General features: G+C 45.5%; 1 long non-coding RNA gene across 1 annotated transcript; it reads left to right on the forward strand.

Moving 5' to 3' along the window:
- The first annotated feature begins 47,437 nt into the window (after positions 1 to 47,437).
- On the forward strand, positions 47,438 to 121,368 carry LOC144167241 (uncharacterized). Its single transcript, XR_013321896.1, has 5 exons — positions 47,438 to 47,570; positions 77,669 to 77,868; positions 98,243 to 98,325; positions 115,041 to 115,142; positions 121,152 to 121,368. It is a non-coding gene; the product is annotated as an uncharacterized LOC144167241 (long non-coding RNA).
- The last annotated feature ends 528 nt before the right edge of the window (positions 121,369 to 121,896 follow it).

The following is a 121,896-nucleotide window of genomic DNA, read 5'->3' on the forward strand; positions in this document are numbered from 1 at the left end:
AAATGGTAGATTTTACTTTGGCAATAAAGAATACGTGAGTTCGGAACTGCCTACTCTCTAGAATGTCCTTCGCCCGTTTTGGGAGGTTAGTTTTATTGCCCGATCGCTTCGCTTGCGCTCTTAATTCAAACAGGTACCTGTCTCTAGGGCAGCTAAAAACAGCACTGATAGCTCGGAGAGATTTGGTGTTAAAATCGCCCGATGGAAACACAGGAAAACCTCCATCCTCATCGGCAGGAAACACACAAAGCGAATAGACCACGAGGACCGAGACTACGGGGTTGACAGAAATCTTGGGTCTGAGTTGCTTGCATCGCCCCAGTACATCCATGCCTTCGGAGACGACCCGGCCTATCTCATCGTCAGGGGCTAGCCCAGAGGGACGTTGGACAGCAGTTATCTTGTATACCTTTTTATCTCGACGGTGATTTTTGTCCCAAGTGACAGAATTTCTGGAACATTCTCAGGCAAGGCCACCAATACTGGAATTTTCAGGCAAAGCTGCCGATGATAAATTATGCGGGGTCGATAGCATTTGTTACTCCAAGGCAGCACAGGAGTGTTCGGCCTAAATCCAGCCGGTGTACTTTGGCCGGTGATTTTCTGTCCGGCCTTTTTCACGCAGTCATGTTCGGCCCGTGTCCAAATGTGGGCCTTTTGGCTGTATACCGCCGTACTCCCATGGCTGTACAACGGCCAGTGTCCGTCGGCCAGTCGACCGGCTTACGTTCATGTGGCCAGATTCCAGCCGTACGGCTCCGGCCATTCCAAAGCCATCCGTGTACGGCCTACGTACGGCCACCGGAGGACAGCCGAGATGCGGTAGTCGGACTCCAGCCGGACTAAAGCTGCCCAAAATACGGCCGTGCGTCGGGCATTGGAGCTCAGCCACAGTACGTTAACTGTACTGAGGTCGGTCACTGCATGTTGCGCAAGCAGATGACTCAGTCGCGCTGTGCTGCAGCACAAACCCAGAATTTTGGGTCCAATGCAGCCACATCAAAGTGAGCCCGCGCCGAACCACCAGCCGTCTAGCCTTCAGCGCAGCCTTGCCTAATTACCAGGATCAGTTGACACCAAAATTCATTTATTAAACAGTCCTCACTAATAGTCGTTCCCTTAATTGCTGTGCCTCTTTTACTGTAGAATACGGAAAATATTCAGTGTGTTCGTAGAGGTGGAAGATGTCCGGACATCTTGTGTGGGGCGGCTTACCTGCAATAAACGGGGAAGGAGCGAGAGGGGAGGCTGTTGAATTTTACAAATATGAAAGTGCCGCTTTTAGGCAATTTCATTATGACAATCTTCCTGAGCACTTTCATGCTCTGACTAAATCAACTATTTTTACAACAATTGCTTGGCCAGTTTTGTTGTATATAAAACCGGTGCGAATTCATTTACGACGCGTTCCGGTACTCCACAAAAACTGGGGAGCATTCAATATAATTTCCTTCACACAAAAATATGTCCAGTATTTGTCCATTTTTCTTGCAAAGAAATTTTATACTTGATCAACTTTTCTGATGATCTTAGGAGATATCCTAAGGCTGATCCTAGGAGAGATCGAAATAGGAGAGATCGAGAGATCGAGAGGTGATCTTAGGGCTGATCCTAGGCGAGATCGAACAAGTGTTTCATTTTCAATCTACTTTTATGTTGTTCTAATGACTTACGTACGCACCACCGAATTTCCCAAAAGAACGCGATTCTCATCTAAATTCGTACTACGGTGAAAAAAATTCTAGACGCGTTGCGAATGCCACCTTGCTTCAGATGGCTGCAGTTGTATCCCTCTGTGTTCACGCAAGGAAAGGCGTAAAACGAGAGTTTCATAATTTTTTTCAAATCAATAACATAGCAATGGTAGTATTCATACAGAAAACCTTGCATACTGCAACGAATAAAACAATAAATATTTCAGCGGTAAAGTTGAATGCGCAAACGCTCAACCCGTCGGAGGCGATGTTGCGGCTGCGGAAGTTTATTTGTGTATACGCCTCGAGCGCGGCCTGTAGGGGCGCCACTGAAATCCCCCTAGCGGCCCGTTTCGAAAGCAGGCGCGGGATTCCCCGGCTCGGTCCCCCCTGTCGCCGTTGCTTTTGGGGCTCGTTCAAGACAGCGATTTACCGTTTGTCCGCGTTACAAATACCGAATAACGTGGAGCAGGCACTCTGTTTGCAAGCGTGGGGTGTTCACGAGAGTATACACGTTTATGACGCGATCTTAGTGAGATCTATATAAGCGCCGGGCGTGTGTCACAGGCCCGCGTCCCGAAGCCAGCATTTGCATGCTGCTGATTGCAATTCCGCTGCCCTGAAATTTAGTGGCAGTGTCTCCGTAAGCAGTGTTTCCTCCGATGGTCATGTTGCGGCCATACACACTATGATGTAAATCGGCTTTGTGTGTGCACTTACAAAATCCAGCGGAGCACTCATGCCTGACAGCACGAAAGTTACGCCTACCAATACGTATCACATAGCAGATATTGATCAGTACCATGAAAAAGCCAATGCGGCATAAATTTCACAAACATTGTACAAAAGAAGTACGATGGATAATGGAAAATTACACTCCGGAGTCAGCACACGACGACAAATTTAATGTGGGTCATCTTGTCCCGCGAGGTGAGCGCTCGCAAAGATTCATCTGTTACATTTATCCTCCACGAGAAGCGCGAAGACGGGTTTTATAGAGTAATCCGCGTCCCCGACCAAACTCTTCGAAACATCGTCATATGACACAGGGAGACTGCAGAATCTAGCATAAACCGAAATCAGAACCCTTATCAGATACGACACTCTTCCAACGAGCCCGTGTGTCCGAGATTTCGGCGCACGTTAAGGATCTCCAGGTGGTCAAAATTAATCCGGAGCCCTCCACTACGGCATGAATCATCGTCTCCGTTTCGTCGGCGCGTTAAACCCTGCAATAAATCAATCAACTCTTCCAACGACACCTCGTATCGCTTGTGAACTGCCTACCCTGTATTCTTCAAAAAATGCGTCCGCCGAGTGATCAGCCGTTCGTTGAAGGCGAAAAACAAACGAAAAGTGAACACGCAGCAATTGTGTGTGTGATTACTAAAACGTTCAATCGTTGATTTCGCTCCGCATTTTTAAACAACGATAGTTGAGCGTCCTCCTCCACAACCCCCCCCCCCTCCCCACATGTCTAGCGATATATCACTGCATTTCGCATCTAGTTGGTCTGGTGAATACTAGCTTGCTCAAACAAACGTCTTTAGCATTTCAGAAGCTGCACTCGGTTTTTTTTTCATTCCCGTACGACTATTATATTTATTCCTGACTTGCAGACCATTCATTTTCCCGTGGTTTCATTAACATATACCTTGGTTCTTACTATAAGGCATGAGCGGGCACATATATGACACTGCACATCCTTTGAGTGTACTTAATATTTTCGCGTGGCTTATATTCCCATAAAAGGCACAAGTTTTTGTCAGCTATTGGGTTATCACATCCCCGAATCATATTTTTCTACGACGTACAGCCAGTAAAAGGCTTGTCTATAACACAGCGTTCGTACTCTCAGCCCTATCCTGCCCCGCCGGAGCGGGATTTGAATAAAACTACTGCGGAATTCTGAAGTCTTAGCCCTTCGCTTTTGCCTCCGACATGTTTGGAACGAGTATGTTTCGGCAGTTTTCGGATGTAGCTGGTTGAAGTTGAAATCGCTGTTATAGACAAGCGTTTTACCGGCTGTACATAGGAGCAAAGCCGCATTGTTGTCTGCGCTGCAAAACGAACCAACCTCTTACAGTGCCAATATGATGTCTAAACGAGGCGACAATAAATAGAATTCACTTGTGCTGACGTGTTCGAAGGTGACAGCGGTGATATGCTGCTGCCGTCGCCGACGACCGCAAGAGCGGCCAAGAAGCACGCAGAACCGCCTCCCCGCGGGTAGCTCTTGTTGGCGTTAGAGCGCTCTACCAAGACGCAGCTGTTTTTTTTAAGTGCCCTATACGTGCAGTTAGCTTACAGACGTCACCATAACAAGTTGTTTAGTGCGCGGAAAGGCAAAGAAAAGCGAAAGAGAACCGAAACACTGCATGACCGCCTGCCACGCAGCGCTAATCCCGCAAACGCCGCGGAGAAGCGGCGGCAGGCGGCGCAGCGATCGCGAATCTCGAGGCGTATATATATATATATATATATATATATATATATATATATATATATATATATATATATATATATATATATATATATATATATATATATATATATATATATATATATATATATATATATATAATTGTTTATTTATTTATTTATTTGATTGATGGATACCTGCTTGCCTTTCCAGGCATTACAGCAGGGAGATACATAACACAAAGCATCAAATATGAGTGCAAATAACAAAATATTTCCGCAACGTGCGGTGGCAATCGTCATTATAAAGAGTTGATACAATCATACGTGGAAGAGAATTACTCTCGTATTTATCTAAGATAAAATGAATCGCGCAAGGCGTCACCTTTAAAGGAAAGTCAATAATTTGCTTTAAACTAGCGGTCCCACTTTGGGATATGTAGAATGGCGCTTGGATATAATTCTTTCCGTCTATTCCAGTTTTCGAATTATGGATATTACCGAAACATTTCAACCTGAGGTTTCGTCTCTGATCGTTCACGTCTTACCATTGAAGTTTACTGTTACTTTCCCTCATGCTAAGTTGACAGTGCCAATTACTAATACGCATCGCACTGCCCTATTCTGTTTGTTTTAGAGCGTATTAACCAGCTCTTTGGTGTAGGTATCCCAGAAAACACATGCGTACTCAACATTGAGCGCACATGAGTAAAATACGGTTCAAATTTCATCTCGGAAAGCCAAAAACACGTGCAGCCGTAACATTTTTTTTCTGAACGTGCCTATTTAACTTCTAACGTATCCTTTAATAAACTTCTAGTTATTTTTACTTCCCTGCCGTTCTTAAAGCAGTGTAAATTACGGTATACGTATTCAATTAGAATGAGGGTTTTCTTGTAAAGGTGACGTTACACACATTTTAATATTCAACTCATTTTCTGAATCAGCACACCAGGGTGTTATAAATTAAACTCAAGCTGCAGGTATTTCGAATCATGTTCATTCGCTATAGTCCTTTAAACTACACAGTCATTCACGAGCATTCTAAACAAAGATTTGAGGCCAATAGTAATAACATTTCTATATAACAGAAACAAAAGAGGGCCCGCAACTGACCCTTGGGGAATTCCTGAGGTCACGGCAACCTATCCGGACAAACAACCATTAGCAGCGACCGGCGGCTGTCTTAGAAAGATATACTCTGCTATCCATAGAATAACCGATTCAGTCCGTTTATATCCCACAATGCATTAACAAGAAGCTGATATGAAACACCTCCAAATGTTGTTTTCTGCAGTACAAGAAAATACAGTAAACTATTTTAAGTTTATCTATTGATAGAGCCAAATCGTGCGTGAACTCAACAAGCTCCGTTGAGCAACAAAAATTTTTTGTTTCCTAGAATGCGGGCGATTATGTTTAAACAAATGAGTCATTTCCGAAGTGTACCTAAGCTCACCTTCAAACACCGCTAATAAATTAACATCCAGGCTTCGTTATTTACAAGGCTCTGTGGTCATGGGTAATTTAAAATAACACGTGTTTCTAAACAGGCAGTCATAAAATCCCATGAAGCAAGGCACGAAGTTTAGCCTACCAATGCACGAGCTTAGCCTCTTCTACGTTTATCACCAACAAAATAGTGCAACATAGTTTTTCGCAGTATTACAGTAAGAGGAATAGCCGCAAACTTGCGCTTTTGCGCGCCATTGCCTTTCTTTGGTGGGGAGTCCTTGACCTGGCGCCGGTTGAGCTCTTGCGTGGCAGCCGCTTGCTCGATGCCCTTTAAGGTCACTTATTTTGGTAAACCACCACCATCTCGGGTCGAACATCTGAGCCGGGTCGATGTCTCCAATGGTCTCCATTTGTTGCGGGGGCGAATAGCCTCGAGGTGATGCGTCGACGAAGCCGGCGGGCGTGGTAGCTGCTATTACTTGCGAAGCTTAGCTCACCCGTCGGTGTGGCACAGTCTTCTTGTTGCAATAAAGGGCATTCAGATGTCCTAAGAGGTTACCTGGTAATGCCCGGTGAGTCCTTGCACCTTGCCCCTTCACCTAGAACACTCATTATTGTTTGATAAATGAAGTTTGTTTATTTAAAATGTAGAAACACCGAGCGGATAACAAACGCGTCTGCGTCATTCGGCTCCCTAACGGCTCTTTCTTCACCCAGGAAAAAAACAGGCCCTACACCAGTGGGTTTCCTTCCAAACACGTCTGCGCATGAATTCTCGGTGCCCAGACCCGTGCCGTTGTTTGGGTGTACGCCGCTACCGAAAGAATGACGTATAACCTGAGACCTTACGTAGGCTGGTCTCCTCTTGAACACCGGTTGCCAAACATTCTGCGGCCATTCGCTTGCCGTAATTCGGCCAAGGACCGCCAACCGAATAAAAAATGTACATTCTGGGGCCGTGCGTCGGCCGGCCTCCTGTATAACACCGGTTGCCCGAAGAAAACGAATATTCTGCCGCCCGACGCGTGGTTCACCGTTGAAAGAGCGAATGCGAGGCAGCCGCGCTCCGGCAGTGTCCTTTCCAACACGAACTGCCACAAGAATACGGATATTCTGTGGCCGGTCACTTGCCGTGCTTCGGCTGAACACCGCTTTCCGAAGGAAAAACGGATGCCCTAAATCCATACTTCGGCCGTTCTCTTTCTCAACATCGGTAGCCGAAAGTGAAATGAATATCTGGCAGCCGGGTAGCTGCCGTTGTGCGTCCAAACACGGACGGCCGAAAATATACCGAAGCGCTGGTTGCCGAATGTCGGCCTTTCATCGTAAGATCAATGGCTGCCAGAATCTGGATGCTGGCCGGACATGCCGGAAAGCGGCCACAAACAGGCCGGTCTTGGGACACACTTTCTGTGCGCACTGGGCTGATTCTATTTATAGGCTACCACAATCTCTTGTGGCTTTATGGAAAATAATCTTGTTTTTGTAGGTTTAACGTGCCGACGCAACGTATGCAATTAGGCGCGCCGTAGTGGAGGGATCCGGATTATTTTTGACCACCTGGAGATCGTAACGTGGGCCGAAATCTCATACACCCGCGCGTTTTTGCTTTTCACATGCATTGGAAAAGCACCCGCCGCGGCCGGGAATCGAACCCGCGTACTTGTGCTCAGCAGCACAACGCTTTAGCCACTGAGCTACCGTGGCGGGTGTGGAAGATAAGCTGCTTCACTAAGTTGTTGATGCTGTCATTGAAGGAAATCTTAGCTTGCCTGGTAAAGGTTCGCGTAAGCATGAAACAGAACCAGTAAATGTCAGGCGCTCTTATTTAATGTCGATTATTGTCGCTATAAGAAGTTCATACAATCAGTTTTAGGCTTCGCATGTTTGAATTGGAGATAGAGAAATGCAAAGAAAGTGAGAATTCCTTTCGGGTCGTGACATATTTGTTATTGTAGTAAAGGAACACAGAAAAATTTTGTAAAGGTGGCAATCAAATGCACTCAGTTGGTAAAACGCATAAATTGGGATATTTGAGCCCCATAAATTTTACGGGTAATTTTAAACATTTTTTTAAGATAACCCTTCTCAGCCGATGAGCCCCACGCCACAGCGAGCGATAAAACAATGTAACGGCGCAACGGCGAGCCGCCCCTTCAGTCGTTACAATAGCGGTCGACGTCGGCCGCGGGCAACGTCAGTGCTACTGGCTTCGGGCTTCCATGCTTCCTGCGCAATGAATATTAAGCGTAGATTACCACATTTCCGCAGGAATGTTTCGAAACGCGCGCGCAGCGTCCGCTGGATAAAGATGAGTTGCCCGTGCCATGTCATTGCCTGCAGATGGAGGCCCTGGAGGGGTATAACAATGAGGCACTCTGTGCCGAAAGATCGGTCCTTGCAAGCCGTTTCGCTGGAGCGCATCAGCCTCTACGAGTTGGTGGCGCCCAGTAGCCCTCGGGTTTGTTGCAGGCTTTTTTTCCCCGAAGCATACATCTACAACCAGGAGATTATACTGGCAAGAACAGCGCCAATGAGATATCTTCATTTAAAGAAAAATACGTTGCCGACTGTGTTCCTCCGTGAAATACGCGTAGGTCTGCCTCATTGGCCTACGAACGAGGAAAGAGCACTCAGGTTAACAAGAACTATAGAAACACACCTACGGGAGTTACACTAAGTACCAAACCCTTTACAAACGATATCATGTTCGACCTCGCTCCTTGCGTGGGTTGTACGGTGAACGTTAGGGCCGCGAAAAATTAAGCGGTGCTCCGACGCTGTGGCCATATTGCATCGCGGTGACGTCGAGAAGCGCAGATGGCAACCAACAAGCGGTTCTCGGGGGATGCCTGAGAACTTCACCCACCAACTTATTTGATATGCTCTGCTTGCGTCTTACTGAGCGTGGCAGTTTTCAACAGGCAGTCCTTGTCTGCACATTTGCGGTGGTACATTTTGATTCGCATTCGTCAGCGGAGACCGTATCTCCCGGAGACCATATCTACCGTTTTTGATTTTGAGGAACCTATGCGCTTGAAAAAAGTGCCTTGTTGCAATTAATAAAGCGAAAATTGTATGTGCTGAAGAGCGGCATAATTGTGAGTGCCTACATGGTTTCACAGTGCTAGCCTTTAGGACATGGTGCAAAAAAAACACATATTCCTCCAGAATATACCCATAACATTCGAAGGGTAGATATGTCAAAACTTTATCAATCTAAAAATATTCCCGCATAAGCTGATATGTTTTGTTCGGAAGTGCCTCATTTGCTTTCTAGTGACGGCTGTAACTAATTAGCTCAAGAATGTTTCGAAGAAATATAAGCAGCACACGAGCGTGCCCAAGAAACTTTTGCATGACAGGCGGGCATTATTATGCGGCCCATGATATAAAAGGACATAGGTCATTGCACTTTATAGAGTGACAGAATGCATTGCGGCTCACAGATCTTGGATTGTGAGAAGTTTCTTTGTTCATTAAACAGCTTGTCCAGCTGCGCTTGTCCTACTTGTCACGGTCCTGTCTTTTTCGCGCAGTTTTTTCTACTTTCATGATGCTGCACCAACTAGCCCAACAACATGCTGTACTAAGCTTCATTAAACAGAATACACATATCAAACAGATGCCATCCCAGTCTGTCATGCACGCGGTGTTTACGAGTAAGTAAATGTCAGCCGAAATTGGTGCAGCAGGCTTTCATGCACGCGGTGTTCTCAAAATTTATTTTCAGGATACATCGGGAGTACTAAGAACTATTTACATGTGTTGAAAAGGTAACTTCTTTTCTTTTATTGCGCTACTGGTGGATTACAACTGATAGTCATCCACCCGAATTATTTTGCTTAAGTTAACTCCTAAGCAGACAGCCGATTTTCGTTACTAAACTTTTAATACTGAAATAATGTCAAAGTTTGGCTATAAACGGACAAAAAAATCATAAAATTGAATTTTTGGCGGGTGTTCCTAATTCTGCTACTTTCAATAGACCCCAACATTTGAAAGAAAATGATATATACATTATGTACATACATTTATTAAATGACCTGAAACATGTACCTAAAAATGGCAAGAATGCTAGGGAAGTATACGAATTATCCTGTGCCCTTAACGTGTCGATTTCGCTCTCGTACTGCCGCCATCAATCAGCGTTGAGAAACGCGCTGACCCTACTAATACCGAGTACCCCATCACTGCCAACAAGTGCGCAAGATGTCACCACAAATGAGCCTTATAAGTCAGACACTGTGGGACATCAACGAAATACACAAAAAACTTTCTGATTGGTGTATTTGCTAACAGCTCACAATTAAAGCCCGGAAATTGACAATAAAACTAAAATACATGCCGTTTTCGTTTAATGCCTTGAGTCGAAGTCAGTAAGCATGATGGCGTGAGTAAGTGAGTGAGCAAGTAATTATTTCCGAAAACTAGAGAAGGGTACAAGAGGGTGTTAAAGAAAACGGCATAGGCGGCTATCCTAGTACCGTAAGCTACGGGCCATGGCTGCTGACTTAGCCCGTTCGAACAGTGCAGCCTGGTCCTTGAGCTGGCCGCTGTGCCGCACCCACTCCTACTCCTCTTAGGTTGGACAGGGTCGGGGGAGGGGTGAAGGGCTAGAAGGGCACTGCCACACCAAGTAAATGTAGTCACTGGGGAGTTGCCTTGTGTGCAGTTTAGGGAGTAGATGTTTGGAGATATGCGACTTCCAGCGCTCCTCGAACGCCGAGTTTCGTTTTTGAGCGAAAAACAAAGGCAGGTTTGCTCGTGCTACAGGGCTTTAAACACCGACTTTTTTGTAGTTTTAAAATATGATGTGAAAACGTCTTCTCCGGGGCTACAAAATCACCATTTACAATAGCCACCAAACTCCGCTAATTAAGAAGTTAATTAGTAGAGTTTAATTACCCACTTAACTAATGTGCACGCCATTCATCATACTACCTGGCGTCCGCCGCAGCTAGCAGGCTCCTTCTGAAGAGGGTTTCTTTTTTTTCTCGAAGAGCCTATTTTTAAGAATTTTTGAAAGTGTTCGCTGAAACACCCTGTATATACCAGTGGCAGTGGCAGCAGAAGCAGCAAACAACGTTTCAAAAAGTAAACAGTGCACGAAACAAGCAAGTGCATTTACCTGCAAAGTTGCAGAGGAGCGCTCACGATGTGTGCACGGTACTGCCGCTGCTGCCAAATGACTGCCCAGCTGAAGGCGGGGGTTTATCCGCAGCTGGTCTTCCCTGCCGCTTGCGCAGTCTAGACCACCGCAGAGTCGACCAAAGAACGGTGGAATAGGCAGGAACTCCGGAGCAGCACAGCAGAATACGGTGATTGTAGTCGTTATCCAACAGCCGGAACCGGGGCCCAAGTACACTGCAATGGCGTAGCTGCAAAGTTGCAGAGGACCAGTCACGATGTGCGCACGGTGCTGCCGTGGCTGCCAAAATAATGTTCCTCGGCATATCTGGTCAAGAGCTACGGGAGACCAATCGGTCCTACCTTGTGTGGGCATGGGTGACAGCGTGGAAAAGACTTCAACATGCTAGGGGGACCACAGCCGCAAGCTGGCAGTGGGCGTGAGCGATAACAACGCACATTTATCAAAGATAAAGTAAGGCCCCGTGTAGTTATCGGTTCTTTTCCGGGGTGTCGCATTTTCCAGAGCAATGGAAAGTACCCCGAATTAACTCTACTACACGATCACCATAATTTTGCGGGTGCACTACATTTACGGGAGTTCCTCGAAAAAATAGCAATGAGATAGCCAAACTTCTTTTCCTCGCGAAGCCCCATTTCATGCCTTGTGCACAAAGGGATGCCCACCTTGACACCTAAATTCACTCGGCCCAGAGGGACTTGTTTTAGATATACTAGTCCCATGTAACATGTCATATCATCAGAAAAAACTGAAAGCAAACGAAACACGGACGCTATCAGCGCGTTGTCTAGCCAGCAGGACATTGCAATTCAATCATCTGACAAGGTAGTAAAATAGCAATTCTCGACAGGAATGATTACGTTAAAAAGGGGTGTTGGCAGTTTATTGACCAGGAATTCTTCAAGCTCCTCGCCCTGGAATGAACTAAAGAACATCAAAAATGTAAATAATATTCTTCACGACCATCCTGGGGCTGGAGGAATGAATGGTAAACTGGTCGGGGCACTTAAATCGGCAGGCTCATTGGTAAGCCGCTTGTACATGCTGCCAAAAATACATACATTGGTATTCCCGGCCGACCAATAACATGGGGAATAGGCACCATGACTGAGCCAATTTCCTGTTTCATAGATTACCTCAATCGCAATATGCCTCTCTCAAGGGAATCTTATTTAGGAGACAAACGATTTGCTGGGGGAAAAAGAGGGCATGGCACTTTGTCACGTCAATTCATCAAGTGGACAGGACACACAGGAAAACATTTAATTCAAAAGGACGGTATTTCGCAACACAAGAAAAATACTAATACATAGTCAAAAGGCGTTCACGTGGTTGAAGCTCACGCATAAATCCTTAAATACAGTGTCACCTCACGTTAAGGTAAAGGTGTTCCCATTTGAAGCAGGGATCAAGCGCCCGTTGCGTCTCGTAGTGCTTCTGGCAAGTGGTGAGCTTGGCCGTCGCCGTCAAGATCCAGGGGGTCGTAGCCCTAAGTGCGTTCTTGAAGCGATGCGGTGCGGAGCCCGAGCATTGCGGCCTGTAGCCCAGCAGGTTCTCATATCCGGAGCCCGGGTATCAGACTGGGTACCCCGACGGGGCGGTGTGGTTGGGGAGTCGGTTGACTTCTGGCGAAGCTTGCGACGTATGCAGAGCCAGTGGGGACCATCGAGTTCTTCGGGAGTGGCGACGCAGCCTTCTTCGGCATACTCTATGTTGTCGAAGTGAGCGTGGGTGCATGTGCCGTTTAGGTGAGTGGCCAGGCGACGCTGTTTGGGGCGCGTGGCCGAGCGAGGAGGACGCGGTGTAGCTTTCTAGGGACGCGGAACAGCTAGCGATGTGCCGGCGTTAAGGCTAGCATGGAGCGGTAGCGTGCTCTTTGAAGAATCAGTTGTTGCTCGGGGAAATCTCGTATCGGAAGGGAGCGGTTGCATGCTGAATTGAAACGTGGGAATTCTGGGTGGCTGTTGCATCGAAGAAAACGCTGAGTCGTTGGGAAAAAGTGTCTCCTTGTGTTATTTAAGTAGGAGTATTTTCTAGTACAATGCGTTGGAAAACGAGTGTCCCGGTCTGTTCTTTTAGTTCGCATTACATTCTAGCTCGAGGAGTTGGAAAACAAGTGTCCCAGTGTTTTAGTACCACGCTACATGAGCGAGATACGACCAAAACGACAGGAGACACCGGCAGCGCGTGGCCATAAGTGGTTTGCCAGCACACCAGTCCTGTTCCGCGCAAGTTTTCTTGATACTAAGGACACCACACTAGTGTGACCGAATTGGACTAGAATCATCGAATTACGTTAGAAAGACGCACTGGACCATCACTATCTCCAAACACGTTTAGTATTTTTGTGCATTCCTTCGATTTATTAAGCAATTTAGAACTTTGTGGTCGTTTAAGCAGGAAGCATATATATAGCATAACGTTTATATTTTAGGTGCGTAGCAAAAGAAAAAATATATTTCTAGATAAAGAAATGTTTATTTATTGGGCACAAATTTTACATTTTCTTTCTTCTACACAGATATAAATTAGTTTTGAATATATAATAGATATAAAACATTTGATTATCAGGCGCAATTTGCGACGCCTACAGCACCAGGGTCCTCCATGTACGCTTCCCATTGGAACGTGTACACTCACAAAAATTCTACATATAACCAAATCCTCAATTAGTTCCCTGTTTCAACTTCGACACTAACGTATTACACGTTTCTGGCTTTTATCTTGTCTTTCAATTACTTGTTCAGTCAAAGAATGACTACGCACGCCAAAATACATATTTTAATTTCACATGACTTAAATACATATTTTATGACTTTAGAATTCCAAAGAAGGTAGCTTGTATTGTGAAATAATTGCGACAAATTTGGTTTCTTTTGTTAGACTTCTAAAACAGTTCGCTCGACTTGTTTGGAAAAGCTAAGGCTCTGTCCCCACATTAAGTTTCTCCCGTTCCATTGCGAATGTATGTAGAGAACTTGCTTACCCCTCTCCGGTACTGCATCCTAACGTTTCAAGTATTTAGTGATGCATTTACCTATAAATGTTTATGCCGTTTTTGAAATGTAACTGGTAATACTTTTATAAAACTTCATGAATCAAATGCCTGGGATTGCATAAAATCGGTAAACCGAAGCAGCAATTTAAACATTGGCCACGATCGCGACCGGCTTTACAGCTACCGCCCTGCCGACATCAGCCTCTGACAAGGGGAACGAGCATGGCGAAAATTGCTGTGTAGGGAAGGTTCACTCCGTGATTTAGGACTACATTTTACACCCACTTCGCCAGTGTGGGTGTCCTTGCAGTGCTAAATGCAACTGCTCACATAAAATATAGCGGCCGTACCAGTCAATAACGGGTGTACCAGCCAATACCTGTAACACCAGTCACTAGCAAAAACTTAGCGTACGCCAAAAGCCGCTCTGTACCCATGCAAGCTCCAACGTGCACAGGTAGAACACAACACTAATACATTCTGCCCCTTTGACTGCAGTTCTTTGTTTTCGCGCATTTGCATTCATTTAGGCTTTAATAAGCTTTACCTACACTGGCTTTACATCACGACCCTAAGCAAGAGAGAACTTCAAGAACCTTACTTTTATGTCAAAATCATTTATGCACATGTGCAAGTTTACAAAAGACCCTTGACTTTGTACAGAGAAACCTTGAACTGGACCACTTCAAGCGTCGAAGCTCCGCCATTTTTGCGCGAAAGGAAATGGAGCACTAGTCGACACAAACGTTTCCAAAGGCTGCGGCGTTTTTGTCATAATTGCAGCCACGTTTTAGGTGCTTCCTGGCGTGTCTAAACAGGTGAACTAATGGCAAAGCTGGCATGGCAGCCACGCCAGGTCAATTTGTGGTGTGAAAACTGTAGTTATCTCGGGGATATTTTTTTGAGCCACTGCCCCGGACTGAAGCGAACGGAACATGACTAAGAGAAATTGCCTTAGCTAGTCGGATGCCGGTTCTGCTCAGGTTTGCTTGCTATTGTGTGATTTTTTAAAATGTGGAAGCCATACCAAACTTTGCCCCACATTCAACCAGTCACGCGGAGAAGGTTGGGCTTTTACACCTCTGTGATGTCCCGAAACTTTGGGAGAACGACTGTGTGCTCGGTTTCACATCAACATGTTTAGGGCGAACTGCCATTGGAGATTTCCATGTACTATGCAGGGCAAGGAACACCAAAACATTATTTGGGACGCTGTTGCAGCTTTCAACAGCCAATAACCTGATTCCAGGGCCATCCAACGGGAAATACTTTTTAGAGTTCTCTGCGAAACGTCCCACAGGAACACCCCGTTTCAGCAGTCTATGAATGCGCGATCTACTGGTTCTCCCTCCTTATAAACCAAGCAGTCAAGGCCCCCGGGAACAAAGAAACCGTTTTTAATCATCCAAGTTTTAAAAGGTAATACTTATGTCTGTAATTTAAAGAAAAAATACGTGACATAAGGCGGGACGGTCATTTATTTCACACGCTGGCGTACATCTTATCCTTTACCTGCTCTGTATAGGAGGAGGATAAAAGGGAAAAGAAAGGCCGAGAGGTTATCCAGGCCTAGAGCCTGGATTGCGACTCTGCACTGGTGAAGGGTTGTTCAGGGGATGAACGAGAGGGCAGGCGAAAAAAAGGGGATAGCAGCGTCGTCACGCACACACTTTAGATCCTTCGTGGGCACTATAGTCGTTCATCCAACCGTGCCCTTCATGAAACGCAGAAGGGCTTTGGCTGCCGTTTGCGAAGTTGATTGGAGGGGTCGATGTCCTAGAATAATCTCTACTTTGACGGCTGAGCTCGGCGATAAAAACGCGTCTTTACGATGAATAGGTAGGACCACAAGAAAGCACATGTTCGATTGTCTCTTCAACGTCGCAGACGTCGCAGTGGGCACTACTGGCCATCCCGATGAGGAAGGAGTAGGCTTTCGTAAAGGCGACTCGAACAACAGCATACTAAGTAAAGTAGCGTGTGATTGAGACAGCTTACATAAAATACGCCGCCGGAGTAGAGGGTCCTGGTTGTGGAGCCGGGGATGCACAAAGTCTCTGTATTCCATTCAGTCATGGAGGTCCTGCACGTGAGCTGACAAAGCAGCCTAGTGGCATCAGGCCTTGAGAGCGGAAAGAAGGTGGTCCTTTCACAGCCATGGTCTGTCCGGGCAGCGGCATCAGCCAAAGTATTGCCAGTTATTCCACAGTGGGTTTGCAGCCACTGAAATCAAATACTATGCCCCTTTCTGACGGCCAGGTGAAATTATTCTGGAGTTTTTGTTACAAGTTGGTGTTATGGACCGAAGCGCAAGACTGCTCGGAAAGTTTTGCAGGGGGCTTTTGGAGTCGGTAAAAGTGGACCATTTCTGGGGAGAAGGTGTCGTAATGTATTGAAGAGCTAGACGGATGGGTGCAAGTTAAGTAGCCGTCGAGCTCGTGGCATGGGCAACACGGAATTGAGTTTCGGTTGATTCTGATTGTATAACTACCGCACCTACCGAGCTCGAGTGCTTCACAGAACCATCTGTGTATATATGCTTCCCGTCATTGTATTCATGCAGTAATTGCTTAGAAAACTGTCTGCGAGCCAGTGGTGACAAGTAAGCCTTCTTTGCAAAGCCCGCAACATGGAGACGAATCTCCGTTGTTGCCAAGCAACACAACGGGAATAACGGCGTGACCGCAGGTGTGTAACTTGATGGTACCTCAGCCCTGTGCGCTGCGACAATGTCTGCAAAGGAAGACCGTGGTCGAATCTGATGAAGCTGCGCAAGGTGCCTACATGGTAGCTGATGTGTAGGCGCCTGATGTGTAGGCTGAGGTCTAGGAGCCTGATGTGTAGGCGTAGCGTCTGAGTCGTCACATAAGTTACTGTAGGATAGTCTTGGACAATGTATATTCTTCCCGCTGTTAACACACATTGCGGAAAACCAAGACACGCGCGGAGAGCCTGTGCCTGGATGCTCTGGATCATCCGAAGGTTAGTGGAGCATGTACCGGATATCGCTGGCAAGCTGTAACACAGAACTCCCAAGAAAAGTGCCTGGTACAGCTGAAGCATTTTTCTGACCGATGTTCCCAACGTCCTTCCAGCAAGAAATTTGAAATTGTGGGCGACGGCGGTGGGTTCCTACTTTAAGAAAGACGCATTTGCGCTCCATGACATGTCGCTGTCGATAATCACGACAAGAAAGTTTTGATTTCTGGAGTAAGGCAGCAACTTTCCATTGAAGGTTATGGGATATGGGGACATATTTTTGCTGGTAAATCCAACCACCGCGCACTTGCCACTCGAAATGCAGAGTCTTTGCGTTGGGAGGCACGCCCTCGTGCCATTGGCCGCTTTTTGAAGCCCTGCTCTCGGCCGAGGCCGATTAGCACCCGAAGCCCAGAGGCGGATGACATCGGCGTAAATGGATACACAGACGGTCTTTGGTACAGCCTGGACGAGCCTGACTATCACTAGGTTGAGGAGGGTTGGGCCTAGCACCCCACCTTGAAGAACACCACGCTGAATGATGTGCTGCGATAATTGGCCTTCTTATGTCATTACAAAAAATGATCTTCCGGACAAGAAGCAGCGCATCCATTTGTGAGTTCGGCCACCGAGTTCAAAGTGCTGAAGGACGTCTAGTACAGCCTCGCAAGCCCATTATTATATGCCTTCTTGTCGTCAACAAAGAGGGCCGCTGAGAGCCGTTGGGGCTTTTTTGTGCTGTACAAACGTGGATAAATCTACCACACGGTCAATAAAAGAACGCCCTCGTCGAAAACCGGCCATAGCCTCCGGATATGCGTTGTTGTATTCGAGGTACCGCTGCAGCCGCGTGATGATCATTCTTTTTATGACCTTGCCAAGGGAGATTGCCAGGCAATAGGACGGTACGATGCCAGGTCAAGGGGAGTTTTGCCAGGCTTTGGCAATAAAACGGCGCGGCTTGTTATCCACTGTGGGGGTACGAGACCAGCTGTCCATGCCTGGTTAAATAGGCTCAGAAGCGCTTGTCGAGCTCCACGGCCAAGGTGGCATATGGTGCCAGGCTGGCTGTAATTCTTCCATTGAAAAGAGAACGTCCATACGTTCATCACGGGAAAGAGGAGCTTGGCTGTTCCTCGCAGATCAAACGTTTTCGGTTGTTGCAGAAACATTCACGCAGAAATACTCCACATCTTGCAACTCCCAACAGTTTTCATAGAGTGCCTATGCCTTTAACGGCCATCGCTGCAGCAGAGGCGTTGCCAGTGTACGCACTGCTTTCCATATAGACTGTAGAGGCTTCCGAGGTTCGAGGGACTCACAAAAGGATTTTCTCGTGTGTGCCAGGACATACGGGATGCGTCGCTGTATTTAGTTTTGTTTGCGTCTGGCAGCATTCAAGTCGTGCACATATTTTGTACGCCTGTACCGTCACGCGGCGCCCCGCTGAATTTCTCGCAATCGTTCGAGTTCAATGTTAAAATTCGTGACTCTTGCAGGTAACGGGGTATATCTTCTGGATGATTCGGCTGCTTTACTTATAGCAACCTTCAGGCTTGTTGAAAGCACATCTCGGCAGACGTCCGAGATCATGGATTACAATTTAGGCCGGTGATTATTAGTGGTTACAGCGGGCGAGAAAGCGATGGAATCCCGAAATCTTGATGTGTGTCGGAATATGGTTAGCTGCCGTAAGTTTCAGTATTAGTGAACCAGCGTAGAGGGCCAGCCACACGAGTTAAAGCCAAGGAAAGATCCATAGAACTCCCGTAGGATGTGCCAAGGAGAAACGTATGGCTGCCATCATTCAGTATGCACAGGCTATATTGAGGCGCCAACGTTGGGAGTCTTGGGCTCCTGTGGTTCATCTTCGAGCTTTCCCAGAGTGGGTGGTAGACATTGAAATACCCGGTTATTATCCAAGGGCCGGGTGCCATTCTGAAAACACACTCCAATCTCTGGCCTTCAATATTAGCCGTCAATCAGCATCGAGGAGGGCGAAGGGGAGCTTGTGGTTCTTTACAGTTAGGCTCCCATACAGGTTGGTGTCATGCACTGTATAGGTGAGTACCCGGCGGACAAAAACCATTGCTTTGCTGCTTTTACCACAGGTATAGAATTCGTTGCTTTGATAGGCCGATAGTTTACTTGGAGTTTTTAGGGATTGTTCACATATCACAATAATGTGGAAGATCGCTGTAAGCACGAACTGGAAAAAATCAGAAATTGGAGGTTTTATGCTTGTGGCATTCAAGTGTAAAATCGAAGCATTACGTATTTCCTGACGTACTGATGAATACACCTCGGCCATAGTTTCACTTGAGGCTAACAAGTAGTGGATCCAGGGCTTCCAGGAATTCTATAGTGCACAAGGTGGTTGGCGTTTTCAGAGTATAAAGAAGATTGCGAGTGGAGTTGATGAGCGCCCACAACACTGCAAAGACTTGCAGATGTTCTTTCTTTGAAGACGCATTTGAAACCTGGTGAGACTTACCATGCTCCCGTCGGGTGCCGCAGACGGCAAAGACGGCAGCCTGGGCCAAACCTCCGCCGTTGCGCACGACTTCCCAGTTTTGTTGGCTTTCCCTGTTGAAGCTGTGTGCAAGCAGCGTGTTGACTCCGGTGGTGGTGGCGATGCAGGTAGAGGTAGCGACTGGGGCGCTGGCAGAGGCAGTGCCGGTGACGCTGGGGGATTCACCCGTGACAGCTCGGGGCCGTCCTTTGACGTTACGGCGATCGATAATCTACGCGGTCGCGATCGTCGGTGTTGTCGCAGTTTTGCAGAGGCGTCTTTATGTGACGAGTGGTCTTTTACCATCTGCTACAGAACCTCTTTCCCTCTTTTTGGCGAGGGCACGGCCTTGAAGAGGTGTCGTGCGCGCTTTGGCAGTTGGCATATTTAAGGACACCTACGGCGCAAGATTTGGCCCGGAACATTGCGAGCATACAGTGGTGCATCCACAAACGCTGCAGACAAGGCCGATCGTCAGGCATTTGTGGCACTGTAATGGTTTCGGCACGAAAGGTCGAACTGCGTTCCGAAAGTGGCCAACATTCACGTGTGCTGGGTTGGAGTTACCTTGAAACACAAGACTAACGCAGCGTGATTTTCTCAGACGAGTGACCTGCTTGATGGTCGCGCCTTCTGTCGCCGGTTTTATGACAGTGGGTAAGTCGGCATCTGAAATGGAGACGTCGACATCATAGGCGACACCCACCAAAGTGCCCTGGCCTGGAGATATGTAGGCACGAACATTCATTTCACCCAACGTGGTCAGTTTATGCAATGTTTCAACTGCAATTGAATGCGCGACGTCAATGGCAAAAATATTCTACTCTCTGTTGATTCTGACCTCCTTAATTTTTCCCGAAACGATCTCTTCCGAGGAAACAGAAAATCACTTGCCGGTAGAGCGTCCTGAGATTCGCGTTCGGGGACTCCGGCACGAACAAGATAGTATGAACAGGGGGCCTTGCCGGGGTAGTCACAGTCGATGGGCTCGGCGTTGAGGACGCTCCAGTCGACCGCGAAGCGGCTGCACGGAGCCTTCTTTTCGCCTTCTTGCCGAGAACCAACTCGAGGACTTCGCCAGTACTATCATTGCTTGGCGTAGAATCCGGCTCGGTGTCCCCGGAGCCCGGATCTTTACAAAAGAGTCGGGAAAGTCGTGTCAAGAAGGTCTCTGTGCGGCTTTTTTTGTGCACGCTAACAAGATACTGGAAAGGAAACCGTGAGATTAAAAATCTTGCTGCAAGTTAAACCTCACGTAGATAGCCATAAATGCCACCGTCACGAATGCAAGAGGTAACAAAAAATTCGGCAAAACTCTACCCAGGCACACTTGGCACACGGTGCGCAAGAAATGGTATTCCGCGTCACGCAAAGAAAGGGATTCACTACCCAGCGTAATAAAAGGTGCGCCAGAGGAAGGCCCCCACCGCCCTCATCTAAAGAGGTTGGTTTGACTCTTTTGCGCTGTCGAGCAGCGTTATACCGTACTCAAGAGAAGAATTCCCATTTCTAGGTTAAAAAAATTCCTATTGTTACATTTCCTCTCCGCCAGTTTTTAACAGTTCTCTGCAAATTTCGCTGCATTCTTTTTTGGTGTTCATAGATGTAAACGTACATCTCTGTTTCGCTTTGGAGATTCGCCAGCGCCACCTATGTGTATTTAACGTATCCTCGGCAGCACTTGACTATGCATTTCTAGTTTTTTACCAACCAGCGTGCTTACTTCGCATGCCAACGCTCTAAGCTACAGCTGCTGTTATGGAAAATAACAAAAAATTGTTGCCTAACTGAGGCAGTGCCGGGACTGCTGCCGCCTGCTCTTGTACGTTGCACAAAAATGCGTGTGACCAGGCGCAACCTATTAGCCGTCGCCACTCCAGGTATTACTAGCGCTTGCTCGTGGATTATTCTTTACTCTATGCTTCCTGCTCTTTTCTGAATTAAATTGGAAATGGCCTGGATGCGTGTGGCTTGCGGGAACATAACTGTGGATATGTGAACATGAATCCGACGTAGATTTAAGAAAGTTTTCAAAAGGAAACAAAGCAATATAAGTAGGCGAGTTCTAGTTTAATGGCAATATGTTTCCTTTTTACTCGAGAACTCGAAAATGTACGTATTGCATTTAAGACTTTCTTTTTCCCTTTTGGCGAAAATCACAGTGGAAAAGTCGCCGATAAAAAAAAATTCCCCTTACGAAACATCACTGCTCTCAAGCGGAAAACCAAATAATAACAGCAAACACCCTGCGCAATATTTGCACATTCGTACTCAAGAAATGCAACCCTACAGCACCTACCGAAGTTTTTACACCACGAAAAGATTATACACAGTCATTCGCGCGAACCCGGAAAACTGCTTACCTCCCAACTTATTCGCTTTATCACAGATTTGGGTCGCTTGCCTACGCCAAAACGGCTCACTGTTACAATAGCTTTCTAGGGGGGCGCCTAGTACTTCACTGGCGTATCTACCCAGCTGATACCTGCGATTGTATACGGCTTCCACAACCAGCGGCCGTAAAAGAAGCCAATAGAGTTATGCCAATTACGGAAGTACCAGTGTAGAGGCAGAACCTTCTAAGAACACCTATACTTAATTGGATTCTACTCGTGCTTTAGAAAAACAAAGCAATGTCGTCTGTACCAGCGAGCAGATGGACGTCGCAGGGCTGTAATGAAAACCCGCTGATTTTCATAACCTTAACGACACTTACACAAAACGTTTCAATAAAAATGAAGAACAGTAGCGAGGATACCGGGCACCCCTGGCGCACAAAACGGCTGACTTGAATTGGACCGCATACAGACTTTTTGACTACAAAACTTATACTCCAGTCAGTGTACTACAGCCATACGTACGCCGCATCTAATCAGTTGTCCTATGTTTGTGTGCTCAAGAATCATCAAAGGCAGTTCCTGCAAGACCTTGTCGAACGATTTTGATAAGTCTGCTGGTACCGTTGCTACTGCTTCGTGGCGGCGTCTCACACAAGCTTCGAAAAACAAGGGGGGCGCTCGCAGTGCTTGAAGGAGCAACCAACGTGTCGACGTTGGCTCTCTGTTTTTCGTGCCAGGTGAAGGTATTTCATCGACTATGGAAATAATATCTATACCAGAATGTTTGTGGGGTTGTTGTGCACATGAAGAGAGTTATTTAGTGGCGATACTTCCATTTTTAAGCGAGTTACAACAATTTGAACTTTACTCTGGGAGTATCGAACCAAGATAGGCTTTGCGCACGCACCACGTAGGCGCAGACAGCGGCTGCAGCGACCCCGAGGACAGCCGTCGTTAGGCGTCGGGGCCCCTTCGGCGGCTTTAAGTCGACGACACTCGCCAGGGACTTTGAGACGTGCTGTTCTGTGTCTGGTGTGGTGCAGTCAAAATCCGACATCGTCGATCACAAGTGTGTTAACGGCCTCGTCAAGGCGAGTAGTCACTCGCGCCGCTAGACTGTTCCACGCCACGTATGCGGGTACTCCACTGCAGCTAAGGCCGAGTATCTACGCTCGCAACGTTTGTTCGACGACATGACCCGAGGAACTGAGGCAGGAGAATCCATTTCTCCCGAAGAATTCGCTAACATGCCCGGCTTGCTCGAGAGCCATCGCCGAAAGCAGAGACGATGTACTGAAAGAGCTCAAGCTTCTGTGGAAAATTATACACGCCAGGAGAGCGGCCTCCCCGACTAAGATGGTGCGACACGAGCAAGTAAGTTGGGCAGTGACTGACGCGCCAGCAATAGGGGCTCTGTGCGAGGGCCGCGGGCACTGGAGCTAGCGAAGGAACATGTCAAGATTATTCTACGGCCGAGAAACGGCACGAATATTTGAAATCAGCAGCCAGGCCCTGCTAAGGGACGCAATTATGAAGGAAGCAGGCTTCAACCATGCGGTAAACAGGGAGGACATTGTTCGTCTGAAGGTGACCAAGAGCCTAACTGTTATCAGCCCGCCAAGCATGCAGCGAGCAGCCACCTAATAGAAGCGTACGTTTCTTTGTGACGGCGGAAGACCTACGGACCCTAAGCATACAGCACTCCATCAGAAGACTTCGCCAAGGGAGGTATAAATAACATTCTCTCTGCAGACAACAACGCTGCCAATACGGCGAGCCTTGTACGTAAACAGAATATAACTATCCTCCAGGCCCGGCTTCTCGGCACCTCTAAATCAGCCATCATCGTATTTCAGGGAAACAAGGTACCTTACTTTCACTACTATACAAGAGCAGAGTTCCGATGCTTTCTTAATAAAAAGCCCCATGAAATATGCTTAAGCTGTGGCAAGCTTGGGCATAGGCAAGATATGTGCCCCGCATCTTCGTACTACCTGCGGGACTTGTGGTGCCTTAAACGTACAGGAGGGGCATGCATGTGAACTGAAATGTGCTCTCTGAGGAAAGCGTCACAAGACAGATCCCAAGAAGCGCCGGAAACGGTACGCAGTCTCATATTTGCTCAAGAAACGCAAATCAGAAAGGCAACTAAAATCCTACAACGGGCGCCACTCACGCAACCGCCGCTCCAGCAGGGACAAACCACCACCAAAGAGCCACATGAAAAACCCATCTGATCGCTCTCCCTCCTCTCGACAGTTACCCGACAAACCACTCGCGGATCCAAAAACCCACGACAGAGTCGTTCGGCATCCAGTTCTAAGTCGAGGTCGCAATGAAAAGGCCAAGGTGGCAAGCAGGAGCATCGGTCTAGATCGAAGACTCCCGACGACAACTCAAGGGCCGTAGATGATCAACCAAGGGAGCTCCGTGGCAGAACACCGACATAACTATGAGCTGGGCAAGCGCGGCCTTCTCCACCGCAAACAACACCACGCCTAGGCCTGTTGACACACAGGCAGAAATAGCTAAACTAAGGAAAATGCTATATGCTGGTATGTTAGAGAACCAAACTCTTAAAGCTAAAATAGCCGTGACCAGTGGAGCCTCCATGCTCCCATCGCTGGGGATTCTCACTAAAGAAGTATCGGCCTTTATTAAATCAGTAGCTAGCCTTGAAGCCGACTCTGGAATGCCTGGAAAGACGGACCAAGTGTTGATTGTACCCGACGACTCTACACTTCTAGATAAGCGGTCTCCCAACCGCAAACGCACTGCAGCCCAGACAACGAACACGTACTGCGTTACTGTGCGCAAGTTTGAAAAGAACATCTGTAGAGTTCGCACTCTGCTCACGTTCTTTACGAACTCGGTCAATCAACAACTAGCTGCACCTAATACTCGCATGTTGGCTATAGAAACCACAGCCTTGGCCATTAAACAACACGTAGAGATGGGGATCGGAAACGTGCGTCCTCATACCCAGCGCAACAACGACCCCCACCTCCAACAGTGCCCCCCCAGCCTTTATTGAGGACCGCATTATAACAGTCTCCCTAGAGACCATGCGAAGCTCTTGAATATTGACTTGGACAAGAAGAAAGCAGCGTCAAAATTTTCGATATAGCAGTGGAGATGTAGAAATTATAGACTGAAAAGAGACAATCTGCAGCAGCATTTGTTAAGTGTGGGACCAAAGGGGGCTCCAAGGTGATAGTTTTTCTTAAAACCAATGGCAAAGCCAAGGTTCCCGGATTCCAATCATTCATACCAGTAGACGGTGCGCAGGATGATTTCAATATACTAGTTGCGCAGGATGATTTCAATATATACTATTCCACTATACTAGTCACGACCCTAGTCAAGCGAAAAAATCCCGCTATACAACACTCCGCTGCAATCCAAGGCGCCGATCATCCACTTCTAGCGATCATACCGACGTCGGCACGTAATCAATGATGATGATATTTGCAGTTTAATGGCGCAACGCCAAGAAAGGGCAAACAGCGGCACGGACAAAGTTATTTAATAAGGACAGATGTGCAATGAAATAATAAGTTGTCGCCGTAAAACAAAATTTAACCGAATGCTAGAAGAAGGTTGGTGTATAGGGCCAGGATGATTATACATGATATAAAAGAAGCTGTAAAAAATTGACTTCTGATAAAATCTAAAAAATAAGCTTGTCAGGACACATTGGGTTGTCGGCCAAGAACTGTTATTGGTGCAGCGGAAAGTTTTGTCTGTACAGTTCAAGGAATTGTTTGCGTCGTGTGGTGTCGAGTGCTTTGCATTTAATCAGTAGGTGAACTACGGATAGGGCTTCTGCGCACCTGCTGCACTGTGGTCTAGAAGATCCCGCAAGCAGATACGAGTGCATTGCATCCGTGTGCCCTATCCGCAGCCTAGCCAAGGCGAATTCCGTGTGTGTGTTGTCTTTTGCCGACACACAGAAACGCAGCACCTCTCCACCTCCACCCGTGAACGTGCCTCCGCTGACCAGCCCCGCATGGCTTCTTCCCTGCTTCGTGACACCAGCCTTCCCAGATGCAACAAGCCTATTTAACAACCGGGAGCCGTCAGAAGTCCGGGGCCCGACACCGCATCTCCCAATACGCTGGCGCCGCCCCTAACATTTCAGGTTGGTTACTGCAAGCTTTCTAAAGAATTTGGGAGCGAAAATCTTTTCTTGTGGCGGCGTCGTGCCCCTACGAATACAACTGGCGCAAGCTCTTGAACCTGTGCTGTGACATGTTTGCTCTGCAGCTAGCTAGCGCACTGATCGTACTGCTATCAGGTGATTTTGAGCAAAATCTCGGCCCCTATGCCGAACCTATACAAGAAATTCACCCTATTTTGTCGACTATCGAAGCTGACTTGGAAGCCCTTAAGGCCACTCAAGAGAACCAGTCAAAACTAATTTCCACCTTGTCAGATCGTATTTCCGCTTTCGATGCTCTAACCCTTCTCCCTCACCGAATCCTGCGAAAACAAAAAGATTAAGAATTATACGGAAACCCTCCAAGCCGCCACACTGACACCAACGACCGCATGCGTCACAACAACATACTTTTCTTCGGACTAACCGACAACCCAAAAGAAACTTGGAAAGAATCCGAGCAGTAGATTCAAACCTTATGTTCTCAGTGATTAGGCCTAAAACTCAACACAAACAGAATTGAACGAGCGCACAGAGGTGGAAATTAACGCCGAACAAAAATCGTCCGGTCGTTACGAAGCTTGCCCACATTAAAACCAAGGAAAATATCCTGGCATGTGGACGCAAACTCAAGGGTACCCAATTATCTAATAGGGAAGACTTCGCCCCTGCGACATGCATTGCCCGTTCTATATTGCAAAACTTCATCCGTCCCCAGTTATGTGCATCCGTGCTTAATGTTGACAAACTTCACGTTGGAAACAAATGCTACTGATATAATCCTCTTTTGGACAGTGTTGTTGAGAGCAATCCACCCGTTCGCAACGCACTGAGCAGTGACGAAGGTAAAACTATTGATAAGAAATGACGGCCTCCGAAATCACCCATCACCAGTAACATAATCTTCCGACCATCTTATTTTCAGTTAAACATTGCTTATACTTACATTAGAATCATAATCACAAAACACGACCAATTACACAGTTTCTTTGTAGATAATGATGCCGACCTTATTGCGCTAACAGAAACGTGGCTTCAAAAAGACATCCTTGATACTGAAATATTTCCGCCAAGAGTACATTTTAAGCATTTTAGCCGGTATCGAGCGGAGAGAAGAGGAGGGGGCGTCCCTGTAGCCATCAGAAATACCTTATCATCATTCCTTATTACCCACGAAGTAAAAATAGAACTAAAATGGGTTTGCGTATAATCTTCATCTTCCAAATCGGCCTTCCGAGTCTGTTACCAGCCCCCAGACAGCTCCTCTTCATTATGTGACCCCCTTCGACAATAATTAACTGCCATTAAATGTATATTTTTCCCATTCCCATGTTTATCTATTCGGTGATTTCAACTATTTCCAAAAAAGTTGGTCTTCACTTTCGGCTTCATGCAGTACCGAACTGAACAATTTTGTCGGTGTAATTTTCAACTTCAACCGTCATCAGTCCATCACATGTCCTACTAGGGGTGACAACCCCCTAGATTGTCTTGTCACATCATGCCCAGAAGACATCTCCAATGTCCCTGCTCACTCAGGCCTCCGTCACCACAACCCAGGCGGCACAGAAAGTGTGCCCCAAGACCGGCCCGTCTATGGCCGCTTTCTGGCATGTCCGGCAAGCATCCAGGTTCTGGCAGCCACTGATCATGCGTTGAACGGCCAACATTCGGCAACCAGCGCTTCGGTATTTTTCCGTCCGCCCGTGTACGGCGCACAACGGCAGCTAACCGGCCGCCAGATATTTCAGTTCTCTTACGGCTGCCGACGTTCAGAAAGAGAACGGCTGAAGTACGGCCTTAGGGCATCCGTTTTTTCTTCAGGAAGCGGTAATCGGCCGAAGCACGGCAAGCGACCGGCCACCGAATATGCGTATTCTTGCGGCAGTTGGTGTTCGAAAGGAGACCGGCCGGAGCGCGGCTGCCGTGCATTCGTTGTTTCAACGGTGAACGGCGCGTCCGGCGGTAGAATATTCGTTTTCTTCGGGCAACCAGTGTTATGAAGGATACCGGCCGACGTACGGCCCCAGAATATACGTTTTTCATTCGGTTAGCTGTCCTCGGCCGAATTACGGCAAGCGAATGGCCACAGAATATTTGGCAACCGGTGGCAACCTCTTTTACTGTCGAATACAGCAAATATTCATTTCTTTGCAGAGCTGGAATAGATGTATTGTCCAGGTCCTGATTCTTCTGTGGGGCGGCTTGCCTGTAACAAAAAAGGAAGGATGGGGGGGTTAGGGGGAGGCGCATACTTTAGTGAGTTGAATTTCACATTTTTCTTGCAAAGAAATTTTGTACTCGATCAACTTTTCTGATGATCTTCCACAGGGCTGATCCTAGAAGAGATCAAGGAAATACTTTCACTTTCAATATATTTTTATGTTGTTTTCATGAGTTACGTGCACACTCCTTAATAGTCCAAAAGAACTTAATTTTCCTCTAAAGTCGTAGTACGTTAAGAAAATGCATGTGAGAGGAGACACAGCAGGGTAAATCATTAATGTAAACAAGGAAGAGTAATGGACCTAATACAGAACCTTGCGGTACACCAGATGTCACTTCAATTAGAGGGGAATCATGGTCATCAAGAGGTTTATACTGTTCACGGTTAGTAAGAAAGCATTCAAGCCATGTTATTATCTTGGTGTCTAAATTTAATCTACGGAGTTTTATCATTAGTATTGTGTGGTTAACCTTGTCAAACGCCTTCCGGAAATCAAGAAAAATGCAATCTGCTTGTGAAACTTTATCAAGTATGCCGTGCAAGGAATGAGTGAAAATGATTAACTGGGTTTCACAGGAGAATGAACGACGAAAACCATGTTGAGCGGAAGAAAAAAAGCCGCTTGATTCTAAAGAGCTGAAATTTTCCATGGTATACAGGTCAATGAAATTGGTCTATAGTTCTGTGGTGAGTGCCTATTTCCATATTCATACTGCGGGACTACTTTTCCTACTTTCCACTGTCGTGGTAAGATGGCATGGTGAAGTGATTGTTCAATTAGCTTACTTAGAAAGAGAGAAGAGTACACTTTAGTCTGCTTCAAAAATTTAGAATTTATATTATCAATACCGCAGGTCGATGATATTTTGAGGGACTCGATTATCTTCATAACACCAGAGGGCTCAATAACCACAGGAAACATAAGAGGAATGTCATACTCAAAAGCATCACCAACTACAGGGACATGGCAGGCAAAATGCACGAGAGAAAACTTCATTTAACAATAAAGCACTGTCTGCGGGCAGAACAGGCTCACCATCATCGTTCAGCAAGGAAATTGTGTTGTCTTTTTTCGGGTTTACAGTATTCCAGAACCTTTTGGGGTCATTTTACAACAAGTTTGGTAAAGTAGTAGTTATATAATGCTTTTTAGCTTCACAAACGGCCTTGTTAAATTCCAGTTCCGCTTTGCGGTATACCTCTCATCGATCGATCGTGTTACATAGCTTTGTGCAGCGGAACAACCGTTTCATTTTATTGCATAGGCATTTCAAGGTGTTGTTAAACCAAGGTGCTCCCGTGTTCGAGCGAATAAATTTTATAGGGACATGCGCATCGGATAATTCATTCACCTTGCTCTGAAAGAGGTCCCAATTATCCTGTACACTGCGCTGTTCAAATTCTATTAAATATGTATCAAAATAACTACACATCTTCTGGTTTATTTTCTCTAAATCTGCCTTACCGTAACCGCGGATTTTTTTATGGCGTCAACATTACGCCAGATGGTGACATCAAGAAAAAAATGCAACATATTGTGATCGCTCAACACGGGCAGGTACGAAAGACTAGTTACAAGTTCTGGGTCCTTTGACAAAATTAAATCTAATGTGTTAGAGCAGGTACCGGTATATCGTGTCGGTTGCTTAACTACTTGGGTAAAGTTAAAACACGTGCATAAATTCAGGAAGTTTTGTCCGGCGGATGAAAAGGGATCAAGCACAGGGTATAAACCGGACCAACAAGCTACGTGAGTATATCATAGCCACTGGTATTATGAGTCAACGAGACTCTATTAACTTCCTTTACCCGCATCAACATGGCTTCCGCAAACTACTATCTTGCGAGACCCAGCCAGCAGATTTAACCAATGACGTTCTCCACGAAATGAATAACAACCCCCAGGTGGATGCCATCTTCCTGGACTTCGCCAAAGCATTTTACCGCGTCCTTCATGATCTACTACAGAGGGCAACACCCTTGTCTATAACACAGGTTTCGTACTTACAGCCTTATCTTGCCTCGGCTTAAAAACATTCGAAGAAAGCTATTCGGTCATTGTGAAGTATCGACCATATATTTTGACCTCAAAGTTTTTGTGACAAGTTTGAGTCCGCAGTTTTGAGAGGTAACCAGTCTGAGTTGAACTCAGTGTTATAGACAAGGGTGTTGCGCACTGTACTAGCTAAGCTATCCGTCCTTGGTCGCCCCCTAACCTTACCTCTTGGATCAAACATTACTTAGAGAACAGAAAACAATTCACACCACCAATAACTGCCACTATCCACTGTCCGATGTTTGGCCGGGCGTCCCCCAGGGTGGATGTATATCTCCTCTCCTCTTTCTTATCTACATATATGACCTTCCACGTAACATAATAACGAAATTAGGGCTTCTTGTGGATGACTGCGTTGTTTATTCAGTCATCCACAGCCCGAAAGTGTCCAAAAACCTCCAGAAAGGTCTTAATACAATTTAATCTTGGTGCGAATCCTCACTCATGCCTCTAAATCTAGCTAAATGCACGGTATTGTCATTCACACGCCAAAACAGCCTATCTTGTTACCCTTACAAACTTAATTCTGTGACTGTCGACTAGACCTCAGCTTACAAATATCTCGGTTGCCTCCTCTTTCTCCTGGGGTTCATCGCCTCACGGGTTCTCGGCTGCTTAAGTAGAAACTTTAAATCGCCATCACCGGATATAAAAAAAACTAGCTTATCTTACATTTATCAGACCCAAATTCAATTGGGCTTCTTCCCTTTGTAACCCTTCCCAAGACAACCTTCAAACAAATTAAAAGCTGTACAGAACCTAGGTACTCGCTTTATATGTAATCAACATTCTACCAAGATTAGCGTGAGTGACCTTAACTAATCATTATCCCTCGCTTCGCTAGATTCACGTCGAACCATCTCCCGTCTTTGCTTACACCGTTGTTTCTAATATAACCCAGGACTGAGGCACGCGTTGCTAAAACCTGCACCAAGAACGGTATCCCACCAAAACCACAGCCACCCATTAACAGAATTGCTGGCCGCACTTCAGCTATCAATAACTCGTTTTTTCCCCATTCTAACATACTTTTGAACACCGTGTCTTACGATATCGCCACCGGTTCAAACTGATCAACCTTGCGACAAAACATATTTGCATACAGTAATCCCTTTCCTTTACTTATTACTCGCCAATCACCTTTACACTCCGCCGTCAAAAATTTTGTACACTAATTTATCCTTCTGTTGCACCTTCTAGTAGAATGCGTTTCTGCCCTGCTTTCCTAGCTCCCCTTTTATTGTATATGCAGGGCTTTGTGTAAGCTTACTTTGTTTTTCAGCTCGCCTCAGTGTACCGTGTACAAAGTTTTACTTTACTATGTTGTTTTCTTTTGCTTTCACTACAAGTTTTGCTGTGCCTTGTATTTTTCGGTGTTCGCTGTGTGCTTTATTTAACCTGTTAATATTGCCCTCCTTATGTAATGCGTTCGGGATTTTGAGGTGACACTAAATGAAATCAAATAAAATAAGTGCGCGTGACGTGCCTTCCACAACCCCACGCACCACGGACAGGACTAGGGGTTTTATATAGATAGGAGAGGTGAGATGATGGCTTCATGAATGATCTCCACGCTTTACAACTGTATGGGTGGCATACCATTTCGCCTCTTTGAGTTGAATGTTGCGCGGGGACGACAAACCCGCATGTGATTGCACGTCGGCTCAGAGTAGGTCGTAGGAAAAATCCGACTCCTGCCACTTTCAGCAGCCGGCCAACATGCCGCTCCAAAAGGTTCCGTTCATGTCCCAAAGGGCTCTTTTTTCTGTGGCTTAATATTTTGAAGAATCTGGGTGTAATCGTATCTGGCCTTGGGGTACAGCCTATATTACTTTGAGAAATTATTTTTCGTAATTCAGAAGTTATGGACATGTCTCTCAAAGACCGCGTTGAGAAGAGCTCGCTACGGTCCCAGCCGCAGCCGCCGTGCACTGTCCTCTTTCTACAGATACCCGTTTTTGAGCTATTCTATACGTTTCTGCACTTCGACTTCTTAGTCGTTTATTCTGCGCACCATGGTCTGCTTCGTCGTGGTTTTGCTGGCCGGTATGTCTATGGGGGGACGCAGCAACTACGAAGTCTTGAAGGCGGAGAGGACTCCTGCAGGCGGCCACAAAAGCTGGCTGACAAACCTTTCTTTGCACAGTTGGGTAACTCACTCAGTCACTTTGTTGCTAATTTAATTATTCTTCTTCTGCCATATTTTGTTGGGTGACCACGGGTTCCACCATTCGTTGTGCCTGCGCTGTATTAACACAGGCACACCAGAACCGCGTTTATGCATATTATCTGGTGCGTCGTGCTACTGTCTTGGCCTACTTGGACGCAGAAAGTTTGGTCAGCCTGTATATGTGTCTGTCGTGCTTTTGTCTGTATCTCGATTCAGCGGCCCGACCAAAGTAATGCATTTGTTGAACGAGTCGTTGATTTACACAAAACCGTTTCTAAACCTCTACGGTGGCGATGTTCATACTCGTCCACATTGTTCAGCAAAAAAAAAAAAAACATTACGCCTATCTTATGGAAGACATCGTGCATAAGTGACATTCGCACTGTTGCGTTATTAAATATATATACATGCTTGATTTTTATGATAGGAAAGCACATACTACAGCCAAAATAAGACAAACGCTCCGCGCACTGCCTAGTTACTGGTTGCATCATGTGGAAGCAGTGCTCCGTGGGCAGGAGGAGCCTTGGGTGCGCCCGGCAGTGTCTTTCCGAGGGCAACTGCCAGGTAGCGCCACCAGTGCCGTCAGACCTATGTTCGATCATGGGCTTCGCCGTTCACATTTTGTTTCTCCAAGATTGCACGCACCAAGGAAATTGTACTGATTCATGCAATAGTGCATACGTAATATGCCGAGTGCCCATAGCTCTGCAAAGGACGGCTCCGGACCACACTGTTTTCCACCCCTCCGCAACTATGGCCGTGATCATGAAGTGTGAAGTGTTGAAGCGAACACAATCCCAAAATGCAAGGAAAGGATACCTGAAATTACGTAGCAGGCCCGGCATCAGACCATCCTCTTTCGGCGACACTTGCGCGAAGGAAGCATATACACGGCCACTTTTTGCGTGTGCTTGTCCACCTGCACCAGCCGCTAGTTTTAGAGCTTTCGTACAGCTGATCCTCTACCACCTCCTTCTCTTAACTATCTTCCTGCTTTTTACTTAGCGTGTCAAATCTCGTGATTCTCGGCGTTTCCATCCTGAACCTAAGTGCCGGCCCATTGATGATAATGGGTAGGATATTGTGTCGATCAGAGATTCGCTCCTAAACATTGCTTTGGTATTCACACAAGCTACCAACCAGAACTCTTGTTCCTTTACAGAAGCAGGTGCCGTTACGGGCAAAGGTTCTATCTATACGTATGTGTGGGGCGATGAAATCCCATAGCACAAGCAATGATCAAGAGTCCGGATTTATCACGGCGCCTCAAATGGTACCGACGATATCAGGACCTTTTATAACATACCGGGAAGAGCGCGTTGAACACAACCACATTTTCAAAGTTTCCTATACTACGGCCATGTATATTTTAAATGCGGAGCATTTCTTGGGCTCGCGATGTCACTCGTCGATGTTGTCAGCGCCGTCCACACGCTCACTGCGCATGCGCGTCGCGTCGAGGCGCAGGTGCGCGTCTCTCCCCCGTACCCTCCTCGCTCTCAACAACAGGTGCGGCGGTGCCGGAGGAGCACGTGTACCCCGTGCGCTCCGTCGCTCTCAACAACAGCTGCGGCGGTGCGGGGGGAGCGTGTCTGTGCGCGCATGCATCGTAGCTACCCGTGCGCTGCGTCGCGCTCAACAGTAACGGCGGCAGGGCGTGTAGACGTGATAACGGCGTGGTGGGTGCGTGGAAAGTTCGCGCGCTTGTGTACGGAAGTGTGCGCATGCGCGTCTCTCCCCCGTAGTCCTCTCCCTCGAACGCGGTCGGTGTGTATATAAGCGGCGGAACGTGCGTGCGGAATTCAGTCAAGGGCGTCTTATGCTTGGATTTCGCTTGACTTGACGCTTTGCTTGACGGCACCAAGCAATAAAGACAGACTTTAACTTTACACTCTTTGCCTTCGATTCTCCTTCATTCAATAAATAAGAATAATAATGACTAAATAACAATTAAGCATTCCCAAACCATACCCAATTACGCAATATTCACGTGATACCCCCACCACTCTTCGACGCATTTACTCGAGTTCCCCCCGTGGGAAGATGCGGGCGGGTTTTTTTTTTCAGGGTGTGTTCACATCCATTCTTGACAGTAAAATGACAGGGCGCTGCGATGTTGTTGCACACTAATATGACGGTTTAAAAATCCGTGCAGTGCGTCTTGCATGTCGACCTTGCCGAGAAATGAGAGCTCCCTTGGCTTCCAGAAAGCTCACCTACTGCTGCCTCTTATGCAATTGTCTCTGATGTAAGTGCAGATCCACTAGAGAACTACGTGACAACCAGTTTTTTTTCTTTGTTGGGCGCGCAGTCGTGGTTCTGACTGTGGCGGGTAGCGGTGCGACAGCCTCTCGCACAGCATTCGCGTATGGCATGGCACCGAAAGCACTGTATACACACTGTATTCACTGTGTTTTTTTTCGAATTTTGTGAACCATAAGGTGTCGATTCACATTCACCCCCACCGGTCCATCTTGAGAACCCCTTGCTGAATTGCAAAACTGACGATATGTTTTATTTCGAGCCGACGTTAAATCCCGGCCGCTAGGTCCACGTTCGATCCTCCTCTTCAGGCGTGCTTGCCGTTTCTCCTCCTTCTTCTGATGTCAACCTAACGCAATGACAGGCGAGAACATGTAAATGAATTCCTGGAGGTGCAGCCGAACTTTATTCTAAATTAGGCTGGAAGCACTGGTGACGAAGCTCCTTTTGCTGCGGCCGTTTCTCATCGCTAATGATGGGTGCTATCAAGAAAACAGTCAGGGCAACTTACTCCATCACGTAGAAGATAACAGCCCGCCAAAATTATGCTATACAGAATCTTGCCAAACAACGGCGCATTGAAGATACGAAGCATTTTTGTCAAAGGTCACCAAGAAGACTTTGATGAGCTTTCGCCCAACGAAAATACAAATGAAAGTTGCGCTCATCTTGTCCTCTCTTCTCTGCGTCCTCGTGTTTTGCGCAAAAGTATTCCTTCATATATAAAAAATGAATTTTCGCAAGTGTTGTTTTGCCGCTATTCGGTCCACGTGAAGATGGGAAAGCCTCAATTATTAATGTTTGCTAGCATGCAGCTCCAAAACAATATTATCGGTATACATGAACATGGTACTACTGATTTTGTACGCATTTTAAAATTGATCACCCCTGCTTTATGGCCTTGTGGCTATTGCAATCGACAGATAAGAAAAAAAAATGCGTTTGACGTAACATTTTGCAAGATCTGGGTTCTTTGGCTAAAACGTCAAGCTGTATTTTCTTGCTTTTATTTTGTCCTTCAGCAGGATTGAGGGAAACTGAACTTACGAGTAGTATTGCAGAGAACACCGTAGCTTTAACCCCTTCCTGCACGTAGAGTGCTCTGACGTCAGGTTAGAAAAATGCGACTACCTCAACAGCATACGTACACTCTTTTCCTCGTACTATTGCTGTGAAAAAGTGTTGAGCTCCATGCGTTTCTGCTATTACAGTTTCTCTGCACAAACGCATCTCCATCATGTAACATGACTTCATGTGAATGGTATGGTATACTTCGTATAGTGTTCTCAGTTGTATTTTATCTGTGTTGTGAATATTTTCAACACCGTATACCCAGTAAAACCCTATGGCTGGTACTCATGTCTCCAAACTATCCTCTATACTATTCGCATGGCACAATTGTTCGCTCTGTTACTGTGGCTGAATGGCGTGACAACGGTCTATTCGGCCGAAGAGGAAGACAAGCAATGGGGGAGCTCCTGGGGTGGCGCAAACCACGCGCAAGCCTGGAGGCCTGCGGCCGCTCCTCACGAGGCGGAAGCAGACGGGCGCTCATGCTTGCGAAGTGCCCGTTTGGGCCTCAACGCTATCGCGGCGGGCTCTCTCCACGTCTATCGCAACATGAATTGCCGACGTGGGCGAGACTCGCCTTGTTGGACCGTTTCATGTCGGACCCTTCGGTCTCTTAGGACTCGGTGGGTCAGCTACGGCACAGCGGTGTCCGTGAAGCAGCTCCGTTCATCCACGCTACCGTCTCGGCCATGCACAGCACTGCGTTACCATGTTTTGCACTTGGAACTGTTCAACTTGGTCGACGGAAGTCAACGCGCGCTTTCGTATGCATCGCATCACTATCCAGGAGACGAAACACAACAGCAAGATTACCTCTTTGTCAAGCAGCATTGACGACATTCTCAATTACCCGCATCCGGTAGCTCGTTCTGACCACCTCAATACGACTACCATTCAGCTGGTTAAAATTGATGCTTAGGCGAGTTGGTGTTCCATAATCTTGAATTCACAGCGCAAACAAAAACGAGGATGATAGGGAGAGCACGACACACAGGCGCTGACTAACAACTGAAGTATATTGCTGTGACGTCTGGCATATAAATACAGCAGAAATCAAGGGAAAAAGAAATCGACACATACCATGTGAAAATAAAATATAACAATTGCGCCACGACATCACTACCACCATGTGCTTACGAACCGTCTAGATAGTTTATTTCTTTTGATGATAGCGCAACAGAAGGGACGCTTACACACTTCTCTTTTTGCTATCTTATGAGCCTCAATACTTTTCCTCGGCAGTTTATGCTTATTTCTACACAATAATGCGGTACTACTGAAGACAGGCTCGCACCCAGGACAGTCCCTACAATGTACTCCTAGATGGCCGCTTTTGCTTTTTTCCACAATTGTAACTGTGCTCCTTTAGCCTATCCTTAACGCATCTCCCCGTTTTCCCGATATATGCTCTGCCACACAGTAAAGGTATGCTGTATACTACATTTGTGGCACATGGAATGAACTGTCGTTGGTGCTTCTTCCTACCAAACTCAGAACTTGTGGTATCGCTGTTCATGTGTCTAAATAGTCTGGAAAGTTCATTTGGAGCTGAAAAAACAACACTTACATCGGCACGCTTGGCAATTCTTTTTGGATGATGCGACACCGTATGTATGTGCGGCAATACTGCAACCTTCTATTTCTTTTTGTTATTACGATCATTTTTTTGCGTAGTCTTCATTTTCTTCAGCAAACCTTCGGCAGCGAACGTTAACAGATATATAGGATAACCTGCATTAATTATGCGATTAACCTGATCCATGAAACTAAAGCGCATCAACATGCGCATGAAACTAAAGCGCATGGCGTAACAAGTGAATTTTTCAGGCACAGATTCGCAATTCCTCTTTTGACAAGTTTCGAATGCGCCACGTCATACGCAAGAAGGGGCTGCTTGCCTCGAGGTTCGTATTTACAACAAATGTGCTCATGAATAAAGGAAAGGTGAAGATCGAGAAAACGAATACATCCTCCAACGGTTAGTTCATGGGTTACTACTAGAGGCTTCAAGCAGTCATTAAAAATTATTAGGAGTTGTTGCATCGAAGTATTAGTGCTCTGATTGTCACATAGAAACAGGTATTAGGTAGTCGTCAACAAATCTAAAAATCTCTGCTGACATGCCTGTCTTGAGTCGGTCTGCTAAAACCCTTTCTTTGCGAGCTAAATAAGAGTCACTTAATATGGGTGCGATGCATGAGCCAATGCAGATGCCATTCTTGCAGATGCTGATGCAGATGCCACTGAAACGCATAAGTGTAAGTGGCCCTTGAGGGCCATTGTTTCTGAGAACGGAACTTGGCAGAAAGCAGTATCTTTGTTTTTAGAGGAGAAGCTACGGATTTTACATATTAACGATCCCTTCATGGTGAAAAGTTCCTCAGATGTTATTAGGTTTTAGATGCTAAAGCAGACAACCACTACACGGCATGCTCATTTGATGTCAAATATCTTTATTATTTGATTCCGCAAGATAAATTCTTTCAGTTTTTAGAAGACGAGATCGATATTCATGAACCCGTCACATTTCAGAACGCTGACGGTATGACGGTTGCCGGATTTTTACAACTTTTTACCTTTTATTTCAACTCTAGTTTTTCAACCTGGAACGGCGGAACTTATCTCCAACAGAACGGCATCTGCATTGGTTCATGCATCGCACCCACATTAAGTGACTTTTATATAGCTCGCAAAGATAGAGTTTTAGCAGACCGACTCACGACAGCCATATCAGCAGATATTTTTAGATTTGTTGACGAATACCTAGTAGTATTTCCATTTGACAATTAGAGTACTAATACTTTGATGCAACAACTCCTAAAATTTTTGAAAGATTGCTTGAAGCCTCTAGTAGTAACCCATAAACTAACCGTTGGATGATGCATCCGTTTTCTCGATATTCATTTTTTTTAATTATGAGCACATTTGTTGGAAATACGAACCTCGCGGCAAGAAGTGGCTTCGTGCGTATTACTCGGTGCATTCGAAACTTGTTAAAAAAGGAATTGCGAATCTGTGCCTGAAAAATTAACTTGTTAAGCCACGCGTTCATCTGATGAGCTTTAGTTTCATGGATCAGGTTAATCGCATAATTAATGCAGATTATCCTACGTATTTATTAACGTCCGTTGCCGAAGATCTGCTGAATTAAAATGAAGACTAGGCAAAAAATGATCGGAATAACAAAAACAGGGAAGGTTGCAGTATTGCCGTACATACATATGATGTAGCATAATCTAAAAAAAATTGCCAAGCGTGCTGATGTAAGTGTTGTTTTTTCAGCTCCAGATAAACTTTCCAGACTATGCAGACACGTGAACAGCGATACCCCGAGTTCTCAGGTTTGTTGGAAGAAGCCAATGACAGTTCTTCCGATGTGCCACAAACGAAGTATACAGCATACCTTTTTTGTGTGGCAGAGAATATATCGGGCCAACGGGGAGATGCGTTAATGATAGGCTAAAGGAACACAGTTACAACGTTAAAAAAATCAAAAGCGGCCATCTAGGAGTACATTGTAGGGACTGTCCTAGGAGCGAGCCTATCTTCCGCTGTACCGCAATATTGTGTAGAAATAAGCATAAACTGATGAGGGAAATTATTGAGGCTCATAAGACAGCAAAAGGACAAGACAAGTGTGTACGCGTCCCTTCTGTCGCACTATGATCAAACGAAATCCGCCATCTAGACAGTTTGTAAGCACACGGTGGTGGAATTGTTATATTTTGTTTTCACATATTATGTGTCGATTTCTTTGTTGCCTTGATTTCTGCTGTATTTATATGCCAGGCGTCACAGCAATAAACTTCAGTTGTTAGTCAGCGCCCGTGTGTAGTGCTCTCCCTTTCGTCCTCGTTTTTTGTTTGCGCTGTGAATTCAAGATTAAGACCAATAGGCGTCATTTAGTTGAATACAGCCAGATGCAACGACTTCTGAACAACAAAGACCTCGGCAACAGGCAACCCTTGCCCAGATATCTCACTTCGTTTCCATGAGTTTGCTGTTTTCAAAATTGGCCGCGCTGCTCCGAGTGTTCACTAAGCGGTTGAATCGGTTTTCGCACGAAATTGCTCTCACCTGAAGGATACCATATCCCTCTCGTCCACGTGCTGTAGCCATCGGAAATATTGCCTACGTTGTTTTCGTTCGTTTTGACAGCGTTCTCTGTCAATTCCTTAGTTGATTTTGACAGCGTTCTCTGTCAATTCCTTAGCAGAATACACGTAAATAAATAAAATAAACTACATCAAAGAAAACAAAGCAGCAATATGACGGTTATCTGGACTTGCTTCTTGATCCTCGATAGCTTTATTTTGTTACGCAGTTCATTGCGCGGTCGGCCTTTTAAACGTCATTCAATGGTGTAGGTTAGCTGCAATTATATTTGCAATGAACAAAACAAAGAAACTGAACAATGAAACTCCCCTTTATTGCTAATTTCAAGGTCAAGACTTCGTAAAAGTGCCGTTTTGATTTCGAATACTTGTTGAGGTAGCAGCTTAGTTGGAGTATGTTTTCAATACAAGACCCATGTGCGACGCTCAAGACGACTCTTTTTCTATAAATTTTCACAACACGTTAAGGCGGTCGTGTCTGTCTCGTAAGTAGTAATAGATGCCATAATGAATGTAGACTTTACTAGATGGTATGTCCCACGGATGCTGGACTTTACTCGCTGTGCGCCACGTACCAATAATGCTTTTTTTGTACCATTGATCAAACGCAACTGCTCTCCTACTACAAAAGTTTCGAGACGGCTTTCAATGAAACGGGATAACGCAGATAAGCGAAGGTCATTTAAAAGATTGCCAGCTTCTCTATAAAGCGCAGATATTGAAGGTGTATATGCAAACAATACAAAGCTACTTATTTCCGTCCCCAACGGGGGATTTACGCATTAGAAAATGGCGACAAATAAGACTGGTGTGTGTACAACCTACCCCTCCGCTGTTTTCTGTGCTGTTTCTCCGGGTGACATAATTAAATGTAAACGACTCGAAACAATAAACTCCGCACAGTTGTAAACCAGGATGTAGTAGATACATCACCCTTATTCGCACTCACATCCTCCGTTATGTGTCTTTTGCGATCGATGCAGCGTATGTCAATGAGTGGGGTGAGACAGCTGAACCAGATTTGGGAGCGGTTTTGGTGCAGCGAAATCTCGATTTTGGAGCAGAAGAACATTGATTTGGAGCACAAGAACTACATTTATTATGTCACCTTAAGCCTAAAACATCGCATTTTAGGTAACGCGGAAGGGGTGTGTGCACTTTTTAATCGGTTTTGAACGTACATAACACAGAAACAGCCTTTCAATAAAATTTTTATAACAGAGTATCAAAAGGTATGAAGTGGACAACATTTTTACAGACCATTTTTAAATTATCAGGCTCTATGTACGGCCAGCGTTGAGCGCCGTGAAGAATATCGAATTGGAAAACTAAACAATTTTTAGGCATTTTTACAATCATGTGAATAACTAAATTATTATTTTTGTCATCCCAAACTGGGCTTTACGCGAAGTGTGGAGCCGGGGCAAAGGTTGCGCACAGAGAGGTGACAGTCATCGCCCCCCCCAGCACACCCTCCCCTTTCTATTCCTAAGGTTCACGTTCACAACCATCGTAACTTGAGTAACGTTGGCATGTTTAGCCACCTCCCTTTTGGTATTACAGTTAACTTCAGATAGATGAACCATCAATACTAGCGCGCAATGAAAGCCTGTACAGTTATTGGACACTGCTTGAACATTTTGCAGCTATGTAGCTTGGACCGCCACTTGTGCAGTTTCGTTCGTACCATTCCCCCCGCTCGTAAACTCGCTGTCAAAGGCAGTACCTCAGCGTTTTATAACACCGCAACAAGTCCAAAATTTCGCTTCAAGTCCGCACCGCGCCTCACACTCAAGGCCGAAACATGGCGAATTCGCCGGCCCGTTTTTTTTTTTGGTGAACTCTTATCTTTAGATTAGCGCAACTTACCGCAACAGATCAAACGAGTAACTGTAAACCCAGTGACCCCCATAACCAAAACAACGGTAGAAATTGGCGAAGAGCACTCTGCCTGAAACACGAGCCACTGCTTCGCCCGGCGGTCATGTTTTTCAATCTTCACCACACCAAGATTGCGGCGCCCAGTGATGTCGTTCCCGAGATACGGGGCTCCGAAAATTGTCGTTTTTTCATCAACTTGCACAAGTTGTTTGTCGCCTCAGTACACAAAACTATTTTTAGGGGCGAAGCTCCTTAAGTCATGGGTCTGTCCATCCCTTGTGTCTTGTGGTACGTGACCACCGCATGCTTTCGCAGATGTCGCCAAGTGGGCCGCGTTGCACGCGCAAGAACCGGCTGCAACCGGCAGCGCAAACTCGGCACCGGGAGCGCGAGCTTGTCTGTGTTCGCCAACGGAGGCGCGAGCGCACGTGCACTGCGAGGGGGAGATCACGCAAGAGATCACGCCACGAACGCAGGCAGTCGTTCTCGGAAATCGAACGAGACGCAAGGACCTTTGCTCGTTTCCTCTCGTCTTGTTCGGGCACAAGTTCGCCCTAAATAAAAGTTCTTTCTTTACCGTTGTGTCCCATCCTACGTGACAAATTGTGGTGGAGGTGCGGGGTAGCCCTCGATGGCGCGGGGTCCTTCACCAGGTCTGGGCCTGGGAGCATTGACTCCGAAAATAAAAGTTGATTTGTACAATGTACTCATACAGTCTTACGTCTTTCTTAATGATGTAATGGGCGAACTTTCACGGGAGAGTTACGGTTACCGATGATCTTCCCCTCTCGAGCTTCGCCCCACTTATCATCATTCATTCCGTGGATATGGCGTGATTTTTTTTTGCAAGACTTTGCAATAGTGTTCGATGGGAAAAGATTAAGAACTCACAGAATATAACATGTGTAACCCGACATTGTGACTTTCGAAAAAAGTGTCTCGGGGACTGAATGATGAATCAATTAAACCTTTGCAAACAACATCACCCTGCGGATGCTGGAAAATTATTCTGTCAGTAAGCCTTCTCCCCACTTAAACTGACAGGAGCCGTAAAAATCTTGGCTCTCAGACTGTTTTGGTGCATTTTGCCGCAATTCTTGCAATTTTCAAGCTTTTGGAGCAGCCCGGCGCAGGAAAACACTTTTGTACAAAACTGAGCGATATGCGCAGCTGTCACACCGCTGCAACGAGAATTGGTAGAGACGAATGTGAGAGCTACTTCATTGGCAAGGTCGTTTAGCGGTAAATTGGCCCCCTCTGCCAGGTGGCCACTGGGCAGCAACTGGGCTACCACACAATAAGCCCACCCACATGTCAAGCAAACACTAAATTGTTTGTACCTTGTTTGCCTACTTTCGTTCGTATCGCCCGATTACAGCATATTCCGTATCATTCACACTAGTTCCTATAAGCTCAGCTCCACCACTACCCACTGATTCTGAAAGCAATAAGATATGCATTACAGAGACTGGAGATCGAGGGCAAATGCCATACACGAAACAATAAAAACCAAACCAACAAGATGCCCGTGGTGGCGCGGGACGCCGCTGTGTTGGATTCACAACATGCGTCAACACTATCTAACGAACACATCCATACACTTGAACTGTAAAATTGTCCTCTTCTAAAGTCTACAAAGTACCTTTTGCATTAAAGTAGCTCTTTCAGTAGAAGTAACCTGCAAATATTTTAACCTCGTTTTTCTCGTGTGCACTGCCAAGTTATGGTTGGCACTGTAGCTCCCGAAGTCAATCTCTGTTCTTGAGCGAACGTTATAACCTGCAGGTTTCTATTATTGTCTTTAAGCTCTATTATACGGTCTAGCACTCTGCAGTTTCGTAGGTATGATGGGTATGTATAAAGAACATTTAGTTGGATCTGATATTCTGTTCCTATACGCCTGCGGAGAGAACATACGAAAATTCCGGGATATCAACTGTAATGTGAAACCTGAGGAAGGGCGTAGCCTGTGGTGTGCGCCGCTGTTTCCCAAAGCGAAATCGCGGCCAATGGGCAATGCGATACCGAAGACAATTCTGTTTCAACAATATACATACGAAGATTAATTGTATAGGGCGCGCACTAATTGGCAGCCGGAGAAGCCGCTGTGGCAGGAGAAATGAGGAGCTGGCTGAGGCCATGGCGCCGTCTCTTGGGTTTTACCGGATTTAAGCAATTAAATACACGACCGGAGTGGAGGAGCGGCGAATGCGCACTTTCATACGGCCTGCGCACCCAACAAGGAAACGATACAGCAGATTCTTGACAGAGTGAGGGCGCTTTGAACCAACCCTGTACCCTCCCAACCCTCTTTTTTCTTAGTCGACGCATCGCCTCTGGCCGAGCGAGCCGACAACGCTTGCCGCACGTGTTTTGGATCTGCCGCGGAATATCACCGGTACCAATGAATGCCTTCGCTGCTATATCTCACCAAAAAGAAGACTCGTTGTGCACTTCAGTTGCATGATTAAGAGTTTTAGCTGTATGTGTTTGACAGCGCGCTCGCTGCGGTCCGCTCAGCCAGACTGAAGCGTGAGCAGCAGAAACACGTTTAGCTAAGCGATAACCATATATCCCTCGGCCGGAAATTATTCGCGTCACTGGTCGTGCAAACCAAAGGCATCATCCGAAAGGAAAAATAAGAACTGATATTTCAGTCACGGAAAATGCCGCGTTTATTCCCTGCCTCACCATTTTCATATAATACAGTCGCTGATTAGATATGAACGCCTCGAATATTTTTCTTCATGTGCCCCGAGTTTAAATGTTTCTTTCAATTTTCTGCTTAGGTGCTTCCCAGTGATAACGTTAGGCTGTTTGACCCTATTAAACCGAAAATTCAGAAGGGGGGAACGAGTCGACTATTTTAGTGGCGCACATGTAAATTTACACGGACAGGTATCACGTGTAGCCACGGCAGGGTTAGGGCAGTTGCAAATGCGCGCGCGCCGCCGCTCTACTCCGCCCGTGCTGTAGGTCAACCGGCGAGGGTTGGTCCGCAGCGCCACGAACTAGCGGTGGTGAAAGGTGGGAACTACACCCGAAGCGCAGGCCGCATGAAAGTGCGCGCCCGCCGCTTCTCCAGCCCGGCAGTGTTAAATATGAGACAGAATGGGCGTGAATTGTTTTCGTGTCATATGCTGCAGCAGGCTAAAGCCCGTTCTACATGGTGCGTTTTTCGTCTGTGAATTGGGTGGAATAAACATTCGCACTTGCGAAGTTTGCAATGCCTGAAAGGCCGTCTACATGGCCCGCGAACGTCACAATCTTGCCATTTCAGAGGCCATTGTTTGCAGACTGAATTAAGTCTTCCGCGGGCAATGCTTGTTGTTATTTCAAAACAAGTTTCATTTTACTTTCTGGGCAAGTTCTTTCAACGCGTTTTGCATAAATTTCCGTTTGTCAGCGGTTTCATGCAATTATCACCATATATTTATCAATACACGCAACATAGCAGAGAAGACAAACACAGCAAGAAACCCTGCGTTCACTTGTTGCGCGCGCCTAGCACACCTAGGTTTATCTCGGCGGGTTCTCCTTGGGTTCTTCTGCACATGTTTCGAGCTCTGATGTCCGCCACTTGCGCCGATACCGGATAACAATTTGATGAAAACGGCGCGCGACATCGTGTTGTGAACGCTCATGCGTTTGTTTCGGTGCACCCGAGCTTACGCCGCGCGTATACAAGCAACGCAATCTGGTTGCTAAGCCTGCAGATGGTGATGTCGTGACGTTTACCAAGCTGTGTTCTTATTTTCCGCAGGTCCGGCACATCTGTGCCACACGAGCCGCACGAGCGGCGTTGGCGGAACATGCTCGACCATTCCGGACATTTTTAACTTTTGCACGGTAAATCGCACGATAGAACACGCTTAAGAAGTACTTTTTGCACGAGAAAATTTGACGTTTGAAAACCATTTCGAAAGAAAATTTAACAAATTTTTGTTAATAATGCAATTACATCCCAATTATTCCTTTACCTTAATTTATATTAAATCATGTTAGCTTTCCAAGTGGTTTTATCCATTAAGCACTTGATTGTTGACCTTCGTGTGACAACTTGATTTACCGTGACGACATGCGACGACCACGACAAGAGACGCCGACTTGCCGAGCTCCTAAGGTTCTTCGCCCCTAAAACGAATAGGAGTCCTTCTCGCAGCCCATGGTCATAGATCAAGTATATGTTCCTTGCTTTTGTGACACAGGATCAGACAATCCCTACAGAATACCTCCACATTTTCGTATTTGCCAGATTCGAAGGCGCGCTTTTTTGCATATTGTAGCCTTAATATTTGAGTGTGCTTTGCAATCAGGCGAGAAACCGAAATTAACTTCAAATCGGCGATTAGCATTGCCATGGACACATACTTGTTCCAAACTCATACTCATCTAAGATACGAAATAATCAGTGAACATTTACTGATCAGTGAATCAATTTGTTCAAATTTGGTGCAAAAAATTCGTCAATGGCCATACCTTAACCACTTCTGTAACAAATTTATTCTGCTGCGATGAGAACCTCGCTTCAGTCTTAATGGGTGCAAACAGGTACCACTATGAAGTGTCCATCAAGCGAGGAGTAATTTGTATTTCCGACAGCGTGGGGAACTGAGCACCCTCATACACAGTGCGTATAATGGTCACGTTAATGCACGATTATCTTGAACAAGGCAGATCTATATTTTCATTCAAACCTTGACCAAGCCGCAGAACAAATATATATTTTTAATTTGAAAACTACGAGGTTGAATTGATAAACCGACAGCAAATGAACCAAGGCTTCGATACGTCCAAAAATATAAAGGTCAATGCGATACGACTTGCAAAATATCCTATTGTTCCTTGCTTCAGTTTCAATTACAGCAGGATCTGTATAAGCAAGTTTGAAATGCACAAAGGACGTTTGCTGCTACAGTTGCATAAGTGAAATAAAATGTGTCCAGCCAGGTATGACATGATGTGTTTTAAATTTTCCCGGTTGAATTATTGTCAAACTATTTGTTGGAATATTTCCAGAAAAATGCATCACTACGTTACAATCGGGGGCGCGCTAGAATCGTGCAAACACGGTACGAGGCCAGAAAATAGCAAATCCGGACGCCTACACTATACCGGCGCAATTTTACTACTGGTATGGATCCACCGGCAAGTAGTTGAGCGTAACTTTACTCACAGAATTTATGGCCAGTGTCACAAAATTTCTCACATGTCACAACTTTTACCTTGAATGATGACAAGTCTCAATGCAGAAGGCTAGCTCAACATTTTCGACTACACGATGACGAATTTATTGCATAGTTCCCAATTTAGCATACATTAATTGGGTATAGGAAACTATTCTTCCTATGGAGAAAACTTGCAGTCTTTGCGAGATGTAAAAGTGGATAGCTATTTGTTCAACATGCATTGTCGTGAGACGCATGGTTGCCGCTGTAACATCTGTTGGAAACTTGAGCTGCTGCATCGGATCGGCCGTTTGTTAGACGTTTCCAGCGCTCACCACCTACTGTTTTTTTCACAAACGCTTCCGAAACACAGCTCGTCAGCCTTTTAGATGTATTACTAAGCGCATTCGAAGATTCTGAGAAAATATTGGAGCGCGTTCTCCATCTGCCACTCCAGCTACGATCTAATGGGCACACACTCAACTACGTAATTACTCTTGAGAGTTTCTGTGCCTCAAACGTAATAAATATCTGCATCCATATATATTTACATATAATTTTAAAAGTAGAGAGCGCAATATAAAAACGGTACACCCATGTAGGAACATTATTTGGGTGACAATTTGTAGAAAGGTCAGCCTCATTACACTGCTTGGATGCAGTTGGTGCTTCAGAAACTGACAGTGGCCCCATGTGACCTTATCTTTATATTTATGATTCGTGCAGTTCATGTTTGTAAATCTTGCATTTGCGAACCAGAGAAAGATCGAAGTTTCAAAAATGTCGAATAGAAGATGTTCACTCCGTCGCAGTACTGTTGGGTCCAACTAGGACTCATGTGGTATTCAGTGTTCATGATATTTACAAATGGACAATCAACTTCGATGGAGAAAACGGACGGCTATCATGTAAGTGAAATACCGGTATTCTTGTTTGCACACTTTTTAAATCTTGTTCCAGAAGTGATCATAGAAAATGGTACTTTACGCCACATAGTACCACTGGGCATTCACGGTACTCATTGCATAATTTAGCAGTCATTTATTTTCTATGTTTGTGTGTTTCCAAAAACCACGGCCTAATAAGCGATTCGTTGCTTCTTTTATTTGTTGAATTCAGGTTGTGATAGGTTTACTAGAAAAAAAAATGTCTCCTTACATAGGGCACCAGATAAGACTAAATTTAGATCTTGTTCTGAACGCATAGCTCCAGGTAGTTTAAAGGTTTATCCATTATGTTGAACTAGTTTTCGTGGTATACACGGTATTTGAATCGTTAGATACAGGTACTGAACATAAAAAAAGACGATTGCGAGAAGGGACACAAACGTTAGCATTACCAAAAAATAAAGGACTCTAAGGTTTTTACTGACAACATATCTTTAAAATCAACAGGAGTCGCAAACTTACCCACCTTTACAGTTCTAACAGTAGGCAGACAATGCGCTTCTGCCAATTACAGTGTCGTGGTGCTTTCAACTATACTTGTTCTATTCGCCTTAAGTGGACAAGAATAAACACAAGTACAAGAAGAAGTAAATAACTGTTTTTATTATAAACCGAACAATCGGAGGTTTTTTCTTACAAGGAAGCACATAGCCAGAGTATTATAAATAACGATTGTGCCTTTGGTTACTTGTCTTTCACATTGACCAGGGCATCCTTCAGCTTTCGAGTCGGCACGTGCGCTATCTGGGCGCCGTACGTGCGCATGACACGGGAAAGGGTCTCGCTCATATCGGGAACGTAAGGAGCAGGTGCACGTTTCTGTCTTGAAAGGGCCGAAGTAGGTACCGGGTGAGACAGCTGGCGTTCCAATAACGAAATAAATGAAAAGGAGTAGCCGCAGGCACCGGGGTCCCGGCGAACACGGGCAAAGTCAATGGCGAGATCGTTCTCCTTAGTGCAAGTTCTCTTGGGTCGTTGCAACAGGGTGGTTACCACAGACATCTTGAGAGAGGCTGGATGCACAAAAATGAAGTGCAGGTAGCGGCCCGTGAGCGTCGGCTTCCTGTAGACGCTTAAAGAGAGCTTTGGCCCAATCCGCTTCATAAGGACATCAAGGAACAACAGTTCGCAGTTGACCTCTGCTTCCACAATGAACTGTATGGCCGCTGGCATGCTATTTAAGTGCGAGGTAAAACAAGTAAAGGCGCTTCTTCGTATTGCACAAAACCAGTCCTCAACGTACCGCACAAATATTTTCGCGTTTTCGGGGGTGGAGTGAGCGTTCCGAGTACCCGGCTCTCAAGGGATTCCTTAGTTAAATTCGCGGCTGTGACTGAAATGGACGTACCCATAGCCCTTCCATGCACCTGCTTGAAAAATTCCAACTTGAATCTGAAATACGTGTTTGACAAGCAGAAATGCAAAAGTTTAGTCATGTCGGCTGCATTAGTGGGGCATCTTTCGGGCAACGTATCATCATCTTCGATTGCGTCCTTGAAAAATGGCACAGCCAGATCAACGGGAACACTTGTGAATAGAGATTTCACATACATTGAAACCATCTCGTCCCCGTCGTCAAGTGACCCACCCCGCAAGACGGCTTTCGTCCAACCATCGATTTCACATAAAAAAGACATGTGATATAGAAACGCAATTTTAACACACAAGTCATGTCAAAACAATCATTGGGCGAGCCCCTTCGGCTAATGATACTCATTTTTACGTCGTAATGAGGATTTGCCGACTTTCTTGTTTTCTATTCTCAGACCCGCCGCGGTGGCTCAGTGGCTACGGCGTTGCGCTGCTGAGCACGAGGTCGCGGGTTCGATTCCCGGCCGCGGCGGCCGCTTTTCTGATGGAGGCGAAAAGCAAAAACGCCCGTGTGTACGAGATTTCGGCACACGTTACAAAACCCCAGGTGGTCAAAATTAATCCGGAGCCCTCCACTACGGCGCGCCTCATCGCCTGCGTTGCGTCGGCGCGTTAAACTCTACAATCAATCAATCAAGTTTTCTATTCTGCTAGAAGTGGAGGTGTTTGCTGAAGAGGTACTAAAAAACACCGCTGTTTCCAGTTTCTGCCTATATTACTGAGACGTTAAGGAAGCTCAGATCATATAAGAGATCGCGAATGCGAAGAATATTTAGAGGCAATTCCAACGCATATACAATAATTCAATTTCTCTTCTTCTCATAACAGCCGAAAATTTTTCCCATTAAAATTAGCTGTGCCAGCTCTTACACTTCACAAAAAAAGTACTTGTTAAACGTGTATTATAGCACTTTATACCACATTTACTCAATTTGTGCATGAGCCATGAACTAGAGCTGCCAGTTCAAGCTGGCAGTGAACAAATCTTTGCCCCAAATTTTGGCGCTGCCAGCGCAGGAAGAAATTGAGAATCCTACCCGTCCTGCACAAGTGAATGGCCAGCGAAGCCGCTTTCTTCGCAAACTACATACGCTAAAAGATCTGTGGACATAAATGTGCTCATTGAAAGGGTTTGTTTCGTCAGCAGAGCAACAAGAAGAATATTCTGAACACAGTTGTTCACTAAAACCCGCTCGACCACAACCCAATCAACTTTGCCTAAAAACACTGAATGTATACAGGTTTCCACGGCCTTAGTGCGCATATTCATCGTGTACGAAATAGCGCCCTGCACTACCAGCAACGCCACGGTGGGCACCCACATTATCAGCCGCTGCGGATGAGTGTTAATGGTGCGGTCGTACTAGAATTTGTTTTGAATATTTGCGTAATCATTAATTAAAAGCCAACAAGAACGCACCACGTTATCAGGTGTGCTGCCACTTTCCTTCTTCCTTTGGCGCATATTAGTTTCTTGATATTCATGTCCCCACGTGTGGCGGTGTCACTACTATTGGTTTACGCTTATACCTTCGTTTTAGTGCCGAGATACTGGAGATTCACGCGCACACTCAGGACGAACGAGAACAGAACAGCTTTGTCACATTTCTAAATTGGTTGTCTCGCGATTATAGTTGCATGTTCATGTGGTCTCCCGCTGCTTCACTTAATCCTGTGGCGAAACTGTAGGTCCTTAAGAAAAGTGGAATCCGGAGTCAAGGTGTAATTAAAATATTTTTCCCTAATCTCGGAAGTGGTAATGTTGCAAAGAAGGTCTAAATAAGTATGTGCCATAAATTTCTAAAATGGCGACAGAACGGAGCGTTCAAGCAAAAAAGCTACCCGCGATTACTCTTGTTTTACTGCAAATTCGTCGAAGGATGATAGTCGTCGCTCACGAATCTCCTTCGCCGGTCTTCGCTCACACCCCCAACGCCTACACTCACTGCTCTTGCGATATAATGATTTGAAGGTTTTTGAATGCAAATGCAATGTTCCCGCCTTCGAATTTTTCCCGCACAATCTTTGAGTGCATCGCCGGGTTCTTTTTATTCTTTGTTTCCTGTTCTTCCTTGAACACCACGAGCATTAACAGTGCTCTTTGTGTGATTGCTTTAACCCCGCACAGCCCATGCAGGAGCCTTTCTAGGTCATTGGTTTTACTGCTGAAAAATAAAGTCGTTCTTCTTCTTCTTCTTCTCCTTCTTCTCTTTCTTCTTCTTCTTCTTCTTTTCCTTCTTTTTTTTCTTCTTCTTCTCCTTCTTCTCCTTCTTCTTCTTCTTCTCCTTCTTCTTCTTTTTCTTCTTTTCTTCTTCTTCTTCTTCTTCTTCTTCTTCTTCTTCTTCTTCTTCTTCTTCTTCTTCTTCTTCTTCTTCTTCTTCTTCTTCTTCTTCTTCTTCTTCTTCCTCATCATCTTCTTCGTCTTCTACTTCTTCTTCTTCTTCTTCCTCATCTTCTTCTTCGTCTTCTTCTTCTTCTTCTTCTTCTTCTTCTTCTTCTACCATTGCTATATCAAAGAAGAACTTTGGATGTATTTGTAACTAAAGTGGCACAGTAACCACAGATTGACTACTTATATGTTGTCTCAAGTGTGCCTACTGTTTTCTTTGATCTACGAAATCTTGACATATGTGACTAACACCAGCAGAGAACGAAATATTGGGCTTTAAGTAGCCCAACAAAGACAATCGTCTTTGAAAAGGTGGATTCTATATATTGCAATGATGTACTCCGAACTGTTCCCGCTTACCGTAAAGACCCTCGGACACTAGCCTCGTGAAGCACCATGACCATATGACCGATGTGAATGGCGCTTCTGTACACATCTTCATCGGGACGTTACGCAGAATGAGTTTCTGTTGCCTGTTACGGGAATTATATTTGATTGCTCTGCAGCAAATTCTTGTTAGAGACGGGTGGGCAGCATCTGAAGGGTAGCGGGAATATATATGGCTTTGGGCGTGATAGGCAGTATATAAAATTGCCGCGATAGGATTCACGGTTTTGTCAGGCCAGCACATAGACCGGCGTTCAGGGGCCTTTTATTAACCGGCTAGTTTGACCACCTCCACCTAATGGAGTTATAATTTCGCATACAATCTTTTAGCCTCCATTTTACACGATTAGAGAACTGTGTTTCACGGTGAAGGCTCTGACTTGTACTTCAACATGAGGTCTCCGTGAAGCCCTTATTTCACATTTTGGAATAATGTTGCGACAAATATTACGTTACTCGCGGGACATCCTAAAAACACAACTTATAACAGAACTTTTTAGATGCGTATGGATAAAAACTATTTCAGGGTATGTTATCGACGTATCACAATTACAATGCTGTTGTTACGACCTAACCCCATACTGTTGTGGAGTTATTTGGCGTGTTAGTTCTATACAGTAGTATTTTGCATATACCTGACCTATTTGGAAGTGCTTTTTGACGGTATATCTGCTGAAACCGCATTTCAGTACCATAAAACTGAAATGATAAAAATTCCCGCGACCCCTAGGTCGCCTAGGTGGCCCGTTTGCAAAAGCGGCCTGGCGTTTCATAGATTGGTAGCCCTTAGTCGCTTCTGTTTTGGTCGCAAACTTGCCAGGTCGGTCGAGCTTTACCAATGTAGAAACTGATGATAGGGCTGACTTCGATGCACGCTTATAATTGCTCCTTTTTCGGCGCGTTTTTCGGAGGTGTGATGGCTTGCACTGATGTCACTGTGCTTGAACGGTGGAAATCTGCAGGTCTTACCCCGAGTAGCGCTGAAGAAGCTGAGAACGATGGACCACAAAGAGCGGTGGTCTCGTAATGTGCAAGCGTCAAATTGTCACATGGATATCGTAGAAAAATGAATGCGATTGCGGCATTCTCCATCAACGTGTGAGGCAGGGCTTCATACCGACGCCAGTAACGTTGGACTCGGAGCGGTTTTGCAATGGCAAGACGACGGCAAAAGGGTGATAGCGTACGCCAGCCGAACGTTGTCCTCTTCGGAAATTGACTACTCGTCCCCCGAAAAAGGACTGGCTAGCCGTCGTTGGGCAGTAATTAAGTTTCGAGCATACCTGTATGCCATCCGTTTACAGTGGTCACTGACCATCACTCACTCCGCTGGTTGATGAGCCTAAAAGACCCGCCTGGACCATTAGCCCGGTGGAGCCTTCGGCTTCAAGAATTCGGCGTCAAAGCCGTTTACAAGTCCGGCCAAGAGCATGCCTACACTGACTGTCTCTCGCGAGCACCAGCTTTCCCTGCGCCTGCGAATGACTACATCGATGGTGACGCTTTTCTTGACGTGCTGGACACATCCTCCATTTCGGTGCAGCAATGGGGGGACTCTGAGCTACAGCCGCTGATTGATTTCTTGGAGGGACGTTCGCCCACTGCGCCGCGGGTGTTTTTAAGAGCGCTGTCATCCTTCAGTCTCCGTGTTGGTGTCCTCTATAAAGCGAATGTCAACGACGGAAAGCACCACCACTCTGGCCAGCGGGTCTCCTGCACCCTGTACAAATCACCGAGAAGCCGTTCGAAGTGGTCGGGATGGACCTGTTAAGACCATTTGAGACGTCTTCCGCGGGTAACAAGTGGGTTGTAGTCGCCACCGACTACCGCACTCGGTATGCAAAAAGAAAAGCTCCCCAAAAAAGAACTGCATTCGAGCCTGCAAAGTTTTTTATTAACAACATTGTTCTCCGCAACGGTGCCCCGGCCATTGTTATTACGGACAGAATCAAAGTGTTTACTGCGGGGCTTGTCGACGCCGTGATGCAACTCAGCGGTACTTCATATCAGACCTCAACAGCGTACCACCCGCAGACAAACGGGCTTACGGAACGTCTCAACAAAACAGAAGCGGATATGCTGAGTATGTACACCGAGACCGAGCACAAGACCTGAGACGCCGTACTGCCTTTGGTCACAGCCTCTTAAAATACGGCTCAAAAAGACACGAGCCGGATGGCGCCATTCTTGCTTCTTTATGGCCGACCCGTGACCACTATTTTGGACGCAATGCTGCCGCACGAGATCAGCAACGACAACATGCAGCTAAATGAGTTTACGCTACGAGCGGAAGAGGCGCGTCAACTGGCACTCTGACGAACAAGGCAGCAACAGGGCTATGAGTACCCTCGTTACAACCTCCGTAACAGGATTGCCGTTTTGAAACCCGGGGAACACGTCCATGTATGGGCTCCTGTTGACGTCGAGGACACTGAAAAGATCCTCAAACGCTACTTTGGTCCTTATAGCGTCGTAGGCCTGCTTACCGACGTAACCTACGAGGTTGTGGATGACGGAATCGTTTTTCAACGCCGGCGTAACACTCGCCCTGCCGTCGTTCATGCCGTGCGTATGAAGCTCTGCCCCACACGTTGACGACCAATGCTGCAAGTGCATTCATTTTTTCCAAGAGCTTTGCACGCATCCGGGCGTTCCTCTCTCAACGGGAGGGGACAAATGTCACGTGGATATTTTCAAGCCGTGAATCACTGCTAGCGATGCGTGTTACCACCGCGCAGTGTAGAATCCCCGGTGAGGGATACGTTCTGTGCTTCTTGGCCAGCCAGTTGTTCAAAGACGACGATGTAAATGTGTGGGTTCGCGCCCGCGGCCCAGACTGATTCAGCCATCTTCGCTGAAACTCGCCGTGCTGCCTGTACTCTTCGGTGTAGCACTATGACTAATATATAGGTACATCGCCAAACTGCTGTCTGCACCACCGTCTACTAAGACGCAACAATATTGTACGAGGCGTGTTAATCGCCCAGCTCGAGCGAAAAACCCGCCTTCTGGCATCGGTGTGCAATAAAATTGTCCCCTTCCCCAATCCTTCCACAGTGCGAGCTTAAACTCGGCAGTAACGGCTTGAGGGGGGGGGGGGGGCGGAAGAGGTGGAGTCCCTTTCCAGCATACCGAAGATGAAGGTACGGGAAGGGCAAGCAGGAAATTTCGCCATTGCCATCAACTCTCCCTTTATATGGCGGCATAAACTAACAGCCGCACAACACGTGGGAGACATACCGAAGCGATTCGAAAGCAAAGTGCTCGTCAAGCGACAAGATGGCAAAACTCTTGAACAATGTGAGGCGACAAAAGGCGTAGAAGGTGTTCAGGTGGCACTATGCATTCACACTCAAAGCCAACACCCGTGGTTAAGTGTACTCGAGCGTTTTATTTTGATTGAAGCGGAAAATGTCCTTGTCGCGCCTGCACGGTAGCGCTATATGATCACTTGGAAACGGCACTGCACGAGAACATAGTCCCAGCGTATCATAGGAAGACGTTTCAAAACTCGAGCCTATTAAAACCGCTCGGGAGAACGTACGTAAGCAAAACGATTGAGTGCGCACAACGGAACCGAGCGGACAATTTCGGTGGCACAAACCACGCAGCTTATTTGACGCGGATCACGTAAATTACGCCCGCCCATTTACGTGAGTGGTTCAACTCACAAAACGATTATACTATGCGCTCGTACAAAAACAGCTGAAGACGAGAAAAAATGGCAGCATCTCCACTCCGTCGATTACGGCTAGGGGGCGGAGTACAGGGACTCGAAAGGACATCCAAGTTGCGCTCCGAGTGACATCCGATTTGCACCCCGACCGTCATTCGATTTTAGCCGTAGGTTGCACCTTGATTATTCCCTAAATGAAATGGAACTTTATGGCTGAAATCGAATTTCGCTTGATTTTCGCTTGACGGTGGTGTGCGCGCGGATGGACGCAGACGGACATTGGGAGGTCCTAAGGTACTCCGCACCGTTACAGGCGGGAGAGTAAGCCTTTTTACTCTCGGGAACTAACTCGCGGTCGTAGCCCAATGGGTAAGACGACTGACACTAACTCTACCGGTTAGTGTCCTGTCGGGTCTGTATGATTTTTGCGATAGTAAATGCTATGCGCATGGACCCGGACGGACATTGTGTGGTCCTAACGTATTCCGCACCTAAAAGTGACTTCAGCGTGCCTAGTGCATGCATTTCTAGCCGCATCGCCCACCTCTTCTTTGTTATAATTTGACGAAGCCAGGGCAACGCCGCCACCCACGCTTTCTCGAACAGCGTACTTATAAACGGAAATAACGGCCGCAGTGAAGAGGTGCCGTAGGAGCAGAACACCGGAAGTCACTTTGCCCGCTCGGCCATCACCCCGTCCTTTTCCTTTTCACCGTGCAACACCGCGGCAGGCGACCGCAGAAAAACGGTAACACCGTCTAAACAAGAATGGAGTGCGACGCCGTTTCCCTTCTCTGATGTTACAACTATTGAGAGTTAAGCGGCCCAGTGGCACCATTACGTTTATCCGACTTTACGTGGGCGTCCCAAAAAAGCGTTGATAAAGCTTTTTTGCACTGCTTTACTCACGAGCGCATGTACCCGTGCGTCCTGTATTCGCGATCCCTGTACTCATGAGTACATTACTCATGACTACATTACTTATGAGCACCAGTACTCATGCCGCTGAGTAATACACATGCATATGAGAAGTGCTGATAATCATGAGTAGTGCTAAAACTATACTTATGAGTATAAATCCCAATGAGTTTGACTACTACTTATACTCATGAGTACTGTACTTAAAAATACCGTACTCAAGTCCGTACTCATTCGTCATCGCACTCAATTTGTAAGTATGGTCGTGTACTCACTCACTCAGGTACTCACTCGTGACTTTGAGTACAAATGGGTACAAATGAGTGCACTTGCGAGTGATTACGCCGACCGTTGTGTTTCGCGGTGGCGCGGGATCCATGAGGACATTGACTCTACTGTTATATACCAATTCCTGTCAACCAGAACAGAAGTTTTCAAAGGTAATACTTTGTAACAAAATTACATATATTCAATGCTTTAAGGGCCATTGCAGAAAAAATTTAAAGTTTTATTGAAATTGTTTGGTTTGTTATCGTACTACCAGCACTGGTTCGGCCACAAACAATGCTTGATTCACTGAGAAATTAAACATTTAAACTCGTACTTTTGGTTCTCCCGCTGTATTCTGTATGTATTGATGCTTGGTATGTCGTATCCCGTAAAACTACTGAAGCGAATGTAACTTTGCGTACTAGGGCTGCAGCAAACTCTGAACGCCTTGTTTGCTGTTAATCCCACTAGACGGTGCCATCATACCTCTCGGGACAGCTGTCTACCCTCGCATTGTTTCATGTTTGGTTGTGTCTGGATAATGTTTGTTACTGTTGCTGGCACTCATTTTGTGAAAAATTGAGTATGCTCTGCAAACAGTCACAGAGGACGATGTTGTTTATGTCAGTTGGTCAGTGAAAGGTCCAGGCGCCGCACTGCTGCGTAGCGATAACCGGCCTAGCGCGCACAGTACGCACTGGCGCTTTTGCTTACGTGTGCGTTCTTAACTCTCATTCTTTGCCAACTCGTGCTTACAGCTACAAAAAGTATATCCATAAAGCTAAGCGCAAATAGCTCATTTTACAAGCTTTTAACACCAGTTTCAGAGTCGTTTGATCATGCTGGATGCAGCCAATCACACAGCTTCTCCTAATACGTCATCGGTGCTATTATCATAAATGAGCTACTTGGCCTGATGGCCATTCTATTTTTTTCGTCATTATATAGCTTATTTAAGTGAAGTTCGCGTAAACGTGCTGCCAGATTTAATTTATTGCAGCAACCTTTTGAGTAAACCAAACAAATTTTGTATGCTTAGCCTGTCGAGAACAGCTTAAACTAAATGCCTTAAGGGACTCAACATTCCTAACGTCCTCCTAGACCAATCGTATTGCGCCCACAAACAACACCTTCGGCTTCTTTACACTTACTTGCTAGGGTCCCGTATGCGATGCGGTAGTGCAGTGTTACAAAAAAAAGGCCCTGAAATGTTTTGCCCAGTGGCGTATCTGGGGACTCGAATTGCGTGGGACACTTCCGCTCTATCCATTTCCAGAGCCCTTACGTAGAATGCGACAAGTTCTGCCTATGCAATCATCACATGTAAATTGACGTTAAAAATGCGTTGAAATATTTGTCTAGTACCTCCACAGCCAGCACCGTGTCCTGCATTTCTATAAAAATGCAGTTATTTCTTAAGTTCCCCCGTAACCATTCTAATAGCGCAATGAAGATAACTAACTGGCTGCACACAAATCTTGAAAAGCAAAAAAAAATATTTATAAAAATTACGGTTTTGAGCAAAATGTCCAGATCCCTGATTTTCAGAATAATGCAGATTAAGCGAAAGTTTCGCCTGTAATTGTTACCATAGCGTAAACGGAGAAAGATTTGTCAACAAAATTTTGGAAAACTAAATGAATAACTAAAAATAGCAAATCATTACGAAAAACGGCGAACCATGTAAGCACTGCATTTTCACAACAATGCTTATTTCGCGAAAGCTCCACCTGTAATCGTTAAATAGCTAAAATGGAGATAATTGTAAATGGAGATATAGTAAATATCCAAAATATAACAAATACCGAATATTGCAAACAGCGTAACTCCCTGCATTTCCCCAATAATATGGATTTTTGCGGAAAGTCCACCTGTAATCGTTAGATTAGCGTTACAGTAGCGTTACAGTAGGCTAAATGGCGAAAAAAAAATTTGACACAATAAAGACATATCAAACAAAAAAATTACGGAAAATGGCGAACCGTACAGCGCCTTGTTTTCCCAAATATAGCAGGTTTCGCGGAAATTCCACCTGGTATTGTTATAATAGCGTAAATGAAGATGATGTGTCAAACGAAATTTTGAAAAGCTTGGAAAATAGGTAAAACACAAGTAAATTCAGGGAATGCGAATCGCGTAACGCCCTGCATTTTCACAATACTGCAGATTTGGCGAAGTTCTCAACGTAATTATTATAATAGCGTAAATGGAGATAATTGTCGAAGGAAAATTTGAAAAACTACAACGTGAGAACAATAAAAAGTTACCGAAAATGGCAAACTGTACAGCGTCATACATTTCCATAGTATGGCAGATTTTGCGGACGTTCGACTTGTGATCATTGTAGTAAGTTAAATGAAGATAAGTGGTTGAACCAAATTTCGAAACCCTTTTAAATAAGAAAACTATAAAAAATACAAGTATTGCGAACCGTGTAGTTTATTTATAGACGTACTGCTAGCCTGATTGCCAGGCTTTAAGCAAGAGTGGGGGAGAGTGGTACAAGAACATTTACCAAAATAACAGTGGGGAGAAAGACATGTCGCGTGACTATACAACGGACAAGACTATGCAATATCGATATCGACACACACAGTTGTATGCGCGGAAGAGCTAGTTAGAAGGCATGGTAATGACAAACTTATAGAAACAATGTAATAGTTAGGGTCACAACGTAGTTGCTGCAAAGTAAAAACAACAAAGAAACAGACCGAAAACGTTTTACCGCAATACAAACAGTAAAAAGAAAACAATTATGGCAGTTCGTTTAGGAATGGAGGTACCGAGTTGGCGTCAACCGTGTGAAATGGTAAAGCATTTCAATCAGCTGCTGTGCGCGGGAAAAAGAATTGTTTAAAAACATCAGTACGACATGAAAATTCCTTGACCTTTTTCGGGTGGTATGACCGAGTTCACCACGGTTGGATCGGTTCAATGTACTTACTTTTGGGTATGCCGAGTTTATCACAATATATGAGATAGAATAGTTTTAACCTATCCCGGTAACATCGCGCCTGCAATTCGTCCACCTTTGCTGACTGTAAGAAGCTTTATGGAGGTGTGTGCCAGTTATAAGAGTTAAAAATAAGCCCTAACACCTCTCCTCTGCACATTTTCTCTCTTATCAATATTAAATTGTGTGTAGGGATCCCAAAATGCTGCTGCATATTCTAACACACGCCTGATATATGTTGTGTATGCTAATAGCTTAATTTAGCGCGTGTATTTTCCGAGGGTTCTTCTAAGGTATCTAAGTTTTTCATTGCCTTATTCAGAATGTGTGTTATGTGGTCGTTCCAGCGGAAGTCAGAGGTAAACACTACGCCTAAGTGTTTGTATGTAGTTACTGCATTTATACATCGATTATTGACAGGGTATTGGAATATGAGCGGATGTTTGTTGCGAGTTACAGTCATTGCAACCGTTTTCTGGAAATTTGTTGTCATTTGCCACGTTAAGCACCATTCCTGTACTTTGTTTATTGGGAAGTTTAAAGTCATTTGGGTGCTGGAAGTTTTGATTTTATGGCATAATATACAATCGTCCGCACATAGCTTTACTTGTATAGAAATGTTGCAGGCTATATTATATACACAAATATTAAAAAGAGAAGCGGTCCTTAAACTGAACCCTGAGGAATTCCAGACTCCACATCGGTGGTTTTGGAACTTGCTTCGTCAATGCAAACCACTTGGCTCCTACATAACAGATACGATTTTGATCCAAGCGATCAATAAATCAATTTTCAAGATTGATTTTAACTCAAGAATGCAACTGAATGACCTTCAACTAGACAATAATACGTATTTTGCAAAAGTTTCCCTTTAATTTTTTTATTACCCTAAATGGAGATATTTGGCGACACAGGAGTTCGAAAATTGATAGGAAAAATATCAGCAATTTTGGAAAATGACGAATTGTGAAATGACTGCAGTTCCACAATACGGCAGATTTCGCAGACGTTTCCCCGCTATCCGCTGTAATAGCATAAATGGAGATAATTGTCGGGCAGGCAATGGAAGAGAAAAAAAATGGCTTTAAAATTCCACGCTCAAGACAAACGGCATAAGAATGCTACGCAGTAGTAGACAATTCTCTGAACTTCGGCAGAATTTTGTACGCGTCTAAAATGATTCCGATGGCCAGCCATCGTTTTAAGTCCATCATTACGACGCCCCAAAATTGAAACTGGTTTTAAACCGGCCATCTATTTCCCTCCCTTTCTCTCTCACCGCGAAAGAAGAATATTGTGAACTTAAGGATCCCAATATCGGCATACACAAAACGCACATCAGTGATTTTATTCCACCATGGCATCTTTGCCCGCTGTCGTTTACTCGAATGGAAAAAAACAGGGTACCAAGAAGTGCAATACCGCAGTACGTCTTCTGTCGGCTGGAGTAACTCATCTGTAAAGAATCATGCAGCGACGAGTCGGAAACTGCTACCTCCGTGTCTTGAGCTTCGCCCGGACCGAATTTTAATGTCTGCAAAAAGATGAAATTCAATTACATTAGTTTGACGCCATCAGTGTAAAGAATCTTGCTTTTAAATAACATTTTTTCAGCGTCACATTCAAAAGCCCACCGTATATTCGGATTCGCTCAGTGCAGTATGAGCACTGTCTTTTGAAAGCTTTGTAGAACCTATGTAAGTGATCTTGTTCTAGGGACTAGTATGACCGCCTATTCGTGAAACTTAGAAATTACTATATACAGTGGTACCCGGTAATGCGTTTTTCACCGCACGGGTAAAAGATAACGTAACATCTGGGAAAACGTAAGAGTGAGGAAAGTGACGAAAATGGGCATCGTATAACTGGCGTCGTTAAATCACCACCTATCTAGAAATCTATTGTTGCCAACTTGGTTTCTGCCCACTCTGCCAAATGTAGCGGTACGTTTTACCCTTTTATGTGCTCGTATAGCGTTGCCAAGCGCTTACACGGGCGTCAAGTCATGTTAGTCGTCGTAAAATTACTGTACTTCTCTCTCGCTGTCACCCTACTCGTAAAGGTCGACAACAATATTGGGCGTCGTGAAATCCTCGTACCACTCGCTCGCCGTTCGGACCATCTGTATGGGTGGTGTAGAAAATGCAGTGGGTAGAAGGGCGGTGTAGAAGAACTAGCGCAAGTGTCGTTATCGGTGGTGTAGAAAGCACCGGGAGTAGCAAGGACGGAGCAGCAGACGACGTGCCTAGACCGATCTCAAGCTACCGCGGCGCCACCGCATAGTCGGCGGCAGCACCGGCCCGTGCCATGTTACTGGAAGGCCGTGCTCTTTGCCAACTGACGTCATCTAAAAACAATGAAAGAAATAATACTCAGACGAGTACCCTAGCATCCCAATTCATTGCAAAATGTGTGAAGAAAGAAAGGTAATTTTTCTTGAGCCCAAAAACAGTGCTGCAGTGTTAATTACTGCTGTGTGGCTAAATCAGGCTAATTGACACAGACAATTTTTTACGGCGCTTTGACTGTGGCTGCTTCGCTACGCTGGCAACGCAGCGCAGTCTCTCCGGCAATTGTTTTAGTTTAGGTAAGTTTGAAAACACCACCGTGGGAGGCGGCCCCAACCCGTATCCCAGCCGTGTTGACATTGGCGGAGCGAGTGCTGCGGCAAAATCCTCCCCGCTTAGCTTTAGCGAGCGCCACAGTCAGCCTTTGCCCACTGCGCATTTTTTCGTTGTGAAGTGCAGTAAAATTCATCGCAGCTGAGACGCAGTGCACAAATCACAAAGACTTCCTTGCTTTGTGGACCCAAGCACAGCTACCGTCGTCTGCGCTCGCGTTCACGAGCCGCCCGTACTGCCCGTACCGTGAAGCCGTTATCAAACCGGAACAACACAGGAGAATGGGGAAGAGTGCTGAGCTCAGTAGGCTCATCGACATGGCGGGTGTGGCTTCACAAACGTGACGTCATGGCCTGTCCTAAGCTTTTCTTTACTGCATGCTAAAAACACTGGACGGCACCATTGCCACAGTGCGACGGCGCAACATCACGCACTTGCGGTGTTCCGAAGTGAAACTTCTGTTCTAAGCTCAGTAATGATCGTTATAGCACTTTCTTCTGATGGCCATCTAGTACGGGCTCTCAATTTCGATTGCGGCTTCTTGTAGCCAGTTCAGTAACAAAATTTGGACAAGACTCAGCAAAAGGCCAAAATGGCGGTGCCCAAGCCGCTTCGGAGTGTCGCGTTGCGGCGCATTATACGAGAACGGGCCCAAAGTCGCGACGTTATAGCACACAACGTAACAGCCAGTAAAACGCAACAGTGAGGAACGTAACAGCGGGATTCTACTGTACTGCGTTCCAGGCAACTCTGGGATTGCCGGAATGGAGGTCGCATATTCAATGTAGGTTGCCGAAGAACCTATGAATGCAGCGGACGTCAAAACACTGTCCTACAGCAACCTCATGTCACAGATCAGACAAGAGCATTCTAAAACATGACAAGCCAACTGATGTGAAGCGACAGACGAGAAACTACACTTATTGAAATCACAGTCTGTCATTACAGAAATTAAACAAAACATGCACTGACGCTGACCTATCATTGTCGCGAACAGGTAGTACTCATCCAGGGCAACCACACCTGCTTAATTGCATCTTCAAGGCCCGAGTACAGCGAGGTAGGGTAGAAAACATATCAGTATTCAAAATGTAATTAACTCTGAGACATATACGTCCCGGAATACTGAACAGAATACATTCCACACCCCCTTCATACTTTTTAGGTGACCATCCCAAGTTTTCAAATAAGAGTGTTTTAACGGTTTTTCAACGGTTAATTTTTTTATCCTGCATAAAGACAACATGGCAATCTACACAAGCCATCTTTATTGCGTTTCAGCTATTACACTTTTATTCTGGCTTACGCCTTCACGTCACTATGCACGTCACTGTCGTTAAGTACATTTTTGGCGCTCTTTGCCCCTAGCAAGCCTTGCGCCATAAAGTTGCACTAATCATTATCAACAGCTGTAAATGATGATTTTTCAAACTTCAGATGCCTCAAAACTAAGCCATCATCATCGTCACCACCAGCCTGTCTACGCTTACTGCAGGACAAAGGCATCTCCCATTATTTTCCAAATACCACGGTCATGTGCTAACTGCGACCAAGTTAGCCCAGCAAACGTTTTGATCTCATCTGCCCATTTAACTTTCTGCCGCCCCCTGCCGATCTGGCCTTTTCTAGGGAGCCACTCAGTTACCGTTATTGACCAACGGTTATGCTGCCTTCGCATTACATTCCCTTCCCACTTCCATTTGTTCTTAATTTATGCTAATGTGACCTCAACACGCGTTTGTTCTCTTGTCCACTCCGCGCTCTTCTTTACCCTTAATGTTAAGCCTATCATCTCCCGTTCCATTGCTCGATGCGTCGTCCTGAATTTAAGTTGAACCCACCTAGTGAGCCTCCCAGTTTCTGCCACGTAGGTGAGTACCGCTAAGGTGCAGCTGTCAAAAACTTTCTTTTTCAGGGATAATGTTAGGCTGCTATTCATTATCTGACAATGCCTGCCGAATGCACTCCACCCCATTCTTGTCCTTCTAATTATCGATGCCTCATGGTTTGGATCCGGGATCAACGCTTGGCATAAGTAGATATATTCCCTTACCAGTTCCAGTGCCTCACCACCTATCTCACACCGCTGTGCGCGCCCGAGATTATTGAAGAATACCTTAGTTTTTTTGCACAATAATTTTCAGGTCCACGGCTTAACTCTGTTTGACCAGTGCGGTAAGCATTCTTTGCAATTCGACCCCCGAGTTACTTAGCAAGACAACGTTGGCAGCAAATCTGAGGTTACTGGGGCATTATGTATTATCCTTACGCCCATCTGTTCTATATAAATGTTCTGAATACCTCTTGTGAACATGCCGTAAATAACATTCGAGAGATTGTGTCTTCTTGTCTGGCGCCCTTCCTTATAGGTATTTTACTTCTGGTCTTATGGAGGGAAATCGTAGATGTATGCCCATTGTAGATATCATCTAGAACTCTTACAATAATGCTTGTGGACACCCTGGTCCCGCAATGCCTGAATGACTGCTGAGGTTTCAACCGAGTCAAATACTTTCTCATAATCTATGAAAGCTATGAGTAGGGGTTGAATATATTCCGCGCACTTCTGTATGACCTGATTGATCGTGTGAATTAGGTCCATTGCGGAATAGCGTTTACTAAGCCCTGCTTGTTCTTTAGGTTGACGGAACTGTAATGTGGCACAAATTCTGTTAGCGATTACCTTGGTATATACTTTGTAGACGACAGACAGTAAGCTGAGCGGCCTGTTTTTTCAAGTACTTCAGGTTACGTTTCTTGAGGATTAGGATGATGTTCGCATTATTCCGAGAATCCGGTGCAGTCGCTCACATTAGGCAATGCGTGTACAGGTTCGCCAGTTTTACTTTAACAATTTTCCCGCCATCATTCAAGAGGTGTGCTGTTATCTGAACTTCACCGGGTGCTCTGTCCCCTTGCGTTTCTTTCAACATCTTCCTTACTTCTTCTGTCCTTGGTGGTGCATACGTATATATCCTCTCAACTACGTTATCATAGGGTGTTATCGTGGATGTACTGGTTACTGTATAGATCTCTATAGAACTGCCTGGCTACTATGACTATTTTTCCCTATTTGTAATGACATTGCCTTGCTTGTTCTTCAGTGCATACATCGGATTTTCGCTCATGCCTAGACGCCTCTTTACAGCTTTCAGGATACTCCGTTCTTTACAGCATGCTCGATCCTCTCCATAATGTACTTCCGTATGTCAGCTGCCTTACGCATATTGATTAGCTTTGAAAGCTCCGCTAGTTCTGTTCTGTCAGCTGCGGTGGAGATTGTCATAGTTGGCCTTTTCCTAAATAAATATTTTGTCTCCTGGGACGCTTTACCAGTATCCTGTGTAGCCATCGTGCCCCCGACGTCAGGGCAAAGTCCCTGATAACCCGCGTAAGATTGTCGCTGGCTCCCTGCGTCGTAAACTCTCCTTCCTCGGCAAAAGCTGAATCTCCATTCTGCACTGCGATCCTGAATTATTCAACTTTACGTCATACGGTTAGCTTATTGATTGGCTTCCTTCGTACTAGCCTAATTGTTACGGTCCCTCCTGAAATCTAGCCTAATTGGAGATCTTGCGGCATGGTGGCTACTACACCTTACCCTTCCGAGCACTTCCACATTCCGCACAGTGCCAGGGTTATCGTGTAATCTCAAGTATATTTCATTTTTATTCTCCCCAATAGGGCTCCTCCACCTCCATTTGTGGCTTTCCCATTTGCAGAAGAAGGTATTGTTCGTACTGCAAAATCGAGTAGTAGGTCTCCCCTATCCTTTCTGCAGCCCATGCCATAGTTCCCAACTGTCTTGTCTCCAGCCTGCTTCTTGCCAACTTTACCATTGAAATCTACCAAAACTACGGTATACTGTATTTTTCCTTTAGCCAATGCGGATTCCACAAGTTCACAGAAGCGTTCAACTAGATGGTCGTCTTGGCTGCTTGTAGGCGCTTAGCCATGTACAACCTTGCATTTTTTACCTCTCATTAGGCCTAACTACAAGTCAGGCTACCCTTTCGTTAATGCTATTGTAATCGTTTATGTTACCCGCCATGGTTTTATTGACTATAAATCCCACTTCAAGTTCTCTTCTGTCCACTAGACCTCGGTAACATCAGACGTGCCCATTTTTCAGCACCGTAAATGCTTCACCTTACCTCCTAACCTCACTAAGCCCTATGACATAACATTTATAGTCCTTTAATTAAATCTCATTTAATGCCTTCTAATAAAGTTCTCGTGTTAAATGCTGCCAGGTACAGGTTCCGACTGTGGCCTGTGTGGCTCCAGGGATTCTTAGCACCCTGAGATGCGTCACAGGTCTGACCACCGCAGCGGTCAGTTGCTTCACAGCCCCTAGAGACTGAGGGCCGAGAGTATCAATTGCCGTATTCATGGGAAGCTGTGGCCATTACTACACCGGGGTGGCCAATCCTGCTCTGGTGGGGGAGTTCATTATCGGCAATGGTAGCCCGTATCAGGCCGTACCCCCAGCCTCATTCTGCAATTTCATCCACACGCGGATATTTATTTTTAGTTTTTTTAACCCGCTGGGAATTGTGCGGCACTGGGATTCGAACCACGGTTCTTCTGCATGTGAGGCAGAGGCTCTACCTCTACGCCTGTGCTGCAGCGAAAACCATATGAGCTACTGAAGACATTACGGTACAACGTATGGCTCACAACCAAGGTTTATTGATTTGTGTACCGCCTTCCTTTTCAGTCAAATGCATATAAAAGCTGCTACCTCTTGCGGCTACACTTTACCTTTTAGATTTAGATGCAGTATTTGTTAGACCAATTTTTTTTGCATCTACTACTAAATATGTTTCTCGTGGGCCATAAAATAGTAACTTGAAAATTACTGGTACAGTGAAGAAAACGTTCATAACCGGTCCTTATCAGGCCAACCTCCCTTGTAGCGAAAGTAACTTCCATCATGCGAAAAAACGGGTGACCACCTGCTGAATAAGCCTTCATTAATTTTTTTTGGTGGAATATAGAATTGTACGCTCCCATTGATAGCCTACGGCTTCTCTTTTGTCTAACAATAATTTTTTACAAGAAACGCCATCACAGGGCAAAATTTACCACTAAATACACTGTCACGTGAACGGATGGTGGCGTGGTCTTTACCAGCTCTGAGCAATGGACACAGGGAAGCCGTTGACGTGTTTAACAACATACATTAATACACGCAAAAAAACCTCAGGCAAAGCACTCAATATTTAAACTACACACAAACGATAAACACTCAAACCTCTACAATCCCAAAATACAACCCATATACAAACCCCTAACTCAACAGCTCAATATACAATTCAAATCAAGCCCCAAAATACTCTACAATAAAGTTCTACACCTTCAGTCCAAATTCACTCATTACGTCAAGTCCTACTTCATCTCTTTCTCACAACTCCCCAGTTGTATCCTACGAACATGTCCCTAATGCACTGGCCTAGCCCGCTGTCGTCGGCGCTGACGTGTCGCACCCGTTGCGTGGCCGCGACCCGGTGGTAGCCGTCCTCGTCTCGCTTCGGTGCCGGCGTTCGATGCGCGCGGTCACTCCTTGGACGGCGTGGGCTCCACGCGTCCTGACGTTTCCTCTGCGGCTACTTCCTGGTATCCTCTCCCGCTAGATGTCCTTGATGCCGGCGTTCGATTCGCGCGGTCATCTCTTCGACGGCGCGCTTCCTCGGTGGCTACCCCCTGGTAGCCGCTGCCGCTGGAGGTCTCAGGTAGGCTTGGCATGAACGTAGCCTTTCAGGGCCGTCGAGACGAACGTCGACAGAGCGTGTACGTTGGCCGCTGCTGCCCGACCGATGCCGCTGGGGCCACGAAGACACAGGTTCGTGGTGCACCTAGGATGACGGTGCCGATGCCAAGTCGGCCCGCTTCCGCCCAGGCTCGAATGGCGTGGTCGATGGCCTGGCCGCGTCCCCCTGGCTCGTTCCGTGAAGCTCACGTGCTCCGGCCGCCTCCTGGTTTATTCGGTTTCTTGCCTCTTCCCTTCTCTTTGTGCGCCCCGCTTTTATACCCTCTGGGCTCTCTCGGGGCGCTCTCCCATTGGCTTCTTGCTTCCTCCCTGTCCTTATATGGCCATCTCGCCACTAGTCCCATGCGTGGCCTTCCCTGATTGGCCGACCAGTGTGCTGCCACCTTTGACCATGATTCCTCCGGTTTTAGGCGCTGGCGTTCACTGATTGGCGCGCTCATGGCGCGCCGTTCAAATGGCCGTTCCTTCGTTCTTTTTCCTCGTTTTTTCGGGGGTTTTGACACGTCCCCCTCTCAGGGGGTGCCCTGACAAATGACAATTACCCCCCGCTTTAAGAATTTTTTCTCAAAAAACTGCTTCATGTTGTCCACCGAGGTCCTCTTGTTCCACAATTCTTGCCCACTTCTCATGAGTCCACTGTTCACAACCACTCATCACTTCCCACTTCACCTCGCCTTCACTTTTTCCACACCTGTCTTTATTTCCCTCATGTCTACACAACACGCACAGCTGGTTCACACCACGTTTCCGTTCTATCACCAATACATCACTTTCTCAAACACCAATCTACTCAAATACTCCGCTCTAACACATCATAAAAATCAAACATCAAGTATCTCTTATTCAACAACGCTCCTCCCCAATACACACAAATGAACGTTTTTCCTCCTCCTGCTCCTCAATCCGCACTTTGCATCCACTACTTCTACATCGACAGTTCATACACTTACACCAACCTACTCTTGCAAAAAAGAAACCAGCGGCAAGCACACGCAGGACAAGAGAAGGAGGGACACAAACACAACGCTGTGTCCCTCCTTCTCTTGTCCTGCGTGTGCTTGCCGCTGGTTTCTTTTTTGCAACAGTATGAACCAACAAGCCCAGCATTTCACTCTCTTGAACCAACCTACTCATACAGTCTGCCCTAGCATCACAAAAAATCAAACACTTCAATAAATCTCAAGCTAGCAAACACTCCTTATCTATATACACTTCTAAACGACCTCATTTTCATGTACACGTCACACCCCTACAACGCATTTTCATCCGCTTGATACTACAACAGTTGTGCTTTACTTTAATACACAACCTGTTTCTCAAATACATACTTCTTCCCTCAATCATTCATATCTCTATTACATACCTCTACACCAAGCTTGCCTTTTCACTATACTACAACATGTATGCTCTACCCCAACACACCACTTATTCGTCACCGTTATGGGTCCTATTCTGTCCAAGTCGACTCCATGATTCCCCGCACGGGGCACCTTGAGTAATCTTGGTTACGGTGAGTGGCGACACCGCGTACCCCGAGCCCCCCATACTTAAGCTGTTACCTACCGTGGCGAGAAGTTGAAAGGTGAAGGGTTAGAAGCCGTGAACGCTGGCCGTCGGAGCCCTGGTCAAGCTCCGGCCGATGGGCTCCCTGTCTGTCTATCAGACTGGGAGCTCCGGGACGTCTTTGACCATCAGGGTAACGTCAAAGAAGAAAGTACCCCAGTTCCCTGCTTTATACTATGTCGCATGGTATTTTCGAAATTCTCTCTTCCAAATGATCGGGCCCAAAAAAGGGCCCGCACCGATGTAATTTTAAAACCTCTGCCCAACATGAAATTTAACACCCCGGGCAACTTTCCTCGCTTCTTAGTGATACAATCTAAGAACAAGGAATCTCCAGTTACCTGCAAGTCGGTCTTCTTAATTGCCAAGTTCATTGAGAGTGTAGTTGGCGCGAACTACAAGGCAAAGAAGCTGACATCAGGGGACGTGCTTGTAGGACTATCTACTAAAAAACAATCTGATAGTCTCTTGAACCAGACCGACCTACTCGGCCTTGAAGTAGCTGTAAAGCCACACCGGAGCCTTAACAGCTCGCAGGGCGTCATATCCGAGATGGACCTGCTCAATGAAAGTGAGTCTGACCTCCTCGAGGGCATGCGTGACCAGGGCGTTACTGCGGTAAGAAGAATAATGATCAGACGCGATGGCAAAGAAGTAAAAACGAAACATGTGATCCTAACTTTTGACCGAAGTGTCCTACCGGAGTCTGTCACTGCAGGCTTCCTTCATTGCAACGTACGACCTTACATACCCAACCCACGCCGCTGCTTCAAGTGCCAGCGGTATGGGCACAGTACTACCACCTGCCGCGGAAAACTGACATGCGCCAAGTGCGCAGGACATCATGACCCTTCAGAGAACTGTGCTTCTAACGTATTGAAATGGGCCAACTGTGAACATCCCTACGCTGCATACTCTCGGTCATGTGCTAAATTCAAAGCCGAGAAAGAAATCATAAAAATGAAGGTCACACAGAACATCACCTATCAAGAAGCACGACAGAAACACTCAATGTTTTCGCAAAGGTATGCCGATGCAGCTCGCCGGGGGGCGGAGCGGCGTCTAGTCACGGCGGCCACCCAGTACTGCGAAGCAGACTTGGTGCCGTCCCAGCCCCGCCAGGTGCTGCCCAAGGCAGCCCAACCATCCGACACGACACCTGTGGCGCCCGCAAGTGTTGTGTTAGCTGCGAGTGTGAGGACTGACGGCTCTGCCGTCAATCCTCCTCTTCCGGCTGCCAGACTGCAGGCGGCCATGGACGTAGATGTGGTCGGTCCCACGACCACTTCTGTGTCCAACAAACAGTCGGGGACGGCAGGGGCTCCTGCCTCCACTTCGAACATATCCCGAGGTGGAGCCCGCAAGGACTCCATCTCGTCACTGTCACACCACTCAGATGATGACATGGAGGTAACACCGTCTCTGCCAGTGCCAAAGGCGGAAAGAGAACAGCGCACCATGGCGGGGCGAGGCAAAAAGCCACCAGCCACCCGTGTCACAGGCCCAAGTCAGAACTCATAGATAGTATACATCCAGCCCGAGTCCTCATCTACACCAGGCAAAATCTCCTCCCTAAACATTTATGGTAGCACAAATAATTACACAGTGGAACTGCCGGGGCCTTATTAAAAACCTAGATGATATATATGAAATCCTACACAAAACACAATCAGCCATCTTATGTTTACAGGAGACACACTTGAAACCCAAGCACACCAATTTCCTGAACCAATACTCAGTATTTCGGAGAGACAGGGATAGCTGCACGCATTGCTCTGGTGGCGTAGCCATAGTTACGCAAAATCTATCCCTTGCCAATCTCTTCAATTGCGTACCGCCCTAGAAGCGGTTGCAATCCGGGCAATTATTTTCAACAGATTAACAACAATTTGCTCACTATACATTCCCCCTGAATATCGTTTATCTAGCTCTGAATTTGAGTCTCTCATAGATCAGCTGCCGGAACCGTTCCTACTCGTAGGTGACTTGAATGCACACAGCCCACTATGGGGATCTGAACGCACAGATTCCCGGGGCCGCTTGATAGAAAAATTCATCTTCTCATCCGGAGCTTGTCTCTTTAACAAAAAAGAGCCGACATACTACAACACTACACACAATACATACTCACACATAGACTTGGCGATCGGCTCTTCTGTCCTCTTTCCGGTTGTTGAATGGGAAGTGGACGACAACCCCTATGGAAGCGACCACTTCCCTGTCATCTTGAAAGGCATTGGTAAAGCCCGTAACAGTTCCATCTGCCATAAAAATTTTAAGGAATCTGGTGCTGATTGGTTAAAACTTAAACAATTATCTCAGCTTTCATACACGTCCTTAAGCTATTTGGGCATTGACGAAGATTGTGAACTGGTGACTGCACACATTCTTCATGCTGCCGAGGGTTCAATTCCGCAAACATCTGGTGCCACACCTAACACTAGGAGGCCGTGGTGGAATGAAGAGTGTAGGCTTGCACGGCAGGCTCAAAATAAGGCGTGGGGTGTCCTTCGCAGGTACCCCACTACGCAAAACTTGATTTCCTTCAAACGTGCAAAAGCACAAGGAAAACGCATTCGCCAGCAGGCAAAAAGAGATAGCTGGCGCTCTTTCGTAACTTCTATCAACTCGTACACAGATGCAGGCAAAGTATGGAACAGAATTAAAAAGTTTAATGGACGGAAAACACACACCCTACCTTTGGTCAACAGTACAGGCGATACCCTAGAGGCGCAGGCAAACACACTTGCGAAATACTTTTCATATGTATCGAGTTCTGCTCATTACACGAATGCTTTCTTACGACACAAAACATCTATGGAGAAGAAACCGATTCGTGATAACAAAAGATCTGACGAACCATACAACACCGAATTTTCCATAACAGAGCTTTTGGTCACCTTGGGAACATGTAAGGCTTCAGCACCTGGGGCAGATAGTATATCATACACAATGATACAACATCTGCACCCAGAAACTCTCCGAACACTCTTGCACTTGTTCAACAAAATATGGGCGGCGGGATACTTTCCGAGAGCTTGGAGAGAAGCAGTTGTAGTTGCCGTAATAAAACAGGGGAAAGATGCCTCACTACCTGCCAGTTACCGACCAATAGCTCTGACAAGTTGCTTAGGAAAGGTTTTTGAAAAAATGGTAAATAAGAGGCTAATCTATTTTCTTGAATATAACGGCATCCTGGACAGTTGTCAGGCTGGTTTCCGATCAGGTCGAAGCACAACTGACCAGCTAGTTGCCTTTGAGTCGTATGTCAAGGATGCTTTTATCCACAAAGAGCACTGTCTTTCTGTTTTCTTTGACTTAGAAAAAGCATACGACACAACTTGGCGTTACGGCATACTGCTTGATCTCAAGGCATTCGGTGTGTCTGGACATATGCTAAACACTATTGAAAGTTATTTGTCGGAGCGGACATTTAGGGTAAGAGTAGGGACAGTGGTATCAAGAACATACATACAAGAAAATGGGGTTCCCCAGGGTGGAGTATTAAGCTGTACTCTGTTTATAATTAAAATGAATTCACTTGGGAAATCGTTGCCACCCTCAATCTCCTACTCAATGTATGTTGACGACATCCAAATAAGCTTTAGGTCATGCAAACAGCCCATATGTGAAAGGCAGATACAGTTAGGTGTGAACAGGCTCGCAAAATGGACGGAAGAAAATGGTTTTAAATTGAATCCTCACAAAAGTACATGTGTTTTATTCACAAGACAGCGTGGAATTCGTCGAGAACCCGATGTCACACTGAACGGAGAACGGATTGCTGTCAAGAAAGAACACAAGTTTTTAGGTGTTGTACTTGACGGAAAACTAACGTACGTACAGCACTTAAAGAAACTCAAACAAAAATGCCTAAACACCATTAACATTTTAAAAGTGTTGTCACATCAGTCTTATGGTGCTGATAAAGACTGGCTTCTACGTCTCTTTGTGAGTTTAGTTAGGTCACGTATAGACTATGGAAGTGTAACATACGGGTCCGCGTCTAAAACTGCCTCAAAAATGTTAGACCCAGTACTACATTTGGGCTTTCGCCTTGCCACTGGAGCCTTCAGGACAAGTCCAATCCAGAGTCTTTATGTAGAATGCGACCACTGGTGCCTAGAGCACCAGCGTGCTTATACAGCACTCCTCTATGCTATTAGGACAATGTCTATGACGAATCACCCATGCAATTCTATTGTAAATGACATCTCATCCGCCCATTTGTATTTAGCGCGCCCGTCGATCCCTGCCCCTGTAGCCTTGCGTGTCAAAGGCCTTGCAGAGGAGATAGGGGTGTCTTTAGATGATGGCATAAAAACCTGTATCGCCGATATAGTCCCACCTTGGGACATGTCAACTATTCATTGTGACACATCCTTTAAACAAACTGACAAGCGCCGTGCACCTCGCGAATTGATTTTACAGCATTTCTTAAGTTTACATCACAAATATCCATACGCCTCTTTTTACACAGATGCTTCCAAGTCTTCTTCTTCTGTGTCCTGTGCTGCACATGGCCCGGACTTTGCCAGCACAAGGACATTGAACAGAAATTGTAGCATCTTTACAGCAGAAGCCTATGGTATTCTAATCACAGTGGAACACATTACACAGAACAAAATACAACAATCAGTCATCTACACAGACTCCCTAAGCGTAGTAACTGCATTGTATTCCTTTAAGCCCACAAAAAACGTTATTCTAAACCGCCTCTTTAAAGCTCTTATAACTGCCTATAAGTCAAAGCTAAAAATACTTGTTTGCTGGATCCCTGGACACAGTGGCATTCTGGGCAATGAAATTGCTGACCAGAACGCCACTTTGGCGGCCCTACGTAGTGGTGTTGATGTAGCGCAGGTCCCTCACCTCGATCTGAAACCAGTAATCCGGAGGGCAATCCGTAAATGCTGGCAGCACATGTGGGACACACACACAGACAACAAACTCCACTCAGTAAAAACAAACCTAGGAAGATACACAACAGAAAAACAAAACAGATTCATTGAAGTATCCATCTGCAGACTGCGAATAGGCCACACTTACGCTACACACGCATATGTTTTGAATGAAACACTCCCACCTGTTTGTAACAAGTGTGGGGAACGGCTCACCGTCCTCCATGTGTTAATTGAGGGCACATTCTGGAATGAAGCCAGAAAACGGCATTTCCAAAAAATATATATCTACAACATTCCACTACATCCTTCACTGTTTTAGGAGATGAACCTATGTTTACAAACAAAAGTGTTTTAAGTTATCTTGCAGACATCAAGTTTTTAAAACTCATCTCCTACAGTGCGTGACCTCAGAGCCTACGAGCAGTGAGTGAGGCCCTCATGCTCCCTTTGTCCGCACGGGAGGCCCACTCTCGTCGCATGCTCTTTGGCTCGAGGTGCACCACGTTGCACCCATAATCCATTTCAGCCACCATTATGAACATCTTCATGCTTTAGTGGACGGGCCCTCTACACCCATATATACAGTATTTTAAGATATATCATACTCATTTCATACATATTTTAAGCACAAACATGACTATTGAAAAACCACATAACATAGTTCTGGCGCTCTTTGGTCTTAGAAACCCTTGCGCCAATAAACCACTAACATACATACATACATCGACTCCATGATTTCCATCAGGTTTGTTGACCTATGGCTTTATCTTCACCTTCTTCCGCCTCTTCCATTCAGCACCCTTAACTACTCTGTTGGCTAGGCTTTGAGAGCCCACTTTGCTAATATTACTCGCGCGCCTCGGGCACGTAGCCTCGCTGACTGTTTGCTTTAGGACCCTACGCCATGCAAGATCACCTCCTACTATGCAACAGAGTGCATTTCTTTGACTCCTAGATCGCAGGCCTCTTAGCGCCTGACCTCTTCTCTGCCCCGAGTTACCTGGCCTTCCGTGCTCACTGTGGGCGTTTTTCTTACGCTGTCTCATCTTTGCGCGTCGTCTGTTCATTCGCCCTTCTCCGCGCCTTGTCTGGGCAATTTTAGAGTCAGATCGCCTTTCAATTTGGTATTCCTGTTGTATTGTGCATTCGGCCTACTTCTGGACGACTCTGATTTTCTGCACAGCTTTCTCATTTGAATTTTTTCAGCCTCAGTCTCAACCAATATTTGTTCGGGAACCTTGAAATCAACTGAGTTATCAGAGCTATAAAGCGGCAGAAAGATATCCTCGACTCGCGTCTTCTCGGTGTGCTCATTGCCAAGCGCCTGGACTGCGGTCGAACCACTCCCGTCCAGTTCGCTGTCTCGTGCTTCGAACGCGACTTTCTCCTCAGCAAGTTGTCCGAACAAACAAACGTTTTCTTTGTGTTTATTTTTACTCTCGGCCTCACCGTGATCCGCGACCTACGTTCTATCAAACGCACGTGTTCCTTCTCTGCCGCCGATCTGCGTGCTTTCTTCCTCACGTGCCTCGTAGAGGTCAGCGACGCGGAAACCTTCTGTCTCAGGTGCAGCGCGTTCACGGTTCTTTTTGCGTTCTTTTTCTTCGAGGCACTGCGTTAATTCTGCATGTTCCCTTTCCAGCTCTCCTATTTGAATCTGCAACTCTCTTTCCTCGGCCTCAAGCCTTTCCCTTGCTTTGCGAGATTCTTCAATCTTTGCATCCAATCTCTGATTGACTTCGCGGCTCTCTTCATTGTACTATTCGACAAACTGTTCTTTGCTCAAACCTCGCGTCTGAACCAACGTCAACAACCTTTCCCAATCCATTCTACCAGCTGGTACGATACGTGACAGGGCCCGATGGAAATATCCTGCGTGAGGATAAATCAATCCTTGCAGGCTCGCCAATTATTTGTCACGTGAACGGATGGTGGGGTGGTCTTTACCAGCTCTGACCAAAGGACACAGGGCAGCCGTTGACGTGTTTAAAAACATACATTTATTACACACACAAAAAAACCCTCAGGCAAAGCACTCAATATTTAAACTACACACAAACGATAAACACTCAAACCTCTACAATCCCAAAATACAACTTAAATACAAACCCCTGACTCAACAGCTCAATATACCATTCAAATCAAGCCCCAAAAGACTCTACAATAAAGTTATACACCTTCAGTCAAAATTCACTCATTACATCAAGTCCTACTTGATCTCTTTCTCACTACAACTCCCCAGTTGTATCCTACGAATATGTCCCTAATGGAATGGCCTACCCCGCTGTCGTCGGCGCTGACGTGTCGCACCCGTTGCGTGGCCGCGACCCGGTGGTAGCCATCCTCGTCTCGCTTCGGTGCCGGCGTTCGATGCGCGCGGTCACTCCTTGGACGGCGTGGGCTTCGCGCGTCCTGACATTTCCTCTGCGGCTACTTCCTGGTATCCTCTCCCGCTAGATGTCCTTGATGCCGGCGTTCGATGAGCGCGGTCATCCCTTCGGCGGCGTGCTTCCTCGGTGGCTACCCCCTGGTAGCCGCTGCCGCTGGAGGTCTCAAGTAGGCTTGGCACGAACGTAGCGTTTCGGGGCCGTCGAGAAGAACGTCGACGGAGCGTCGACGTTGGCCGCTGCTGCCCGACCGATGCCGCTGGGGCCACGAAGACCTCAGCACCTAGGATGACGGTGCCGATGCCAAGTCGGCCCGCTCCCGCCCAGGCTCGGATGGCGTGGTCGATGGCCTGGCCGCGTCCCCCTGGCTCATTCCGTGAAGCTAACGTGCTCCGGCCGCCTCCTGTTTTTTTCGGTTTCTTGCCTCTTCCCTTCTCTTTGTGCGCCCAGCTTTTATACCCTCTGGGCTCTCTCGTGGCGCACTCCCATTGGCTTCTTGCTTCCTCCCTGTCCTTATATGGCCATCTCGCCTCTAGTCTCATGCGTGGCCTTCCCTGATTGGCCGACCAGTGTGCTGCCACCTTTGGCCATGATTCCTCTGGTTTTAGGCGCTGGCCTTCTCTGAGTGGCGCGCACATGGCGCGCCGTTCAAATGGCCGTTCCTTTGTTCTTTTTCCTCGTTTTTTCGGGGGTTTTCACGCGTCCCCGTCTCAGGTGGTGCCCTGACACATGACATACAGGGAGACGCGTAGATCAAAGTGTATCTATAATTTGAAGTAAGAAATAATTTTGGAATAAGTTGTTCGAGTGATAGTGAAATTTTGCTATTTTTCTTTTTCTTTCGCAGTTCTTCAGAAGGCGAGATACTTTGTATGACTTTATTTTACTTAACAGAACCTACATTCCAACTGGAGGTACAAACAATTCGCTTTGCGTGAAGGCTAATCCAGATTGTTTGACGGAGAACCATGTTCGCAAGATTTTATTTTACTACATAAATTATACGGCATACGATGAATCAGAGTACAAAGACCTTGACGACTATGGGTGAGTAGATTGGCAATGCTTTTGGCGTTTTTACTTGTACAGGGAAAAATATTTGAAGATTTGCTCAATCAAGTTGCTTTGTGTATAAACAGTCGGAGGATACTGCTGAAGGTTTGCCTATACGAAGCTACGTAGCATCGTCATTAACACTTCGTCTTCAAGGAAATGATCTTGGCGCACATAATATTCCCGAAAACCTTCCGCAATTCTCGTCTTTTTATGTCGCACCTGCGTTTGCACTGACTGACGAAATCCGAATATGAATATCTATAATTTCTTTGTAAATGCTGCCATCTTTCGTGGAGCTTTTATGTAAAGAATCTCTTATTTTAAATACTTTCAGCTACAAGGCGTAGATAAGACATGAGGTTTACCAGTAAATACAAATGCACAAAAAAATGGTTGAGCACTATTATTGCTCGATGTTTTGCAGAAATGTATCTGGACCTAGTCGAACACAGCATGGTTTTGAATAAACTAATTTGTCTCTCTTTTTAACAAAAAATTAAAGGCTGATATCCCCGAAGACAGGATGTTGTCTTTGTGCTTACCGCAATCATGTCATCTTAACCAAACATTGCTTGCTCGATTCACCTACTGAGCAAAACGAATCATTTGACTGGCAGTCTTACTAAATCACCCATTACTGCCAAGCCTAACTGCTAAGAAATGTATTTTTCAAAGCCGTTTATTGCTGTAACAAAAATAACAATTGTAATAAATATTTAGGAAACGAAGCTTAAGCCTTTGATATGCTCATTATTCCTTTTATTGAACTCACTACTACATTGCCGCTTGGGAAAGTAATCGCATCAGGTGTACGGCTGAACATTTTATATGCAATGGCGAGAAAGGATACAAGCAGACTAAAATTCTACTTCTTCCAAGGAAATATAGTGTGATTTCACATAACATCAAACAGAGTGTAAATGGTACAGGCCTTCAGTTTGCTTGAAGTTTTATATCATTTCCTGAATATTGCAATGTCGAGATTCAGCAATATTTTTCCGGGGAAAAATTTTGCCTATCCGTAAAACAATTTCCGAATGCGACAATGTGGATTCCGCGGCTCCATTCTCGTGTGCCTCGACTAAATTTAGCGAAGTCTGGCTAAGAAAAAAATTATGAGCGATGCCTAAACGTTATCTCACTTTACGCATGCTGGATATTTTTGAAAAAAAGTTTTGTTGCTGTGAAGAGCATAAAGACTTCGCAATAACATGTCAAATTCGCCTCAGAGCGCAATTTGGTTCGCCCTTTTGGCCTAAATAGTACAGAAAGTGCTTAACAGCCTTCACATTTCCTAATGCGTGCTGCTTACGGTTCTAAATACATACACCGAATTTTATAAGTGTACACTGCACGGGTAAGATGCAACCAGCAGTACTTGTAAATTTAAAAAAAAGAAACAGTATTGCTAGGAAGCAAGGTAAAGTACAATACTTCGTTTTTTTTTTCTAAAATTATCCCCAGATGTTGTCCATTAAATATACATGCATTATCATCAAAACATATTGCATCATATTGCTCCTGGAGCTCGTACTGCGTGATAGAGGAGGCTTATCCGTGCGGCTCTTCACGAAGAAATATAGTAGTAGCGACATCCTCAAATTTGTGTAAATTAAGTATCTTTGGTATTAAAGGCGAGTGATTTTTTACGGATACAATAGGTGAGAACGTAACAGAAAAATAACATTTTATTTTCGACACTGACACCATAACGACCAATTCACGCACAATTTAAAATCTAAACAATGAGGAAAAACGACAGAACAATTTGGTTCAGCCCCATATAGAAAAAAGCGCTCTTTCTATTTTAGTGAAACTCTCCCCACATGTTACCCGAAAATTTACTTTGGTTAGATGTAGAAACTCTTTGCAACGTGTCGATACTGGAGTGTGTACAGCACATGAATGGGCCCCGTCAGCCATGTTCCTCACGGGGGACTCAGACCGTAAATAGTGGTATAGCTAGGTCCATAATATATATCTAATTATCTTGTACAAAATGCGAAATATCGCTACTGACATAAACTATTTAAGATACAGTACATAAATGACAGTTTGAAAGTAAACATTGCCCGCCAAAAACCATCGTCACCCTATCAAATGTGTATGTGGCGGTGTAGCACTTGTCTAGCTAACGTTCCTAGCGATATTTTCATTTAGAATTTTCATAGAAGTGACACACAGGGCGCTCAGCGTGTAGATGACATTTACCTACTGCTGACCACTAAAATTTTATGCCACATGTGTCGGCACTGAATTCCGGATAACGTATGCACTGGCCACCCCTATTCCTTTTTTCAGCCAAAGTAGTTGAAAGCTTTGTTTCGCTCCACTTATTGGAAGTGTGCACACCTCACTTCCATTGACAACAGCTGCTATGTTGAAGACAGTATAAATTCTAACTATTGTAATCTTCCTTAAGTTTGTAAAATGTAGCCTTTTGTTTAAGAATCCTACAAGTACGTCGCATGCATTCCTTGCAAATGCAAACCAGATTCCTCTTAGGGTCTAGGGCCTTCTTTACAAAATCGCCTGGCTCCCACGTGATAACCACAATGTCCCGTCCGCTCCAACCCCCACCCAAACCCGTAACTTCTGAAGGAATATTCAGTCTTTCGACCATCAGACACTCACCTGTTGTGTATTTGTCATTCCTCCCAACTGCATTGATTTGATAACGCGCTGAAAATGACTGCACATTTCAATTTACTGGCATCTATACTTGAGTTCCTGGTATTTTCTGTGTACACAACAAACACGCGGTATTTGGAACAGTACGAGTAAAAGCATGTTTCTTGCTGTGAATTACATTTTACTCATCCAGGCCTAAACACATAAACATGGTTAGTCTAGTGCTATAGTAAACATACCTTTGAATATCGACTGTCTCGAAGTGTTGATTCACAGGTTTTCTCGTCACCAAGTACAACCCAGGTTATCATCATCATCAGCAGCAGCAGCCTATCTACGCCCACTGCAGGGCAAAGGCCTCTCCCATTATTCTCCCGTTATCCCGGTCCTGTACCAACTGTGACCAATTTACCCCTGCAAACTTCTTGATCTCATCCGCCCAACTAACATTCTGCCTTCACCTGCCACGCTTGCCATTTCTAGGGATCAACTCTGTTACCTGTAATGAACAACAGTTAACTTGCCTTCGCATTACGCGCACTGCCCACGTCCATTTCTTCTTCTTAATTTCTACTAGTATGTCCTTAACACGCGTTTGTTCTCTGACTCACTCCGCTCTTTCCTTGTCCCTTAATGTTACACCTATCATTTTGCGCTCCATTGCCCTTTGAGTTGTTCTCAATTTAAGGTGAACCCCTGTTAGTGAGCCTCCGAAATTCTACCCCGTAGGTGAGTACCGGTAAGATGCAGCGGTCATACACTTTATTCTTCAAGGACAATGGTTGGCTGCTATTCATTATCTGAGAATATCTGTTGTATGCACTCCACCCCATTCTGATGCTTCTAATTATCTCTACCTCATGGTTGGGATCCGGGGTCACAACTTGGCCCATGTAGATATATTCTTTTACCACTTGCACTACCCACCCCTATCGCAAACTGTTGTGCTGTCCCGAGGTTATTGATCATTACCTTAGTTTTATGCATAATTATTTTCAGGCTCACGGTTCTACTCCATTCGTATAGTACGGAAATCAATTCGTCCCCCGAGTTACTTAGCCAGGCAACGTCATCCGCAAACCTGACGTTACTGAGCTATTCTCTATTACCCCTTACTCCCACCTGTTCCCAAACCAAAGTTCTGAATACTTCTTGTAGACATACTGTGAACATCATTGGAGAGATTGTGTCTCCTTGTCTGACGCCCTTCCTTATAGGTATTTACTGCTCTCCTTACGGAGGATGATGGTAACTGTGGACACATTGTAGGTATTCTCTAGTATTTTTACATAATGCTCATCTACTCCCCGGCGCCGTAATGCCTGAATAACTTCCAGGGTTTCGACCGAGTCGAATGCTTTCTCATAATCTATGAAGGCTACATACAGCGGTTGAGAATACTCAGCGCACTTCTCGATCACCTGATTGATCGTGTGAATATAGTACATTGTTGAATAACCTTTACGGAACCCTGCTTGTTCTTTAGGTTGACTGCAATCTAAGGTTGCAGAAATTCTTATAGCGATTACCTTGGTGAGTACCTGGTAGACGATGACATTAAGCTGATCGGCCTGTAATTTTTCAGGTCCTTCATGTCACCTTTCTTATGGAGTAGGATGATGTTCGCGTTCTTCCAAGATTCCGGTACGCTTGCGGTAATTAGGCATTGCGTATACAGGTTTGCCAGTTTTTCAAGTACAATTTCTCGGCCATCCTTCAAGAGGTCTGCTGTTATCTAATCCTCACCAGGTGCTTTGCCCCCTTTCATTTCTTTCAAAGCCTTCATTACTTCTACGGTCGTTACTGGTGGGATGTCTATCTCCTCTGAACTACTTTCTCGTTCGGCATTATCCTGTATGTCCCGGCTACTGTAGAGATCCCTATAGAACTCCTCGGCCACTGTGACTATGTCATCCATATTTGTGATGACATTGCCTTGCTTATCTTTAAGTGCATACATCTGATTTTTTCCGCCCTAAGACGCCTGTTCACTGCTTCCAGGCTACCTCTGTTATTTGCAGCGTATTCGAACCTCTCCATAATATACTTCCGTATGTCAGCTGTCTTACACTTATTAATTTCGAAAGCTCCGCTAGTTCTATTCTGTCTGCTGGGGTGGAGATTGTCATGGTTTGCCGTTTCCTAATTAGATATTTCGTCTCCTGGGAAAGCTTACCAGTATCCTGTCATGCCATCGTGCCCCCGACGTCTACTGCAGACTCGTGATAATGCGTGTAAGGTTGTCGCTGGCTTCCTGTGTCGTAAGCTCGGCTTCCTCGGTAAGATCTGAGTGTCGTTTTTGCAGCGCGATTCTTATTTCTTCAACTTTACGCCTCACTGCTAGCTCATTAATCCTCTTCTTTTGTACTAGCTTGTTATGGTACCTCCTCAAATATAGGTTAATTCGAGATCTTACCTTATGATGGTAACTACACCTTACCCTTCGGAGAACTTCCACATCCTTCACGGCGCCAGGGGTATCACATAATATGAAGTCTATTTCATTTTTATGGTCCACATTCGGGCTCCTCCACGTCCACTTCCGGCTCTCCCGTTTGCAGAAAAAGGTATTCATTATGCGTAGGCTATTCTGTTCTGCAAACTCAGCTAGTAGGTCCAACCTGCTATTTATACACCCCAGACCATAGTTCCCAACTGCCTTGTCCCCAGCCTGATGCTTGCCTATTTTAGCATTTAAATCTGGCATACCTACGGTATACTGTGTTTTTACTTTAGCCATTGCGATTCCACATCTTCATAGAAGCATTCCACTACCTTGTCGTCATGGCTGGATGTGGGGGATAGCTGTGTATACAGCTTGAGCTTGTACCTCTTATTGAGCCTAAATACAAAACCTGCTGCCCTTTATGAATGCTTTAGTATTCTAAGTTTGTGTTGCCAGCGATGCTTTTATTGAATAGAAATCCCACTCCCAGTTCTCTTCTGTCCTCTAAACCACGTTAACATAGAACGTGTCCATTTTTTAGCCCCGTAAAGGCTTCACCTGTTCTCCTAACCTCACTCAGCCCTATGACATCCCATTTGATGCCCTTTAATTCCTCGAACAACACCTCTAGACTCGCTTCAGTATAAGGTTCTCGTGTTAAACGATGCCAGGTTCAGATTCCAATGGGAGCCTGCCTGGGTCCAGGTATTCTTAGCACCCCCTGCTGCGTCACAGGTCTGACCGCGACCGTGGTCAGTTGCTTCGCAGCCACTAGAGACGGGGGGCCGTGGGTTAATTGGCGTATTCATGGGAGGTTATGGCCGTTACTACACCAGGGTGGCCCATCCTGCTCTGGTGAGGGAGTGCGTTACCGGCAACGGTCGCCGGGGTTAGGCCGCACCCCAAGCCCCAACTGCAATTCCATAATTGCGCGTTTTTGTTGTGTTTTTTTTTGTCGGAATTGTCCGGCACCGGGATTCGAAGCACGGTCTTTCTACACCAGAGGCGGATACTATGCTTCTACTCTCTACCTCTACGCCACCGCTGCACCGCACGGCGGTGAAGCGGAACATCAAAAGTTGCCCGGGGGCACATATCGTAACAAAACACGCAGCTTATTTTCTTCCCGCGGCGGATACTGAGACGAGTGCCGGGAGTCTGTGCGAACGCGAACGCGCTCGTGCTTTCTCAGTTGGCTTTTAAATACTCGTCAGGGGATCAAAGCGCTCTAGAAGTTTCAGGATTAGAATTTCTTCGCGGAGGGGCCAGTGGCGAACTAAGAAAGAGAAAAATAAAAAAGGTGCCCGGTGGCACATACCGTGACGTTGTTCTCTAAACACGCAGCTTATTTTCTTCCCGCGGCGGGGACTGAGCTGGGTCCCGGAAGTCTGTGCGAACGTTGGTTGATGGTTAGAGTTTTTTTTTGGCGCAAGGCCAGCTGGGCCAAAGAGCGCCAAACAAAAGTATGTAAAATAAAATAGTGGCTACTAAAGCCAAAATAACAATAAAATCAATTATCGGCAATGGTGATGGCTGGTGTATAGGGCCAGATTTGATTATGCGTGATAGGAGATGAAGTTCAAAAACTTTACGTCTGACAAGTACTCAAACACACGTTTCACGGAAAACATGGCATCGTCACCTAGAAACAGCGATGGATGTAGTGGGATATGTTGTCTGTAGAGTTCTCTGAAGTGTTTGTGACGTGTTGTGTGAAGATCCTTGCATGTGATTAGTATGTGCACTACGGATAGGGCCTCTCCGCACCTGCTGTCTAGAAGATCCCGTCAGCAGATACGAGTGCGTTGCATGGGTGTGCCCTATCCGCAGCCTACCCAAGGCGACTTCCGTGTGTCTGTTGTGTGAGTCAGATGTGTACCGTCGCAACTGTGGTTTTATTGCATGCAGTTTGTTGTCTGTCTGTTCAATCCAGTGTGTTTGCCATGTTCTGCGCAAGTGTTGTCTTATGTGTGGCTTGAGGTCTGTGTAAGGTAGTGTTGTTATGTCTACTGTGTTTCGGAGTGCAGCATTGGCGGCCATTTCATCCGCCAGTTCATTTCCGCTGATGCCAGACTGGCCTGGCACCCAACACACAGTCACCTGAAGGTTTGAAGAATATGGCAGCACAATTGATTTCAAGACAAGGTTAACTACATGGTTTTTCGAGGACTCTCCGGATGAGAATGCACGGACAACACTCAGCGAATTCATATAGATGATGGATTTAGGAATATGGTGTTCAACTATGTGACTTACAACAAGAAAAATGCCATATGCTTCTGCCGTAAAAATACTTGTCTTTACATTCATTGTTCTATATGCTTCAGAATTCGGCCCATGTGCCGCACAAGACACCGCAGTGAACGTTTTCGATGCATCGCTGAAAAACTCTGCAGCCTTGTATTTATCCTGCACATACATGAAATGCTGCAAAATCCCACTTTTTGGTGTCCTGTTCATATTGTATTTTAAGAAAGACAAGTCATATGCAACAGGAAGAAGATGCCATGGTGCTACAAGATCAGTGATAGATGACTTGAATGTGTCTTCAAAGGAGACCTCATGAATAGTGACGTCGTTCCTTACTCTAAGCGAGAAGGGAACAGGAATAGATGGACGATTTAAAAAGAGCTTTGATGTGGGTGTATCATGAAAAACCTGTTTAAAAGGATGGTTGTCCATTGATGAAATTTTAGAGGCATATAACAAGTCAACATAGGTTCGCTGGTGTGATAAGCACCATTTGTCACACTCTGCGTAAAGACTCCGTACAGGGCTCGTACGGAATGCGCCACAAGAGAAGCGAAGCCCCAAGTGAAGCACTGGGTAGAGCATTTTAAGTGCTGTTTTAGTGGCTGACCCATACACAACACTCCCATAGTCCAATGTAGACCCCACTAGGCTTGTGAAAATACGTAACAGGAGTTGCTTATCCGTTCCATACGACTGGTGGGACAAGATTTTAAGAATATTGAGAGCCTTTAGACATGTATGTTTCAATTGTTTAATGTGAGGGATGAACGTAACCCTTTCATCCAACACCACACCTAAAAACTTGTGTTCCTTCCTCACAGGAATCGATACGCCCTTCAGGATAATGTCTGGGTCCGGATGGATCCCACGCCTCCTGGAGAAGACAACACAGGTGCTTTTTCTGGGTTAAGTTTAAAACCGTTCTTGTCTTGTTGACACCGAGCTGGACTTGACGCTCACAGATGGACATATTACATGATTTAAAAGATACCTGGATGTCGTCTACATATATTGAATAAGAAATTGTAGGTGACAATGCCTTCCCAAGGGAGTTTATCTTAACTATGAACAGAGTGCAGCTTAGCACTCCACCTTGCGGAACGCCGTTTTCTTGCACATGAACTATTGAGAGTGCGCTACCTACTCTCACGCGAAACATTCTTTCGGACAAATAACTAGCAAGAGTGTTGAGCATATGGCCAGAAACACCGAAAGACTTTAGGTCACTGAGGATCCCGTAACGCCAAGCGGTGTAATAGGCCTTCTCAAGGTCAAAAAACACCGTTGTGCAAAACTGTTTGTGAATGAAAGCGTCCTTTATGTATGATTCAAGGGCGAGAAGTTGGTCATTTGTAGATCGCCCCGCCCTGAAGCCTGCCTGGCAGCCCTCGAGAAGACCGTTGTACTCAAGGACGTACACAAGTCTCCTGTTTATCATCTTCTCGAGGAGCTTGCAAAGGCAGCTTGTAAGGGCGATGGGCCGATAGCTAACAGGAGAGGAAGGTTCCTTTCCTTCCTTCAGGAAAGCCACTACTATGGCCTCCCTCCAAGAGCGAGGAATGTGCCCCGAAAGCCAGATGTTGTTGTATAGATGTAGGAGTGTTTCAAGAGTGTCTGGGTGTAGGTGTTGTATCATGGTGTATGTGATTTTGTCTGCACCTGGAGCTGAAGGCTTACATGTGCTCAGAGCAACCTTCAGCTCATGAATTAAAAAAGGAGAATTGTAGAAAGTTTGCGACTTGTTGCTATCACGCAGGGACTTCTTTTCCGCAGACGTTTTGTGCTTCATGAAAGTGTTTGTGTAGTGTGATGAGCTGGACACGTGTTCGAAGTGTTGTGCAAGTGTGTTGGCCTGGTCTTCGAGTGTGTCCGCTGGTGTGCTAACCAGGGTCAGGTGGTGTGTCTGTTGTCCTTTCAGCTTGCGTATGTGTCCAGACTTTGTGTGTATCAGTGTATGAGTTGATGGAAGTGAGGAAGGCGCGCCAACTCTCCCTTTTTGCCTCACGACGCACTCGCTTCCCAAAAGCCTTTGCCCGTTTAAAAGAAATGAGGTTATCTGACGTGGGGTACCGGCGAAGGACACCCCACGCCTTGTTCTGGGCCTCTCGCGCCCGCCTGCAGTCCTCGTTCCACGATGGCCTCCTTAGGGTGCGGGACCCACTGGAGGCCTGGGGAATGGACTTTTCGGCGGCGTCAAGGATGTGCGCCGTGACGAGTTGAGCGGCTTCCTCCACGTGTAGGTGTTTTATGGATGTGTGGTGTAGTTTAGATGTTTGTGTGAATGTGCTCCAGTTTGCTTTTGATTCATTAAACTTTTTATGGGAAGATGGACTGCTGGGGCCTATACCTATATACGTTAATGAAGTGGGGAAATGGTCACTACCATATGGGTCTGTGCCCACACCCCACTCAAGACATGGAAAGAGAACTGCGGAACCAATAGCCAAGTCAAGATGCGAGTATGTATTGTGTCCTAAGTTATGGTGTGTAGGCTGTTTTTTGTTGAAGAGGCATGCTTCGGAGGATGTAAGAAACTTCTCTATCAGGCGACCTCGGGCATCTATTCTAGAGGAGCCCCAAAGAGGGTTGTGTGCATTAAGGTCGCCTGTTAGTATGTATGATTCGGGCAGCTGGTCGACCAGCGCCTCGAAATCAGAGCTCGAAAGTGCATGATCAGGAGGAATGCAAATGGAGCATACCATTATCAACCTATTAAATATTATCGTACGGATTGCTACAGCCTCAAGGACAGTGTTCAGAGTGACAGGGTGGCAGGCTAAGGATTTCCGGGCGACAATTGCCACACCTCCTGAAGAGTGCGTGCAGCCAACATTGTCCTTTCTGAATACCATGTACCTATTTAAGAAATTTGTTTGTTTAGAATTGAGGTGGGTTTCCTGGAGACACATGATACTTGGCTGATTGGCATGCAGAATCTCATACACATCGTCAAGATTTTTAAGGAGGACTCTGCAGTTTCATTGGATGATGTTTTCTGTTCCCATTATTTAAATTTAAGAATAACTGGAGTGTGTGTGTGTGTGTGTGTGTGTGTGTTTGTTAATGTGTCGTCTTTCGGGGCTGTTATTCTAGGATTTTTGGGCTTCTCTGTCTGCTTGGACATTGTAGGCCGCTCCTTGCGCTGCGTTGCAGGCAGGAAAGGCGCGACATCCATCTCCTCGTCGGATGCCAGAAGGGTGCCCGGCGGACCAGGCCCCCCGGACTTGGCCCCCTATCGGGAGCCCTTCGTTTGAGCCCCCACCGCCGAGGGCGTCTGGGGCACCAGAGGTGGCACGGGCGGTGCGGTGACGGTGGTAGCCGATGCGGGGACCCCGATGTCCATCCCCTCGACACCCTCCAACGCACTGGAGGACGGGGAGGCAGCGGCGGGAGCGGCACCGGTCCCAACGGAAGAGGTTGTCACCACAACCGCTGCTGCCTCAGCAAACGGTGTGGTGACGGATTGGGCTGCCTGAGGCACGCCAGGGGGGGGGGACCAGGTCAGACTCACTGAACTGGGTCCCTGTAGACACCAGACGCCGCTCCGCCCCCCGGCGAGCCGCGTCGGCGTACCTCCCCAGGGGGAAAGAGGCGAACCTCTTCCGCGCCTCTGGGAAGGTGATGTTCTCAGTTATCTTGATGTTGACGATCTTTTTCTCTGTTTGAAAATTTTCACATTTGCGCTAGTACGCTGCATGCGGCCCCCCGCAGTTTACACACGTGAGGGTGTCGGATGGGCAGTTGTCGCTGGGGTGGTCGTACGCGGCGCATTTCGTACAAGTCGTTCGGCCACGGCATGAGTTTGTACCGTGCCCGAACCGCTGGCACTTGAAGCAGCGGTGCGGGTTCGGAATGTAAGGACGAGTGAAGCATCGTATGAAGCCTGCATTTATATATTGTGAAAGTGCCGAGCGGTCAAATGTCAGGATAATGTGTTTGGTAGAGATTATCTTGTCGTCCCTGCGCATCGTGATGCGCCGCACAGCTGTGACGCCCTGATACTTTAAACCTTCGAGAAAGTCGGCATCTGTTTTCGTCAGGAGATCTGTCTCAGAAATCACACCCTGGGCGCTGTTTAGGCTCCTGTGGGGCGTGACCCTGATGTCCAGATCATGGATGCGGGTTTGTGCAAGAAGAGTGCGGGCTTGTTGTTCGGCGTTGAGTTCTACCAGGATTTCTCCGGTCCTGAGCTTTTTAGCTTGATATTTGGCACCTATGGTGCTTTGCAGAAATTTAGAGATCAAGAATACGGACATGGAAGCGACAGGTCGTGCTGAGTCAGCTGACTCAATCACAAGAAAACGAGCATAGTTATTCACGGTTGTTGACAAGACAGTTGTTGAAAGAGGTGGGAACGAAACTTCGGTGCGGCCCCTTTTCGGGGGCCGATCACGTTTGGGGGGGGGGCTTTGGAAAATGCCATATGATAGATTGGAAAGCAGGGAGACGGGGGTACTTTCTTCTTGGACCTTACCCTGGTAGTCAAAGAGGTCCCGGAGCTCGCTGCCTGGTGAACAGACCGGGAGCCCATCCACCGGAGCTTGACCTGGGCTCCATCGGCCACTGTTCGTGGTTTCTAACCCTCCACCTATAAACACATCTCCACGGTTGGATCCAGCTTATGTTTGGGGGCTCGGGGTCCGCGGTATCGCCAGTACCGTCACCAAGATTACTCAAGGTGCCCCGTGCGGGGTCTGTGCGAACGTGAACGAAGATCATATTTTGTTCTAATTCGCTTTGCGAACTCCAGCTCATCATTTCTGAAGACAGTGATGTATACCCGCGCCCCCCGAATTTGCATTCCCCAATCACTCTGAGCGTCTCACAAGTGTACTTGCGTGCGAGTAAGCAAAAGAGGAGTGTCTACGTTGCGGCAAGAGCAGGTTATTTTGGGAACTATAAAGAGCAAACTTGTGTGGAATTTCTCCTCTCCTAATATTTTATTTCATAGAGCGAATGCCGCGAAATAATAGTTGAGTTGTGCAGGAATCCAGTGTGTTAACGATATGGATTAGCTAAGTAGGGCGAAATAGCATATCAAAAGGAAGCGTTTCAGCGCTTTACGAAATCCAGAAAAAGCTCTGAAAGTGAACCTGAAGAACATCGTCCCCTTATGATAGCAACTGCGCGCATTTCCAGTGTACGTTCCAGCGGTGCTGCCTTAATAGGAATGGGGCGCTGTACACACTCCAGTGTCGATATGATGCAAAGTTTTTGTACTTTTTACCAAAGCAAATTTAGTGGCAAATATGTTGGGAGAGTTTCACAAGAACTGAAATTGCGCTTTTGTTATTATGGGATTGAACTTAAGCGTATTTTGCCATGTTTCAAATCCATAGCATTCACATTGCCGGCAGATTGGTTGTTAGGGTGCTAAAGTTAACATTAAATGAGGTGGTTAAATTAAAACTTAAATTCTGAGGTGTTGAATCCGTAAAGGGATCCCTTGTCATTTATATAAAGATACGTAAGTTCAGAAAATTCGCTACTCGAACATTACTCGATTTTTATCTCCAAACGTTTCTAAAGCATTTCAAAACCATATCACCACTGTTTAAAACATTATATAGACCTTATGCAAAAGTGCGCCATTTACCGGAAGAAAAACAAAACACAGCACGCAACGCCAAGCTGGGGGATGGCGGTCGTTGGATTGCTTGCTATGGAGCATGTGATGGGCTTTCTGGGCTTGGTGATCCTTTTATATTCAGATATAAGGGCAGCAAAATGAGCAACAAGTGATCTGTGGACATTTCTATGTTGCCCACATTTGCGATGTACTTCGTAAATGCGCATGATGCACCGAAAAGCGGGCAGGGAGGCACCGGCATGGAAGGTTTTGGAGGCTGTCGCGTTTCATTCCTTTTTATTTTTTGTTTTGGCTTTGATAGCCCAAACATTGAAAGTACATTCGCGTTGGTTCGCATCCTGCGGGTTCCTCAGGAGGTCATTCCTGAAATGCTTCGAGCCGTTGAAATGGGGGTGCGGGGGGGGGGGGGGGATCAGGAGAGGGCGGGCGCTCCGCGATAAAGCTATACGTTAAGGATCCTCCTGGACGCAGAGGAAACCTACAAAAAAAAAACACTTAATAAAATTGCATACCTGGCATTTTTTAACAGCGGAGCTGTTTTAGCTGGCCCCAATGTGTAACGCGTGTGGCCTGTAACTCGTTAAACATTGCCAATAGATTGCCAATAAATTGCCAAAGAATCTTTAAATTACCAATAAATTGCCGAGCGCTAATGAGCGCGTACCTGGCGGCGTCCGCCGAGCGTCCCCAGCACACGCAAAGGTTCTAGCAAAAAAAAAACTGCGAAAACCTTAAAGAGCAAGAAAATGCGGAGCCCTCGCGAGCGCGTTCCTCGCGGCGACCGCTGAGCGTTCCCTGCTCGCGTCCTGGGTGCACACTACCGTTTAAAAAATACCGCTCGAAAATTTTGATCTTGAGAAAAAAGGCTACTGTCGAAGAGCAGGCCACGAGCGGTAAATGACCAATACACGGGTTACTACGTACGTTTCTTGCGCTACTCATGGCGTTACGTGAAGGTTGCAACTCTCGCGGATCCCTTATTTCGTCTAACGTTTAGCAAATGAAAGAATTCGTAGTACTTCCATAAAAGTCCACCGAACGTCCAGAGTAAAAATAAACAATGGGCACGCAAAGCACGAACGGGAGACTCAAAACTCATCCAACACGATAAAGTACGAGCTGGCCGATGCAGTGCGCCTTAACTACCAGCAGGAAGGAGTGCTCGGCGGCATATACAGGGCTAGAAAATAGCTCACTTCGGGACCTTTTTAGTCCTGCAGATATTATACGTTTCGTGGTCATCCATGCGATCTAGCTATAATAATACTGCGCGAAGGGAAGTCGACGCCAGCAAGCGACTTGACACAGGGCTCGAATCGTGCTTCCGTTGACAAATAAAAAAATATGTGTGCGCTATTTCCGTGGTCGTCTTCGTATCACCTTTGTGCACAGCAAGTTACACGGCAGTGTTTAAGCATCTTGGGAAACAATCAAGGCCGACGTGCGCATCGCTAACCCCGGGCTACGTGTATACTGCGGTATCCGCAGATCCGCGAATCCCCCAACATGGCGGAAGAGCACGCGGTTCCCGCGAGAGGGCGCCAGGTTTTGCAGAAGGTTTATTGCGGACCTAATTGAGCCGCTATTTTTTCGTTTTACTATAATATTCCCGCAATTTTTTTAACGGATGTTGGGTGTTTCTTTGGTGTTTGATTAGTGCGCAGTTGAATTGACATGTTCTATATTTGCTATCATCGATCTCCTCGCAGTAAAAATTAACGCAAGGCAGCAGGAAAAATTGTTTTCTCAACGTCTCCCAATCCTTTTCATCTGCGAATGCAATCAGCATCGTAACATTGTAGCGTACTGTTGAGGCTCGCCAAGGCTGACAAGCTAATTCATTAGCCTAAACTACCTCAATCTCAGGGAAGCGTAATGATGACGCTGTTACAGCTGAGAGACCCCAACAGGAAAATGCAATGTACTCTTCTTCACGCCAGGTCGCAGCCCCCCCCCCCCTTCCTGGTCTCGCACCAACGAAGGATTGACGGTATCTGCATTCTGCGGTGTTTGAACGTCTCTGACCTGCCGTGCTACGACAAATCTTTGGTAATATCTCTCCAGGGAGTAGCGTTACCAGATTTTAAAGCGTGTTCAACACCAGCCCATCGTTAAATTTTCACTATATTTCACCAGCACGCAAATGCACCTGCTACAATGCATTTCCTGCTCCAGCATAATTTCTGCTTATCGAAATCATCAGAACATTGTCTAGAAGATGGTGGTTTTGTTGCTTATTGCGAACCATTGTATTAGAAGGGGGTGATTTTATTAAATATAAAATTTCCACTCAACACGATCCCTAACATGCCCGTTCCATGGCCCGTTGTGCCGATTTAAATTTCTCTTGAAGTCATGTGGTGAGACCCCAAGTTTCTTCCCACTAAATCATTACTGGGAGAATGAATTGATTAAATTCAATCTTTTTGAGTCATACAGGAAGCTTGCCAGTGAGGATGTTGGAGTTCTTACCAAAGCCAGCCAACCCCATGCTTATTCAGCGCGTAATTTCCCCTTCATGATTTTTGTATTCGGTTACTGTTTTCAAGACATCATTGCCTAGCTAGAAATGATGTACCTTGACGGGCTGATTCGACATTATCTTGGATTTTTTCGTGTTTAAATTTAAGCGTGCAACCATACTTGGCGAGCACCGCTTTAAAGCATGCGCTGCAAATACTGCCTGCTCTGACTGAACAAGACAATGTCGTCTGCAAACCTTAAATGGCTGAAAATTCTCCATTGATGCGCTCTCGGGTTTTCCTCCGTTTAGGCTTTCCGAACACACCCTCCAGACAGGCTGTAAATATTTATGGCGATATTATGTCCTCTTGCCAGACCCCTTTTTGTACAGGAAATTTGCAAGTTCTATGATGGGGCAGTATAGTTCCCGTATATCCGTCGTTATATCTTTTAATGGCTTAATGTATGTCTCGTGGGCACCGTGATCACGTAACGCGTTTATAGCTGCTGAAGGGGGCCCTCAGTCAAATGCCTATTCATAATCTACCAATTCCCTATACAGGGGTGCAATATACTCTAAACACTTTTCTATCACCTGGGTAATACCGTGAATAAGATCTGCAAGTGAGAAGCCCTTTATGCAACCAGCCTGCGTTTGTAGTTGTTGAAAGTCTGAAGTGGCACTGATGCGGTTAAGAAAAACCTTGGTAAATATTTTTTATGTTATGGAGAGGAGACTGATTGGCGAGTAATTTTTAAGCTCTTACATTACCTTTCTTATACAGGAGAAATAACAACGTTTTTCCAGTTCTTTGGCATCCTAAGGAGATGAAGCAGTACGAGAATAGGGCTGCAAGCTTTATTAGCACAACGGTGCCGTCGAGGCACAATATATCAGATAAAAGGCGACTATCTCCTGCAGCTTTGCCTTGATTGCTTGGAGCGCGGTAGCTACCTCATGTGTTGAAACCGGTAGAACCGGATCCACCATTTTGCCGAAATACGTGTGTCTGGAGCAGGGATAGAAGCGAACAGGTTTCTGTAGAATTCCTCGGCTATTTTTAGTATGTCATCAATATTGATTGTTTTGTGACCGCTGGCATCCCGGAGTGCATACATTCAACTTTTGCCAATACTGATATTCCGTCTAGTCACTTTCTAACAGCTTTGTTTTTTAATGTTGCTTCACTTTTTACAACATTGTAAGCACGGATGTGCGCAGTATTGATTTTGTTGATACATTTGCAGCGCTCTTCCACTTCTATTTGGTGTCACGGAGTGTGGAGTAACATCAATAAGGTACTTAGGATTCTGTGGCAACTCTGAGTCGTATGCAGGCTGTTCTTTCTCCTACGACCTTTTGCTGATTTCATGACCGTATGTGTGAAATTATAATTCAGAGTCCGCATCATTGGGGTCATTAGACAACAACGGCTATTTGTTTTCAAGTGACAATCAAAATTCTTCGTATTTCCGTACCACGGAGGGGAGGTTAGGCGTCTTTCGTTTTAGCATCTGTAATCTTTGCTGTCTTAAATCTGGACTGATTCGACTTCTGACCATTCTGTGGTCACACGCTTTAATCCGACCAATCACCTGTGCACTGTAAATTATGCGGGGAGTGGAAGTTATAATGGAGTAATTTTCTGTTTTTGTTTCATTCTTGGGACCTCAAGTTCACTTTCTATTCGACCTATTTCGAAAGAACGTATTCATAAATTATTTTTTCAGACTAAGTAAACTAGCATGTCTCTGTGGTTCTTTCTGGAACGAACAATATTTCCCTACCGCATGCTGCCCTAGCTGTTGTGCCTCTATTTTTGCATTGAAGTCGCCCATAATGACTCTGGACGGAGTTGTTACGTGTCAAATTGCTAATTCAGTGTCTTCGTAAAATAAGACCACAGCCTCATCATCGTAAGCGGAGGTAGATGCATAGACCTGCACCCCATACAACGTGTCACTCTTATTGAGTTTAATATTGAAATGCAATGTGCTCATTAATACCGTGAAATTCTACTACATTCCCTGCTATAGCCCAGTGAACAAGAAACACAACACCATGAGATGCGTTTCAGAATGCCCGCGACAACAGAAAATATCCCCAGTAGGAAGAACCACAAATCTCTCCGCAACCCTTCTTACCTGGATGAACCGTACTATATGCCATCGAATATTGGATAACTCATGTAATTGAACTGATAAACTATCTTCGCTGGAAAGTTTTCTAGCATTAGATGCACAAATGTGTAGTTCCCATTGGCGGCCTACATGGACCCAGATATTCTTAGCACCTTCTGATTTCATTGCTTGCCTTCCTGAGGATTTTCGTAGGGGCAGCATGGGTAGTGGTTCATAAAATCGTCGCTGTATATACACTTTCGCATGGCGGGATAGCGGCAATGTTTTTACTTTGTATTTAAAAAGCATGACATCCTTCCTTAGCCAGAGGAAAGGGCGAGAACCAAAAAAAGGACCCCAGGTATTTTGCAAGTTGTTCGTAAGGCACCCGTATAAAAGACGGAGCATGTTAAGCTCCAGCAAACGACACTATCACATGGCGCGTCAATCCGCTTATAAGATTTTTGATCAGGAAATTAATGTTTCACCAATAAAAATCATGTTTGTTTGCGCCGACCATGAAGCAGTTACATCTCGCAGCTTTGTCTGTAAGCGGTTCCCGTGGAGTTATATCAGCACGGCACATATTTGATTGCCCCTTTCTGCTATTGGCGTGGATAAGGGTGCCTTGCTTAAATTTTCCAACCATAATCATTGCCTTACTCGCGCGTGTAAATGGGGTGCCACAATATTGCTTTGTTTTGACGAGTGTGATAAACTGTAGCCAAATCTGCCTGTGTCTTTCCATGCCCTCAATCACCTCGATCTTGCCGGCACACGAAAGCATCGCACGACTGCTGGGACGCTGTGCGATTGGTTGTACGACGGCATCGGGACGTCCGGCATGTGCTCTTCTTTGTGCGCCGAATACACACAATTCTCAACTTTACAAATTTCTCCTGAAGGAGGTCTAATATCTGCATCTTAAGCGAAATTGTTCTTGTAGTATTCAGTGGTGGCCGGTAAAAGGCCAGCTTTATTGGGCTAGGAGCTTCTCTACCTAATGCTGACTGTTTGAGGCGACAAGGGAACGTAAAGCCGCTCTTTTATTCTAGTTACGGTTGTGCGCAGCTTTAGGGCGCAAAAAACTGTCGGTTAGCAAATGTTTCACTTAGGCTAGGTATTAAATTTAGAATACGGCGATTTGACGCCGTGTAAAAAGCTTGCTCAAAAAAACGCTGTAAACTTCAAACTTTATTTATTCACCACGTGATAACTTTATGGAGTTACTATCGGAGGGTGGGTTAACTGGCTTGATAGAACGAGGCTTCAGAACACTGAGACCAGTTTAAAGCATTACGATCAAATAGGAGGTTGGAAGGACCACTTGAGCAGTTTAGTACACTGGTTTGAGCCAGTAAGTGAAAGATATCTAACTGCGATTTACCTGATTGACAGTTATTTGAAAGGTAGACGACAGTTTTTGCAGATCAGACCCAGTCTTCTATGACCCTAACCCGTCAAGAAGGCCTGCCACAGAGGTCCCAGTTACATCCATTGCTATTTTTATTGCTGCGAACGACATTGTAAACGACACCCAAATACTCGGAATTAATTATGTGCTCTGTGTACGAAAATGTGTTAATACGTCAAACTGAATGGGCGACCTCGAAGATAAAGTAAATCGGCCCTTCAATTTGCTAACACCCTGGCTAAGACAAAGCCAACTAGAATGAATCCCGATATAACTACGGATATTATACGCCTCCACATTAATGGCTAATAGAGAAGCCACTTACGCTTAAATTTGAAGAATGTGTGATCAAAAAAGGTTTAGTGTAGAGTTCCAAGATTATTTAAAAAGGAATACACACGTAAACCAAATTTGTAGTGACTATCCAAAACCGTTGGCGTAATGTACAAAATGTCACACCTTACTCCCACTTGGTTGGAAATGCAACTTAGAAATATACTCTAATTCTAAAATATGCTATGTTGCTGTATATTGGGCATACCAGTGTAATTAAAATGCAAAAACACTCTTCGAAACATTATAACATACAAACGGTCCATGATAAAGTTAAGCAGAGAGCCGCAGTATTTCAAATATTGCATATTTAGAACCGAGCATGTATATTCTTTAAAAGTTCTACAAAGTATGTAGAACGACAAGTTGCTTGTACAAAAGACCTTGCATCAACTGCGCAGGACTCGCTGAGGAACATAAAAAGGCACGCAACCAAAGTGAGAACCAACTACAGCCCGAAAACGTCCTTCTTTGAGCGCGCCAGCATAATTGCAAAACTTCAGAGATAATAAATGTTCTTCCGCTGCCGGTGTCTTTAAAAATAAATCAAATGTTCACATAATAATAACCCAATCGATACTCTGTATATTCCTGTTTTTTTCTAATTTTGACTATTACCACACAGTCCATTTGATTGTTGTTCCTTTTTTATTCTCCTTTCGCATGTTATGGCCGGTATTGGAGGCCATGATGATTTTGTTAACATTTTTAAGCCTGTATGAAAACCAAAATTTTGTTGTTTTAAAAAGTGTGTATATGTGCCTGTTCTTCTGTAAATATTGAACTTCCTAGATACTGATGTTTGTAAGAAGATGTTTCATTTGTGTTTCATAAAAGTGCACCCCAATCCTGAGAGGATTCACTGTGACGTCACATGATGCCTCGCGAGTGCTTTTTCTATTTGTTTTTTAGATTTATCAACGTATATAACCTTGCTCCTTATGCGTATACCAAGCTGTTGCTGCCACAAACTGAGGCAGTCGCCTCATGAAGCCGCCTCAACCGCCGGCTTTTTGCAGCTGCGCCTTCTTTGTGAAAAGCAAAATAAACACCTAATTTGATTTTATTAGATTTGATAATAATCACACCATGGTGTTATCGTTCTCATTTACAGTTTAACTGGCAAGTTTGTGGTCAAGTTTTACCAAGAGCTTAATGATGAGGGATACAATTGGGCAAATTCTACAATTGACTGGAGTAAGTTGCTCAACGTTGGTAACTTCAAGTGCCATTTACATGTGTACTTTTCAGAACATTTAAGCGAAATATGTCATTCCATCGCTGTTTTAGAAAACCAAATTACATTTTGTAAGAGCACACAATTGTGGATTGGCCTAAACCAGAAGCGTAAGAAACGTTTTTGGCTGACGTCACTGTGTTGTTAAATTCTGCATGACTAGACTGGAGTATTCGTGATCATATTCCCATTCAAAAGATAGCGATTTAGTTAAAAACTACAAAAAACCACCACACGATGGAGCCCTGTGGCGTATTGGGCTCACACATCGCAAACGAGTTTGTACCTCGTTCACAGCGAAGACGTTCGTGCCATTATTTGCCGATCTTAAACCCTTTATTCCAGTGAAGTTGTATAATATTTTGCTCTAGTGGCTGAAAAACTCGCTTTTTCTTCTAGGCTAAGCTCGAGCTAGAGTTTCCCCATTTTTGTCGCAAAATGTTGGCGCTAATTATCAGGAGGTACGCGATTCTTTTACTTTAGGGCTCCGTCTTTACCTAAGAATATCAGCAGAATACATGGAAGTAATTCTTGGTAAAATAATACACTGCAGAAATCTTAAGGGCTCGTGAGAAGGAGCTCACCTCGGATACACTTGATGCTTACAAGCACGAAATGTTAGTAGAGGAAGTCGGGACTTCACTTTTTTTACTGAATAAGACGTAATTGAAAACGGAACGACTCTCACTCCTTCCTATAACGCTCCAAAATACACCTAATAGGTACAACTTTGTTACTTGCGCTGACTTTATTAACTGTCTAATATTATTTGCAGCTGCCACCAGGAGCTGAAGTAACCGCTTCTTAAATGGAAATTAGGGTCGATTTAAGAGTTCCTCTCTCTTATAATATGAGCAATAAACACGAAGAAACTTCTTCTTTACTGCAGATCACGCTCATGAGAAAGCCCCGGCCCGGGTACATGCCAGCCTGTCAGGTCCAAAGAGTAAAGTTCATAAATTTGGGACATTATTTTGTGGTATGCCAGGCCGCGGTTGAAATCTTCACGTTGTTTTTCCCTGAATAGTTTCCCCTTACTTTGTGCCCATGGGAGGAGTCCACCCGGCGTTACAAGATACACCTATGAACGATAGCGATCACGGCGGCGGGAGCAGCCAAGTTTGACTTCTTACTCGCGTGGTGATCTGGAGTTAGTCTTCTTTTTCTTCATTTGATGATGCGGCCAAACCCAGAGATGGTTGTAAAAGAGGGATCAATTTCACGAAGACTGTTCACCTCCAATACGTATCAAAAATCAGCAAAAGCTTGGAACAAACTCAACAGAAACAACCAATGCGCTGCACCTGATAAATCAGAAGATACATAATAAATATCCGTGAGGTGTATGATCAATTGTGAAACAATTCCTACTTTTGAAGTATCTTCTACCCCTGAAAAGGGTAGCTTCGGAGCAATTTTCTGCACAGGCTTTAAAACTGCTGCCTTTGCACTTTCGTGTCACTTATCATTTAGACTGCACAAATTTTTGCCGTCATTGCACAATCTACCTGAGTTATTTAAACCTATGGTGACGTCAAAGGAAACAACAGCTTCTCAGGTTCTGGCCGCAGCGGTGCGACAGGGTGCTTCTTTCAACGTGTTCTCATTTCATGTGGAGTATGTGTGTATTGGAACGAAAATACGGGATATGTTAGAGCGCTGCACACAGAACCTGTTGGCAGATGACCTCACAATCGAATAGCCTGTTCACGGTCACCCGCCAATGTGGGGGTGAGCAGGGAGCGAAATTCGAACGATAACTTGCCACAAACTCTAAAAATTTGAACACGTGCCATAGATGTTGTAATTTTTACATAAACGCGAGAAGATAGTTTGATTTCATTAAACGTAACCACAAGTGTGGATGCGCACTCAAATATTTGGGCATTTTGACATTTGTTGTATTGTCATTTTTATTCTCAATGCATCAGACTTTACCCAGTGCTGACTAACAAATCGCAAACGCTAAATGTGCTGATGTGCGGCAATGAAATCATACCAAGCTAACAACGTGGCTTGATCCAATCACTCTATTTTTTCGAAACTATCGCGTAGTTCGTGGACGGATGGAATGCCCACCTTGTAACGGTGAACGGTGAGCCCTATATTATGATATCTCGTATGGTAGACAAACAGTCAATCATGAGGCTGGTACGAGTGAGATTTATCTCGTGTAAAAAATAAAGGAAGCTGTCACTAACACGTGCGATTGGAACAGAGCGAAGCTGTTCGCCACCTTGATGACCATCACGAAAGTTAGTCCACGATTGCAGGCTATTTGCGCCTTCACTGCAACAACCACCTATCAACATCATTGTGGCTAGAACTGTGAGCTTTTATTTTTTAGGGAGTGATAATTATTGGACATCACCTTGAAAGGTCACGCGATATGACGTGTCTGCCTCGTCCCGAGCAAGTTTTGTCATGATTTCGGTGAACGGTGGAGTCTATCTCGTTCCGAGCAAGCGTTGGCACGATTACAGTGAACGCTGGAGTCTTATTTGGCCAATCTTGGCCCATCTCACTGAGTGCGTACGCTTGGCTTGACAAACGTGCGCCGGGGACGCTGGACGGTCAGCGCGAGGCATGTGCACAAGAGTTCTCGGCATGTTCTTGGTTTTAACTGCAGGGAGGTCCCCACAATATGGGCTAATCTTCCTATGTGGTTATGCTTGCCTCGAAGATCGTTTGCGGGGACACAGCTGGGTCGTCGCGAGGCGCGCACGCACGAGCGCTAGGCGTTTTCTTTGTTTTGTTAACTGCCGGGCGATCGCCGCGATGCCCGCCCTCACGTGCACGCGCTCACGCGCGTGCGCTCGGAAATTTCTTGGTATTTTTAACTGCGGACGCAAGAAATTGCGATTTGCAAAACAGCATCGCTGTTGAAAGACACAGAGACGTAAATTGTTGTCCTTACGGAAACGCAGGACAAGTGGAAACCGCCGGTCGTTAAGGTGACATTTGCGGGTGGTGAATTAGTAGAATAAATAATTGGTGCAGGGCAATTATGAATGTATAAAAGGTTATCATCACCAAGTTTAGAGGAGGATATAATTTGCAAAGCACAATATAAAGAACCACAAAAACGACAACAACGAGAACCAATTCAAGGTTTAACGAATTAAAGTTGTGCGGATAAAAGTTCGGTTTACTAAAGCAAAAAAAACTGTTGATTTACCCACGAGAATGGTTTCGCTGGGCAAATGGGATTATAGTGAGCCAGCGTTGCAATCTTGATTAAGTTAGGTCCGAGGAAAGGGCGACAAGAAACCCTTCTTAGGGAGACATTGTTCGTACTAAAGAGGGTGCGGTAACTTTTTATGGATTACGAGGGATGGCCATCAATTTTCTTTTGTATCGTTTTATTAGGTAGTACATAACGAAAAAATGTTATCATAGTCACAGAAGAGCTTGTTAGGGCTATTTGGGCCCAAAATATCATGGTAAATATATATTCCATGATAAATCGTGCAATCGAAAATGAACTGTCACTGCGGAAGGGGATATTTCATAGCTACAAAAACGCTTGACTGAATGAATGACCTACTCAATAAAGAAACGCCCAGTTCAAAGAGTTGGGCCGAGAGGTTTGAACTTTGGGGAGTTTATTTCTTTAAAAGCGTGGATGATTACGAAGGCGCACTTTCTGGTAATTATATAACTATAGAAGCGAAATCGTAAATTCTGTTTGCCCGAAGTTTTGATTACTTAGCCACGCAGTTGTGATATCAAAATTAATTTTGCTGAATCTTTACCCCGATTTGTCTAAAAATGTCTTTATGATGTTATTCTAGGAAACCCGCATTACGCGATATGTACATTGGAGTAATTTGGGTGTTTTACACAATCCGAGATATCACTTTGACCTATTCTTAAATAGAACTACTTGTTGCTTGCAAATGCTACTCAAACAAGTAATGATATTAAATATTTTATACCAAGCTAACAGGTCGAGAAGAATTTTTGAAAATTAGACACCTAAACTGAAAGGCCTACCAGCAGACGAGAACGCCCAACCACAGGCCTGGTCCTAGAACGTGGAATCTGAAAGATGCACTCCTATCAATTTTTGTTAGCTAGTCATGGTGGGAGAGTTTACAAGTTGCACCCCATGGGAGAATTAAAATGGCTTATTATATGTTTCGTCTGTTTCTCAATATAAGGCCACCACGGGCGTGTCGAAAACAGCTTTGGGAATTTTGTTTCATTATGTTTCTTATGGGTAATTTTGGTCTGGGGTTAAATTACGTCTTGTCGCTATTTCATCAACAGGTGTTTATTAGTTCGTATGTTTAATCTGTATTGCTTACTGATAAAACCCATAAAAACGCGCAAAAGCAATTTGCTGTATTTTTTCCTACCAAACAAGTAAAACTGAAAGGACTGAAGGAGAAAACTGAAAGGACAAAGTGAAAATGGCTAAGATGTCATATCAACGCCAAGCGCGAAATACTGTATCAACAGATTTGAAATTTCAGGAATGCAATCCTACTATGGCTAAGGAGTCATTTCAGCTCTTTTTTCTCGCAACTGCACTAACGAAGTGGTTATATTTGGTCACATATCAGCATGCTTCAGTGGAAAGATTTTCTAAAGACTTTAGCCGTTCCTGCCACGTGACTGTACCTCCTATCTTTTCGTCCGCCCCTCATGCTTTTTTTCCTCCCATGTCGCAACTTCATTGATGAATGCAACATATTTGTCTTATTTGCCAGTTTACCTCATTTTTTCTCATGACAATTTAGGTCGTTGCTGGGACAGCGATATGCTGGACGTTGTGCTCGGGGCCTCTGTTTGGAGCGGCCGCGAGTGCATTTTCCGATCTGAAGTGGGCCGAAACTGGCGGGACGGAATATCTGAGAAGCGATAGTGACGGACCTTTGGACATTCGGGCAGTGTCAGTAAACGAAGCATACACGATTGCAGTGAAAGTGCATGGGATGGCCACCTGGAGCCTCCATTCAGCTGGGTTAGAGTAGCGAGAGTACACTGAGTGGTCACTATTTCGGCGGGGTCCGTAAGGCTGAGTGAACACGCTTGCGAGATGAAGTCATAGTCTGTAGCTTTCGCTAACAATCGCTTGTACGACTGATGCAGTGGGTAATCGCGTCTGTCAAGTGCTTTAACTTCGTCTGCAACATTGCGTGAAGTTCCCGGAGAAATTGTGTTAAAACAGCAGAAAGTGATTATTCCTGGAGCTGTATATCTACATCTCCACCCTGTGTGTGGGAATCTGTGTGTGGGAAGCACGTGAAGATGTGGACTATCAGGAGGCTCTTGACCTCCTCGAACGACCCTCATTCTCCAATGGTTGCGACGACTGCCACCGAGTTTTTTAAACAATGAGGATAAGAGTGTTGGCGGCGATGCCTCTTAGGATATACCTAAATTTTGTCATCCTCATGCGTCTGATGTGATGATCGACATTAAGGCACACATATAGAACATTCTTTCCGTAGAAAACTGAGGAGTGTACTGAAAATTGGGCACGAGATGAGGGTAACATTTTGCAGCAAGGCTCAACACACGGTCGCTGCAGAGAGACGATTCAGCTTGTGCTTGCACGTATCCCAGTATATGACATCCTCCTCATGGCTTTTGAACAAAAGCTACGCAACTCCCTTCAAATAACATCTGTGGAGGTAAACAACCGAAAGAGCTGGCAGCACTTTTGGATGCAGTTCACGTCAGCTGTGCATAACAACAACGACCTGAGCACTACAGACAAGTTCAACTATCTGAACAGCCTAGTGACTGGAGCTCCAGCATCGGCCATCTCTGGAGTCCAGGCCGGCGAGGAGTGCTGCAAAGACGCCATCGACATTTTAAGAAAGCGCTTCGGGGACGATAGGCTCATCGTACGAGATCAACTAAAAAGCCTTCCGGACATGAAATCAGTTTCGTCGCCTTCGAACGTGCATCAACTTGGACAGCTATACGACGAGGTCCAAGTTTACGTACGAAGTTTGAAAGCCTTGGCATTAGTCCTGCTAATTACTGCCTAATGCTACGGGAGATCCTCCTCAGAGTACTGCTATGCGACATGGTTCTGAAGTTTCACGAGCGCTTCAGCCCACCGACGCCTTCAACAACATCGGCCATCAAGTTCACTGTCGAGACGACATGGAGCACATACAGGAGTAAGGATCTCAGGCGTCGCTGTGACCCCAGAAGAGCCACCTAGAAAGCAGCAACACTGTGACGTACATAGCATGTCGGTTCTACACCCTTCAGCGAACGACACTCGGCGCTGCCTGCTCAGCCAGTTTTAAAAGCATCGTTCAGAGGTCTTTGACTTTGATGAATGGAGCACCACGCGAAAAAACAGCTACTTGCCAAGGAAGGTCGATGCTTCCGACGTCTGAAAAAAGGCCACTTGGCCAGGGACTGCCGAGGGCGACTGCGCTGCCGCAAGTGTGCTCGAAAGGATGCAGCCACCATGTGCACGGCAGACGCACCGAGCAGCAGCAACGTGGCCTTTACTGGACCCACGGACTGCCTCCAAACTTTGACCGCACCAGTAGCAGGCCCCGCATCCTTGAGACGCCACCGGAATCTTTTAGACGGCGGAATCTAACGCAGTTTTAGCACTGCAGATGCGTCCAATCAACTAGGATTCGACTTTTTAGAAGAGGAAACCTTGACTGTGGTTGCCTTCTGAGGTCCAAAGGAGACGAAAACCTTCCAAAAAGTACGTCTGTCCGCAGATAGCTGAAAGACAGAGAGGCCCGTACAGATTGACGAGCTCGAAATCGACACAATATGCAACGAGTACATTCCCGTACCGGACGACGAAGTCATCACGACGATCAGCGAAATGCACTTGGACACGGAAGCCTTCAGAGCACAACGATTCGGCGAAAGCAAAATATCGGTCCTGATTGGGGCGGACCACTACTGGGAATTTGTAACAGGCAACGACAGGGCAGTGACGCCGACGCTTAAAGCAGTGGAAATGTTTTTGGGCTCGACTGTTGAAGGCCCTCTGCCATTAGAAGAAAACGCCACACACTTTGCCAATGCTATCGTGTTCCGAGCGTGCGTGGAAGGCAACGAGGAATCAAAAACTCTGAACTACAGCTCAGACTTTGGAAGCATCCTGGAATGGAACGAGGAACAAATATCGCTCACCGAACTGGCGATGACACGCTTTGAAAAAGCATTCGAATCAACGCACGAGCGACAAGAGGTTTCCACGTGGAAACCAAGCCTTGTTGTTTCGACGATGTGGCGCCACAGCTAAACGAAAAGACTACAAAAACGTGCCAATCTTGTGAGAAGGTATGGCTCAACGACTGGAGCGCACCTGGAAGAACGAACAAAGGAAGATTTTAACTTCTCCAGGAGGGTTGCAAGCTGGTCTAATTGGAAATTTGACATTCTTGGATAAAATCAGCGCTAATTCAGACAAGGACGAATAAATCAAACCACAAGGACAGCCACTGGCTGTCCTTGTGGTTTACTTCTTCGTCCTCGTCTGAATTAGCGCTAGTTTTATACAAGAATGACTTAACTTCTCCCGTGATCCAGCACGCTTACGCACAGGTCCTCCATGGAGGAGTACGAGACATGCTGACCAAAGTTCGCAAGAGTAGCTGGATGCCACTCGCCGACAACTAGTAAAAAAGAGACGACATTCAATGATCCTTCGTCGTGCGAAGTTTTCAGCTAAGTCATATTCATTCAAGCAAGAAATACACCCGCTATGCAAAGACCGTTGAAAACTAGAGCACCTGCATCATCTGTCGACTGCGGAGAGTGTTGGAACTCATTCCTCTTCAGCGCTGTAGGAGACGACGCTGCATCATTATCAGTTTATTGTGAAAACGATGTGATGGAACGCGCTTGCGCTGCACCGTCCCGCTGGACCGGCAGCAAGTTCGATTAAAGCCCTCATTCTTGCTAGACGTGTGCTTTCCCCTCTTTCACGACGGTTTGGGAGCCGGAGGAACTCGAGGTCTATTACAACGTCAATTATGTCCATAGCGCAGACGGTGCTGGATCACGGCAATGCAGCAGGACGATTGGTGGCATGGTGTTAGCCGTGCTTGCTTGAGTTGTGGTGGAAACTGTGGAGTGACGGTCCGAGCGGCCAATGCGAAGCTCTGTTGAGTCAGGCCTACCTGGCACGCTCAATCACACCATCACACGAGGTGATTTTATCAGACCAGACTATATTAGGACCGGGGCTGTTTTGCAAATTGCTCGACTTTCGTGTGACAGTTAAAAATACCTTTACCATGGTGATAGCATGGTGGCACCCGCGCGTAAGAGAGTGCCCTGCGGTGCCCGACGGTCAGGTAAAAAAAGCAAAAAAACGCCGAGCGCTCTTGTATGCGTGCCACACGGCGGCCGCCCAGAGTCCCCGCTGCGCGTTTCCAAATCCGAACATATCTACTTAGGAAGATTGGCCAACATGGGCTAGAAAAAACACCAGCCTTCGTCTTAAAGGAGCCATGAAGAGAAAACACAAGTTTGGTTCATTCGAAAGATTGCCTCGTTAGAACCATAACGACACCACTTATAACGCAAACTTCGCTCAAATAAGCTACATAATTAGGAAAAACGGGAATGGTCATGCGACCCACCAGCTCATTTCCCGCAACAGAACCTATGCCGTCACATGGGCTAAGCTCTGCGATTGGCGGAGGCCGGCAAAAGCAAACGCATGTTAGGCAGGGCTTACAGTTTGCATAGCGAGCTAAATGCCCGTGAAACATACTGCACATTCTTTTTATGACAAAGAACGGTGGAGTAAACGGTTGAAGTTCCGAACGAACACGCAAGCGTGTGCGCCAATGCGTACGAAACAACCGCCTGGCCGAGCTCGACATCTCGCCGTCGCGCAGACGAATTTTCGGGTTCGAGGCGCTCTGACCTTGGAGGAAAAATGCCGTAAACACCGCGCATTGACGCTCGTATCTTTCTGGTCGAAGCAGAGAGCTCGCGCGAACGGCTTTCCATACACGACACCGGCCAACTGGCATAAGCGATACTGCTACTGAAGTTGAACTATTATTAACCGTAATAAAAATACGGCACATACGTACCAGTCTGTATTCGTCCGTGGCGACGGCGCTGACGAGGCAGCGGTGCCGACGGCAGGGCGTTCGTCTGTTGTGGCTATCGCGGAATGGTCGCTTTCCCGTCCACCGCGTATCCCACAACTCTTGCCGCTCGTGCACTTAGAAGCGTTGAGCGTTCAAGTGGTGTGAGGTTGTTAAATGCAAGCCCGAGCTCCTCGGCGAGAGTTTTGTTCTCCGGATCAGGCGATTCCATGACTAGGGCTGCGGGTGCACTAGGTTTTACTAGTATGTTTAAAATGGCCGCCGTCTCGATCGACTCCCGCGTGTGGGTGCTATATGGAGTCGACATACTAAGTATCTGTTTCATGGACCGGCGCTATGACGCCATTGTACACGTCACGGAATGTTCAATTTTTGCGGGAGATTTAAAATTTTGGCTTAAATTGCCTTATTTCTCAGTGAATAAAGCATCATTTGCTTCCGGGAAAGCGCTTGGGGTACTATGAAACACCTAATCTTTCGAATAAAACAAACTTTTGTTTTCTCTTCATGGCTCCTTTAAGCATGGCAACACTTTCGCTATCACAATCCCACTGCTCACGTTACTCTGTAGTTAGGGCTCCGCCTATGATTATAGGGATGTGCGTTCGTCATTCGCATGCGGAAGGAGTTAGTATACTTGTCCATCTTAGAAGTGCGCCGGCTCAGTCACAGGGATGGGTCATCCACGAGTCGTCCCCGCGCCCGATGAGGAGTCCGCTACCCTCGAGGGTCGTCGCGCTAGGGATCGAGAACCAAAACGAGTACAGAGGAACAATACCGGCCACTTGTCGACAGAGAACGTGGCCAAGAAAGTCTGACGGGCCGCCAGCAACAAATTTGTGGGTTACAACTTTTAAAAAATGAAGGAGTCTTACACTTACAGCAATAAGTATGTGGTAAATGTCCTTGAGGCAACAAAGCAGAAGGAAATCGGTTGGAATCGTGGGCCTAAACCGTCCAGATGGTAATGAAAGTTAAGTACAGCTTCGCCAGCTCCACGCCTTACGCCTAACTGTGAGCTTCCTTCCCTTCTGCAATATTTACATAAAACCACACCAGAGCAGTGTACAGCGACAGCTGAGCAGGCAGAACGGGGCAATGACGACCCCTCCTAGAAGGCCATCGAGAAGGTCTCGATGCACCTCCAATCAATCATAACCGTGACAATATCTGGCGAGGTTACTTCGCTGCCTCTTCTAGAAAGTGTTGCAAATTTTTAAACGCATTACCAGAGGTGTTTCAGGATTCTTCGAAAGCTAGAAACATTTCTCCTAGTTTGCCGTTTCGTTCCCTGAGGTTAGGGTTAAACAAGTTTTTTGAATAATAAAGCTCTGGAAAGTAGGATAACGCTCACGCATAAAAAAGCGATGCATGCTGAAAGTACGATCGGTTGGCAAAGTTGAGCTCGCGTTCTTGCTTGTTTGCTGCAGTCTGCCAAGCTTCCGTCTGTGGTGGTCTGCTGTAGGTTTTTTCTTTTAATGCAAAGGCATTTATCAGGTAACTGTCATAAATGATAGATGAAAACGAAATTAAATTTTTGGTGGATATAAATTTGATTTCTCCCGTTAACAATAATATCAATGTTACTTCAAACTTTGAAGAAATTTTGAAGAAAAAAAAAGAGAACAGATGAGGAATTTTTTGGAACTTTTCAAAGGCGTCACTAATCTTGTTTGCAGAGTTGGCGGCCGTAGACGAACAAAACAGCGAAGAAACATGACTGTATGTTGAAGTGGGCCAGTAGTTTCATTTGGTCGTATCACTTGAATGCCAAAGTGCAGTTCACACACTGATAAGCGGGTGTGTATTTTTGAAGCGCTTTACATCCCTTCGGGCCGTAGTACGGAACTTAATCGCGGAATTTCCATTTTCACAATATTGTTTTTTTTTTGTTTCATTGCTAGAATATGTCTTTCAGGATTGTAGTCGAACACAGTACGTTGCCCCATCCTAGTTCTTTCTAACTGAACAAAGCTGAAATTTGTCTTCTTCGCTTCTGTAATATAGGTGGGTGTGAAATATTCAGAGTAAAGTTCTCGGGTATTTCACAGAGTGACATCCAGTGGTTAGGGAGCTCGAAACTTTTTGCCTTAAGACCTCGCCACATTATTGTTACTGCATGTTCATAATGCCACAACAAAGTGTGAATTTGGATCCCGCACAGCGTGAGCGATTCGTAGCGATGGTTTTTGTAGGTAGAAAACCGCAGAATATCGGCCTTATTTGTAATCAGGAATTATAATACGGTGAAGCTCGTAAAGGTGTTCTCGAGTTGAAGGTTCACGATTTCGCTGAGCGCGAAGTTTATTTGTGTGTAAATAAAAGACGTGTATTTAGAATACTCGAGGGCAGATGGCCGACAAATCAAGTGACAAAAGATATCACCGAAAGACAACTTAGCTAAAACAAACTTATGCGATGAACAATCTTGAAACAGGTTAAATGTACTCTACATAGGCGCTGTTTGAGGCGTGCTAGCGCTAGGTAAGGGGGCTTTTCTTTCATAGTTTACAGTTGAATTGTCATTACCATTTAACAGAGCTTTGATGTATCTTTTTGCCTCTGACGTAGCCTCTATGACGCAGCTGGCAATGAAGCTTACAGCGCTGCTTTCGCGAGTTTCATCAAATGGTTCAGCCAATCAGCGTTTCAGGCTGTTGGCGGAAGCCATACAGTTTGCTAATTTAGGCACTAGAGAGTAATCTAGCGCTAGCGCCCATGCGGATCACACCAATGATGTCTGTGTCGTCGTGGGCCGCAATTACACCTTGCACTCGCCTTTGTTTCATCATGGGCTAGGATTAATACGTCTTAGTTGCCGCTAATTCAAATAAACTACTATAAAAACGCAAAGAGTTTTAAAAAGCCACGAGGATTGCACGGAACGACGACACAACGAGGAGACAGCAGCACGAAGTTCTAATAATTTACCTACTAAAGACCACGCGCTGTTATTTTGCCAAAATTAAATAAATCCTGTTCTTTTTACCCACAGTCTGCTGGAATGGTTATGCCTACTCTTCTGCAGAGTGTTAGGTAACCTTAACAGTTAGGTAACCTTAACCGTTAGGTAACTTTTTGTGAGGAACTCCTTAAGGCTCGTATTTTGAAAACATTACAAATATTAATTTTTTTCCAAACTTTAGAAGGATTTTATGCGCGTACCTATGAAAACGAGCACCTCGCCTTCACGGTGTTTTTGTGCGTGTTGTCGTAACAGATGGTCTGCTACAGCTTTCGAAACGGCAAATTATGCGTTAACTCAAGGTGTTCGGGCGATACTAACGTAAGTGCTATTACTTCAAGAAAACCGCGTGGCGCATTCTCCTTATCATAAATTAAGTTGTTTTCATAATGGCTAGTACTTTTCAAAATAAGTACTGTAGGTCGCTCGCCACAATTTACTCGTCGACAACTTTCTGTGGTAATGCGTTGATTGATTGAAAACTGATTGCTGATGGTATTCCCATTTTAAGGGAGTAATGATGTCTTTTACAAAAAACCATATTTCTATCTCTTTTATACTCTCCATTTAGTTCCACCGCTGCTGTTAGGGCTGGCTTAAAATACTTTTTGTGTTACAAGTGGTGTCTGCCCCAACCAATATTCCCGTTTCTGCTTTTCGTCCACCCGCATTCTAAACTTTCAGGTATCTTCACAGCGTTAAAGTTAATGCCTTGTATGTGACACTCAAATCCTTGGGCGTCTGGAAGCAGATGCAGATTTACATGGTTACACTCCCATTCCAGCACTATGTGCCGCATAGTTTCTGTATGTTTCCCGCAGACCGCGCAACACCACAATGTTCGTGTATACCTCCCCATAGAGCTCTTACTTCTCAAAAAAACCTGTTATAGCCTCAAAAAGTAAACCACTGCCCCTAGAATTTCACGGCCCTCTACATGTATAACGATACTTTAGTTTCAATGTTTTGTACCTTAATTTGTTTTAAAGCGAAGCTTTTCAACTCTACACCCCAAGGATTCTGTCGCCACCGTTATTGTTCGCAGAAAACTCACGCTAACAAAGAGAAGTTGTGGCACCATCAGGAATCAACCCTGGAACGAATAGAGAAACTGAGCAACCGCCCGCTGTCTTACCGGGTGAGCTACAAGCCCAGGTGGAGACGGGAGACAGGCGGTGCACTCAACGAGCACATCTGCGGGTTTGCCCCCTGCGTTTTCGCTGAATGCCGCATGGTAGCGTCACGTGACCTCTCGCACCGCTGTGCGCGCCGCCTATGACACGTGTATCGGCCGTGTGCGCCCCTTGTGCATGCGCTAGGAGTTATCAAAATTAAAGGAAACTGACACCGACCCATGGCATCTCACTTCTCCTTCTTTGCCGTCAATCTCGTGGCATCCGTCGGCGGGCGTAAGACGTAGGAGAAGTGAGATCGTCGAACACCGGTTTAGAGCGTCGTTTCATTTTGTAAGAAAAGAGTTTGCACTCATGTTCTTAACCAGTACAACTCAACCAACCACCGTTCTTCAAACATGCATTGATTTAACATTAGCAAAGAATATTAGTTTGAAGTAATAAAGCATGTGGTTAAGTGCATTTCACTTGTCTATGGTTTTACTCTTTGTAGAGCCGTGTGTGTAAATTCAAGTGATGTCACATGGGTAATCTTTGTGGGTGTCGCTTACTGCTTCGCTTTCCAACCACCTCCACAGATTGGATTGGTGGCAATTTTTTTTCTGCCTTGCTTCTTTTTTTGGTTACCTTAGATTTATTTGATTGTCTACTGTTCTTTACGTATTTATTCGTAAGCCTTCTAGTTTTCCTCAGCCAATGCCGGTCCCCATTTCATGTATAGCTAACAAAAAATGTAGCTCTCCACCTACCTGGAGCCGGATCCGTCAATATCTCCTAAAACATATTTTACTCAGAGCTTCTCTAACTTCAAACGACGCCCAGCCCGTATATCCCCTGCACTGCTTCGTTAGTTGCTTTACCATGTGCCCCTAAGGCTAAACGGCCTACCGCTCTCTGGTCCTCTCAAGGCGTGATAGAGCGTCTGATGGAAAGCAAAATGCTGCATCCCCATATGTGAGGTCCGTAACCATTGCATCGTTCCACATTCCTCTCACAACTTCATATTTGTTGTAGTCCCGCAAAACTCTATGCGTCAATATAGCTGCGTTTTGCATTCTTAATTCTTAAATTACTTCTTGTGAGTTCCTAAACGCTAGTGTCCTTAGTTTAAGGTTCCCAAATACTTATATTTCGTGACCTCAGGTAATTCACCATGCTAGATTGACGCTGAGAATGTGCTATTGTCATTGAAAATAATTATTCCCAATATTTGGGTGCTTATTCTTGACGCTAGAAGTCTGGCTTCGTTGCTGCTAATAGTTATCTACCGTTGCATACTGCTCTGGTGATTAGCTAAAAGAACAATGTCGTGTGCGTAAAACATTCCCGGAATACCCTGTTGTACGACTTCGTCTTTCCAGGTATACCTTAGGTTGAATCCTAAATGGCTCTCCTCCAGCTTCTTTTCAAACCGTGTCATATAAAGCTTAAAAAGATAAACAGTATTGGGCCAAAAGTGGAGCCTTGTTTTAGACCGTGGCGGGTGTACTCCCTTCTCATTTTGTGGGTACTGTATTATCTTTATAGATAAGTATATAGAACTATATTGACAAGTTATCTAAGCCTTCGAGTTTCAGAATCCCCGACACTATTTCCTTTTACTTTATCGTCCCCTTTATTGACCCATCACATATTCAATAATGGTCTATTCCGAGGTTGACAGCCTCGCGAGCTGTAACGATCCCGGTCACAGTCGGCTCCCAGAGCGGAGCAGTGCGCATACAAGCGCGCGCTTTGAAGCTCCCCGTACGCGGAGGGCGCGTGTTTTCGTCGGCGTCAAAGACGATCCCCGTCCCCCCTCGTCTACTTTTCTTGTTTAGGCCGCAGCCGGCGCCAAAGATATAAGCTGTCTGCGTTTTCGGGAAATCTAGAAAGCGGATGCACGGGAACCCCAAACACCACCGAACAAGGGGCGAGCCGCCCCAGTCCCCGGGATACAAGGGGTTAAGCTGTCGGAAAGTCCAAGCAGGACTGATGAGTCCTGAGAGGATAGGCAAGAATCACCTTGCATGGTGAGACAGCACAAATAGTAAGTTAATCGGGAGGGAAAAAAAGGAAGGGGGTACAGGCGTTCAAACAGAAACAGCAACGCAAAAAAAAACTGAAAAAACAAAGGAGGAAAAAATACTGAAAAAACAAAGAAGAAAATATCAAAATCGGTTGAAACAAATGTTCTCACAGTTTTAAAATGGCTAAAGTTGTTGCCAGAGCCCTTAAATTCTAAAACCAAGTTAAGACCTCTACATCATTTTTGTTGTTTTTCAAACACTTTGAGGGTGTTTCTGGCACTAATAATTGTAATAATTGAAAGACTGACACATAGACAAATGGCAGTTTGTATCCCTCCAGGATAGCTCTGGCGAAAAAAACAATCCAGAAAGGCAACAATCAATTGAAGTACACATCTCCAAAATCGTTGAAACAGGTGACGCATCTTGAGCCCTTGTTACAAAACAGGGCACCCTTGCGGCATCATCGTCACTAAAATGTTTCGTGCTAAGAAAACCTGTTCCTAAGCTTGCACCTGTTTTTACCAAGGGTAGAAAATCGCTGACAGCTTAAGTGAAGAAACGCACAATTTGGGAACCGCTGGATTATTTGTGCAGAGGACTACTCGATGCGTGCTTTGTATATTAACACTTATGCGCTTCTTTCGATCAACGGAATGTGTTGTGTTCCGTGTGTGGACAGCATGGCGCAGACATTGATGTCACGTGCGTGCAGCAAACGATGCAAGAGTTTTGGGGGACCACTGCTTGGCTTCGTCGCCATGGCAAGAATTCGGAGAATTCCCCTTGAGACTCACAATGTCAGTATTAGAATACATTTTTTTTAAATTAGTTATTTGTATGAATTTTAATATTTGTTATTCCTTTATTCGTGTTTTTTTGTTTATTCCTGATGAAGGGCAAGATACCATTCACCACGTTGAAGCGAGGCGATCGGCAGACTTCAGGAAATTTCCCCGTTTTGTATAAAATTTTTGGTTCTCTTTTGGCAGCTCTTTCCGACCACTACGTGTTCTAATTAATTTTAACCATTTTGCAGTACTGACGTCTCTAGCCGAGGTTGGAGGGGAGTGTGTGCGATTCTCTAACAGTGATTTATTTAAAAAGAAAATGAAATGCACAAGAGAAAAAACGCAATCATCCAAGTGGTAGATGAGGTTGCCTTTTGTAGTTACCCTGCTCGTATTACGTTTTGTTTAAACACAGTCTTGATTTGCGATGTATAGGGATTACTATTTTGAATTCTTGGAAAGCCACTAATATGGCGGGTCTTATTTTGTGGGCTTTTAATAGTGGTTTAACGTAAATGTGAAAGCTGCTCCGCAGCCAGTACTATTAGCCAGGGCATGCGCGATAAAAGTTTATCTCGAAGCGTCAGTGATATATTGAAAGTAGATACCTAAATTCTTTTAGCATGTTGAGGCTTTCTGATATGCCTTCTCAAGCATTCGGTTTCTTTTGCAGCGTTACTGACTCAAACACGTGCTATTTGCATTCCAGAGGGCCCGAATTTTAATCTTGACCCACCACGTTGGAGGTTCCTTTACGCAAACGATAACTGCTCAGTCATTGAGAACCTACAATTTAGTAATTATGGAATCAGTAAGTAGCCCTTATGAATAAAAGCTATTTAAAACGAAAGAAAAAGATCAACCACCTAAAACAAGCTACAGAGATTGAAGCGGCAACCTTATTTTCTGGCCATTGTTCGACTTTTTTATATTCGAGATGGTTTAATAAAACAAACTCACGAGTACTTACATCAGGGAGTCACAAACGACACAAAAGCAAAGAAGAAACGGAAAGCGTTTTTGCAGTGACGAGCAAAGCACGAAGGGCCGTTCTTGGCTGGCGATAACTGTATCTTTCGCAGTGCTTCCCGACGCGAACGAAATAGAAACGTTATTTGGAAGTTTTGCAGATTCCCTTCAAGTTGCACGAAATTTCTTTCGAAAAAGTACAAGGAACATATGTAGGGTCAGTACTCCGGCTGAAGAAACAGCGTTATATTTGTTAAGGAAAAACGCCTATTGCGTATCTTTCCATTCTTGAATTTCTTGTTACAGAGTGCGCCTTTATTATTTAGGAGGTAAGGAAGTTAGAGCACTCTCTAACAAAATACGGTCCGTGTGCTGTTGTGCATGGTACCAACTCAGTCTAGGTACCCTGAGTTGGTACCCTCAGTGTAGGTGGCCTTAGTCTAGGTACGCTTAGTCTAGGCACCCATCGTTCCCTTCCTATAAATTTGTCTGGTGTGGCGGGAGCTCCTCAGGCGGCATTCCCTCTAATGATCCTTAATAAAGATAGGAAAAATTATACGCTTTAGGCCATTTCAGAAATTGTTCTCGCGTACGCTCCCGCAACTCTAAGGTCCATACGTGTGACAAAAGGGTTGAAACACACCTACCGAAGTGCTAAATACCAAACGTAGCGAAATAACGATACAGAAAATGTCTACTGCTATAAACGTACGATAAATTTTCTTATACTATAAAAGAACCACCATTGTCATCATCAGCAGCAGCCCCAGCCAAGTCAGGTCCACGGATTGACAAGGCGTTTCCAGGTGACGACCAACTACTCATGCCCTGCGCTGCTCGAGTCCACAGTTTGCCCCGAGTTTCCTTATTTCATCCCTCCGACGGTTTACTGGCATCTCCGTCCTTCTAGGCAAATCAACTAGTATCCTGTCATGTATACTAATTGGCCAGAGGTTGTCGGTGCGCCTCACTACAGTGCCAGCCCAAGTACATGCATTTTCTTTATTTCAGCCATAATATCTTCCACTGTAGTTTGTTCTTTGATCCAGGTAGCTCGTTTCCTGTCCCTGTTTGTCACTCCTAAACATTATTTGTTCCATTGCCCGTTGAGCCGGCCTAGGTTTGTTATCTTATTGTTTGGTAAGGCGCCAAGTGTCAGCTTCATACGTCATAACCACTGTATGCACGTGTTGCAGATTTTTCTTTTGAGCGACACAGATAGCGTACCTTTCATTATTTCGGAGTGTTTGCCGACTACTCCCCAACACAATCCTCTTCTCCGCCGAATTTTGTTTTTGTGCTTCAGGTCAGCACTAACCATCTGTTCAAGGTAGCTGCGTTCTTCTAATTCTTCTAGCGTGCCTTTTCATGAGTTAAAGAGAACGTTTCTTGCGTGCTTATTTCTCACTTGATTTATTCATACTTACTTTAGCCCCATGGCCATGCTTTGTGATTGTAGTTCCTCAAGCATTGTTGGTACGTGTTATGCAGTCGCACGCAGCAAGACTATGTCATCCGGAGATCTCAAATGCCTTAAATACTCCCCATTTATCCTTAGTACTATGTTTTTTTAGTCAAGCTTTCTAAACACTCCTTCCAGACATGCTGTGAATACTCTTGGCGAGATGGTATATCCCTGTCTTACTCCCTTCCGGATCGGGAACTTATCGTTTCGCTTGTGGAGGGTTATGGTTCCCTTGCATTTTTATTAATATTGTTTATAAGTCTTTCACGTAGGTATTCTTTTTTTCCTTATTTAGTGGTTGGCGCACGGCTTCGGTGAGTACGGAATCAAACGCTTTCTCATAGTCTATAAATGCATTGTAAAGTTGTTTAGTGTATTCTGCCGAGTTCTCTATCACTTCCTTGACAACATTTAGGTGATTTATAGTTCAGTACGATTTCCTAAACGCAGCCTGCTCTCTGGGTTGCTGAAAATCCAGACTGTTACCTATACGGCTAACTGTAACAATCTAAAAAGCTTGTACACAACGGAGAGTAGGCTGATGGGTCTGTAATTCTTGAGGTCTTTGGGATCTCTCTTTTTATGAATGGGAACGATGTTAGCGTTTATCCAGGGTATAGGAAGTTTTCGCGCATTCGAGCACTCCGAAAATAGTACGGAAAATATTTCTAGAGCTATATTTCCTCCCTTCTTCAAAAAGTCTACGTTATGCAGTCGTCACGTGCAGATTCTCCTCTTTTCATGACCTTGACATCCTTTCTTACCTCCACTTTAGTAACTAGTGGCACATCGCAAGTTAAGCTTGTACTCCCAGCAGTGTTCCCTAGTATAAGGTCACTGGCATACGGCCTGCTGTAGAATCGTTTTTCTACCTTTATCATCTCGTCGAAGTTGTGCAATTTGTTACCCTGCTCGCTGTAAGTGCGTTTATGCTGTCTTTGCCGATGGCTGGGTTTCTCGTAGCTTCTTTCATGATTATCCCTATCTGCAGCATTTCCTCAATGTCTGGAATGTCAAATCCGCGAATGCAGTTTGTTTTATATCTGTTAATCAGTTTCGACAGCTCGGCTAGTTCAATCTGCTTTCCCGTATTGATATATTCAGGTTATTACGTTTCGCAATTAGTTCCTTCGTTCTTTAAGTTAGTTTTGCAGTTCCCTACATGTTGCTTCTCATGCGGCTGCTGCTGTTTCATTGATTGCAGATGTTAGGTTCCTATTTAGCCCGTGTACACTGACCTCCTTATGTTCGTCTAGACGGGCGAATTTGCTTTGAAGAGTTTTTTTTACTCCGACGAGCTAGCACGTACAGACTCATAGCGGAATTTCTTAGTTCTCACGAGATTCCTCCTTTCTCGTATGAGATTCAGCCTTAGCTTTCATCTAACCATCCTATAATCGCTGCTCGGAATGTTAGCACCTCTACGTCGTGCACAACACCAGGGTTGTCTCTTAAGATGAAGTCAATTTCGGTTTTTGTTCTACCATGGGACTTTTCTATGTCGATTTGCTAAATTTTGTTTGTAGAAGAATGTGTTGATCAACCTCGGATTATTTCTCTCTGCAAATCCCACCAGTATATCTCGTCCAATGTTGCGACAGTCTATTCCGAAGTTTCCCACTGACCTTTCTCCTATTTGCTTCTTACTAACCTTTGGGTTAAAGTCTTCCATCACCATCGTGAACTGTGTGGTTGGCTGTCTTATTGTTGATTTGACGTCCTCTTAGAAGCTGTCTACGGCTTCATCATCGTAGCTGGTTGTTGGCACGTAGGCTTGTACTATCTTTAGACAGTATCACTTGTTTAGCTTCATCATGACAGCCTCGGCTTTCTCGCTAATGCTGAAAACTACTACACCGTCCCCGCTATTTATTTGTGTAGTAGAAATCGAACATCGTGTTTTTTTTCTCTTGGGCTCTTCTGCAGCACAGAATATGGCCGATATAATGGCCTTCATAAGACTCGTATGGTCCTAACTTCGCGTAACCATATATGATTCTACTTAATGTCCGAAAGCTGCTATAGTAGTGCAGCTAAGCTTCCCCCGCTACACAGAATGCGTGTGTTGCACGCTGCCAGGGTAAAGTTCCAAGTCAAGTGGAACTTCACGCCGTAAAAGCAGTATTTCTGAAAATGATATGTTCGGAACTGGCTCTCTATTCCCCAAGCTGAGATGCAGGCAGCAAACAAAAAAGTGCGACAGACATTTCCGGGCGTAATGCTTGCCGAATGTAAAAATAAAATCTAGGAAAGTGCGTAGTTTCTCACACCTATCTTTTACGAATGTATAGGCAGATTTGAGCAAGTTTTGTATCCTAGAACGCAGTTGAAACCATACAAAACCTGCTCACTTTTTAAATTACAAATTGCAGTTTGGGCTGACAAAAAATCAGCTGATACTGTCTAATGGTAAATTCGAACCATGCTGTGTAGTTATTTCGACATTGCAAAATGAGATTAAGCAAATAGTTTTAGAAAGAGATACATTTGCACTTACAGACCACTTTATTTTTCATATATTACTCCTCTCATGCAGTGCTTTCTTTCAATATATGATACTTAAGGATGCGGTTGACGCATGCATCAGGGATCGCGTCATCGGCGAGAAGACGGCTCCTGGTACCCTGGCGACATGTCGTAGCGCGTCGCCTTTGCTGAGCAAGTCTCGCGCACCTCGTTTGGCAGTCCGCTGTCCTCGTGAAACTTTCGTCATACTCACCTCCTTCTCTTACCTCCTCACTCTCTTTTCGAGGTACTCTTCTGTCTCTGGGTTATATTGCGGGACGATGACAAGGAAGAGATACGCTCTAAAAACTGAAAGTAATTTGTTCGCTTTGGAAAAAATAAAATCTAAAGAGAAGGACTGCGTTTGCTGCCTACAAAAAGTGTTAACTTAAATCATTTGCGATCATGATAAGGTGAAAAAAGTTTCATTTGAAGAGTGCTGCAATATAATGCCTGCTAGGTGCAGCAATTTGTATATTGATGGAAGAGTAAAGCGATACTTGAAAACACATTATACGTATTATTGAAACACCGAGTTAGGAAGGTGATATATTTACAAATATTTTGTCTTAACAAGATACTTGTGAATGTTCTCAGAAGAGAATGGGGTTAGAAAGAAAAAAAACTGGCGTAGCTGGCACTAGTGATGTAGCTTGCACTAGGAGCCCCTCTCTCTTTGTCGGAGACCCGGCTGTTGCATCACACGAATTTCGGAGCTTTCCGCTGGAGATCCGCCATTACTGCAGGCACGGATCGTTTTGTGTACAACATCTAACACATATCCCGAAGTGGACCGCGTTAGCACGCGCTAGAACATGAGGCAACCGGTTTCGCAATCTCGGTGACTGTAGCGCGAGGTTTCCTGTGCTCCCAATTTGAGCTGCGGATGCACGTGAAGTGTGCTCTTGGACTGTTAGCGAGCTCCTCACGTGACGCAAGCCCATACGCATGCCTGAAAGACGCCACGCCACCAGACCAAGCTCAAGCGTAAAGATCTCTGTGGTTCAGAGTGAGTAAGTTGCGCAGCGAGCGACCAAAACGACGAGTGAACGAACGAACGGTCGAGTGAACAAAATAACAACCCAAGGAAAAACGAAGGAGCAAGCGGATGAAGGAGCAAGCGAGCGTGCGAACAAACGCATGAACGGCTGTTGAACCTGAAATTTATTGCCGCACTTTCCGCTGAAGGTTCTCCGTGAGTACAGGCCCGGATCGTGTTGCCCGCAGACTTACACATCTCTCCCGAAGGTGACCACAATAGGACGCGCTAGAAGCCGCGGCCAAGTTCAAAGCCAACGTACGATAACCCAAATATTGCTTTGAGCCCGGAAAGCGATGATAGCTTTCTATTGCGGGAGCTTTATTCGCATTCCCGGCACACCGTATTATTTACTTTAGATTATTCGTAGCCTTGGCTTTGGACTTGGCCGTGGGTTCTTGGGCATGCTAACGCGGTCCATATTGGCAGGTATTTGAAAGCCTGTGAGGAACACAATCCGGGCCTGCAGTCATGGAGAAGTTTCAGTGGTAACTTCGGAAATAGATTTGAGTTTTAAGAGCCCGTGGTTTGTTCGTTCATACGCTGGCTTATTTGTGCACTCGTTCATTCACACGTCAGCATTGGTAAGCTCGTTCGTGTTTCGCTCCTCCATTCGTTCGTTCGGATAAATGCCGGTTTGAGGACTAGAGAGACCCTGTTTCGATTACCATCAAGGGACGCTTTTATTTCTTTCCAACTGGAGGTTTTCGGTTCACGGTCGAATACGCACTACCAAGTTGAACACCTGCGATATTAGAAACGTCACTTCTTTACCTAGTCATGGCATTGAACTTCATGTTGCATATAAAAGAGTTTTTGTAAATGTTCTTTGATTCACACAGGAGCCGTCACTGGGAACTCGACAGTGCTGCCTCATTGTGACCTTTGGACTTTGTATGCTTTATATCCACCGGAGTCTCAACCTCAGATTCCCAACTACAATGCCTGCGTAGATTTTTTTAATTGCCACTGTAACGTATCATGTGTTTATAGTGTATGGCAACCAGAAAATTGTTATCGATTACCGTAATCAAAACCAGAATATACTAATAAAATAGTATTTGCCATTTACTTTAACGTGTTTGCTTCTTTATGTGTCTTGTACTTCCCAAAGGGCCTTTGAATGGTATTAGAAAGGCGGTATAAAATCCTACATTGTGCTCTTTCACTCTCGTTTATTTGATTCTGATATCGCTGAGCGCGATTACGAAACAACAACAGGGGAGGTTGGTCAGCCATTTTTTAAAGTAGAAAAGGCCCCAGTACAGGTAAAGTAAATGTATTCGGTAGCATTATTTTGCGAGTATTTTTACTAAGAATAATAATCCCGAGGAACCGCAATGCCGCCTTGCGGCCATAGGCGGAGGTCGTTTATCAATGTTTATTTGTTAAGATGGTTTGCCTTGCTTGTGTTGTGAAGGTGCTTTACTCATCCCGCGGCTAGAGCTATAGAGAGCTGAGCGATGAAGCCTTAGTGGCGGCGGCGAGATGAAAAAAAACCTACACCATCTTCCCGTGGAGAACCCTGATGAGGATGCGAAGCATCATGGGGGTTCAGTGTGGTTTCATTGTGTTGCCGTTATGTTG

The sequence above is a fragment of the Haemaphysalis longicornis genome, unplaced genomic scaffold (genome assembly GCF_048455015.1).
Source record: "Haemaphysalis longicornis isolate Haplotype H1 unplaced genomic scaffold, Haemaphysalis longicornis Haplotype H1 scaffold_2, whole genome shotgun sequence".
Classification (NCBI taxonomy): domain Eukaryota; kingdom Metazoa; phylum Arthropoda; class Arachnida; order Ixodida; family Ixodidae; genus Haemaphysalis; species Haemaphysalis longicornis.